General features: G+C 43.2%; 1 protein-coding gene and 1 non-coding gene across 3 annotated transcripts; both read left to right on the top strand.

The window, feature by feature from the left end:
* Window positions 1-65687: 65687 nt before the first annotated feature.
* LOC118915784 (U6 spliceosomal RNA) lies at window positions 65688-65794 on the top strand. Its single transcript, XR_005026191.2, has one exon. It is a non-coding gene; the product is annotated as a U6 spliceosomal RNA (small nuclear RNA).
* A 14607-nt stretch (window positions 65795-80401) lies between these two features.
* On the top strand, window positions 80402-143646 carry SYT13 (synaptotagmin 13). Of its 2 annotated transcripts, XM_036891895.2 has the most exons (6): window positions 80789-81104; window positions 126360-126585; window positions 130367-130501; window positions 132067-132368; window positions 138156-138285; window positions 140128-143646. In XM_036891895.2, the coding sequence occupies exons 1-6, from the start codon at window positions 80922-80924 to the stop codon at window positions 140430-140432; spliced, it is 1281 nt and encodes a 426-aa protein (XP_036747790.2). In that variant the 5' UTR covers window positions 80789-80921; the 3' UTR covers window positions 140433-143646. The 2 variants fall into 2 exon arrangements, with proteins under 2 accessions (XP_036747789.2, XP_036747790.2); XM_036891894.2 differs by lacking the exon at window positions 126360-126585 and having other exon boundaries at window positions 80402-81104.
* The last annotated feature ends 533 nt before the right edge of the window (window positions 143647-144179 follow it).

Here is a 144179-nt window from a genome sequence, read left to right as displayed (position 1 = left end):
CCTTTATTATGTTGAGGTACTTGCCCTCTATACCCATTTTGCTGAGAGTTTTTATCATGAATGGATGTCGAATTTTGTCAAATGCTTTTTCAGCATCTATGGAGATGATCATGTGATTTTTGTCCTTCTTTTTGTTGATGTGGTGGATGATGTTGATGGATTTTCGAATGTTGTACCATCCTTGCATCCCTGGGATGAACCCCAATTGGTCGTGGTGTATGATCCTTTTGATATATTTTTGAATTCGGTTTGCTAATATTTATTTAGTATTTTTGCATCTACATTCATCAGAGATATTGGTCTGTAATTTACTTTTTTGGTGGGGTCTTTGCCTGGTTTTGGTATTAGGGTGATGTTGGCTTCATAGAATGAGTTTGGGAGTATTCCCTCCTCTTCTATTTTTTGGAAAACTTTAAGGAGAATGGGTATTATATCTTCTCTGTATGTCTGATAAAATTCTGAGGTAAATCCATCTGGCCCAGGGTTTTGTTTCTTGGGTAGTTTTTTGATTACCACTTCAATTTCTTTGCTGGTAATTGGTTTGTTTAGGTTTTGTGTTTCTTCCTTGGTCAGTCTTGGAAGGTTGTATTCTTCAAGGAAGTTGTCCATTTCTTCTAGGTTTTCCAGCTTCTTAGCATATAGGTTTTCATAGTATTCTCTAATGTTTCTTTGTATTTCTGTTGGGTCTGTCATGATGTTTCCTTTCTCATTTCTGATTCTGCTGATGTGTACTGATTTTCTTTTTCTCTTAATAAGTCTGGCTGGAGGCTTATCTATTTCGTTTATTTTCTCAAAGAACCAGCTCCTGGTTTCATTGATTTTTTCTATTGTTTTATTCTTCTCAATTTTGTTTATTTCCTTTATCTCCTTCTGCTGAGTTTAGGCCTCATTTGTTCTTCTTTTTCCAATTTTGATAATTGTGATGTTAGACTATTCATTTGGGTTTGTTCTTCCTTCTTTAAATATGCCTGGATTGCTATATACTTTCCTCTTAAGACTGCTTTCACTGCATCCCACAGAAGTTGGGGCTTTGTGTTGTTGTTGTCATTTATTTCCATATATTGCTGGATCTCCATTTTAATTTGGTCATTGATCCATTGACTATTTAGAAGCGTGTTGTTAAGCCTCCATGTGTTTGTGAGCCTTTTTGATTTCTTGGTACAATTTATTTCTAGTTTTATACCTTTGTGGTCTGAAAAGTTGGTTGGTAGAATTTCAATCTTTTTGAATTTACTGAGGCTCTTTTTGTGACCTAGTATGTGGTCTACTCTGGAGAATGTTCCATGTGCACTTGAGAAGAATGTGTATCCTGTTGCTTTTGGGTGTAGAGTTCTATAGATGTCTATTGGTCCATCTATTCTAGCATGTTGTTCAGTGCCTCTGTGTCCTTACTTATTTTCTGTCTGGTGGATCTGTCCTTTGGAGTGAATGGTGTGTTGAAGTCTCCTAAAATGAATGCATTGCAGTCTATTTCCTCCTTTAGTTCTGTTAGTATTTGTTTCACATATGCTGGTGCTCCTGTGTTGGGTGCATATATATTTATAATGGTTATATCCTCTTGTTGGACTTACCCCTTTATCATTATGTAATGTCCTTCTTTTATCTTTTGTTACTCTCTTTGTTTTGAAGTCTATTTTGTCTAATACTAATACTGCAACACCTGCTTTTTTCTCCCTATTGTTTGCATGAAATATCTTTTCCATCCCTTGACTTTTAATCTGTGAATGTTTTTGGGTTTGAGGTGAGTCTCTTGTAAGCAGCATATAGATGGTTCTTGTTTTTGTATCCATTCAGTGACTCTATGTCTTTTGATTGGTGCATTCAGTCCATTTACATTTAAGGAAATTATCGATGGGTATGTATTTATTGCCATTGCAGACTTTAGATTCATGGTTACCAAAGGTTCCAGGTTACTTTCCTTACATCTAAGAGTCTAACTTAACTCACTTTGTATGCCGTTACAAATACAATCTATAGGTTCTTTTCTATTTCTCCTCCTTCATTTTTTATATATTAGGTATCAGATTCTATACTTTCTGTCTATCCCTTGATTGGGTTTGGGGATAGTAAAGTTAATTTTGCATTTGCCTCACAATCAGCTGCTCCACCCTCCCTACCATGGTTTTACTACCTCTGGTGACAGCTGTCCAACCCTAGGAGTACTTCCTTCTATAGCAGTCCCTCCAAAATAGACTGCAGAGATGGTTTGTGGGAGGTAAACTCTCTCAGCTTTTGCATATCTAGAAATTGTTTAATCCCTCCTTCAAATTTAAATGATAATCTCACCAGATAAAGTAATCTTGTTTCCAGGCCCTTCTGCTTTATGGCATTAAATACGTCATGCCACTCCCTTCTGGCCTGTAAGGTTTCTGCTGAGAAGTCTGATGTTAGTCTGATGGGCTTTCCTCTGTATGTGATCTTATTTCTGCCTCTGGCCACTTTCAACAGTCTGTCCTTATCCTTAATCTTTCCCATTTTAATTACTATGTGTCCTGGTGTTGTCTTCCTTGGGTCCCTTGTGTAGGGGGATCTGTGGATCTCCATGGCCCGAGAGACTATCTCCTTCCCCAGATTGGGGAAGTTTCCAGCAACTACCTCCTCAAAGACACTTTCTAACCCTTTCTCTCTCTTCTTCTTCTTCTGGTATCCCTATAATGTGTATATTGTTCCACTTGGATTGGTCACACAGTTCTCTCAATATTGTTTCATTTTTAGAGATCCTTTTTTCTCTCTGTGCCTCAGCTTCTTTGTATTCCTCTTCTCTAGTTTCTATTTCATTTGTCTCCTCCACCATATCCAACCTGCTTTTAATACCCTCCATCGTGTTCTTCAACTATTGGATCTCTGAACTGAATTCATTCCTGAGTTCTTGGATGTCTTTCCGTACCTCCATTAGGATGTTGATTATTTTTATTTTGAACTCCCTTTCAGGAGGAGTCACGAGGTCCATATTATTTAAGTCTTTCTCAGGAGTTGTATTAACAATTTTACTCTAGACAAGGTTCTTTTGGCATTTCATGTTTGTATATGGCGCCCTCTAGTGTCCAGAAGCTCTATTCTGGAACTGCTGAGCCCCTGAAGCAATGTCAGGGGTCGCTGGGGAGCGGTATTGGTGCCTGGGGGAAGGAAAGAGCTGTTCCCTGCCTCCCGGCTGCTGTGCCTGTCTCCACTGCCTGTGCCAGTGGGCCAGTCACACAGGTATGAGTTTTTGTCCCAGAGCAGCCAGATATGGATCCCTGCTTTCCACAAGCAGCCGGAATCCCAGTCTCCCCAGGAACTCTGCCTGTATTAACTTTCCAACCCGGTAGTCATTTGAGTCTCATGAAAGCACTGTGAAATGTATGTTTGTGCTCCCAGAGCACATCTCCGGAGCTAGATATTCAGCAGTCCCAAGCCTTCCACTCCCTCCCTGCTCCATTCCTCTTCCTCCCACTGGTGAGCTGGGGTTGGGGAAGGGCTTGGGTCCCACGGAGCCACAGCTCTGGTACGTTACCCCATTCGCTGAGGTCTGCTCTTTTCTCCGGGTATGTGCAGTCTGACGGCATCCTCTTTCCTGTTGCTCTCTCAGGATTAGTTATGCCAATTACATTTTCTAATTGTATCCAGTTTTAGGAGGAAGCCTCTGTCTCTCCTCTCAGGCCGCCATCTTTAATCCCTCCCTCTGCTCACTTGTAACTAGTGATCTTGGGCATATTATTTCATTTCTCTGTCCTCTTTCTTAACCTAAAATGGGGATATTGATAATCCTTCCACAGAAATTGTTGTGAGAATTAAATGAAACAATGTACAGAACAGTCAGCACAGTGCACATAAGAAGCATGTTAATTCTGCAATCTCAACTATACATGCATAGCAGAAAATATTCAAAGGAAAGCATGGAAAGAAAGATGTTTCGAAATTAACATAAAATATAATGTAAAAATATAATAATATAATGTAGCTATTCTTTGGAATAGGAAAAATAAATCTAAAAACCAAATGGAAGAATAAATACTCATGAATTGAGAAGAAAAATTTTGAAAAGTAATAGTGAGGAGGAAATTGCCCTAAGCACTATTAAAACCTAGGTCTAAAGGTAATATAATAAAAAAAGAAGTCCAATTTTGACACCAAAATACACAAATATATCATTGGCTCAGAATAGTGAGTCCAAAAATAGATCCAAGTATATGTCAGAACATAATGCATAATAAAGGCAACATTGCAGTTCAGTGGGTTGAAGAGTTTATTTACCAAATGGTCCCACCCTAGTTGGCTCTGCCCCAGTACTGAATAAAGTTAGGTCCTTTCTGTACACTCACTACAGTAACAAATTCCAGATGGATTAAAAACTTCATGTAACAACTAAAATTATTAAAAATTAAATAAGATACTGGTGTGATAAATACTTTATTAGGTAAAGTATGACACTCAGAAGCCATAAAATTTTTTTTATAAGTATTTGATTTTTTTCTATAATGATAACACAAAGTTGAAGTCAACCCGCTAGAGATAGTTACTTTTTGTAAACATACATACAAAAATCTTAAAACACAATATCTAAAAACAATAACACATCATAGATATATAAGAAAGATTTATCTTAGGTAAAGAAGACTGGTTTAACATCTAAAAGTTGAAGAGTAGACTTCCGCACATTGCATAGATCAAAAGGGATAGAAAAGCACATGAGCACGTTGAAAGGTTTACTAGAAATCATCTCATACACATTAATACCTGTTCATAAAAAATAAAACTCTTAGCAAACTGAGAATGGAAAGGAACTTCCCTAACCGAAGAAAGGGTACTACAAAACAACCTACTGAGAACATTACACTTCATGGTGTATTATTGAAAGCTTTTCCCTCTGAGATAGGGAATAAGATGAGGATGTATGCTATAATCACTTCCATTCAACACTGCACTGGGGTTTCCACCAATGATAATGATACAGGGCAAGTAAACAAAATAACTGATGTAAGTATTGGAAAAGAAGAAATGAAACTCATTATTTATAAAGGATATGATTGCATATGTAGATAATTCTAAAGGATTTATAGGTAAACTATTAAAATTACTTACTAAATTTAGCATGGTCCCTGGCTTCAAAGACAATATGAAGACTCAATTATATTTCTATAAATCAGCAACAACTCACAGAAAACAAAACTTTTATACTGAAACTTTTTACAGTAGCTCCACAGAACATCAAATATCTAGGAATAAGTTTAACAAAAGAGGTACAAGATCTTTTAATTAAAAACCATAAAGTATTACTGATATAAATTAAAGAAGGTGTAAATATTGTAAAAGATGTCCATTTTTTCCCACCTTGATCCACAGACATATGAGGTGCTCAACTCTATTAGATCTTAGAAAATGCAACATAAAAGCACAGTAATGTTAAAGATGGCGGCTTGAGAGGAGAGACAGACACTTCCTCCTAAAATTGGATACAATTAGAAAATTTAATTGGCCCAACTAATCCTGAGAGAGCAACAGGAAAGAGGATGGCATCAGACTGCACACACCTGGAGAAAAGAGCAGACCTCAGCAAACAGGGTAACGTACCAGAGCTGTGGCTAGAAGGGACCCAAGCCCCTCCCCCACCCCAGCACACCGGTGGGAGGCAGAGGGATGGAGCAGGGAGGGGGTGGAAGGCCTGGAACTGCTGAACACCTAACTGTGGAGATCTGCACTGGGAGCACAAACCTACGCTTCACAGTGCTTTCATGCGACATGCATGACAACCGGGTTGGAAAGTTAATACAGGCAGAGTTCCTGGGGAGACTGGGATTCCGGCTGCTTGTGGAAAGCAAGGATCCATATCTGGCTGCTCTGGGACAAAAACTTATACCTGTGTTCCCAGCCCACTGGCTCAGGCATAGGAGACAGGCACAGGAGCCAGGAGGCGGGGAACAGCTCTTTCCTAAAACCAGTACCACTCCCCTGTGACCCTGACATTGCTTCAGGGGCTCAGCAGCTCCAGAATAGAGCTTCTGGACACTAGAGGGCGCCATATACAAACATGAAACGCCAAAGGAACCTTGTCCAGAGTAAAATTGTTAATACAACTCCCGAGAAAGACTTAAATGATATGGACCTCGTGACTCCTCCTGAAAGGGAGTTCAAAATAAAAATAATCAACATCCTAATGGAGGTACGGAAAGACATCCAAGAACTCAAGGAATGAATTCAGTTCAGAGATCCAATAGTTGAAGAACACGATGGAGGGTATTAAAAGCAGGTTGGATACGGTGGAGGAGACAAGTGAAATAGAAACTAGAGAAGAGGAATACAAAGAAGCTGAGGCACAGAGAGAAAAAAGGATCTCTAAAAATGAAACAATATTGAGAGAACTGTGTGACCAATCCAAGTGGAACAATATTCACATTATAGGGATACCAGAAGAAGAAGAGAGAGAGAAAGGGATAGAAAGTGTCTTTGAGGAGGTAGTTGCTGAAAACTTCCCCAATCTGGGGAAGGAGATAGTCTCTCGGGCCATGGAGATCCACAGATCCCCTTACACAAGGGACCCAAGGAAGACAACACCAGGACACATAGTAATTAAAATGGGAAAGATTAAGGATAAGGACAGACTGTTGAAAGTGGCCAGAGGCAGAAATAAGATCACATACAGAGGAAAGCCCATCAGACTAACATCAGACTTCTCAGCAGAAACCTTACAGGCCAGAAGGGAGTGGCATGACGTATTTAATGCCATAAAGCAGAAGGGCCTGGAAACAAGATTACTTTATCTGGTGAGATTATCATTTAAATTTGAAGGAGGGATTAAACAATTTCTAGATATGCAAAAGCTGAGAGAGTTTACCTCCCACAAACCATCTCTGCAGTCTATTTTGGAGGGACTGCTATAGAAGGAAGTACTCCTAGGGTTGGACAGCTGTCACCAGAGGTAGTAAAACCATGGTAGGGAGGGTGGAGCAGCTGATTGTGAGGCAAATGCAAAATTAACTTTACTATCCCCAAACCCAATCAAGGGATAGACAGAAAGTATAGAATCTGATACCTAATATATAAAAAATGAAGGAGGAGAAATAGAAAAGAACCTATAGATTGTATTTGTAACGGCATACAAAGTGAGATAAGTTAGACTCTTAGATAGTAAGGAAAGTAACCTGGAACCTTTGGTAACCACGAATCTAAAGCCTGCAATGGCAATAAGTACATACCTATTGATAATCACCCTAAATGTAAATGGACTGAATGCACCAATCAAAAGACATAGAGTCACTGAATGGATAAAAAACCAAGACCCATCTATATGCTGCTTAAAAGAGACTCACCTCAAAGCCAAAGACATGCACAGGTTAAAAGTCAAGGGATCAACGGTGGAGCCAACATGGCGGCGTGAGTAGGACAGTGGGAATCTCCTCCCAAAAATATATATATTTTTGAAAATACAACAAATACAACTAATCCTAAAAGAGAGACCAGAAGACACAGGATAACAGCCTGACTACATCCACACATGCGAGAGCCGAGAGCCTGGTGAAAGGGGTAAGATACAACCCCCGGCCCGGCGGGACCGGAGCGCCCCTCCCCCCAGCTCCCGGCGGGAAGGAGAGGGAGCCCAGGACTGCTAAACACCCAGCCCCAGCCACCCGCAGCAGAGCACAGACACAGTGCATGTGTGGAGGGCTGGAAACTAGGGAAACAGGGCAGCAAGACCTCTGAGCGGGTGCCGAAGCTGTTGCCCTTGGGACAAAGAAAAGCCAGTGCTTTTTGAAAGTCTTAAAGGGACAGGGATTTAACAGCTAGATGGAAACAACACATGTCACAGCCCAGTGGCTGGAAATTACAGGGAAAACCGGGTGCACTAACCCCCTGGGCAACATCTCTGAGACCCCTCAAGGAGGTAAACAGCCAAACAGCCCCCCCACCGTCCATTACCCCTCCAGGCGCTGCGAAAACAGAGAAAACAGCCAAAGGCAAAACACCCACAGAAACGAAAATTCCTACACTTTGGCTGGGCAAGACACAAAGACCCAGCCTACACGCAATTACCCAACACAAGCCACTAGGGGTCGCAGTTGTCCCAGTAAAGTAAGGCCAGTAGCAAGTGAAAAGTTTGGCCCTCCCAGCTGACAGTCAATAGCACCTGTCAACATGAAAAGGCAAAAAAATATGATCCAGACAAGACTAACCAAGACAGCTTCGGCATCTGCTACATCTTCCCCTGAGAAGGAACCTGGGGAGATAGATTTAGCCAGTCTTCCTGAAAAAGAATTCAAAACAAAAGTCATAACCATGCTGATGGACTTGCAGAGAAATATGCAAGAACTAAGGAAGGAGAATACAGAAATAAAACAAGCTCTGGAAGGACTTCAAAACAGAATGGACGAGATGCAAGAGACCATTAATGGACTAGAAAACAGAGAACAGGAATGCAGAGAAGCTGATGCAGAGAGAGATAAAAGGATCTGCAGGAATGAAAGAATTTTAAGAGAGCTGAGTGACCAATCGAAAAGTAACAATAAACGAATTATAGGTATACCAGAAGAAGTAGAGAGAGAAAAAGGGATAGAAAGTGTCTTTGAAGAAATAATTGCCGAAAACTTCCCCCAACTAGGGGAAGAAATGGCCTCTCAGAGCACAGAGGTACACAGAACTCCCATGACAAGGGATCCAAGGAGGGCGACACCAAGACACATAATAATTAAAATGGCAAAGATCAAAGACAAGGACACAGTATTAAAGGCAGCCAGAGAGAAAAAAAGGTTACCTACAAAGGAAAACCCATCAGGCTATCATCAGACTTCTCAACAGAAACACTACAGGCCAGAAGAGAATGGCATGATATACTTAATGCAATGAAACAGAAGGGCCTCGAACCAAGACTTCTGTATCCAGCACAAATATCATTTAGATATGAAGGAGGGGAGGCGGAGCCAACATGGCGGCGTGAGTAGGACAGTGGGAATCTCCTCCCAAAAACATATATACTTTTGAAAATACAACAAACACAACTAGCCCTAAAAGAGAGACCAGAAGACGCAGGACAGTGGCCAGACTGCAGCTACACCAGCGAGAACCCAGCGACTGGTGAAAGGGGTAAGATACAAGCCCCGGCCCGGCGGGACCCGAGCGCCCCTCCCCCCAGCTCCCGGCGGGAGAACAATAGGCAGAGCGGGAGGGAGATGGAGCCCAGGACTGCCGAACACCCAGCCCCAGCCATCCGGGCCAGAGCGCAGACACAGTATATGCCCAGGGGGCCCTGGATACTGGGAGAACAGGGGGTAAGACCTCAGAGCGGGTGCTGAAGCTGATGCCCCTGTGACAAAGAAAAGCGGGGGCTTTTTGAAAGTCTTAAAGGGACAGGGACTTAACAGCTTGACGGAAACAACCCAGGTCACAGTACAGCAGCTGGAAATTACAGGGAAAACCGGGTGCACTAACCCCCTGGGCAACAGCTCTGAGACCCCTCACGGAGGCAAACAGTCAAGCAGTCCCCCCATCCATCACCCCACCGGGCGCTGCGAAAGCAGAGAAGCAGCCTGAGACAAACTCCGCCCACAGAAAGGGAAATTTCTCCCTCCCGGCCAGGCAAGACACAAAGACCCACTCTACACGCAATTACCCAACACAAGCCACTAGGGGTCGCAGTTGCCCCAGTAAAGAAAGGCCAGTAGTAAGTGAAAATTTTGGCCCTCCCATCTGACAGTCAATAGCACCTGTCAACATGAAAAGGCAAAAAAATATGATTCAGACAAGACTAACCCAGACAGCTTCGGCATCTGCTACATCTTCCCCTGAGAAGGAATCTGGGGAGATAGATTTAGCCAGTCTACCTGAAAAAGAATTCAAAACAAAAGTCATAACCATGCTGATGGACTTGCAGAGAAATATGCAAGAACTAAGGAAGGAGAATTCAGAAATAAAACAAGCTCTGGAAGGACTTCAAAACAGAATGGACGAGATGCAAGAGACCATTAATGGACTAGAAAACAGAGAACAGGAACGCAGAGAAGCTGATGCAGAGAGAGATAAAAGGATCTCCAGGAATGAAAGAATTTTAAGAGAGCTGAGTGATCAATATAAAATAAATAATATAAGAATCATAGGCATTCCAGAAGAAGTAGAGAGAGAAAAGGGGATAGAAAATGTCTTTGTAGATATGAAGGAGGGATTAAATAATTCCCAGACAAGCAAAAGTTGAGGGAATTTGCCTCCCACAAACCACCTCTTCAGAGCATCCTACAGGGACTGCCCTAGATGGGAGCACTCCTAAAAAGACCACAGGACAAAACACCCAACATATGAAGAAGGGAGGAGGAGGAATAAGAAGGGAGAGAAATAAAGAATCATCAGACTGCATTTATAATAGCTCAACAAGTGAGTTAAGTTAGACAGAAAGATAGTAAAGAAGCTAACCCTGAACCTTTGGTAACCACAAACTTAAAGCCTGCAATGGCAATAAGTTCATACCTTTCAATAATCACCCTAAATGTAAATGGACTGAATGCACCAATCAAAAGACACAGAGTAATAGAATGGATAAAAAAGCAAGATCCATCCATATGCTGCTTAAAAAAGACTCACCTCAAACCCAAAGACATGCACAGACTTAAAGTAAAGGGATGGAAAAAGATATTTCATGCAAACAACAAAGAGACGAAAGCAGGTGTTGCGATTCTGGTATCAGACAAAACAGACTTCAAAATAAAGAAAGTAACAAAAGACAAAGAAGGACATTACATAATGATAAAGGGCTCAGTCCAACAAGAGGATATAACCATTATAAACATATAAGCACCCAATACAGGAGCACCAACATACCTGAAACAAATACTAACAGAACTAAAGGAGGAAATAGAATGCAATGCATTCATTCTAGGAGACTTCAACACACCACTCACTCCAAAGGACAGATAGACCAGACAGAAAATAAGTAACGACACAGAGGCACTGAACAACATAATAGAACAGATGGACCTAATAGACATCTACAGAACCCTACATACAAAAGCAAAAGAATACACATTCTTCTCAAGTGCACGTGGAACATTCATCAGAATAGACCACTAAAAAGAGCCTCAGTAAATTCCAAAAGATTGAAATCCTACCAACCAACTTTTCAGACCACAAAGGCATAAAACTAGAAATAAACTATACAAAGAAAGCAAAAAGGCTCACAAACACATGGAGGCTTAACAACACGCTCCTAAATAATCAATGGATCAATGACCAAATCAAAATGGAGATCCAGCAATATATGGAAACAAACGACAACAACAACACTAAGACCCAACTTCTGTGGGACACAGCAAAAGCAGTCTTAAGATGAAAGTATATAGCAATCCAGGCTTATTTAAAAAGGAAGAACAATCCCAAATGAATGGTCTAATGTCACAATTATCAAAATTGGAAAAAGAAGAACAAGTGAGGTCTAAGGACAGCAGAAAGAGGGACATAATGAAGATCAGAGAAGAAATAAATAAAATTGAGAAGAATAAAACAATAGCAAAAATCAATGAAACCAAGAACTGGTTCATCGAGAAAATAAACAAAATAGATAAACCTCTAGCCAGACTTCTTAAGAGGAAAAGAGAGTCAACACAAATCAACAGTATCAGAAACGAGAAAGGAAAAATCACGACGGACCCCACAGAAATACAAAGAATTATTAGAGAATACTATGAAAACCTATATGCTAACAAGCTGGGAAACCTAGGAGAAATGGACAACTTCCTAGAAAAATACAACCTTCAAAGACTGACCCAGAAAGAAACAGAAAATCTAAACAGACCAATTACCAGCAACGAAATTGAAGCGGTAATCAAAAAACTACCAAAGAACAAAACCCCCGGGCCAGATGGATTTACCACAGAATTTTATCAGACATACAGGGAAGACATAGTACAAATTCTCCTTAAAGTTTTCCAAAAAATAGAGGAGGAGGGGATACTCCCAAACTCATTCTATGAAGCTAACATCACCCTAATACCAAAACCAGGCAAAGAACCCACCAAAAAAGAAAACTACAGACCAATATCCCTGATGAACGTAGATGCAAAAATACTCAACAAAATATTAGCAAACCGAATTCAAAAATACATCAAAAGGATCGTACAACACGACCAAGTGGGATTCATCTCAGGGATGCAAGGATGACACAACATTCGAAAGTCCATCAACATCATCCACCACACCAACAAAAAGAAAGACAGAAACCACATGATCATCTCCATAGATGCTGAAAAAGCATTTGACAAAGTTCAACATCCATTCATGATAAAAACTCTCAGTAAAATGGGAATAGAGGGCAAGTACCTCAACATAATAAAGGCCATCTATGATAAACCCACAGCCAACATTATATTTAACAGCGAGAAGCTGAAAGCATTTCCTCTGAGATCGGGAACTAGACAGGGATGCCCACTCTCTCCACTGTTATTTAACATAGTACAGGAGGTCCCAGCCACGGCAATCAGACAAAACAAAAAAATACAAGAAATCCAGAGTGGTAAAGAAGAAGTTAAACTGTCACTATTTGCAGATGACATGATACTGTACATTAAAAACCCTAAAGACTCTACCCCAAAACTACGAGAACTGATATCGGAATACAGCAAAGTTGCAGGATACAAAATCAACACACAGAAATCTGTGGCTTTCCTATACACTAACAATGAAGCAACAGAAAGAGAAATCAGGAAAACAACTCCATTCACAATTGCATCAAAAAAAAAAATACTTAGGAATAAACCTAACCAAAGAAGTGAAAGACTTATACTCTGAAAACTACAAGTCACTCTTAAGAGAAATTAAAGGGGACACTAACAGATGGAAACTCATCCCATGCTCGTGGCTAGGAAGAATTAATATTGTCAAAATAGCCATCCTGCCCAAAGCAATATACAGATTTGATGCAATCCCTATGAAACTACCAGCAACATTCTTCAATGAACTGGAACAAATAATTCAAAAATTCATATGGAAACACCAAAAACCCTGAATAGCCAAAGCAATCCTGAGAAAGAAGAATAAAGTAGGGGGGATCTCACTCCCCAACTTCAAGCTCTACTATAAAGCCATAGTAATCAAGACAATTTGGTACTGGCACAAGAACCGAGCCACAGACCACTGGAACAGACTAGAGAATCCAGACATTAACCCAGACATATATGGTCAATTAATATTTGATAATGGAGCCATGGACATACAATGGAGAAATGACAGTCTCTTCAACAGGTGGTGCTGGCAAAACTGGACAGCTACATGTAGGAGAATGAAACTGGACCATTGTCTAACCCCATATACAAAAGTAAACTCAAAATGGATCAAAGACCTGAAAGTAAGTCATGAAACCATTAAACTCTTGGAAGAAAACATAGGCAAAAACCTCTTAGACATAAACAAGAGTGACCTCTTCTTGAACATATCTCCCTGGGCAAGGAAAACAACAGCAAAAATGAACAAGTGGGACTATATTAAGCTGAAAAGCTTCTGTACAGCAAAAGACGCCATCAATAGAACAAAAAGGAACCCTACTGTATGGGAGAATATATTTGAAAATGGCACATCCGATAAAGGCTTGACGTCCAGAATATATGAAGAGCTCACACGGCTCAACAAACAAAAAACAAATAACCCAATTTAAAAATGGGCAGAGGAACTGAAAAGACGGTTTTCCAAAAAAGAAATACAGATGGCCAACAGACACATGAAAAGATATTCCACATCGCTAATTATCAGACAAATGCAAATTAAAACTACAATGAGGTATCACCTCACACCAGTAAGGATGGCTACCATCCAAAAGACAAACAACAACAAATGTTGGAGACGCTGTGGAGAAAGGGGAACCCTCCTACACTGCTGGTGGGAATGTAAATTAGTTCAACCATTGTGGAAAGCAGTATGGAGGTACATCAAAATGCTCCAAACAGACTTACCATTTGACCCAGGAATTGCACTCCTAGGAATTTACCCTAAGAATGCAGCAATCAAGTATGAGAAAGACCAATGCACCCCTATGTTTATTGCAGCACTATTTACAAAAGCCAAGAATTGGAAGCAACGTAAATGTCCATCAATAGATGAATGGATAAAGAAGATGTGGTACATATACACAATGGAATACTACTCAGCCATAAGAAAAGTGCAAATCCAACCATTTGCAGCAACGTGGATGGAGCTGGAGGGTATTATGCTCAGTGAAACAAGCCAAGCAGAGAAAGAGAAATACCAAATGATTTCACTCATCTGTGGAGTATAAGAACAAAGAAAAAACTGAAGGAACAAAACAGCAGCAGAATCACAGAACTCAAGAATGGACTAACAGGTACCAAAGGGAAAGGGACTGGGGAGGATGGGTGGGTAGGGAGGGAGAAGGTGGGGGAGAAGTAGGGGGGTATTAAGATTAGCATGCATGCGGGGGTAGGAGAAAAGGGAAGGCTGTACAACACAGAGAAGGCAAGTAGTGATTCTACAACATTTTGCTATGCTGATGGACAGTGACTGTAAAGGGGTTTATAGGGGAGACCTGATATAGGGGGGAGCCTAGTAAACATAATATTCGTCATGTAAGTGTAGATTAGTGATACCAAAAACAAAACAAAACAAAACAAACAAACAAACAAAAAAAAGGACTGTTCCTGTGTGGTAACCTCCAATGAGTTCTACACAAGGGTATAAAGGGCATATACAAGTGTAGGCAAAGGGTCTGTTTGCGTTTATACAGAAATCAAAGCCTAATTGGGCTACGCTAAAAATGAACTAAGATACGATATGAAAGAGAACTTCCAACATCAGCACTCTCTGGAAGACTCATGACAGAAGATGGTCATCAAGAAACCCCAACAAAGATCAACGCACTGCTACAGCGGTAGATGCACTCATCCCACCAGCTCCTGGACTTGCCATGGGAATGAGGAAGGAGATATCTAAGCTGGCCTGTGCATACAGTGAAACAACAACTTTGACTGGACCTATACTGTTGGAACTCAACCAAGAATTAGGAGAAGTGCAAATTGTATCGCTCCAAAATCTTACAACTACAGACTATTTATTGTTAAAAGAACATAAGGGACGTGAACATTCCCCAGGAATGGGTTGTTTTAATTTGTCTGATTTCTCTCAGACTGTTCAAGTTCAGTTGGACAATATCCACCATATCATAGATAAGTTTTCACAAATGCCTAAGGTGCCTAACTGGTTTTCTTGGTTTCACTGGAGATGGCTGGTAATTACAGGTATGCTTTGGTTATGTAACTGTACTCCTATTATGTTAATGTGTGTGCGCAATTTAAGTAGTAGCTTAAAACCTATATATGCTGAAGTTACTCTACAAGAAGATATGTCAAAGAAATAATCAATCTTCCCATGTTTTCTTCCGCCTGCTACTTCTATAGCTTTTCTTCTTCCTTCCTAATTACAAACCTTAAATAGAATTCGTGCCTCATATCAAATTTACCGAGTATCATAATTCTTCCAAGTGGTAAAGATACCTCAAGACAAATGCTGGGCATAGAAGCTACAGGGCATAAATATGCAAAGAAATAAAAAGCCAACCATTTCAAACAATAAGGCTTCTCTCTCACTTACCAACTTTACATTTCCCTGTATGGCCCCGGAAGATGACTGGTTAGCCAGAGACGGGTAAGATTCCTCAAGGGAGGAACAACCTAAGACAGGCACAGTCGCAGGGGGGTCATCAGGTGAGAAATTGGGGATCAACAGAGGTGAGGCTTAGAAACTCACCCCCCCGTTCTGAGAGAAATCTTCTGCATACGTGGATGTTTCGTTGCCCTTGTCTAGCTGGGATTAACACATAGTCTACAGGCACACACCTGATCATCTACATTTGCTCTCTTACAACACTAAACTATGTTTTCTACCTTTATCTTGTATCTACCTACCACTTCAGCATTTTATTAAAAATAATAATAATAAAGAGAGAAATGTGGTATCCAAATATAAATCAAGTATAAAAACCAAATGAGTATTCATATTTGAACTGACTGTTTAAAGTTCATAATGCATGAGCAAAACCGAAAGTTTCTGTGATGACTGCCCTTGTACTGTTCACTATGTAACTTATTCATTATGTAAGAATTTGTTCTCCATGTAAGAACTTGTTTGTTATGCCTCAGAAGATTGGAGACTGACGAAAATTAGGCTTGGGGTGGATTAATGATTGTGTATTGAGCATGGACTCCCCTATACAGAATTTTATTGTTGTTAACAACCATTTGATCAATAAATATGAGAGATGCCCTCAAAAAAAAAAAAAAAAAAGGACAGAGTTCCAATGGTAAAATAAATAAGTAACCGGGATGAAATGTATAGCATAAGGAATATAGTCAAGATATTGTAACAGCTTGGTAGGATGATAGCTGGAACCTAGAATTAGGTATATAAATGTTTTATCACTGTGTTGAACACTTGAAACTAATGTAATGTAATACTGTGCGTCAACTACCCTTCAATAAAAAATAATTATCTAAAAATAAATAAATAAATAAATAAAGCTAACCTCAAACAATAAGGCTTCTCTCTCACTTACCAACTTCACATTTCCCTGTATGGCCCCAGAAGATGACTGGTTAGCCAGAGACGGGTAAGATTCCTCAAGGGAGGAACAACCTAAGACAGGCACAGTCGCAGGGGGGCCATCAGGTGAGAAATAGGGGATCAACAGAGGTGAGGCTTAGAACCTCACCCCCCCTGTTCTGAGAGAAATCTTCTGCATACGTGGATGTTTTATTGCCCTTGTCTAGCTTGGATTAACACATAGTCTACAGGCACACACCTGATCATCTACATTTGCTCTCTTACAACACTAAACTATGTTTTCTACCTTTATCTTGTATCTACCTACCACTTCAGTATTTTATTAAAAATAATAATAATAAAGAGAGAAATGTGGTATCCACATATAAATCAAGTATAAAAATCAAATGAGTATTCATATTTGAACTGACTGTTTATAGTTCATAATGTAAAAGCAAAACCAAAAGCTTCTGTGATGACTGCCCTTGTACTGTTCACCATGTAACTTATTCACTATGTAAGAATTTGTTCTCCATGTAAGAACTTGTTCATTATGCTTCAGAAGATTGGAGACTGATGAAAATTAGGCTTGGGGTGGATTAATTATTGTGCATTGAGCATTGACCCCCCTATACAGAATGTTATTGTTGTTAACAGCCATTTGATCAATAGATGTGAGAGATGCCCTCACAAAAAAAAAAAAATATATATATATATATACACACTTCCAATTGTAAAATAAATGGGTAACAGGGATGTAATGTGTAACATGGGGAGTATGGTCAAAATATTGTAACGGCTTGGTATGGTGATGGCTGGTACCTAGAATTATCATGTATATAAGTGTTGAATCACTGTGTTGTACACCTGAAACTAATGTAATACTGTGTGTCAACTACCCTTCAATAAAAAATAATTATCTAAAAAACAAAACAAAACAAAAAAGAAAAGTACTTCACTTTCAAAAAAGAAAAAAAAGTCAAGGAATGGAAAATGGTATTTCATGCAAACAATAGGGAGAAAAAAGCAGGAGTTGTGGTACTAGAATCAGACAAAATAGACTTCGAAACAAAGAAAGTAACAAGCGATAAAGAAGGACATTACATAATGATAAAGGGGTAAGTCCAACAAGAGGATATAACCATTATAAATATATATGCACCCAACACAGGAGCGCCAGCATATGTGAAACAAATACTAACAGAACTAAAGGAGGAAATAGACTGCAATGCATTCATTTTAGGAGACTTCAACACACCATTCACTCCAAAGGACAGATCCACCAGACAGAAAATAAGTTAGGGCACAGAGGCACTGAACAACACACTAGAACAGATGGACCTAATAGACATCTATAGAACTCTATACCCAAAAGCAACAGGATACAGATTCTTCTCAAGTGTACATGGAACATTCTCCAGAATAGACCACATACTAGGCCACAAAAAGAGCCTCAGTAAATTCCAAAAGATTGAAAACCTACCAATCAACTTTTCATACCACAAAGGTATAAAAATAGAAATAAATTGTACCAAGAAAGCAAAAAGGCTCACAAACACATGGAGGCTTAACAATACGCTTCTAAATAGTCAATGGATCAATGACCAAATTTAAATGGAGATCCAGAAATATATGGAAATAAATGACAACAACAACACAAAGCCCCAACTTCTGTGGGATGCAGTGAAAGCAGTCTTAAGAGGAAAGTATATAGCAATCCAGGCATATTTAAAGAAGGAAGAACAAACCCAAATGAATAGTCTAATGTCACAGTTATCAAAATTGGAAAAAGAAGAACAAATGAGGCCTAAAGTCAGCAGGAGGAGGGACATAATAAAGATCAGAGAAGAAATAAACAAAATTGAGAAGAATAAAAGAATAGAAAAAAAATCAATGAAACCAAGAGCTGGTTCTTTGAGAAAATAAACAAAGTAGATAAGCCTCTAGCCAGACTTATTAAGAGAAAAAGATAATCAACACACATGAACAGAATCAGAAATGAGAAAGGAAACATCACGACGGACCCAACAGAAATACAAAGAAACATTAGAGAATACTATGAAAACCTATATGCTAAGAAACTGGAAAACCTAGAAGAAATGGACAACTTCCCCAAAAAATACAACCTTCCAAGACTGACCAAGGAAGAAACACAAAACCTAAACAAACCAATTACCAGCAAAGAAATTGAAGTGGTAATCAAAAAACTACCCAAGAAAAAAAACCCTGGGCCAGATGGATTTATCTCAGAATTTTATCAGACATACAGAGAAGATATAATACCCATTCTTCTTAAAGTTTTCCAAAAAATAGAAGAGGAGGGAGTACTCCCAAACTCATTCTATGAAGTCAACATCACCCTAATACCAAAACCAGGCAAAGACCCCACCAAAAAAAGAAAATTACAGACCAATATCTCTGATGAATGTAGATGCAAAAATACTAAATAAATATTAGCAAACCGAATTCAAAAATATATCAAAAGGATCATACACCACGACCAAGTGGGATTCATCCCAGGGATGCAAGGATGGTACAACATTCGAAAATTCATCAACATCATCCACCACATCAACAAAAAGAAGGACAAAAACGACATGATCATCTCCATAGATGCTGAAAAAGCATTTGACAAAATTCGACATCCATTCATGATAAAAACTCTCAGCAAAATGGGTATAGAGGGCAAGTACCTCAACATAATAAAGGCCATATAGGATAAACCCACAGCCAACATCATACTGAACAGCGAGAAGCTGAAAGCTTTTCCTCTGAAACTGGGAACAAGACAGGGATGCCCACTCTCCCCACTGTTATTTAACATAGTACAGGAGGTCCTAGCCACAGCAATCAGACAAAACAAAGAAATACAAGGAATCCAGATAGGTAAAGAAGAAGTTAAACTGTCACTATTTGCAGATGACATGATATTGTCCATAAAAAACCCTAAAGACTCCACTCCAAAACTACTAGAACTGATATTGGAATACAGCAAAGTTGCAGGATACAAAATTAACACACAGAAATCTGTGACTTTCTTGTACACTAACAATGAGCCAATAGAAAGAGAAATCAGGAAAACAATTCCATTCACAATTGCATCAAAAAGAATAAAATACCTAGGAATAAACCTAACCAAAGAAGTGAAAGACCTATATCCTGAAAACTATAAGACACCCTTAAGAGAAGTTAAGGGGGACTCTAACAAATGGAAACTTATCCCATGCTCTTGGCTAGGAAGAATTAATATCATCAAAATGGCCATCCTGCCCAAAGCAATATACAGATTTGATGCAATCCCTATCAAATTACCAACAACATTCTTCAACGAACTGGAATAAATAGTTCAAAAATTCATATGGAAACACCAAAGACCCCGAATAGCCAATGCAATCCTGAGAAAGAAGAATAAAGTGTGGGGGGGATATAATTCCCCAACTTCAAGCTCTACTACAAAGCCATAGTAATCAAGAGAGTTTGGTACTGGCACAAGAACAGAGCCACAGACCAGTGGAACAGATTAGAGACTCCAGACATTAACCCAAACATATATGGTCAATTAATGTATGATAAAGGAGCCATGGACATACAATGGGGAAATGACAGCCTCTTCAACAGATGGTGCTGGCAGAACTGGACAGCTACATATAAGAGAATGAAACTGGATCACTGTTTAACCCCATACACAGAAGTAAATTCAAAATGGATCAAAGACCTGAATGTAAGTCATGAAACCATAAAACTCTTAGAACAAAACATAGGCAAAAATCTCTTGGACATAAACATTAGTGACTTCTTCATGAACATATCTCCCCGGGCAAGGAAAACAAAAGCAAAAATGAACAAGTGGGACTATATCAAGCTGAAAAGCTTCTGTACAGCAAAGGACACCATCAATAGAACAAAAAGGTTCCCTACAGTATGGGAGAATATTTTCATAAATGACAGATCTGATAAAGGCTTGACATCCAAAATATATAAAGAGCTCATGCTCCTCAACAAACAAAAAGCAAATAATCCAATTAAAAAATGGGCAGAGGAGCTGAACAGACAGTTCTCCAAAGAAGAAATTCAGATGGCCAACAGACACATGAAAAGATGCTCCACATTGCTAGTTATCAGAGGAATACAAATTAAAACCACAATGAGATATCACCTCACATGAGTAAGGATGGCTTCCATCCAAAAGACAAACAACAACAATTGTTGGCGAGGCTGTGGGGAAAGGGGAACCCTCCTACACTGCTGGTGGGAATGTAAATTAGTTCAAACATTGTGGAATGCAATATGGAAGTTCCCCAAAATGCTCAAAATAGACTTACCATTTGACCCAGGAATTCCACTTCTAGGAATTTACCCTAAGGATGCAGCACTCCAGTTTGAAAAAGACAGATGCACCCCTATGTTTCTTGCAGCACTATTTACAATAGCCAAAAAATGGAAGCAACCTAAGTGTCCATCAGTAGATGAATGAATAAAGGAGGTGGTACATATACACAATGGAATATTATTCAGCCATAAGAAGAAAACAAATCCTACCATTTGCAACAACATGGATGGAGCTAGAGGGTATTATGCTCAGTGAAATAAGCCAACCGGAGAAAAACAAATACCAAATGATTTCACTCATTTATGGAGTATAAGAACAAAAGGAAAACTGAAGGAACAAAACAGCAACAGAATCACAGAACCCAAGAATGGACTAATAGTTACCAAAGGGAAAGAGACTGGGGGGAATGGGAGGGTAGGGAGGGATAAGGGCGGGGAAGAAGAAAGGGGGTATTATGATTAGCATGTATAATGTGGGGGTTGGGGGAAAGGGGAGGACTTTGCAACACAGAGAAGACAAGTAGTGATTCTACAACATCTTACTATGCTGAAGGACAGTGTCTGTAATGGGGTTTGTGGGGGGGACTTGGGGTAGGGGAGAGCCTAGTAAACATAATGTTCTTCAAGAAAATAATAATAAATTTATACAAATAAAAAATAAAAATAAATAAAAATGGATTTCCTCACACACACAAAAAAAAAGCACAGTAAGAAAATATAACTCACCAGAATGACCAAAATTTAAGAGATGGACAATAACCACTGGAGCAACCAGAATATTTAAACATTGCTAGTGGGAGAATAAATTGGTAGAAGTACTTTGGAACACTGTTTGGTAGGATCTACTAAAGATGAACATGCATTGACTCAGTGACCCAGCAATTCCCGTCCTAGGTATGTATGTATATTTTACCAAGAGCCATGTACAAGGATATTGTTAGCATTACCAATAAGAGCAAAATACTGGAAACTACTACTTTAAAAAAAAACTTGGGTGGGGCGGAAGATGGCGGCGTGAGTAGAGCAGCGGAAATCTCCTCCCAAAACAACATATATCTATGAAAATATAACAAAGACAACCCTTCCTAGAATAAAGACCAGAGGACACAGGACAATATCCAGACCACATCCGGACCTGAGAGAACCCAGCGCCTCGTGAAGGGGGTAAGATACAAGCCCCGGCCCCGCGGGAGCCGAGCGCCCCTCCCCCCAGCTCCCGGCGGGAGAAGAGCAGGCAGAGCGGGAGGGAGACGGAGCCCAGGACTGCCGAACACCCAGCCCCCGCCATCCGGGACAGAGTGCAGGGCCCTCGATACTGGGAAAACAGGGCAGCAAGAACAGTGAGCAGGCACTGGAGGCTGGGCGACAGAGGACATAAGAAAAGCGCGCGACCATTTTTTTTTTTGCTTTTTTGCTGCTTTGTTTTAGCGAGCGCTTTTTGGAAGTCTTAAAGGGACAGGGACCCCAATATTAGGGAAACAGGGCAGAAAGACCAGTGAGCAGAGGCCTGAGGCTGGCACCGGAGAATAAAGAAAAACGAACGACCACCTTTTTTTTTTTTTAATTAAAAATTTTTTTTTTTTTTTTATTAAAAAAATTTTTTTTTCTTGTTTTTTTTTGTGGTCGTTGTTTTGTTTTGGCGGGTGCTTTTTGGAAGTCTTAAAGGGGCAGGGCGGGCCACTTAATCCAGAGGTAGGGAATCCGGGATCTCTGGGCAACCTAACCCCTGGGCTGCAGGGAGCAGGGAGGCCCCTTACGGAGATAAATAGCCTCCCAGCAGCTCCTGCTCCAACGCGACTCCACCATTTTGGAGTAGCTGCCCGAGCCAGGCCACGCCCACAGCAACAGCGGAGATTAACTCCATAGCAGCCGGGCAGGAAGCAGAAACCCTGTCTGCGCGCAGCTGCGCAGCACAAGCCACTAGAGGCCGCTGTTCTCCCAGGAGAGGAGGGCCACAAACCAACAAGAAAGGAAGTCCTTCCAGCCGTCACTCGTCCCAGTTCTGCAGACTATTCCTATCACCATGAAAAGGCAAAGCTACAGGCAGAAAAAGATCACAGAGACAACACCAGAGAAGGAGACAGACCTAACCAGTCTTCCTGACAAAGAATTCAAAATAAGAATCATAAACATGCTGACAGAGATGCAGAGAAACACGCAAGAAAAATGGGATGAAGTCCGGAAAGAGATCACAGATGCCAGAAAGGAGATCGCAGAAATGAAACAAACTCTGGAAGGGTTTATAAGCAGAATGGATAGAATGCAAGAGGCCATTGATGGAATTGAAATCAGAGAACAGGAACGCATAGAAGCTGACATAGAGAGAGACAAAAGGATCTCCAGGAATGAAACAATATTAAGAGAACTGTGTGACCAATCTAAAAGGAGCAATATCCGTATTATAGGGGTCCCAGAAGAAGAAGAGAGAGGCAAAGAGATGGAAAGTATCTTAGAAGAAATAATTGCTGAAAACTTCCCCACACTGGGGGAGGAAGTAATCGAACAGACCACGGAAATACACAGAACCCCCAACAGAAAGGATCCAAGAAGGGCAACACCAAGACACATAATAATTAAAATGGCAAAGATCAAGGACAAGGAAAGAGTGTTAAAGGCAGCTAGAGAGAAAAAGGTCACCTATAAAGGGAAACCCATCAGGCTAACGTCAGATTTCTCAACAGAAACCCTACAGGCCAGAAGAGAATGGCATGATATATTTAATACAATGAAACAGAAGGGCCTTGAACCAAGGATACTGTATCCAGCACGACTATCATTCAAATATGACGGTGGGATGAAACAATTCCCAGACAAACAAAAGCTGAGGGAATTTGCTTTCCACAAACCACCTCTACAGAACATCTTACAGGGACTGCTCTAGATGGGAGCACTCCTAGAAAGAGCACAGCACAAAACACCCAACATATGAAGAATCGAGGAGGAGGAACAAGAAGGGAGAGAAGAAAAGAATCTCCAGACAGTGTATATAACAGCTCAATAAGCGAGCTAAGTTAGGCAGTAAGATACTAAAGAGGCTAACCTTGAACCTTTGGTAACCACGAATTTAAAGCCTGCAATGGCAATAAGTACATATCTTTCAATAGTCACCCTAAATGTTAATGGGTTGAATGCACCAATCAAAAGACACAGAGTAACAGAATGGATAAAAAAGCAAGACCCATCTATATGCTGCTTACAAGAAACTCACCTCAAACCCAAAGACATGTACAGACTAAAAGTCAAGGGATGGAAAAACATATTTCAAGCAAACAACAGTGAGAAGAAAGCAGGGGTTGCAGTACTAATATCAGACAAAATAGACTTCAAAACAAAGAAAGTAACAAGAGATAAAGAAGGACACTACATAATGATAAAGGGCTCAGTCAAACAAGAGGATATAACCATTCTAAATATATATGCACCCAACACAGGAGCACCAGCATATGTGAAACAAATACTAACAGAACTAAAGGGGGATATAGACTGCAATGCATTCATTCTAGGAGACTTCCACACACCACTCACCCCAAAGGACAGATCCACTGGGCAGAAAATAAGTAAGGACACGGAAGCACTGAACAACACAGTAGAGCAGATGGACCTAATAGACATCTATAGAACTCTACATCCAAAAGCAGCGGGATATACATTCTTCTCAAGTGCACATGGAACATTCTCCAGAATAGACCACATACTAGGCCACAAAAAGAGCCTCAGAAAATTCCAAAAGATTGAAATCCTACCAACCACCTTTTCAGACCACAAAGGCATAAAACTAGAAATAAACTGTACAAAGAAAGCAAAGAGGCTCACAAACACATGGAGGCTTAACAACACGCTCCTAAATAATCAATGGATCAATGACCAAATCAAAATGGAGATCCAGCAATATATGGAAACAAATGACAACAACAACACTAAGCCCCAACTTCTGTGGGACACAGCAAAAGCAGTCTTAAGAGGAAAGTATATAGCAATCCAAGCATATTTAAAAAAGGAAGAGCAATCCCAAATGAATGGTCTAATGTCACAATTATCGAAATTGGAAAAAGAAGAACAGATGAGGCCTAAGGTCAGCAGAAGGAGGGACATAATAAAGATCAGAGAAGAAATAAATAAAATTGAGAAGAATAAAACAATAGCAAAAATCAATGAAACCAAGAGCTGGTTCTTCGAGAAAATAAACAAAATAGATAAGCCTCTAGCCAGACTTATTAAGAAGAAAAGAGAGTCAACACAAATCAACAGTATCAGAAACGAGAAAGGAAAAATCACGACGGACCCCACGGAAATGCAAAGAATTATTGGAGAATACTATGAAAACCTATATGCTAACAAGCTGGGAAACCTAGGAGAAATGGACAACTTCCTAGAAAAATATAACCTTCCAAGATTGACCCAGGAAGAAACAGAAAATCTAAACAGACCAATTACCAGCAACGAAATTGAAGAGGTAATCAAAAAACTACCAAAGAACAAAACCCCCGGGCCAGATGGATTTACCTCGGAATTTTATCAGACATACAGGGAAGACATAATACCCATTCTCCTTAAAGTTTTCCAAAAAATAGAGGAGGAGGGGATACTCCCAAACTCATTCTATGAAGCTAACATCACCCTAATACCAAAACCAGGCAAAGACCCCACCAAAAAAGAAAACTACAGACCAATATCCCTGATGAACGTAGATGCAAAAATACTCAACAAAATATTAGCAAACCGAATTCAAAAATACATCAAAAGGATCATATACCATGACCAAGTGGGATTCATTCCAGGGATGCAAGGATGGTACAACATTCGAAAGTCCATCAACATCATCCACCACATCAACAAAAAGAAAGACAAAAACCACATGATCATCTCCATAGATGCTGAAAAAGCATTTGACAAAGTTCAACATCCATTCATGTTAAAAACTCTCAGCAAAATGGGAATAGAGGGCAAGTACCTCAACATAATAAAGGCCATCTATGATAAACCCACAGCCAACATTATATTGAACAGCGAGAAGCTGAAAGCATTTCCTCTGAGATCGGGAACTAGACAGGGATGCCCACTCTCTCCACTGTTATTTAACATAGTACTGGAGGTCCTAGCCACGGCAATCAGACAAAATAAAGAAATACAAGGAATCCAGATTGGTAAAGAAGAAGTTAAACTGTCACTATTTGCAGATGACATGATACTGTACATAAAAAACCCTAAAGACTCCACCCCAAAACTACTAGAACTGATATCGGAATACAGCAAAGTTGCAGGATACAAAATCAACACACAGAAATCTGTGGCTTTCCTATATACTAACAATGAACCAACAGAAAGAGAAATCAGGAAAACAACTCCATTCACAATTGCATCCAAAAAAAAATAAAATACCTAGGAATAAACCTAACCAAAGAAGTGAAAGACTTATACTCTGAAAACTACAAGTCACTCTTAAGAGAAATTAAAGGGGACACTAACAGATGGAAACTCATCCCATGCTCGTGGCTAGGAAGAATTAATATCGTTAAAATGGCCATCCTGCCCAAAGCAATATACAGATTTGATGCAATCCCTATGAAACTACCAGCAACATTCTTCAATGAACTGGAACAAATAATTCAAAAATTCATATGGAAACACCAAAGACCCCGAATAGCCAAAGCAATCCTGAGAAAGAAGAATAAAGTAGGGGGGATCTCACTCCCCAACTTCAAGCTCTACTATAAAGCCATAGTAATCAAGACAATTTGGTACTGGCACAAGAGCAGAGCCACAGACCAATGGAACAGACTAGAGAATCCAGACATTAACCCAGACATATATGGTCAATTAATATTTGATAAAGGAGCCATGGACATACAATGGCGAAATGACAGTCTCTTCAACAGGTGGTGCTGGCAAAACTGGACAGCTACATGTAGGAGAATGAAACTGGACCACTGTCTAACCCCATATACAAAAGTAAACTCAAAATGGATCAAAGACCTGAATGTAAGCCATGAAACCATTAAACTCTTGGAAGAAAACATAGGCGAAAACCTCTTAGACATAAACATGAGTGACCTCTTCTTGAACATATCTCCCCGGGCAAGGAAAACAACAGCAAAAATGAGTAAGTGGGACTATATTAAGCTGAAAAGCTTCTGTACAGCAAAAGACACCATCAATAGAACAAGAAGGATCCCTACAGTATGGGAGAATATATTTGAAAATGACACATCCGATAAAGGCTTGACGTCCAGAATATATAAGGAGCTCTCACGCCTCAACAAACAAAAAACAAATAACCCAATTAAAAAATGGGCAGAGGAACTGAACAGACAGTTCTCCAAAAAAGAAATACAGATGGCCAACAGACACATGAAAAGATGCTCCACATCGCTAATTATCAGAGAAATGCAAATTAAAACTACAATGAGGTATCACCTCACACCAGTAAGGATGGCTGCCATCCAAAAGACAAACAACAACAAATGTTGGCGAGGCTGTGGAGAAAGGGGAACCCTCCTACACTGCTGGTGGGAATGTAAGTTAGTTCAACCATTGTGGAAAGCAGTATGGAGGTACATCAAAATGCTCCAAACAGACTTACCATTTGACCCAGGAATTGCACTCCTAGGAATTTACCCTAAGAATGCAGCAATCAAGTTTGAGAAAGACAGATGCACCCCTATGTTTATTGCAGCACTATTTACAATAGCCAAGAATTGGAAGCAACCTAAATGTCCATCAATAGATGAATGGATAAAGAAGATGTGGTACATATACACAATGGAATACTACTCAGCTATAAGAAAAGGGCAAATCCAATCATTTGCAGCAACATGGATGGAGCTGGAGGGTATTATGCTCAGTGAAACAAGCCAAGCGGAGAAAGAGAAATACCAAATGATTTCACTTATCTGTGGAATATAAGAACAAAGGAAAAACTGAAGGAACAAAACAGCAGCAGAATCACAGAACTCAAGAATGGACTAACAGGTACCAAAGGGAAAGGGACTGGGGAGGATGGGTGGGTAGGGAGGGATAAGGGGGGGAGAAGTAGGGGGGTATTAAGATTAACATGCATGGTGGGGTAGGAGAAAAGGGAGGGCTGTACAACACAGAGAAGGCAAGTAGTGATTCTACAACATTTAGCTATGCTGATGGACAGTGACTGTAAAGGGGTTTATAGGGGAGACCTGGTATAGGGGAGAGCCTAGTAAACATAATATTCGTCATGTAAGTGTAGATTAGTGATAGCAAAAAAAAAAAAAAAAAAAAGGGCAGTTCCTGTGTGGTAACCTCCAACGAGTTCTACACAAGGGTATAAAGGGCATATAAAAGTGTAGGCAAAGGGTCTGTTTGTGTTTATACAGAGGATCAAAGCCTAATTGGGCTACCCCGAAAATGAACTAAGATACGATATGAAAAAGAACTTCCAACATCTGCACCCTCTGGAAGACTCATGCCAGAAGATGATCATCAAAAAACCCCAACAAAGATCCACGCACTGCTACAGCTGTAGATGCACTCATCCCACCAGTTCCTGGACCTGCCATGGGAATGAGGAAGGAGATATCTAAGCTGGCCTGTGCATATAGTAAAACAACAAAATTGAACTGGATCTATACTGTTGGAACTCAACCAAGAATTTGGATAAGTGCAAATTGTAGCGCTCCAAAGTCTTACAACTACAAACTATTTATTGTTAAAAGAACATATGGCATGTGAACAGTCCCCAGGAATGGGTTGTTTTAATTTGTCTGATTTCTCTCAGACTGTTCAAGTTCATTTGGACAATATCCACCATATCATAGATAAGTTTTCACAAATGCCTAAGGTGCCTAACTGGTTTTCTTGGTTTCACTGCAGATGGCTGGTAATTACAGATATGCTTTGGTTATGTAACTATACTCCTATTATGTTAATGTGTGTGTGCAATTTAAGTAGTAGCTTAAAACCTATACATGCTGAAGTTACTCTACAAGAAGATATATCAAAGAAATAATCAATCTTCCCAAGTTTTCTTCCGCCTGCTACTTCTATAGCTTTTCTTCTTCCTTCCTAATTACAACCCTTAAATAGAATTCGTGCCTCATATCAAATTTACCGAGTATCATAATTCTTCCAAGTGGTAAAGATACCTCAAGACAAATGCTGGGCATAGAAGCCACAGGGCATAAATATGCAAAGAAGTAAAAAGCTAACTTTTTCAAACAATAAGGCTTCTCTCTCACTTACCAACTTCACATTTCCCTGTATGGCCCCGGAAGATGACTGGTTAGCCAGAGACGGGTAAGATTCCTCAAGGGAGGAACAACCTAAGACAGGCACAGTCGCAGGGGGGCCATCAGGTGAGAAATTGGGGATCAACAGAGGTGAGGCTTAGAACCTCACCCCCCCGTTCTGAGAGAAATCTTCTGCATACGTGGATGTTTTATTGCCCTGGTCTAGCTTGGATTAACACATAGTCTACAGGCACACACCTGATCATCTACATGTGCTCTCTTACAACACTAAACTATGTTTTCTACCTTTATCTTGTATCTACCTACCACTTCAGCATTTTATTAAAAATAATAATAATAAAGAGAGAAATGTGGTATCCACATATAAATCAAGTATAAAAACCAAATGAGTATTCATATTTGAACTGACTGTTTATAGTTCATAATGCATGAGCAAAACCGAAAGTTTCTGTGATGACTGCCCTTGTACTGTTCACTATGTAACTTATTCATTATGTAAGAATTTGTTCTACATGTAAGAACTTGTTTGTTATGCCTCAGAAGATTGGAGACTGACAAAAATTAGGCTTGGGGTGGAATAATGATTGTGCATTGAGCATTGACTCCCCTATACAGAATTTTATTGTCGTTAACAACCATTTGATCAATAAATATGAGAGATGCCCTCACAAAAAAAAAAAAAAAAGGACAGACTTCCAATGGTAAAATAAATTAGTAACCGGGATGTAAGGTATAGCATAAGGAATATAGTCAAGATATTGTAACAGCCTGGTAGGGTGATAGCTGGAACCTAGAATTATGTATATAAATGTTCTACCACTGTGTTGTACACTTGAAACTCATGTAATGTAATACTGTGTGTCAACTACCCTTCAATAAAAAATAATTATTAAAAAAAAAAAAAAAACTTATGCAATATATTTTGAAGACAGTTGGAGAATTTTGAGTATGGACTATATGTTGGGTGAACTTGAATCAATATCAATGTTCTTAGGTGTGGAAATATGATGAGGTTGCACAGGAAAATGACTGACTCTCAGGAGATGCATGATGGAGTGTTAGGGGTTAATACCAGAACATTTGCAGCTTACTTCTGAATGGTTTGGTAAAAGAAAAGTGTGTGTGTGTCTATGTACATATTCATAGAGATAGAACCAGTATGACAAAATGTGGACAGCTGGTGAATCTAGGTGAGAAGATACATGGGTACCCATCATATTCTTTTTTAACTTTTCTAAAAGCTTGGATTTTTTCTAAAGAAAATAAAAGTTAAAATGTGTGGTATGGTAATGGCAATTAGAAAATACATAAAATAAAACATAAAGAAAAAGGGAATAGAAAATCCTAATGGACTTTTTATGGTTATAACCTGAAAAGAAATTGTATCAGTGGAGAAGAATATTGGTTATCTCAGTCTTTCTACAATATTGAATTAGAGGTTCTAGTGGCACAGTAATAAAAAAAGAAATTAAGTAAAGATTGAACAGGAAGAAACAAAATTTTATACATAGAAAACCCAAAAGAATCTACATTCCAATTATTTGAACTAAAGGTTTGGCCAAAATTGCTGCATAAAAGATGAATAGGCAAAAATAAAATGTGTTTCTATATCCTTGCACATAGAGGTAGAAAAGTAGTTTTTTAAAGATTCCACTTATAATAGCAACAAAAATAAGTAAACAAAAAAATAGATCTAACAAAAGATTTACAAGATCTTTATAGCAAAAGATTTATAAGATCTTTATAGTAACCAGTAAAGTTCCATTAAAAAACATCAGAGAAAGTCAAAATAATGGACAGATAAGCTATGTTCATAGATGGTAAGATCTGATATCATAAAGACATCAGTTTCCTTCAAATTAATTTCTAAATTCAGTTCAATTCGAATCAAAATCTCCAAAACGTTTTCATTGTGCTTGACAAATGGATTCTTAAAATATATATGGAAGTGCAAGATTAGCCAAGATAATTTTGAAGTTAGTGGAGTTTGTCTTGGCAGATATTAAGACTTAATATAAAGTCAATGTAATTTAGATAGTATGAAATGGTGCATGGAAAGAAACAGGGGTGAATGTGACAGAATGGCAAACTATATGTGGAAGCTTGATAGTCCCACAGGAATATGGAAACTTTAATCTTGCCAAGGGCAGCATTGCAAATTGATATGAAAAGGACAGGCTAGTCAATTAATCCATTACCATTAAGGAAAAAACAAAATCAGATCCCACCACACATACAATTCCAGCCACACATATAAATAAATCCCAAGTGGACTAATGACTTAAACATGAAAAAAAGTTTTAAACTTCTATAAAAAAAATATAGGGGACTATCCTTATTATAAACTTCAGAGTAGAAAATGTTTTCTTAAGCAAAACACAAAAAGGACAAGGTATGGCAGAAAAAATTGACAAGTTTGACTCTCTTAACACTAAAAATGTGTGTGTGCCCAAAGTCACCATACAGAAAGTGAAAAGATGATCCCTAATTGGGAGAGGAAATCTTCATGCAGGTGGCAGTCATGGAATTAGGATAGTGATACACAACCTCTGTGAAGGAGTAAGGAAAAGACAACAGTAGGACAGGCCAACTCATGACAAGACAGTGCTCAGATGAAGCATAAAAGGCACTTATGAAAGATGATCAGTCTCATTGGTAATTAAGGAAATACAAATTAAATGTCATTGAGTTTCCATTTAATTCCCATTTTTAGCAAAAATTGAGAGTCTGATAACACCAAGTAATGGCAAAGAAGGAGGCTGCAGTAGCCTCACTGGGCAGCATTTCACTAGGACTTGAGGTGTGCGCATCTTACCATGTTGCCATCCACTCTTGGTTACCTTCTAGAGAAACACTTGTACAGGAGGAAGACACACAATAATGCTCCATTCAACATTTACTACAGCAAAAATTGGAAACAGTTCATTGCTCGTCAGCCAGAGAACAAATAACAGCTGACAGTACATTAGAATAATAACATATCACACACCAGTGCAAATAAATAAACCAAAGTTAAATATACAGCATGGATAAATCTCATAAACACAAAATTGGGATGAAGACTGAGTTGATGAAAAAAGGCATATAACATAATAATGTTTATATAGAATTTAAAAACATGAAAAACACTGTAAATGGTTTATGATCCTCACATATGTTGGAAAAACACAAAAACACACATGAAAATGATAACCATCAAATTCAAGACATGCTTTTTTTTGACAAGAACAGGAAAATGTGTCTTGGGAGTTCTACCTACGTGTCTGTAGATGTAAATTGTCCATCCACCCACCTCAGTCTCATAAAAAGACCATCCACTTGTCAGCACGAGGGATGATGAGTCAGAGAAAGAGTTCATTTAACTTGCCTCTCTTGGTTTTAGAGCATAAAGCAGGGCCGCCCAGGAGTCACCGGGTGGGCCTTGAGAATGACAGCGAAAGGCTGGGGCGGTAGCACAGGGTGGGGCAGGCTCTGGACATCACCCACAGCCCAGGGGCCCCTTTCACACACTCCGCAGTGCGGGCGGTGCCCCGGAGCTGAGCAGTGGGTGGCCCTGCCCATCCGCAGCCACCCCTATTTCTGCAGAGCAGATGGTGGAGGCCGAGTTTGAGGCTCCTTTGGACTGGGTGTGTGACCCAGGGCAGAGCCAGACTAACCTCTGAGGAATTCTCCAGTCTCACTGCTGTAAAAACTCCCAGGCTTTCTACGTGAAGAGCACTCTGGTCACCTATCCCCAGCCCCACCCCTGCTGTCCTGCCTGTGCAGCCCCGGAGAGGCAGGGCAGGTAGAGGGAGCAGGGCGACCGCCAAGCCACAGAGCATGATATGTGCAGCAGGGAGAGCACCTGAAAGGGGCTCCCCGCATGTCCAGGCCATCTTCCTCCTTGGTAGAAATTCCCTCACAGCATCTTCCGGAAGTACTCAGGGTACTTGTCTAGCGCTTCCTCCCCTCCCGTCTCACAGTGACATGCAGCCTTCCCTTTGATTTCCTTCTGTCACCACTCCACATGTTCCTCATGAAAAGATGGACCACATGCTCTGCCTCCCTCAGCCATCTGGGATTGGCCCAAGTGGTGGGCGCTCCACCCCAGCTGAGCCTCCAGGCTCCTCTAGGATTTTATACATGAATGTTAGAAAAGAGAAGAATTTCCTTTCCTGTGAAATTCCAAGCTTCAGGACGGGCCCCCAGACCTGCCAGAGGATTTTGAAGGAATGGGAGGTCAGGAGGAAATGTGGAGAGAAGCAAAGAAAGGCTCTTGATCCTGTTTGTTGTACCGTGGATCCACCAGACCCTCAGGATTATTCTGCCCTTGTCTCTCCTTCCATTGGGTCGGTATTTCCTGCTTTGCTACAGCTAGGTTAAGATGAGTTTCTGTCCCTTGTCTATTAAAATGACAGGGAACTTATTATTCACAAGGCAGAACACTGCCCTGTTGTCCCTGCCTGTTATATCTTCGATTGTATGTCAAACTTTCTCTTTCTCATATTCTCAGAGAAATAGAATCCAGAATATAAACAATACCCAAGACACCTTAGAATACTCAGTGGATCTGTCGCAAAAGCCCATTCCTTGCTTCTATCTTCCTTTGTCTTTTTCCTTTCCTCCATCTCTTCCTTCCTCAGAAAGGCATCAAGTACCTGGCCCAGACCTGGTACTGTGTTAGGTGCCTGGAGGTAAAGGATGAATAAAAAATGCTCGACACCCTTGAGGTTCCCTCAGCCCAGCAGAGGAAGACAGGTAGGCCACGACGAGCACCTCAGTCAGCCCTCTTGCTTGAAGTGTATGGTTAGCACCCCATTTGGTAGGAACACACAAAACAGGACTGACTCCAGAGGAGGCCACAGAAGCTGTGAGGTGGAGGGTTGTGTGTGCAGACAAGGTGCAACCCCAGGCCCACCACAGGAGGATGGGTCCTTAAGAGAGAGGGTGAGGGTGTGGGCTAGGCCTCTGTGACCCTCCACCCAAAGGGCACTCCCACAGTGGGGCTGCAGGGTGCGGCCTGAGCCTGGCCTCATTGTTATTGGGGCCAACAGCTCCTGTTGTCCCCTTGCTCTGAGATGGGCCCACTGGAGCTTTGTGTGGTGAGGAGAGAGGGTTGATGTTCCACTTTCAAGGTCAGACATGCTGGGCTTGAGACTACTGCTCCCTACACAGAGCCCCAGCCTGCTTCTGGGGGCAAGGCTGCTGCTTAGGCCTCTGCTCTAGAAAAGCCATCAAGGCCACAAATGGGGAGGAAGTCAGAGAGGCCAGCAGGCAAGAACAGAGGGGAGGGAAATGCTGTCCAGGAGGAATTTGCTGTATGCTCGTTAACCAGCCTCACAGGCATGGAGAATGGGGCCTGGTGACCAATGGTGTTTGGAGGCTACAATAAACTGTTATTTTATGGCTAGGGGTTCAGGCAGGAAATTGGAGTTTTATGGCTGATTAAACCTCAGTAACAAACCCAGAAACCCCATGGCCCTCCCTAGGTCCAAAACAGTGAACACTCACTCACTGAGAAAGTCACCTGTTCCACCTCCTCCCAGAGAAGCATCTCTCACCTAAGCCTTCTCCTCACATGGGAGCAGGCAGGCCCAACTCAGTTTACTGTGGTCGAGGATTTTGTTTTTTGAAGAGACAAAGATACAGCAATTCTTTTGCTTAGAAAAAAATGAAAAGAAAAACCTACCCCACCAAAGGGTTTATGAAAGGATGAGTCACCCCAGTATCGACTGCTTACATTGTGTAACACCTTCCAGGTTTTAAAGAGTGATTGCACTCAGTCTCTCACTCAGTCCCCCACCGTCCTTGAGGGGGGAATCATCACCATCATTATGCAGGTGAAGAAATTAATATTTTAAAGGTGGGGGGACTTACTGAAGGCCAGTAGGTGACTGTTTCATTCTCTTATTTGGGACTCTTTTGATGGCAAGCAGGAGAAAATTTTTTCAAACTAAAGAAGACAAGGGGCAGAAAATGTATTGGTTCATGCAATCAAAGTTTGGGCTTGCTTCAGGCATAGCCAGATCCAGGAACTGGTGTTCCTCTTCATCTCTGGGTTCTGCTTTCCTCTGTGGACTTGTGTCTTAGGCAGATACTCTACACACCATAGATTCTGGCAAACAGATTTGCATTGTTCTCAGTCAATAAATCCCACTAGAAAGAGATTCTTTTCCCCTTTGGTTCCAATGCAAGTCACAGAACTGAGTCTTACTGGACCAAGTGCCTATTTTGAACAGTCACTGGGGCCAGGGGGATGGAAAAAACTGACTTCCCTGGCCCATGACATAGCCACTCATGAAGTTGGTGGGCTTGGCAACCTGGCATTTTGGAGTCTCCCAGTGGAAAGACTAACTCCTTACCCCATAACTGTAAGATAAATTTTAGCCAAAATAAGCAGGTGAAGAGAGGCAACAAAGGGCCAGGTAATTTATTTGAATACCCCCGGGCGAGGTTCCGTGGCCTTCCTGTCACAGGCCAGGGAAGTCACGTGAAAGTAGACAGGCAGCGAGTTTTTAAAGAAGGTAGGGGGAGGCAGAGCTTAGATTTACAGTGGCGAGAGGACTGGCTAGCCCAAGGCACATTTTTCAGGTTGGGAGGGGGCAGCAGCTGGGGACAGTGTCTGACGTGCTCACCCCTCCCCCCAGTGCCTTCAACCTTACAACAACAATGGGACCACGTTCACTAGTCATTATGCTATTTGTGCAGCTCCCCATCAGCTGTTATTTTATCCTAAAAAATGAGTGAGTCCCTGGGGAGAAATGAGAGGAAAACTTGTGAGAAAGTGTACAGTAAAAAATGGTAAAACTGACTCTAAAGGGAACTAGTTCAGGTACTAGGCAGTTTTCAAAACTTCTGCAAAATGCTTTGAGATGTTGCAGCCAAGAAAATCACAAACTCCTATGTAGAGAACACCGAAGAGCTCTTGAAAACGGAAAGGGTGGCTGCCAAAATTTAAAATTCAATTAAAATGTTAAAATACAAAGTCAGGGAAATCTTCCAAAAGGTAAGGAAAAAGACAAAGAGATGGAAAATGTGAGAAAAATAAGAGACATGAAGGATTGATCCAGGAGGCACAATGTCTGACTAACAGGAGTTCCAGAAAGAACAAAGCATTTTCCTGAGCTAGGGACACAAGTATTTAGATGGAAATGGCCTACAGAATGCCCAACATAATGCATGGAAGGAGATCCACACACATCGTGGTGAAATTTCTGGACATCAAGTATAAAGAGTAAATTTTGGAAACTTCTAGAAACAAAGAAAGGTTGCTATCAAAGGAATGAAACTCAGACTGGTATCAGAAACACTGGGCATTTGAGAAAAAATGGAGCAAAGCTCTAAAATTGTGAGAGAAAACTATTTTCAATCTAGAATTCTATGTCCAAGTGGTGAATAGAGTTGGATAGAGTCTGAGGTAAGAAAAAAAGGAAGTTGCTTGAGGATGTGCTACAGCAAACAGAGTCCTCTTTCTTGCAGCAAATAAAGAAAGAGAAAAACATGCCACACAACCTGTGAAACTGATTAAGGAAGGTTCCAGGATTCCAGGTACAAGAATGGGCCTGGAGAGCAACTTGTCCAGTTGAAAAGAAGGAAGTGGAGGATTCCAAGAGAAAGATACCTGGGAAAATAGAGATTTGAGAGATTTTACATATTCAGAGAATTTGGTACCACAGAAAAGGGTATGACAACTAATCAGTGCACAGTAAAAAATAAGGCAGTGAACCATATAAGAACTTAAGGAATATAAAACTCTTAAAAGGTTTAATATTGATAGAAAAAAGAAGAGCTCAGAGCCAGACTGCCTGGCCTTGCAAACTTCAGCTCTGGAACTTATCAGCTATGCAGACTTACATAACTTCTCTGTGTCTCAATTGACCTATCATATAATGGGGATGACTTTAACACATCATAGTGTGAAATAAAAATGAAATTTTGTGGTTCCCCATGGTGGTCTTCCAGGCCGGCCGGGGTTGGCCCCCGCTGTGCTGGGAAGATGCCCTGCAGCCATTCTTGCTTGTGTCTTGATGCCCACAGTCACTCACCCCTCACTCACAGCCAGAGGAAAGTCAGCCTGGAATGCTCAAGAGAAGATAAACCTGTGTTGTTCTTGTGTCCCTAGTAGAATTAATTAGGAAAATAAGTAGCAATCCTAATTGTTGGCATAGACAACATAGATGGCATCAGAATATTCACTGTCTGCTCTTTTCCAATACTACCCTGCTCTATTAATTGACATAACCTCTTCTCTAATCCCCCTCCCATACAAAAAGCATTTACAACGGTCCCAAACAAAAGGGCTTTGGAGCAGTTTATCAGAACACACCGATGAGCTGCTCTTGGGCCATGCTCTTCAGTAAGACGCTGAGTAAACTTTATATTAAATGCAATGATTGTGTTGAGTTCAGTCGACAGTAAGATCATTGCAAAAATTACATGACTACATGTAAAGTAATTAGCAGTGTCTGTCACACAGTAAGAGCTCATTAAATTTTAGCCATTATTAGTATGGCTTTTCAGAAAAAATCTACTTGTGGATAAAAACAACCTAATTGGAAAAACTGTAGTGGATATTGTGTCCATTTAATTGTAGGACAAATTGTATAAGGTCATGTTAACTACCTGAATGAACACACACACCCCAAAATGTATAAGGGTGCAAACATGGTAGAAAGTTATTTCAGGATCATATAAATTCCAAAATCGCTGTTTCCTGATCAGTGTGCAACTCTCCTCTAATTGGTGATTCAGGGCTGGGTGTCTGCCATCTGTGGCCCCACAGCATTCAGTATGGGCCCCAGGCATGCAGGGTGTTCATGCCCCCAGCCAGTGGGATGGAAAGAGCAAAAGATCATGTATGGAGGTTTTCGTGGGCCAGGCCAGCAAGCAACACACAGCCACTCTGCTCACAGGCCGTCATCTAGAGCACAGGTGCATTAATTGCAAAGGAGGCTGGGGAAGCTTCCAGCTGTGGGATGGGGCGGTGGGGGGAGAAAGAGGGAATGAACAGTTTTGGTGAACAACTCTGTCACAAAAGCGTTTGTGGTGTCAGAACAGAATGTCAATGCTATAAACTTGGACAAAGTAAATAATAGTATTCAGAGTAAAGAAGGACAGTGGGGACATTATTAAGGGTGCTAATTTCCTCCTCTTATCAAGGCATCACTCTACTCTGCTTCAGGTTAAAATGTGGAGTTTTAAAAAGGGTTATAATAATTCTAACCTAATTTTTTCATGCTCTGTTTTTCCCCTTAAAATAAACTATTAAACTAATATGGAGAAGAACATTTCTCTGAAGGTCAGAAATTCATTTAGTATTATCAACTCAATTTCTTTTATCTCTGTTAAATTCAAATAAAATTACCCATGAGTAGATGAATGGGTAAAGAAGATATGGTACATATATACAATGGAATGTTATTCAGCCATAAGAAGAAAACAAATCCTACCATTTGCAACAACATGGATGGAGCAAGAGGGTATTATGCTCAGTGAAATAAGCCAGGCGGAGAAGGACAAGTATCAAATGATTTCACTCATCTGTGGAGTATAAGAACAAATAAAAAACTGAAGGAACAAAACAGCAGCAGACTTACAAAACCCAAGAATGGACTAACAGTTACCAAAGGGAAAGGGACTGGGGAGGATGGGTGGGAAGGGACGGAGAAGAGGATTGAGGGGTATTATGACTGGTACACATGGTGTGTGTGGAGGGCACAGAGAAACCTGTATAGCACAGAGAAGACAAGCAGTGACTCTATACTATCTTATTACGCTGATGGACAGTGACTGTAATGGGGTAAGTGGTGGGGACTTGATAATGGGGGGAATCTAATAACCACAATGTTGCTCATGTAATTGTATATTAATGATATAAAAAAATTCGAGTAAAATTTGGTATGTAAACAACAATTTTAATGCATGCATATTTTGATTCTCAAAGCCTACTTTGCACTTCCCAAAGCCTAGAAGTACTGGCTCTGACCTGCAACCCCAGGAAAGCTCGAGTGAGATCCCACTACCAGCATGAAAATTGCTTAGCTGTTCCTTGACTGGACGATGCTCTGGGCCCCCACTTCCAAGGACTCTCCATCAGCCTCTGTGGTGTGGACTTGAAGGAGGCTTAGGAAGTTGCAGTTTCCAAGGACAGCACCCCTGGTCTCTGCCTGGCACGTCACAGTGCTCTGGTTTCTGCTGACCTGGGGAAGGAACAGAGAATCTGAGAAGGAGATGTTGGGCAGGGAGGACCCAGCCCTCTGTCTGCTCAGATCCACCAGGGATATGGGGCCAGATTTAGGGGGTTGCTGGAATTTGTAAATTGGATTCTCTTCTCAAAATTGCAGAAATGCTGGGAGGTTGCACTTTCCAGGGCAGGAAGTGATCCCTGCAATAGAAAAAAGAACCAGGGGAATTACTGTAAGCAGCAAGTTCCAGAGGATTTGCCCCTTATAAGTGCTTTGCAAAGTAACCGTAGTGCTACCTTCAGCCCCCTCCACCTGCAGAACTCAAAATTGCTGCTGATGAAATAACCTGGCTGAGGCCTCCCAGAGGCCTGCAGTACAGCAGGCTCCCATGGACCCTGTTTCCAGGAATCATTGATAGTCACTGTATCAGTTTCCCGATTGCTCTCCTGGAATGGTATGTCTGTTGCGGACTGCATGAATCCTCTATCTACCACAGCCCCCGGAGAGACCCTGCATCACAGAGCTCACCCTAACCCACCCCTCTCTACCGCCTCCCAGCCTTGGGACTCTTTCCTGGTTGGCAACTCCTCCAGCAGGGAAACAGGTCTGTAACCAAACCATGTGCTCACCCAGCTCTATGGACATCTCTACCCCTTGAGAACCTTGATTGTCATTCATTCACATCATTCATTTGGCAAATATTTATTGAGGACTAAGCACTATGCTATGGTCTAGGGACACAGCAGTGAATGGAAGCAGCAGCTCCTGCCCTCTCAGAACGGATATTCTAACCAGGACAGGGTTTACTAACTTCTGCGCTATTGACATTTGTGATTGGACAATCTTTTGGTGGAGGTGAGGGTTGTCCTGCGCCTTGTAGGATTTTAGGTAGCATCTCCCCTTTTTATCAATTAGATACCAGTAGCAACTCCCCTTCTCCCAATGGAGACAACCAATGCTGTTTCCAGGCATTGTCAAATGACCCCTAGAGGATGAAATTGTTCCCAGTTGAAAACCACTGAATTGGGGACACACACACACACACACACACACACACACACACCTCCAACAATATGTTTACCATGAGGCTCACCATAGTGAGGGTCTTGGACAAGCCATTAGTCCAGTGTTTGCCATTAGGACCCCAGCTACCCAGAGCTAACATTATTTTGTTGCTGGTCACTATCTATAGATTACCAAACTTATTCCTTACAACATGCCGAACTCAAATATTAACTATCCTCCTTCCATATTTCAGATGAGGAAACTGCAGCTTAAAAGAAGTTAAACAACTAGCCACAGCTTTTAAGTAGCTGAGATTTGAGCCCAGGCAGTCTGACTCAAGCACCGGCCCTAATTCCCACTATATGCTCTCTAAACAGTACCTCCTTTGCCTCACCTATAGCCCAAGGATGCAAGAAGCTGCAATAAGACCGCTGACAGGAAAGCACAGGGAAAATGATACAGACACGTATACAGTTTAAAAGCCAGCAGAACAAATGACAGAAGCCATAAAAGAAACCCGAGACCAACTTTTGTTTCTCCTCCTAGTGTAATTTCAAACACTTTATTTCAGGGCCAATAAAAATCTATGGTGGACATGAATGCAAAATTATATTATTTTTTTAATGGTAAAACAACAAAGACTTCCAAGAAAATTATTGCTATCATTCAGGTCCTTCAGGGGTAGAACAGTTGGAGAAACTCTGATTAATAATGATAACAATAATAGTGATAGGGAAAATTTGCAAGGACAGCAACCTAGCGGGTGCTCCACTCGGTCTCACACCCCTCCCTCCTCAACATAAACAATACTACAAGAACAGTAATTTACGAGGTGGCTCCCCTCCGCCTCGCCCCCCTCCTCAACCCAAACAAAAAAACACTCCCTTGGTTTCCCCGTGCTGCCCAGTACCGGGTCCCAAGGCTCGCTCCCTAAACTCCCTCCCCCTTGCCTGCTCGCTGTGTACGTAGGAATGTTACATATAAGGAAGCAGAAAGGTATAAATTGTTCCCTTGTCCTTTGTTCGGGGCTCAGACTTTTTGGGAGATTACTCCCCTCTGAGCCCGCCGGTGTGAAATAAAGCCTCAACACTCCAAGACCTCCGAGTGCCGCTTGGTTTTTTCCGTTGGTGATCCAGTACAGGCTTTTTTTCAGTATTTTCTGTAACAATAGTAACTAGGATGCACAAGACCCTTCACTTGCAGAGGCTGCCCTTTACTTGTGTTGATTCGCTTAATCCTTACAAAAGCCCATTACATATGTGCAGTTTTCTGTGTATCAATTGCATCTCCACAAAGCTGTAAAAATAAATGGAACAAAAGAAATGAAGATTAAGAAACTGTGCGGTGCTCAACTGTTATGGAAAATACTGAAAAAAAAACCTGGTCTGGATAACTGATGGAAGAACCAAGCAGCACTTGGAGGTCTTGGAGTGTTGAGGGTTTTTTTTCTGTTTTTTTTTTTTAATTTTTTATTAAGATATGATTGATATACACTCTTATGAAGGATTCACATGAAAAAACAATGTGGGTACTACATTTACCCATATTATCAAGTCCCCACCCAGTCACTGTTCATCAGTGTAGTAAGATGCCACAGATCCACTATGTGCCTTCTCTGTGATACACTGTTCTCCCCGTGATACCCCACACCATGTGTACTAAACATAATGCCCCTCAATCCCCTCCTCCCTCACTCCCCACCTGCCCTCCCACACCCCTCCCCTTTGGTGACCACTAGTTCATTCTTGGATTCTCTGAGTCTGCTGACATTTTGTTCCTTCAGTTTTGCTTCATTGTTATACTCCATAAATGAGGGAAATCATTTGGCATTTGTCTTTCTCTGCATGGATTATTTCACTGAGCATAAAATCCTCTAGTTCCAACCATGTTGTTGCAAATGGTAGGATTTGTTTCTTTTTAATAGCTGAATAGTATTGCATTGTGTGTAGTTACCACATCTTCTTTACCCATTCATTTACTGATGGACACTTAGGTTGCTTCCATATCTTGGCTATTGTGAAACATGCTGCGATAAACATAGGGGTGCATATGTCTTTGAATCTGAGAAGTTGTATTCTTTGGGTAAATTCCAAGGAGTGGGATTCCCGGGTCAAATGGTATTTCTGTTTTTAGCTTTTTGAGGAACCTCCATATTGCTTTCCACAATGGCTGAACTAGCTTACATTCCCACCAGCAGTGTAGAAGTGTTCCCCTTTATCCACATTCTCACCAGCATTTGTTGTTCTTAGTCTTTTCGATGCTGCCCATCCTAACTGGTATGAGGTCATATCTCATTGTGGTTTTAATTTGCATTTCCCTGGTGATTAGTGATGTGGAGCATCTTTTCATGTGCCTGTTGGCCATCTGAATTTCTTCTTTGGAGAAGTGTCTCTTCATATCCTCTGCCCATTTGTTAATCGGGTTATTTGCTTTTTTTGGGTGTTGAGGCATGTAAGTTCTTAATATATTTTGGATGGTAACCCCTTGTCAGATAGGTAATTTACAAATATATTCTCCCATACTGTAGGATGCCTTTTTGTTTTGTTGATGATGTCGTTTGCCGTACAAAAACTTTTTAGTTTGATGTAGTCCCATGAGTTCATTTTTGCTTTTGTTTCCCTTTCTTGAGGAGATGGGTTCAGGAAGAAGTTGCTCAATATTTGCCAATGTTGTCTTCTAAGAGTTTTATGGTTTCATGACTTACATTCAATTATTTAATCCATTACGGGTTCACTTTTGAGTATGGGGTTAAACAATAATCCAGTTTCATTTTTTTGCATGTAGCTGTCCAGTTTTGCCAACACCAGCTGTTGAAGAGGCCATCATTTCCCCATTGTATGTCCATGTCTCCTTTATCGTATATTAATTGACCATATATGGTTGGGTTCATATCAGGGCTCTCTAGTCTGTTCCATTGGCCTATGGGTCTGTTCTTGTACCAGTACCAAATTGTCTAGATTACTGTGGCTTTGTTGTGGAGCTTGAAGTTGGGGAGCGTAATTCCCCCAGCTTTATTCTTACTTCTCAGGATTGCTTTGGCTATTCAAGGTTTTTGTGGTTACATACAAAATTTAGGATGATTTTCTCTAGTTCATTGAAGAATGCTGTTGATATTTTGATAGGAATTGCATTGAATCTGTAGATTGCTATAGGCAGGATGGCCATTTTGACAATATTAATTCTTCCTATCCATGAGCACAGGATGTGTTGCCATTTATTGGTATCTTCTTTAATTTCTCTCATGAGAGTCTTTTAGTTTTGAGAGTATAGGTCTTTCACTTCCTTGGTTAGGTTTATTCCTAGGTATTTTATTCTTTTTGATGCAATTGTGAGTGGAATTGTTATCCTGATTTCTCTCTCTGCTAGTTCATTGTTAGTGTATAGGAATTCCACAGATTTCTGTGTATTAATTTTGTATCCTGCAACTTCGCTGAATTCAAATATTAGATCTAGTAGTTTTAGAGTAGTTTCTTTAGGGTTGTTTATGTACAATATCATGTCATCTGCAAACAGGGACAGTTTAATTTCTTCCTTGCCAATCTGGATGCCTTTTATTTCTTTGTATTGTCTGATTGCTGTGGCTAGGACCTCCAGTACTATGTTGAATAGAAGTAGGGAGAATGGGCATCCTCGTCTTGTTCCCGATCTTAAAGGAAAAGCTTTCAGCTTCTTGTTGTTAAGTATAATGTTGGCTGTGGGTTTGTCATATATAGCCTTTATTATGTTGAGGTACTTGCCCTCCATACCCATTGTGTTGAGAGTTTTTATCATGAATGGATGTTGAATTTTTTCAAATCCTTTTTCAGCATCTATGGAGATGATCATGTGGTTTTTGTCCTTCTTTTAGTTGATGTGGTGGATGATGTTGATGGATTTTCAAATGTTGTACCATCCTTGCATCTCTGGCATAAATCCTACTTGATCATGATGGATGATCTTTTTGATGTATTTTTGAATTTGGTTTGCTAATATTTTGTTGAGTATTTTTGCATCTATGTTCATCAGGGATATTTGTCTGTAATTTTCTTTTTTTGTGGTGTCTTTGCTTGGTTTTGGTATTAGAGTGATGCTGGCCTCATAGAATGAGTTTGGAAGTATTCCCTCCTCTTCTATTGTTTGGAAAACTTTAAGGAGAATGGGTATAAGGTCTTCACTAAATGTTTGATAAAATTCAGTGGTGAAGCCATCTGGTCCAGAGGTTTTGTTCTTAGGTAGGTTTTTTATTACCAGTTCAATTTCATTGCTGGTAATTGGTATGCTCAGATTTTGTGTTTCTTCCTTGGTCAGTCTTGGAAGGTTGTATTTTTCTAGAAAGTTGTCCATTTCTTCTAGGTTATCCAGTCTGTTAGCATATAATTTTTCATAGTATTCTCTAATAATTCTTTGTATTTCTGTGATGTTTGTAGTGATTTTTCCATTCTCATTTCTGATTCTGTTTATGTGAGTAGACTCTCTTTTCTCTTGATATGTCTGGCTAGGGGTTTATGTATTTTGTTTATTTGCTTGAAGAACCAGCTCTTGTTTTCATAGATTATTTCTATTGATTTTTCTCTTCGATTTTATTTATTTCTCCTCTAATCTTTATTATGTCCCTCCCTCTACTGACTTTGGGCCTCAATTCATGTTCTTTTTCTAGTTTTATTAATTGTGAGTTTAGACTGCTTATATAGATTGTTCTTCTGTCCTGAGGTAGGCCTGTATTGCAATATACTTTCCTCTTAGCAAGGCCTTGGCTGCGTCCCACAGATTTTTGTGGTGTTGAATTATTGTTGTGATTTGTCTCCATATATTGCTTAATCTCTGTTTTTATTTGGTCATTGATCCATTGGTTATGTAGGAGCATGTTGTGAAGCATCCATGTGTTTGTAGGATTTTTCATTTTCTTTGCATAATTTATTTCTAGTTTCATACCTTTGTGGTGTGAGAAATTGGTTGGCAGAGTTTCAATGTTTTTGAATTTACTGAGGCTCTTTTTGTGGCCTAGTATATGATCTATTCTTGAAAATGTTCCATGTACACTTGAGAAGAATGTGTATTCTGTTGCTTTTAGATGTAGATGTCTGTTAGGTCCATATGTTCTAATGTGTTGTTCAGTGCCTCTGTCTCCTTATCTTCTGTCTGGTTGATCTGTCCTTCAGAGTGAGTGGAGTGTTGAAGTCTCCTGGAATGAATGCATTGCATTCTATTTCCCCTTTTAATTCTGTTACTATTTGTTTCACATATGTGGGTGCCCCTGTGTTGGGAGCATAGATATTTATAATGGTTTTATCTTCTTGTTGGATTGACCCCTTTATCACTATGTAATATTCTTCTGTGTCTCTTGTGACTTTCTATGTTTTGAATTCTATGTTGTCTGAAACAAATACTGCAACTCCTGCTTTTTTCTCTCTGTTAGTTGCATGAAATATCTTTTTCCATCCCTTGACTTTTAGTCTGTGTATGACTTTGGGTTTAAAGTGAGTTTCTTATAGGCAACATGTAGCTGGGTCTTGTTTTTTTATCCATTCAGTGACTCTATATCTTTTGATTAGTGAATTCAGAGCATTTACATTTTGGGTGATTATCGATAGGTATGTACTTATTGCCATTGCAGACTTTAGATTTGTGGATACCAAAGGTTGAAGGTTAACTTCCTTAGTATCTAAGAGTCTAACTTAACTCACTTAATATGCTGTTACAAACACAATCTAAAGGTTCTTTTCTATTTCTCCTCCTTTTTCTTCCTCCTGCATTCTTTATATATTAGGTATCATATTATGTATTCTTTGTCTATCTGTTGATTGACTTTGGGGATAGTTAATTTAATTTTTCATTTGCTTAGTAATTAGCTGTTCTACTTTATTTTTTTTATTTATTTTTTTTGAGAGGGCATATCTTATATTTATTGATCAAATGGTTGTTAACAACAATAAAATTCTGTATAGGGGACTAAATGCACAATCATTAATCAATCCCAAGCCTAATTCTCAACAGTCTCCAATCTTCTAAAGTATAATGAACAAGTTCTTACATGGTGTACAAATTCTTACATAGTGAATAAGTTCTTACATGGTGAACAGTGCAAGGGCAGTCATCACAGAAACTTTCGGTTTTGATCACGCATTATGAACCATAAACAATCAGGTCAAATATGAATATTCGTTTGATTTTTATACTTGACTTATATGTGAATCCCACATTTCTCCCTTTATTATTATTATTATTTTTAATAAAATGCTGAAGTGGTAGGTAGATGTAAGATAAAGGTAGAAAACTTAGTTTAGTGTTGTAAGAGAGCAAATGTAGATGATCAGGTGTGTGCCTGTAGACTATGTGTTAATCCAAACTAGACAAGGGCAACAAAACATCCACGGATGCAGAAGATTTCTTTCAAAACAGGGGGGAAGAGGTTCTAAGCCTCACCTGATGGCCCCCCTGCGACTGTGCCTGTCTTAATTTGTTCCTCCCTTGAGGAATCTTACCCATCTCTGGCTAACCAGTCATCTTCCGGGGCCATACAGGGAGATGTAAAGTTGGTAAGTGAGAGAGAAGCCATATTGTTTGAAAAGGTTAGCTTTTTACTTCTATGCAGATTTATGCCCTGTGGCTTCTATGCCCAGCATTTGTCTTGAGGTATCTTTAGCACTTGGAGGAATTATGATACTCTGTAAATTCGATATGAGGCACGAATTCTATTTAAGGGTTGTAATTAGGAAGGAAGAAGAAAAGTTATAAAGGTAGCAGACGGAAGAAAACATGGGGAGATTGATTATTTCTTTGACATATCTTCTTGTAGATTAATTTAAGCATGTATGGGTTTTAAACTACTAATTAAATTGCACATACACATTAACATAACAGGAATACAGTTACATAACCAAAGCAGATCTATAATTACCAGCAATCTCCAGTGAGGCCAAGAAAACCAGTTAGGCATCCTAGGCATTTGTGAAAATTTGTCTATGATATGATGGATATTGTCCAACTGTACTTGAACAGTCTGAGAGACATCAGACAAATTAAAACAGCCCATTCCTGGGAATTGTTCACATCCCATATGTTCTTTTAACAGTAAATAATCTATAGTCGCAAGATTTTGGAGGGCTACAACTTGCACTTCTCCAAATTCTTGGTTGAGTTCCGACAGTATAGATCCAGTCAAATTTGTTGTTTTACTGTATGCACAGGCCAGCTTAGATATATCCTTCTTCATTCCAATGGCAAGTCCAGGAACTGGTGGGATGAATACAGCTACAACTGCAGCATCGCCTGGATCTTTGTTGAGGTTTTTTGATGATCATCTTCTGGTATGACTCTTCCAGAGAGTGCTGATGTTGGAAGTTCTTCATATCGTATCTTAGTTCATTTTCTGGGTAGCCAAATTAGGCTTTGATCCTCTGTATAAATACAAACAGACCCTTTGCCCACACTTTGATCTGCCCTTTATACCATTGTGTAGAACTCATTGGAGGTCACCACACAGGAACTGCTTTTTTTTTTTAAGAGAAGAGAATATTATCAGAAAAGCGTACCTCCATAGCTGATCATCTGAAACCCTTTAAGTGATCAAAGTTAAGGATATTTAAAGCATGCATTAATCGTTGATTTACAGTTAGATTTATCCAATCATGGAGTAATCCCCCTTTACTTTCTTTTTTTTTTGTTATCTTTAATGTACACTTACATGAAGAATATTATGTTTACTAGGCTCTCCCCTATACCAGGTCCCCGCTATAAACAACTTTACAGTCACTGTCCATCAGCATAAGTAAATGTTGTAGAATCACTACTTGTCTTCTCTTTGTTGTACAGCCCTCCCCTTTCTCCCACCCACCCTATGCATGCTGATCTTAATACCCCCGTTCTTCCTCCCCCCCTTTATCCCTCCCTACCCACCCAACCTCCCCAGTCCCTTTCCCTTTGGTAATTGTTAGTCCATTCTGGGTTCTGTGATTATGCTGCTGTTTTGTTCCTTCAGTTTTTCCTTTGTTCTTATACTCCACAGATGAGTGAAATCATTTGGTATTTCTCTTTCTCCACTTGGCTTATTTCACTGAGCATAATACCCTCCAGCTCTATCCATGTTGCTGCAAATGGTAGGATTTGTCCTTTTCTTATGGCTGAGTAGTATTCCATTGTGTATATGTACCACCTCTTCTTTATCCATTCATCTACCGATGGACATTTAGGTTGTTTCCAATTCTTGGCTATTGTAAATAGTGCTGCGATAAACATAGGGGTGCATTGGTCTTTCTCAAACTTGATTCTGCATCCTTAGGGTAAATTCCCAGGAGTGGAATTCCTGGGTCAAATGGTAAGTCTGTTTTGAGCATTTTGATGAACCTCCATACTGCTTTCCACAATGGTTGAACTAATTTACATTCCCACCAGCAGTGTAGGAGGGTTCCCCTTTCTCCACAGCCTCGACAACATTTGTTGTTGTCTGTCTTTTGGATGGCAGCCATCCGTACTGGTGTGAGGTGATACCTCATTGTAGTTTTAATTTGCATTTCTCTGATAATTAGCGATGTGGAGCATCTTTTCATGTGTCTGTTGGCCATCTGTATTTCTTTTTTGGAGAACTGTCTGTTCAGTTCCTCTGCCCATTTTTTAATTGGGTTATTTGTTTTTTTTTGTTTGTTGAGGCGTGTGAGCTCTTTATATATTCTGGATGTCAAGCCTTTATCGGATGTGTCATTTTCAAATATATTCTCCCATACTGTAGGGTTCCTTTTTGTTCTATTGATGGTGGCTTTCACTGTACAGAAGCTTTTCAGCTTAATATAGTCCCACTTGTTCATTTTTGCTGTTGTTTTCCTTGCCCAGGGAGATATGTTCAAGAAGAGGTCGCTCATGTTTATGTCTAAGAGGTTTTTGCCTGTTTTTTTCCACGAGTTTAATGGTTTCATGGCTTACATTCAGGTCTTTGATACATTTTGAATTTACTTTTGTATATGGGGTTAGACAATGGTCCAGTTTCATTCTCCTACATGTAGCTGTCCAGTTTTGCCAGCATCATCTGTTGAAGAGACTGTCATTTTGCAATTGTATGTCCATGGCTCCTTTATCAAATATTAATTGACCATGTATGTCTGGGTTAATGTCTGGAGTCTCTAGTCTGTTCCACTGATCTGTGGCTCTGTTCTTCTGCCAGTACCAAATTGTCTTGATTACTATGGCTTTATAGTAGAGCTTGAAATTCTTTCTCAGGATTGCTTTGGCTATTTGGGGTCTTTGGTGTTTCCATATGAATTTTTGAATTATTTGTTCCAGTTCATTGAAGAACGTTGCTGGTAATTTGATAGGGATTGCATCAAATCTGTATACTGCTTTCATCAGAATGGCCATTTTGATGATATTAATTCTTCCTAGCCATGAGCATGGGATGAGTTTCCATTTGTTAGTGTCCCCTTTAATTACTCTTAAGAGTGACTTGTAGTTTTCAGAGTATAGGTCTTTCACTCTTTGGTTAGATTTATTCCTAGGTATTTTATTCTTTTTGATGCAATTGTGAATGGAATTGTTTTCCTGATTTCTCTTTCAATTGGTTCATTGTTAGTGTATAGGAAAGCTACAGATATCTGTGTGTTAATTTTGTATCCTACAACTTCACTGTATTCCGATATCAGTTCTAGTAGTTTTGGGGTAAAGTCTTTAGGGTTTTTTATGTACAATATCATGTCATCTGCAAATAGTGACAGTTTAACTTCTTCTTTACCAATTTGGATTCCTTTTATTTCTTTGTTTTGTCTGATTGCAATGGCTAGGATCTCCAGTACTATGTTAAATAACAGTGGGGAGAGTGGGCATCCCTGTCTAGTTCCCAATCTCAGAGGAAAAGCTTTCAGCTTCTCTCTGTTCAGTATAATGTTGGCTGTGGGTTTATCATAGATGGCCTTTATTATGTTGAGGTACTTGCCCTCTATTTCCATTTTGCTGAGACCTTTTTTCATGAATGGATGCTGAATTTTGTCAAATGCTTTTTCAGCATCTATGGAGATGATCACGTGGTTTTTGTATTTCTTTTTGTTGATGTGGTGGATGATGTTGATGGATTTTTGAATGTTGTACCATCATTGCATCCCTGGGATGAATCCCACTTGGACATGTTGTATGATCCTTTTGATATACTTTTGTATTTGGTTTGCTAATATTTTATTAAGTATTTTTGCATCTACATTCATCAGGGATATTGGTCTGTAATTTTCTTTTTTGGTGGGGTCTTTGCCTGGTTTTTGTATTAGGGTGATGTTGGCTTCATAGAATGAATTTGGGAGTATTCCGTCCTCTTCTGTTTTTTGGAAAACTTTAAGGAGAATGGGTATTATGTCTTCTCAGTGTGTCTGATAAAATTCCGAGGTAAATCCGTCCGGCCCGGGTGTTTTGTTCTTGGGTAATTTTTTGATTACCGTTTCAATTTCTTTGCTCGTATTTGGTTTGTTTAACTTTTGTGTTTCTTCCTTGGTCAGTCTTGGAAGGTTGTATTTTTCTAGGAAGTTGCCCATTTCTTCTAGATTTTCCACCTTGTTGGCATATAGATTTTCATAGTAGTCTTTAATAATTCTTTGTATTTCTGTGAAGTCTGTTGTGATTTTTCCGTTCTCATTTGTGATTCTGTTGATTTGTGTTGATTCTCTTTTTCTCTTAATAAGTTTGGCTAGAGGCTTATCTATTTTGTTTATTTTCTCAAAGAAGCAGCTCTTGGTTTCATTGATTTTGGCTATTGTTTTATTCTTCTCAATTTTGTTTATTTCTTCTCTCATCTTTATTATGTCCCTCCTTCTGGTGACTTTAAGCCTCATTTGTTCTTCTTTTTCCAATTTCAATAATTGTGATGTTAAACTATTCATTTGGGATTGTTCATGCTTCTTCAAGTGTGCCTGGATTGCTATATACTTTCCTCTCAAGAGTGCTTTCGCTGCGTCCCACAGAAGATGGGGTTTTGTGTTGTTGTTGTCATTTATTTCCATATATTGCTGGATCTCCATTTTAATTTGTTCGTTGATCCATTGATTATTTAGGAACATGTTGTTAAGCCTCCATGTGTTTGTGAGCCTTTTGGTTTTCCTTGTAGAATTTATTTCTAGTTTTATACCTTTGTGGTCTGAAAAGTTTGTTGGAAGAATTTCAATATTTTGTATTTTGCTGAGGCTCTTTTTGTGGGATAGTATGTGGTCTATTCTGGAGAATGTTCCATGTGCACTTGAGAAGAATGTATTTCCTCTTGCTTTGGGATGTAGAGTTCTATAGATGTCTATTAGGTCCATCTGCTTTACTGTGTTATTCAGTGCTTCCATGTCCTTACTGATTTTCTGCCCGGTGGATCTATCCTTCGGAGTGAGTGTTGTGTGGAAGTCTCCTAGAATGAATGCATTGCAGTCTATTTCCCCCTTTAGTTCTGTTAGTATTTGTTTCACATATGCTGGTGCTCCTGTGTTGGGTGCATATATATTTATAATGGTTATATCCTCTTGTTGGACTGAGCCCTTTATCATTATGTAGTGTCCTTCTTTATCTCTTGTTACTTTCTTCGTTTTGAAGTTTATTTGGTCTGATATTAGTACTGCAACCCCTGCTTTCTTCTTGCTGTTGTTTGCCTGAAATATGTTTTTCCATCCCTTGACTTTTAGTCGGTACATGTCTTTGGGTTTGAAGTGAGTTTCTTGTAAGCAGCATATAGATGGGTCTTGCTTTTTTTATCCATTCTATTATTCTGTGTCTTTTGATTGGTGCATTTAGTTCATTTACATTTAGGGTGACTATTGAAAGATATGTACTTATTGCCATTGCGGGCTGTAAATTCGTGGTTACCAAAGGTTCAAGATTAGCCTCTTTAGTATCTTACTGCCTAACTTAGCTCGCTTATTGAGCTGTTATATACACTGTCTGGAGACTCTTTTCTTCTCTCCCTTCTTATTCCTCCTCCTCAATTCTTCATATGTTGGGTGTTTTGTTCTGTGCTCTTTCTAGGAGTGCTCCCATCTAGAGCAGTCCCTGTAAGATATCCTGAAGAGGTGGTTTGTGGGAAGCAAATTCCCTCAGCTTTTGTTTGTCTGGGAATTGTTTAATCCCACCATCATATTTAAATGATAGCCATGCTGGATACAGTACCCTTGGTTCAAGGCCCTTCTGTTTCATTGCATTTAATATATCATGCCATTCTCTTCTGGCCTGTAGGATTTCTGTCGAGAAGTCTGATGATAGCCTGATGGGTTTTCCTTTATAGGTGACCTTTTTCTCTCTAGCTGCCTTTAAAACTCTTTCCTTGTCCTTGATCTTTGCCATTTTAATTATTATGTGTCTTGGTGTTGTCCTCCTTGGATCCTTTCTGTTGGGGGTTTTGTGTATTTCCATGGTCTGTTCGATTATTTCCTCCCCCAGTGTGGGGAAGTTTTCAGCAATTATTTCTTCCAAGATACTTTCCATCCCTTTTCCTCTCTCTTCTTCTTCTGGTACCCCTATAATACAGATATTGTTCCTTTTGGATTGGTCGCAGTTCTCTTAATATTGTTTCATTCCTGTAGATCCTTTTATCTCTCTCTATGTCAGCTTCTACGCGTTCCTGTTCTCTGGTTTCAATTCCATCAATGGCCTCTTGCATCCTATCCATTCTGCTTATAAACTCTTCCAGAGTTTGTTTCATTTCTGTAATCTCCTTTCTGGTGTCTGTGATCTTCCTCCAGACTTCATCCCATATCTCTTGCGTATTTCTCTGCATCTGTGTCAGCACGTTTATGATTTTTATTTTGAATTCTTTGTCAGGAAGACTGGTTAGGTCTGTCTCCTTCTCTGGTGTTGTCTCTGTGATCTTTGTCTGCCTGTAGTTTTGCCTTTTCATGGTGATAGGAATAGTTTGCAGGGCTGGAACGAGTGACGGCTGGAAGGACTTCCCTTCTTGTTGGTTTGTGGCCTTCCTCTCCTGGGAGAACAGCGACCTCTAGTCGCTTGTGCTGGGTAGCTGCATGCAGACAGGGCTTCTGCTTCCTGCCCGGCTGCTATGGAGTTTATCTCCACTGTTGTGGGCGTGGCCTGGCTCAGGCTGCTGCTCCAAAGTGGTGGAGTCGTGTTGGAGGGGGAGCGGCCGGGAGGCTATTTATCTCCTTAAGGGGCCTCTGTGCTCCCTGCAGCCCAGAGGATTAGGGTGCCCAGAGATCCCTGGATTCCCTACCTCTGGATTGAGTGTCCCACCCTGCCCCTTTAAGACTTCCAAAAAGCACCCTCCAAAACAAAACAACGACCACAAAAAAAAAAAAAAATTTTTTTAAATTAAATAAATAAATAAATAAATAAAAAATTGCCGTTAGTTTTTCTTTATTCTCTGGCGCTAGCCTCAGGCATCTGCTCACCTTTCTTGCTGCCCTGTTTCCCTAGTATCCAGGGCCCCACGCACGCACTGTGTCTCTGTTCTATCCTGGATGGCTGGGGCTGGGTGTTCAGCAGTCCTGGGCTCCGTCTCCCTCCCGCTCTGCGTACTCTTGTCCCGCCGTGAGCTGGGGGGAGAGGCGCTCGGGTCCCGCCTTGCCGGGGCTTGTATCTTACTCCCTTTATGAGGCACTGGGTTCTCGCAGGTGTGGATGTGGTCTGGATGTTGTCCTGTGTCCTCTGGTCTTTATTCTAGGAAGAGTTGTCTTTGTTATGTTTTCATAGATATATGTGGTTTTGGGAGGAGATTTCCGCTGCTCTACTCACGTCGCCATCTGAAAAGACTCTTTTCTGCTTCCTATTCTACTTTCTTTACTGTGGTTTTATTACCTCTGGTAACAGCTTTTAAACCTTAGGAACACTTCCATCTATAGTAGTCCCTCCAAAATAGACTGTAGAGATGGTTTGTGGGAGGTAAATTCTCTCAGCTTCTGCTTATCTGGAAATTGTTTAATCCCTCCTTCAAATTTAAATGATAATCTTGCCAGATAAAGTAATCTTGCTTCCAAGCCCTTCTGTTTCATTGCATTAAATACATCATGCCACTCCCTTCTAGCCTGTAAGGTTTCTGCTGATAAGTGTGACGTTAGATATCCTTTTCTCTCTCTGTGCCTCAGCTTCTTTGTATTCCTCTTCTCTAGTTTCTATTTCACTTATCATCTCCTCCACCATATCCAACCTGCTTTTAATACCCTTTATTGTGCTCTTCAATGATTGGATCTCCAACCGGAATTCATTCCTGAGTTCTTAGATATCTTTCCAAACCTACATTAGCATGTTGATGACTTTTATTTTGAACTCCCTTTCAGGAAGACTCATAAAGTCCATGCCATTTAAATCTTTCTCCGGGATTATATTAATTTTACTTGGTCCCAGGTACCTTTGGCATTTCTTATTTGTGTATGTCACCCTCTAGTGTCCAGAAGCTCTACTCTTTGGAGCTGCTCAGCTCCTGAAGCAATGTCGGGAGTCTCAGGGGAGTGGTATTAGTGCCTGGGGGGAGGAAAGAGCTGTTTCCTGCTTCCTGGCTGCTATGCCTGTCTCCACTGCCTGAACCAGTGGGCCAAGCACACAGGTATAAGCTTTTGTCCCAGAGCAGCTGGACATGGATCCCTGCTTTTCACTAGCATCTGGAATCTCAGTCTCTCCAGGAATTCTGCCTGTCTTAGCTTTCCAACCCTGTAACCATGAGAGTATCATGAAAGCACCATGAAATGTAGGTTTGTGCTCCCAGAGCAGATCTCCAGAGGTAGGTATTCAGCAGTCCCATGCCTTCCACTCCCTCCCTGCTCCATTTCTCTTCCTCCCACCACTGAGCTGGGGTGGGGGAAGGGCTTGGTTCCCCTGGGCCACAGCTTTGGTATGTTACCCTGTTCTGGGAGGTCTGCTCTTTTCTCCAGGTGTGTGCAGTCTGGCACAGTCCTCTTTCCTGTTGCTCTCGCAGGATTAGTTGCACCAACTATATTTTCAAATTGTATGCAGTTTTAAGAGGAAGCCTCTGCCTCACCTCTCACACTGCCATCTTTAATCCTCCATCCACATGTTGAGGTTTTATTTCACACCAGCAGGCTCATAGGTGAGTAATCTCCCAAAAGTCTGAGCCCCAAACAAAGGCAAAGGGAACAATATATACCTTTCTGCTTCCATATCTATAACGTTCCTTCATGCACAGCAAGAGAGCAGGCAAGGGGGAGGGAGTTTAGGGAGTGTACCTTGGGAACCAGTGCTCGGCAGAGCAGGAAACCAAGGGAGTGGTTTTTTTGTTGTTTGTGTTGAGGAAGGGCAGACAGAGGGGAGCCACTCGGCTAGACTGCTGTCCTCATAAATTGCTGTCATTGTAGTGTTTGTGTTGAGGAGGGCGGAGACAGAAGGGAGCCACCTGGGCTAGATTGCTGTCCTTGTAGGTCTTTCCATATCACTCCCCTCTCTGATGCCCCTTTAAACACTATGTTTTAGGGGGCATCATTTCCCTGGTTTATGACAGGGTCACAGCGGCTCTGCATATACATGAGCTGTACGGAGGAAACACATTCCATGATAAAGTTAATGAGCCAGTTATGCAGGGTCTCACTGATAGTCAAAGGAACAGCAGAAGTGCTGGCCCAGCAAGGCCAGTTAGAAGAGTTGTTAGCCATGGATTCTATTCAAACCATCCCTGGAGCCAAGACCTTTTATTTTCTAACATTTTATTCCTACGCTAGATGTTTTCTTTTTCTTTGGCTAGAGAGCTCCTAATTATGCCAGACTTATTTGCATAAAACAACAATCTTCTCCAATGGCTACACATATGCCTCCCTGTGACATGAACAGGAGGTCCAGTCCTCTATGATTTTGCAACACCACTTCAGCCAGGGAATCAATTTAATCTTGCAACTGAATCATGGTGGTTTCAAGCTGCTCTAAATCTTGATCAACTTCCTCTGTTAGGGCAGAAAGCCCTAAGTCTCCTTTTATTAGAGCTGCTGTGCCTACTGCAGCTGATCCAGCTACACTGAGCCCGACTAGAGCAGGGATCAGCAAAGGGGCAGCCTGTTCCGCCTAGGAAATCTCACCGGGGGAAAGGATGTAACTCCCCTCAGGTCCACTATGCACTTTATAACTTTTGTACAGTTAAATATTACAGAGAGGTACCTTGGAAATGCAGGCTGAGACTTGAGTTCAGCTAGGAGGGATGGGTAAGCACAGCAAAACAACTTAATGATTACTCAATAAACAATAGAAAGGGCAACTTTTTGAGGAATAGTCCAGTCCAGGGGTGCAACAGCAGAGAGTCTAATGCCCAGAATAAAAGACACCACTCTGACGGTAGCCAGGATCCATGGTGTGCAGGTGTCCTTTAGTCAGAAGGCAATCATTGGATGTGGAGGCGGAGAGGATCTGGAGGTCTGGCTGGGCCTCCCACTGATGTGCTTCTTCATCAGGATGATGGGTCCTTCTCACTCTAGAATGATGGACCCACGGAGTGATGCCTCCAACCTTGAGGGCAGTAGTAGTAGTTAGAACAACAATGTGGGGCCAGTCCACTGAGGTTTGAGTGGGTTCTTTTTCCAGTCTTTAACCCAGACTGAGTTCCCAGCCTGGAAGGAATGTTCTGGGGTTCTTAGAGAGATGGGGGTGCTTTCTATGGTGTATTGTTATAGTTTATTTAGGGTGGCTCCCAAGGCTTGGAGCTGCTTTCTTGCTCCTTTATCTCCTATTTGGTGTAGGTTCCCTGGGACGTTCCTAGACATGGGGCGGGCATTCATACACTAATTCAAAAGGGGAAAAACCTTGAGTTTCAAGTGCAGTGAGCATGCAGGAGAGCCAGGAGCAGTAAATCTGGCCACAGGAGGCCAGTTTCTTGGCAAAACTTAGCTAGGGTTCCTTTGAGGTTGCAATTTATTTGCTCTACTTTCCCTGAACTCTGTGGCCTGTATGCAGTGTGAAGTTTCCAGGTCATGTTGAGGGATTTAGCTAACATTTGCACTACATCTGCTACAAAGGCAGGCCCATTGTCACTGTGGATTGTGGACTGTAGGCCAAACCTGGGCACAATTTCTCTCAGGAGGACTTTGGCTACCTCCCGGCTTCATTCTGTTCTCATTGGGAAGGCTTCAAACTAGCCAGAGTATGTGCACAGTATTACCAGGAGGTATCTGAGTCTCCTGCTTGGCTGGACATCTGTGAAGTCTATCTCAAGGTCTTCAAAGGGGGCAACTCCCATTCTTTGGACACCAGGTGGGAGTTGTGATGCAGATCGAGTGTTATTTCTGGCACAAGTTACACACTGTTCACTTACTGCTCCACATAGTGCTGGCAACTGGCTGATGTAGTATAGCTTTTTGAGGAGGGCCTCCAGTGCAGTTTTTCCCAGGTGGTGAGCTGGTGGTATTTGCTGACTAGTTGCCTCCCGATTGGTGTTGGGACAAAGATTCATCTGTCTGACAACATCCACCATCCATTTTCAGTTATGGTGGCTCCTTCAGTTATGGCCCACTCTTTTTCCTTTTCAGTGTACCTGGGTAGAGGGGCCTCTACCAGGGGTGTCAGGGCCATAGTGAGGGAAGGAGCTCTCCCTGCCTCCTTACTGGCTGCTGCTTTGGCAGCTTCATCTGCCATTTGATTCCCCTGTGCTATAGGATTGTTTTCTTTTTGATTTTCTTGGCAATGCAGAATTGCTATTTTTTTATGTACGAAGAAATTGAAGGGCCTTTTTATATCTGGCAGGCCTAGGGCTGATGCCTGTTCTGAAGCAGCCTTTATTTCCAGGAAGGTGGCTTTTGCCTCTTTTGTCCAGACAGGTTCTTTCAGTCTGGACCCCCAGGAGGTTGCAGAGGGGCCTTGCCATTGCTGAGAATCCAGGAATCAGGTTTTTCCAGAACACTGGGTACCCCTAGGAATTCTCACATGCCCCCCCCTCATCCTGGGCTGGGGCAAGAAGTTAATAACCTTTTTCTTCTCTGCCCTTAGTGCCCTTTCTCACTGGGTGAGAAGGAAGCCTAAGTACTGGACTTGCTGTTGGTAGATTTGTGCTTTTTTTTTTTTTTATGAGGCTCAGTATCCTGAGTCTGACAGGAGTTGCAGGAGGGTCTTTGCACCTTTTGCACAATTTTCCTGCATGTCACTGGCAAGGAGGAGGTCATCTATGTACCACAGGAGGGTGTAGCATGTGGTGTCTCTCAGAAAGCTGGCAAGGTCTGCAGCTAATGCCTCTCCAAAGAGAGTGGGTGAGTTCTTGAACTCTTGTGGAAGCCACATGCATGTTAACTGCATCTGCTGCCCTGTATCCAGTTCGGTCCATTCAAAGGCAAATAAGAGCTGGCTTTGGGGGGCCAGCCAGAGGCAGAAAAAGGCATCCTTTAAATCTAGGCAAGTGAACCATTTGGCAGACCCTGGGATCTGGCTGAGGAGGGTGTACAGATTTGGAACCACTGGGTGTAAAGAAACAGTCACTCTGTTAATGGCTCACAGGTCTTGAACAGGCCGGTACTCTCCTCCTGGCCTTTTGACTGGTAGAAGCCGGGTGTTCCAGGGTGACTGACACTTGATTAGAATGCCTGCCTCTCTGAGTCGGATCAGGTGTTCCTGGATGCCTGCTCTTGCCTCTTGTGAGAGGGGGTGCTGCTGCTGTCTTTGTGACTCTGAGAATAGTTGCAGTCTTTTTCACTGAAGGGGGATACAGGGAGAGTGACCACAGAGTGTCTGCCCCTGTGTCAACCATAAAAGTCATGTTTTGTCCCCCCCCCACTTTCACTTTGACCCTGGGCTAATGGGGGCCGAGTGCCAGAGAGCCTTGTCAATCTGCATCTGCTCCTGCCAGGCCAGTGAGCCTTTCCCCATGAGGCTCCTCCCAACAGTGACTGGGCCTTGGGACTTTGCCTCGGTGGGGCATTCATTCTTCCAATGCCCTTTTTCTTTACAGTAAGCACACTGGTCCCTGGTTAGGGGTGTCCTGGGCTCCCCCCCTCTTGGTGGCCGGCTTTCCTCTGCCTTCTGCCCATCTCTACCTTTCAGGGCAGCTGACAGGAGACTGACCTTTTACTTTATTTTTCTTCCAGCCTCTCTGTCAGCCTGAACTTCTCTGTTTAGATCATCTTTGTTGGCGATTTCAGTCAGCTGAGTGATATTCGTCCCAGCGAAGCCCTCAAGTTTTTGGAGCTTTCATCTGATGTCTGGGGCAGCTTGGGCTATGAATGAGGTGTTTACCATCTGCTGGCTCCCTGGTGACTCAGGGTTGAAAGGGGTGTAGATGTGATAAGTTTCACACAGTCTTTCATAATAGTCCCCAGGAAACTCTCCTGGTTGTTGAGTGACTGAAGACACTTTAGTCATGTTTATAGGCTTTTTGGACCCAGCTTTGATCCCCTGGAGGAGGGCACCCTGATATTGGTAGATCTGGTGCTGTCCCTCAGGGGTGGTGAAGTCCCTCTTGGGGTGCTCCTCCAGGACAGCAATTTCAGCCTATGCACCCTGACCAAGGACCCTGGCTGCCTCTTCTCTTCCATTGTGAACAGGGTGCAGAGAAGCTGTTGACATTTTTTTTAGGTTAGCTGATGGATTTGGAAGAGGGATTACATAAGATCAACCAGAGCTTATGGCTTTCCTGATGGGGTGTCAGTTGTGGAGAAAGGTTGATAGTAAAACATGGACTGGCTGGGCTGGATGGCCCCATGCTTATTTTGTCTTCCAGGCTCCCACATCTCTTGCACTGGTATCTGAAGGATGCCTGCTCCAGGCCGAGGGTACAGTCTGGCTGCTGGTCTGGGGGAGAGAGTGGGTTCACTGGTTCTGGAGTTGGCAGGGAGGCTGATGGCGGCAGGGTATCAGGGACCAGGGGCTGGGTGCTGACGGCCTCAGAGGCACATAAAGTGGGGGCAATTATGACCTCTTCCTCCAGGTCACCAGTAAAAATTTGCAGAGGCTCAGGTTTCTGTTGATTCTTTGCAGGCTTCTCTGTTGAGGCAACCAAGACCCTACCCTGTCTTGCCTGTTGCAAGTAAATCACACCCAAGTGGGAAGAGTCTGGGCAACTACTAACCAGGAGTTAAAGTATGGCAATTGGTCAGGATGACCTGGATCTCCAGTGATGACCTGCCAGAGCTGGCAGACTGTTGGGACATCTAGGGTTCCTTCTGGAGGCCACCCTACACTAAAGGTTGGCAATACAGATTCACATAGGGTTCTCAACCTGCCAGGTGTTAATTTTACTCTATAGTTTTCTGAAAATCCCTTCCTGAAATTCTTGATCATAGTGTTAAGGCCTGTGGGTTTACTATGCCCTGATCCCATGATGTGTCAGTGGACGGTGCCATGACAGCAGACAAGGGAGGGGTGCCTCCTCTAGAGAGAAGACCAGCCAGATTCCCATCTGTTCATGCTTCATGCAGAGACTTTGGTCAGCCTTGACTAAGGTGCACCCGTATAAGTCCTGGGCCAGATCAGCCAAAGCTGAATCACTGTTATGTTGTGACAGCTGACCACTAATGCGGTGAAGGGCCCACTCAGATTCCGTAGTGCAGGCTGTGGAATCACAGATTCAGTGCAGACTGAATGGCTTCAGCCGCCCTGCACACACACACACACACACACACAGACCAGAGTTTAAACATTCCCCCCCTGGGGATGTCTACCTGTGAGACTTCTAAGAAGTCTCCAGGAGGTGATCAGACTCCTCTTCCAGCCCAACAGGTGGGACTGGCTGAATCAGGGGCCCCAGGGCCTTACCGGGTTCAATGTTGGAACCAGGTCCTCACCTGCCAACTCTTCTTGAGTCTGACGGGAACAGCGGAGCAGGGCCGGCCCAGAGCAACCGGGCGGGAGACTGCCCAAGTGCCTTCTCCATTGTGATCTCCTGTTCCATCACCACCCCGCCGTTACCCCAAACTGGTGGCAACAATGGGCCAGTGCGGTTTGGTTTCCCAGTCAGGGAACCAAATGTTATGAAAAATACTGAAAAAACCTGGACTGATCAGTGACAGAAGAACCAAGCAGCACTCGGAGGTCTTGGAGTATTGAGGCTTTATTTCACACCAGTGGGCTCAGAGGGGAGTAATCTCCCAAAAGTCTGAGCCCTGAACAAAGACAAAGGGAACAATATATGTCTTTCTGCTTCCATATCTATAACATTCCTTCGTGTGTAAAGAAGTGCAAAGAGCATCAAAAGTCAGGAAAAAGAACTAATAAAACCTAGCTAAACCCTAGAGCAAGAGCCACCCAGTTTTCGTAGAAACTGCCCGAAGCTAACACACCTGCCCTAAGTTAGATAACCAGAGGTGGGCAGTAGCCTCGGGACATAACCCGGGATAAGTCACGAAGACACGCTTGTGTGAGCTAGAGATTACGGGGAGCGGTTAGGTAACCGGGGCATTCTCATTTCAACTCCATTGGTTAAAATATAATGTGTTTTAAAATTATTGGTTGTAGAAATGCGCGGGCTTCGGTGCAATGGCTGTGAAAACCCTATATAATCCCTACCTAAAGTTGCCTGGGGGTCGGCAGCTCAGACTCGGCCTGCGTGTCAGGGGAGGTGCTGTGGGCCCCAGCTGGCTGGCTGAATAAAGACTTTGCTTGGATTTACATCTCTGTGTCCGTGTGGTTTGCTCTCTGGGGAAACCCCGGAGTCCTGGACCCTAACACGTGCACAGCAAGAGAGCAGGCAAGGGTGAGGGAGTTTAGGGAGTGAACCTTGGGAACCAGTGCTCGGCAGAGTGGGAAACCAAGGGAGTGTTTTTTTTGTTTGTTTGTGTTGAGGAGGAACAGACAGGGGAGCCACCTGAGCTAGATTGCTGTCCCTGTAAATCTTTCCCTATCACAACAAGTATGCAGTTCTCATTACTGAGTATCTTGTAGGTTTTTAACTGTAAGTATTATTTCTTTTTTTAAAAAGCCCTAGGGGGTTGATTAAGGCAATCAGGGGCTCGGAGAGGGGCAGTAACCTTGCCTGAGGTCCCGAGTGAGACTGACCCAGGGAAACAGGACTGGTTCTGACTCTGCTACATCACTCTGTCTCTGAGTTCAGCTGGAGGAATTCCTGAGAAGCAGGTGATGGACAGATGCAGAGTGCAGTGAGATGTCCAGGATTGAGCCAAGGATGGTGGTGGAGAGGGTGGAGCCTTCCAGACAGTGGGCAGAGGGACCCCCTGGGTGGCAGAGAGGATCTGGTCCCTGGCTCTCTCCTGAATCCAGGTGACTTTCCTTAGGGGCAGGTAGACAAGGCTGGAGACAGATGCAGGTAGCTAGAGCAATGGTAGGCAAAGATGTAGCTGGAGAGTTGCTGCAGTATAGGGAGACAACAAAAAGGACCCAAGGCTTTGCTCTTTCCCTGAGGCACAGCCAACATGCTGATGATTTCCAAATTATGGTCCATGGAACCCCCACCAATGCCACCTGAGGGAAAAACATACATTTCCCGTGTTAATTTAAATGAGAAAGGCTCTTCATTTATTTATTCAAATAAGAAATCTATGAGCCATTAGCTTTTTTCCCCCCGATTATAAATGTGGGAGAAGAAGTCCAACAGTCCAGTCCTGATTTGACAGAGAATCTTACAAATATGTATGCTCTTTGCAAACACAGAGATGATTACAGCACTGTCACCAGAGAAACAGCTAGTTCAAAATGCAGGTTTTTCTTTAAAGGTTATTTTCACAGGACATGGCAACAATCTCTGAAGTCTCACAAGTTTTACAAGATCCTTTTGTTCAAATTATCCTTATGCAGGTAGATTTATATCATCAGGGAACAGAATAACTGGCAAAAGATACACAAATATTGACATGTTCTGGTTCTCTCCAACCACCCCCAAAACTCAGTGGCTTAAAACAAAACTATGATTATCTCTCATGTCTCTGTGGTTGACTTGGCTTAGATGGCAGATCACACTCAGATTCTCTCAGTTAGTGGCATTTAGATAGTAGCTGGGGCTGATGTCAGCTGCAGGCTCAGTAGGGGTGTGTATCCCACATGGCTCTAGTGAAGGCTGTTGGCTGATAACTCAGCTGGGCTGTTGACTAGAGTTTCTATATATGGCATCTCCATGTACTAATAGATATGAGTGGGGTGGAAAGAGAATAAGGCCAGTAAAGTCCACTAGAAAGGACTCAGAGTTAACCAGTTAAAACTAGAAAGCCAGAAAAGACTAAGAATTAATTAATCAGCTAAAGCTCAAAAGGTCAGGAGCAACTTGGCCTTGAATGTTTGAATATTCCCCAGAAATAAAAAGTATCTGAGCAAAGCCCATGTCTTTATTGTGTCAATTAGATCATGCCATTGTTAAGATTTACTCTAGCCTGCTAAAAGGCCCACCTATAAACAGCATAATAAAGACAGGGAGATTCCACCTTAAAGGTAAAATTGCATTTTAAAAAAACCCAAGAAGTTAAGAAGTAAGATTCTTAACATACTCTTTAGCAAACAAATAACTCTGCCCACCTTGGAAGAAGGACAGACAGTCTTGACTGATTTGCTCCCAAACCAGGAAGCTGCTATCCTGGGAGGGGACCAGAGCAGTACATTTCTTATGTTAATTTTGCAGAACTACCAGGAAGACTGATAAGAAGAAACTTAATGTTTCATCAAAGATACTTGAGACCTCTTAACAAGCCCACACCCCTAGCACTTTGTCACATTCCTGAAAAATCCATAAAAGGGGGCACCCCCAACCTTTTAGGGTGCTTCTCCTCCCTGAGGTCACCTGTACTTTTTCTCTCTTTAAGTAACTTTAAATAAAACTTTTACTTTGCTTCACTACTATGTCTCTGCCCTTCAATTCTTTGTCACAGTGGGGACAAGAACTGAGGAAAATACACAACACTCCCCCCACCACATTTGGAGATTATCAACCACATCCCATTAATCTCCATGTTGCACAGGAACCAAAATTGATATTCTCATGAATGATTTCAATTTCACATCGAATCAAATCAAATTATTTGCAAAAGGAAAATCCTTTCTCCCACTGTAGCTATTGAAAAGAGGGGACATTGTCTCCATTTCTGAGATACTTTCATTAATTATGAACACTTCAAGTTTTGAGGGTGAAAACTGGAATGTAATTAGTTAGTATTAAGCAATCAAATAACTCTCAATTCTATGACAGAGCTGGGGTTGAGGATGAAAGAGATTTTCCTTTTGAGCAGTGAGTTAAGGCACTAATTAATCTTCAATGCTGGCCCCACCAGTGACCCCTGATCAGCCTCTCTAGAGGTGGGATCCAGAAATTGGCATTTTGTAATTTTTATCCATGGTAGTTAATTCATAACATTAATTCTTATCCACCTAATCAGAATCACTTCCAGGCCTGTTGATTAATATAAAGTATTATGATTGACATAGATGACAATAAACATCTTGTCATTTATTTAGCACTCAGCAATCTTCCAGATACTTTTCACTGATTATTTGATTCTGTTTTCCTAAAAATTCCCCAAACCTCCTCTAGTGTCTTTGCTCTGTGACACCAGATTGGCCCTGGCTTTGCCTACAGAGTTCCTCAAATTCACCAACTTGATTTTGCCTCTGAGATTTCTTCTCCAATATAATGTTTTCTTTAAAAAAAAAAAAAACCAACACTAGCCAATTCCTCAATTCTTCCTGCTCTGCCTGGAAGCCCACCATGATTTGAATGAGGGGAAAGATCAGCTCTCATGAGGCTCCCTTGGGCCCTCCATTAGCCCGCCAAGAAATGAACTGTGAATGGTTTGAGGGAGTAGAGAGCCTAGAGTAAAGCCAAACATGGAGTCAGAAGTTCTGGGAGCTGAGCCCAGTAGAGCTGCAATGTCAGTGTGACCCAGCAAGGCCCTTCTCTTCTCCACACCTTGGTATACCCGACTGTGAAATGAAGGTGTCCACTTCCATCAGTAGGTTCACAGGTGTCCTAGAGTAGCTTTGCAGCTCCCTGTGAGACAGGGACCCTGGGTGTAGTCAGAGTAGGGTGAGGGCCTCCAGGAAAAGCAGGGCAGAATATTTAGTCAGAGCAATATAACAATGGGCAAAGAAGTCCCCATTGAAACTCTGTTAAGCATTATGCAAATTCAAAGTCACACTAATTCTCTAAGGAAAGGTACCTAAGAATATAGACATCCTCAGTGAGATCAGTTAAAGGTCAAAAGGCCAGGAGCAACGTGGCCTGAAATGTTTGAGTGTTCTGCAAGGGTATCAGCATATCCCGTGACTCCACTGTCAGCCCTAACAATCAGACTTTGACCCAGCCCACCTTGAGGACAGGGCAGGTGATGCAAGTCCACACCTCTAAGTTTTTTTCACGTTCTTGAAAAATCCTCAACTGCCTATAAAACCACCTAGACAATGCACCACTACAGGCTCTCTTGTCCCCTCCTGGTGTGATCCAGGAGCTCTATTCTCTCACTTTATTTCTAATTAAAAGCCTGTACCTTGTTCTCCTAACTTGAGTGTTTGTGAAGCTCATTCTTTGGCTCCATGAACAAGAACCCTGGCATCACCTGTACATGTATGGTGTGTAAGAAGGGAGGGCACCTTTGGGATGGGAGGTCCCAGGTGATTCTCCTCCCTTCCCATCAACAGAGCAGCTTATATTTTCTTTACAAGTTTAATTTCCACATAAAACTGAGAGGAAATGCTCACTTCGGCAGCACATACACTAAAATTGGAATGCTACAGAGAAGATAAGCATGGCCCCTGCGCAAGGATGACACACAAATTCGTGAAGCATTCTGTATTTTTTTAGCACACATAATGTAGGGGGGGGGCACTGGGAAGGCAGTATAGCACAGAGAAGAAGACAAGTAGTGACTTTGTATCATCTTACTATGCTGATGAACAGTGACTGTAATGGGGTATGTGGTGGGGACTTGATAATGGGGGAGTCTAGTAACCACAATGTTGTTCATGTAATTGTATATATATATATATATATTTTTTTTTTATTCATTTCGTTATCATTAATCTACAATTACATGAAGAACATTAGGTTTACTAGACTCCCCCCTTCACCAAGTCCCCCCCCACAAACCCCATTATAGTCACTGTCTATCGGTGTAGTAAGATGCTATAGAATTACTACTTGTCTTCTTGGTGTTGCACATCCCTCCCTATGCACCCCCCCCCACATTATACATGCTAATCATAAGGCACCCTTTCTTTTTCCCAGCCCTTATCCCTCCCTTCCCACCCATCCTCCCCAGTCCCTTTCCCTTTGGTAACTGTTAGTCCATTCTTGGGTTCTGTGATTCTGCTGCTTTTTTCCTTCAGTTTTTCTTTGTTCTTATACTCCACAGATGAGTGAAATCATTCGGTGCTTGTCTTTCTCTGCCTGGCTTATATCACTGGGCATAATACCCTCCAGCTTCATCCATGTTGTTGCAAATGGTAGGATTTGTTTTCTTCTTATGGCTGAATAATATTCCATTGTGTATATGTACCACTTCTTCTTTATTCATTCATCTACTGATGGACACTTAGTTGCTTCCATTTCTTGGCTATTGTAAATAGTGCTGGGTTAAACATAGGAGTGCATCTGTCTTTTTCAAACTGGGCTCCTGCATTCTTAGGATAAATTCCTAGAAGTGGAATTCCTGGGTCAAATGGTATTTCTATTTTGAGCTTTTTGAGGAACTTCCATACTGCTTTCCACAATGGTTGAACTAACTTACATTCCCACCAGCAGTGTAGGAGGGTCCCCCTTTCTCCACAACCTCGCCAACATTTGTTGTTGTTTGTCTTTTGGATGGTGGTGATCCTTACTGGTGTGAGGTGATATCTCATTGTGGTTTTAATTTGCATTTCTCTGATGACTAGTGATGTGGAGCATCTTTTCATGTGTCTGTTGGCCATCTGAATTTCTTCTTTGGAGAACTGTCTGTTCAGCTCCTCTGCCCACTTTTTAATTGGATTATTTGGTTTTTGTTTGTTGAGGTTCATGAGCTCTTTACATATTTTGGATGTCAACCCTTTATTGGATCTGTCATTTATGAATATATTCTCCCATACTGCAGGGTACCTTTTTGTTCTATTGATGGTGTCCTTTGCTGTACAGAAGCTTTTCAGCTTGATGTAGTCCCACTTGTTCATTTTTGCTTTTGTTTCCCTTGTCCAGGGAGATATGTCCATGAAGAAGTCACTCATGTTTATGTCCAGGAGATTTTTGCCCATGTTTTTTTCTAAGAGTTTTATGGTTTCATGACTTACATTCAAGTCTTTGATCCATTTCAAATTTACTTTTGTGTATGGGGTTAGACAATGATCCAGTTTCATTCTCTTACATGTAGCTGTCCAGTTTTGCCAGCACCATCTGTTGAAGAGACTGTCATTTCCTCATTGTATGTCCATGGCTCCTTTATCATACATTAATTGACCATATATGTTTGGGTTAATGTCTGGAGTCTCTATTCTGTTCCACTGGTCTGTGGCTCTGTTCTTCTGCCAGTACCAAACTGTCTTGATTACTGTGGCTTTGTAGTAGAGCTTGAAGTTGGGGGGAGAGAGCCCATCCCCCACTTTATTCTTTCTTCTCAGGATTACTTTGACTATTCGGAGTCTTTGGTGTTTCCATATGAATTTTTGAACTATTTGTTCCAGTTTGCTGAAGAATGCTGTTGGTAATTTGATAGGGATTGCATTGAATCTGTATATTGCTTTGGGCAGGATGGCCATTTTGACAATATTAATTCTTCTTAGCCAAGAGCATGGGATGCATTTCCATTTGTTCGTGTCCTCTTTAATTTCTCCTAAGAGTGTCTTATAGTTTTCAGGATATAGGTTTTTCACTTCCTTGGTTAGGTTTATTCCTAGGTATTTCATTCTTTTTGATGCTATTGTGAATGGATTTGTTTTCCTGATTTCTCTTTCTGTTAGTTTATTGTTAGTATATAGGAAAGCCTCAGATTTCTATGTGCTAATTTTGTATCCTGCAACTTTGCTGTATTCTGATATCAGTTCTAGTAGTTTTGGAGTGGAGTCCTTAGGGTTTTTTATGTACAATATCATGTCATCTGCAAGTAGTGACAGTTTGACTTCTTCTATACCAATGTGGATTCCTTGTATTTCTTTCTTTTTGTCTAACTGCTGTGGCTAGGACCTCCAATACTATGTTGAATAATGGTGGGGAGAGTGGGCATCTCTATCTTGTTCCCAATCTCAGAGGAAAAGCTTTCAGCTTCTCACTGTTCAGTATGATGTTGGCTGTGGATTTATCATATATGGCTTTTATTATGTTGCCCTGTATACCCTGTATACCCATTTTGTTGAGTTTTTATCATGAATAGATGTTGAATTTTGTCAAATGCTTTTTCAGCATCTATGGAGATGATCATGTGGTTTTTGTCCTTCTTTTTGTTTATGTGGTGGATGATGGTGATGGATTTTTTAATGTTGTACCATTCTTGCTTCACTGGGATGAATCCCACTTGGTAGTGGTGTATGATGCTTTTGATGTATTTTTGAATTCGGTTTGCTAATATTTTGTTGAGTATTTTTACATCTACATTCATCAGGGATATTGGTCTGTAATTTTCTTTTGGTGGTGTCTTTGCCTGGTTTTGGTATTTGGGTGATGTTGGCTTCATAGAATGAGTTTGGGAGTATTCCCTCCTCTTCTATTTATTGGAAATCTTTAAGGAGAATGGGTATTATATCTTCTCTGTATGTCTGATAAAATTCAGAGGTAAATCCATGTGGCCTGGGGATTTTGTTCTTGGGTAGTTTTTTGATTACTGCTTCAATTTCCTTGCTGGTAATTGGTTTGCTTAGATTTTGTGTTTCTTCCTTGGTCAGTCTTGGAAGGTTGTATTTTTCTAGGAAGTTGTCCATTTCTTCTAGGTTTTCCAGCTTGTTAGCATATAGGTTTTCATAGTTGTCTCTAATAATTCTTTGTGTTTCCGTGGGGTCCATCGTGATGTTTTCTTTCTCATTTCTGATTCTGTTGATGTGTGTTGATTCTCCTTTTCTCTTAATAAGTCTGGCTAGAGGCTTATCTATTTTGTTTATTTTCTCAAAGAACCAGCTCTTGGTTTCATTGATTTTTTCTATTGTTTTATTCTTTTCAATTTTATTTATTTCTTCTCTAATCTTTACTATGTCCCTCCTTCTGCTGACTTTAGGCCTCATTTGTTCTTCTTTTTCCAATTTCGATAATTGTGACGTTAGACTATGCATTTGGGTTTGTTCTTCCTTCTTTAAATATGCCTGGATTGCTATATATTTTCCTCTTAAGACTGCTTTCACTGCGTCCCACAGAAGTTGGGGTTTTGTGGTGTTTTTGTCATTTGTTTCCATATATTGCTTGATCTCTATTTTAATTTGGTCATTGATCCATTGATTATTTAGGAGCATATTGTTAAGCCTCCATGTCTTTGTGGGCCTTTTTGCTGTCTTTGTACAATTTATTTCTAGTTTTATGTCTTTGTGGTCTGAAAAGTTGGTTGGTAGAATTTCAATCTTTTTGTATTTACTGAGGCTCTTTTTGTGGCCTAGTATGTTGTCTATTCAGAGAATGTTCCATGTGCACTCGAGAAGAATGTGTATCCTGTTGCTTTTGGGTGTAGAGTTCTACAGATGTCTATTAGGTCCATCTGTTCTAGTGTGTTGTTCAGTGCCTCTGTGTCCTTACTTATTTTCTGTCTGGTGGATCTGTCCTTTGGAGTGAATGGTGTTTTGAAGTCTCCTAAAATGAATGCATTGCATTCTATTTCCTCCTTTAGTTCTGTTAGTATTTGTTTCACATATGCTGGTGCTCCTGTGTTGGGTGCATATATATTTATAATGGTTATATCCTCTTGTTGGGCTGACCCCCTTATCATTATGTAATGTCCTTCTTTATCTCTTGTTACTTTCTTTGTTTTGAAGTCTATTTTTTCTAATACTAGTACTGCAACACCTGATTTTTCCTCCCTGTTGTTTGTATGAAATATCTTTTTCCATCCCTTGACTTTTAGTCTGTGCATGTCTTTGGGTTTGAGGTGAGTCTCTTATAAGCAGCATATAGATGGGTCTTGTTTTTTTTATCCATTCAGTGAGTCTATGTCTTTTGATTAGTGCATTCAGTCTATTTACATTTAGGGTGATTATCGATAGGTATGTACTCATTGCCATTGCAGGCCTTAGATTCGTGGTTACCAAACATTCAAGGTTAATTTCCTTACTATCTAAGAGTCTAACTTAACTCAGTTAGTATGCTGTTACAAACACAATCTAAAGGTTCTTTTCTGTTTCTCTTCCTTTTTCTTCCTCCTCCATTCTTTATATATTAGGTATCATATTCTGTAGTTTTTGTCTATCTCTTGATTGACTTTGGGGATAGTTAATTTAATTTTGCATTTGCTTACTGATTACTTGCTCTACTTTCTTTATTGTGGTTTCATTACCTCTGGTAACAGCTTTTAAACCTTAGGAACACTTCCATCTATAGCAGTCCTTCCAAAATAGACTGTAGAGATGGTTTGTGGGAGGTAAATTCTCTCAGCTTCTGCTTATCTGGAAATTGTTTAATCCCTCCTTCAAATTTAAATGACAATCTTGCCGGATAAAATAATCTTCCTTCCAGGCCCTTCTGCTTCATGGCATTAAATACGTCATGCCACTCCCTTCTGGACTGTAAGGTTTCTGCTGAGAAGTCTGATGTTAGCCTGATGGGCTTTCCTCTGTATGTGATCTTATTTCTGTCTCTGGCTGCTTTTAACAATCTCTTCTTATCCTTGACCTTTTCCATTTTAATTACTATGTGTCTTGGTGTTGTCTTCCTTGGGTCCCTTGTGTAGGGGGATCTGTGGATCTCCATGGCCTGAGAGACTATCTCCTTCCCCAGATTGGGGAAGTTTTCAGCAACTACCTCTTCAAAGACACTTTCTATCCCTTTCTCTCTCTTCTTCTTCTTCTGGTATCCCTATAATGCGAATATTGTTCCATTTGGATTGGTCACACAGTTCTCTCAATATTCTTTCTTTCTTAGAGATCCTTTTTTCTCTCTGTGCCTCAGCTTCTTTGTATTCCTCTTCTCTTGTTTCTATTTCATTTATCATCTCCTCCACCGTATCCAACCTGCTTTTAATACCCTCCATCGTGGTCTTCAGTCATTGGATCTACAACCTGAATTCATTCCTGAGTTCTTGGATGTCTTTCCGTACCTCCATTAGCACGTTGATGATTTTTATTTTGAACTCCCTTTCAGGAAGTGTCCCAAGGTCCGTATCATTTAAGTCTTTCTCGGGAGTTGTATTAATAATTTTACTCTGGACCAGGTTCCTTTGGCGTTTCATGTTTGTATATGGCGCCCTCTAGTGTCCAGAAGCTCTATTCTGGAGCTGCTCAGCCCCTGAAGCAATGTCGGAGGTCTCAGGGGAGCGGTATTGGTGCCTGGGGGGAGGAAAGAGCTGTTCCCCACTTCCCAGCTTCTGTGCCTGTCTCCACTGCCTGAACCAGTGGCCGAGCACACAGATATAAGCTTTTGTTCCAGAGAAGCCAGATATGGATCCTTGCTTTCCACAAGTGGCTGGAATCCTAGTCTCCCCAGGAACTCTGCCTGTCCCATCTTTCCAACCCCCTAATCAGAAGAGTATGATGAAAGCACGATGAAATGTAGGTTTGTGCTCCCAGCGCAGATCTCCGGAGCTAGGTATTCAGCAGTCCCAAGCCTTCCACTCCCTCCCTGCTCAGTTACTCTTCATCTGGCTGGTGAGCTGGGGTGGGGGAAGGGCTCAGGTATCACTGAGCCACAGCTCTGGTTCTTTACCCTGTTCGGTGAGGTCTCCTCTTTTCTCCAGGTGTGTGCCATCTGACACCGTCCTCTTTCCTGTTGCTCTCTGAGGATTAGTTGCACCAACTATATTTTCTAATTGTATCCAGGTTTAGGAGGAAGCCTCTGTCTCTCCTCTCATGCTGCCATCTTTAATCCTTTTTTGTGTAATTGTATAATGATACCAAAATAAAAATAAATAAATAAAGTAAAATACATTTTTATAAATGGGAGGAAATGTTTTTCAATAACAACAATGAACAATGATTCTCCTGGACCATTAGACCTCCAGTTTTCCTTCCAGCCCTAACATTTCAACATAATGGCAATAATTTCCAATAATCCAGGGCTAACCATGTGCCAGGCATTGGGCCAAGAATTTCACACCCATTATGCCCCTTAATTTTCTCCATTTATAGATGTCAAAACTGAGCCTCACCAAGATGAAGTGCTTTGCCAGAGGCCACCCAGCTGGCTCCCTCATGGGACCAGGATTCCCTGGGATGGACTTGCACCACGGCCATCTGGCTTGACCACTGCACTGCACTCCTTTCCAGCTTGCCTGACTGCTGGCCCACACTGTGACTTTGACCAGGGTGCCCAGTGCTTTGGGCTTTGACTCTCTCTACTCTTCCTAGGCCTGAGGAAGTTTAAAGAGTGCCAGGGGATTCCAGACTGTCCCTGGGGTGGGAATAGGGCAGGAGGTGGGGGTGTGAGGGGGAGGAAGAGGTGGAGGGAACTGGCAAAAGGACGTGCTGAGGGTGCAGCAAAGCCTTAGGGCCTGGGTCAAGGCCCAAAGGTGGGGCTGTGGGACAGGGACAGAGCTCCTGTTTGTCCACTCGACATATTTACTGAGGTGCTATTTTGTGCCAAGTATGGGTCTAGGGCTGAGATTACGTCAATGGAAGATGCCTTCCTAGGGCCTAGATTCCAAAAGGGAGACTCAGGCCATCAACAAGGCAACAAGACAGGTTAAGTACAATCGTAGGACTATTAAATAATGTTAAAAGTAGTGCAGGAAAAGGGAACTGGGACTGATGCAGCGAAAGGCAGACAGCTCGTCATTTTAGATAAGGTGAGCAGAGGGGGCCTCAGAGAGAAAAATGGTGATGCCAGTAGTAAATGCCAGAGGGGAGGCCCATTTCACCATATGTCCTCTAGGTGGCAGCATCCTCCCATCCGTGGGGCAGCACAGGCCGGTCCTCTTCTGAGTCCTAGAGGACTTGTCCCCAGGGAAGCTTGCTTAAGTCTGACACTATGGGAAGCAGGCCTGCCCAGCCCATCTAATTCTGCTTAAAATGGGAACCTAGAAAGCAATGCTTGAAGCATTCCTGGGGTGCGGGCATTGTTCTGTGCCCTGATCTGGGTAGACAGTTGTGTTCATTTTGCCAAACTCCACATAAACTCTATTTATGATCTGCCCACTTAACTGCCCATAGGTTATACTTCAATAAAAAGTTTAAAATGACACACACACACCTTAAGCATTTTCTTTTAATTTAAACTATAGTTTTCATGATTTTGCCTACCTCTTGCTGATTAGAGCTCTGTGCCAACTTTCTTAAGGTTTATGAAATACATTAGTACAAATGAAATGCTCAGAGCTCTGCCTTACATACAGGAAGCTCTGCATAAACCTTGACACAATTTTCTTTTGTACACAACATGACACATCACCTGTGACCTACAGTTCCACTTTCTTTAGAGCGGAGGAAGAGCCTGGGTACACTTGCCTAGCAATCTTACGGCAGAATCCTAGGATGTTATGATTTTTCCCAACCATTTGCAGGTAACTTGCTTATGCTTATTTTAATAGAAATTCTAAAGGCAACTTAGTTTTATGGGTCTTTCCAAAGTATACACCTTAGTTTTCACAGGACTAACTCCCCTTTGTACTTCTACTTCATTAGTTGACATATTAATTAATTAAAGGTATAACTCAACAAAGAGATCAATTAATATAAAAGGATTTGAAGACAAACACAACTAACCTTAAGTGAGTATATAACTCAGCTGGAAGGGGAGGAAAGGCTGAAGCGACTAGAAAGGAGCCTGTCATTTGTGACACCTCATTAGGTGCTGGGCATCAGGCAGCAAGTTCTCCAGGAGTGGACAGCTTGACCAATCTAGAAAGTTGGTTCCATGGAGGTTGGGTCAGAGAGCTACTACTATACACTTCTCAAGAGTCAGGTTCCCCAAGATTGGTTCTTATACAATTACTAATGGGCTGGTGTACCCATCAGGCATGACTGGAAGTGCTCAGACAGACTGCTTTTGGGAACCCGGAATAATAATTACTGCCAATTGTTACACAACATCTGAGTGCCAGGCCCTGTGCTAGGTGACTTACATACCCTCACAGGAATCCTACAAGGGGCAGACTATCATTTACCCATTTGATTAAGTTAGCTCTTGGTGTGTCACAAACACTCCAAAACATAGTAACTTTAAATGACTCATAATTTAAATTTCGTTCATAATTCTGTGGTTCATAATTCTGTGGTACTTTGATGGGGCTCAGCTGGATTGCTCTTCTAGGTCCAGCTGTGCTCGGTCATATGTCTGTGATGAGCTGCCAGTCAGCTGTGCAGCTCTTTCTGGAAATTGGCTAGCTGTAGCTTAGGGTGATGCAGATGAATGGGTCCCTCAGTCTCTCATCTCTAGCCTGGGCAGGATTCCATAACAGAGAGTGTAAGCATCCAAAGTCTTAAGCCTAGACTGAGAATTGGTACAAAGTCACTTCCACCACAAATCGAGTCACAAGGCTAGCCCAGAAAAAGGAGTGAAGCGCTAGACCCCTACTTTCTTGCAAAGTCATACTGGAAAGGGGAATGAGCTCAGGAAGGCAATACTGCAGTCATCTTGACAAACAATATTCCTCACTCTTTTTATAAATGAAGAAACAAAAGCTCAAGCAGATTAAGCTGAATGATCTATCCAGTGTCTCTCAGCTAATGAGCAAGAGAGCTAGAATAGTACATGCCTGTGGATTCATTACCCAAATACTCTTCTCACTAGGTTAAGCTACTTTATTGAGAAATTAAAGAGTCTGGAACAAATGGAATCATTTTAATTCTTAAATTAACATCAGTTACATATCCTCTATTATCTGTACAGCAAAATCCTTTAGATCATCCTCATAGAATCTCCAAGAAGTAGAGATGATCACCCTATTATACAGATAAGAAAATCTAGGCTCAGAAAAATTAAGATTACTTGCCAATGGATCATGCAGTCTGGTGCACATAAAGGCAAGGGGTTTGAACCTATTTCTTCTGTTTTTAAGTCCACTATTCTTTCAGTCATGTGAAAGACTCCTCATCTGGGGTTTTCAACCTTCTAGAAAGCATCATTGGTCCTTGAACAATTTAGGGTTGGATACAAAATTGCATATATTTAGTACTTTCAAGCATTTTTCTGAAAAAGGAAATAGCTTTTGTTAGATTCTCAGAGGGATCAACCTCACCCCACAAAGTTAAGCACCACATCTCTGTGCAAGGGCTGACCTTCCTCCCAACCAAGCTGGCAAACCCCTCCAAAGTCCTATAGCCTTCATGTAGTCTCCAGAAAACCAGAGAGAAAGGGGGCCCTTAGATGGAGAAACTGGATGGAATTGAGGAGCTCTTTCTCTGAGAATTGAAGTATGCCACTTCCTCTTGTACTGAGAGGCAATCAGGGGTTTGAAGGAATACTGAATTGTTGAAAATAACCTGCCAGGGTAGGTGGTGGCTAGTCATGGTCAGTGCCGTGTACTACAAGTGTAGATTTTTCTACCTTTTACAGACCTGGGTTTCTGTGCCAGGGGACCCTAAAGCCAATCCCTTCCTCCTTTCTACCTTCAGATGTGGCCGCAGAATTGCTGAGGTGGTGGCAGGAGTCCTGGGAGTAAGCCTCACTCCTGAGCCTTGACTGAGCTCCTTACTTTCCTACCCTGCTGCCAGGATCTGCATCACCCTTACAGGGGGGCCCAGGATGTCCACCCCCTTATTCCAGACAGATTCCTACTGCACCCTTTTCACAGGGGCTAGGGCTTAGGGAACCTCCAGTGAGCAGCAGTCCAGCTTGGAGAACCATCAAGTCATCAGATGTTACAGAGCTGAGGCGTGGGGGGCCAGTGGAGAAAGGGACTTGCTCACAATACCTGCCCTCTTCTTGTGCATCAACAATCGCAGCCCACCATATGACTCTATGTCTTGAAGGAAGCTTGGTCCCGGTCTCCTGGGTGGCATTTTCTCTAGCCTACCAGCATCCATTCTGCTCCTCTCCAGTCTGTCCTCAATACTGCAGCCACAGGGATTTTTTCAAGGCCAGCTCTGGTCATATCATGCTCCCTCATCTCAAAACACCGATGGCCTTCCTCTATGGCCTACAAGTCCTGTTGTTTGGCCCCCACCTCTGCCCGAAGGCTCAGCTTATACTGAGCCTCTCCCAGTTGTGTGATGAAGCTGGCTCCTTACCAGTTCACAGAGCCAGTTGGTAAATATTCAGAAATTTGCAGGTAACTGGAAGTTGACTGCGGTGGGAGGATTTACACCAGAGAAATCAACAAATGCTAAAAATCCAGGCTTTTTCTCCAGATTGCTGGTCTGCCAGCACACTGCTGTCCCATGCCCACTGTGTAATTCCTTCCCAGGGCCCCTGCACATGCTGTTGGTCTGTCTGGAACACTCTTTCTTTCTTCTTTGCTGATTTAACTTTACTCTTTTAGACCTCAGTCCAATTTCTGCTTCCTCTGGGAAGCCTTCTTTGATGTCTCAGGACAAGCCAAATCTCAACCTTGAATCTGTCCTTCTTAGCTTATACCACATTTCACATTTAGCTGTAATTTCACACTTATCGGTATGATGTATGATTACTGTCTAACTTCTCCATGGGAATATGAGCTCCATAACGAGAGGGCCATGCCTGGACCCTCTTTGCTCCATCACCCAGCACAGTGCCTAGTACATGATAGAAACTCAGAAAGTTGAATTAATGAATGAGTTAGTGGACTATTCACTATATAAGAAGTCCTAAGCTTCGGCATCCATAGCAGACACCTCTCGTGCATTTTTCTCCTCTATATTTCCCAGTCTCCTTTGCTATTAGGTTTTCACTTTACCAAATTCTGGCCAGTATAATGAGCTGGAATCTATGCATAATTTCCATCCACGGCCTTTGAAATGTCACAAGTGGTCTTCAATGCTCCCTCTCTTCTTTGTCGGTATGGCTGGGAGTGAAGGAGTCCCAAGCCCGAAAAAGCCCAGATTCCTGAGTCGCCAATTGGAGATGAGTGCCCGCATGAGTCACCTGAGAGGAGATATGAGAGGAGGAAGATATATTTCATTGAGTTAATCTTTGGTGTTTTGAGGTTCTTTGTTACTGTAGCAGAACTTAATCTACCCTGACCTAAAAAATGCTTCCCAGCTTTGTCATTAACTCCTCTCATTCTTTGGCAAGCCACATTCTCTCTGGGCCTCAGTTTTCCTACGGGTAAAATGAAATGATTCCACAAGGGTATCTCTGAAATCTTTCCAATGTTTAAATTCAGTTCTAAAATAGCAGTAGACTCATGGACACTGAGAAGTGACTGGTGGTTACCATGGGAGAGGGCTTGGTGTGGGTGGGTGGGGAGGGTGAGGGGGATTAAGGGGCACAAAAATTCTCAGTCATAATTTAAGTTGGTCGTGGGGATAGTGGTACAGAATGGAGAATATAACTGTAAGGCTGGAGGCACCAGGGGAAGGGGTGAGCCTGATGGACAAGCTCAGGCCTCACCAAACAGGCAAAGAGACCAACAGGTTCCGGTCTGACAACATTCCAGAGCCTGATCGGATAACCCTCCCAACTAGAGCCCTTCCCCCAAGCTAAAGGATTAGTGGTGACTTTCCAGTACCCGGCTAAAGGCCAATGAGAGACCCCCATGTACCCTAGACGAGCCAATCCTCACACCCCTGTACACCTTTGCTCTCCCTCCCCCTGGCTTCTTTAAAAACTTGCTGCCTGCCCTGCTGGGTGTGACTTCCCTGGCCTGTGTTTCAGACTGCGGAACATCATCCAGGGATTGCAGTCAAATAAACTGCCTGGCCCTTTGTTGCTTCTCTTCTCCTGCTTACTTCGGTTGGAATTTGTTGGAATTTATCTTACAATAACCATTCTTCCTATGTTGACAGACAGTACTGCACTAGTTGGGGTGAGGATTTAATAATATGGGTAACTGTTGAACAGCTGTGGTGTATACTTGAAACCAATATAAAGTTGTATATTAATGATACTTCAATACAAAAAAAATTCAGTTGTTCTGCTCATGCATGTTCCTCCCTCCTGCCTTCACTATGTGCAAACACCATAAATGCTTGCTAAATAAGAGGACCTTCCATATTTGAGATCCTTTCCACCAGACAAAAGCCTTTTAATACCTTAGAAATTGAGAGTGGTTATTCAGAATATTTAGCCATCCCTCAAGTAAAATATTCATCAAAATAACAATGATGACATTTCACCAAGAGGCTGGGGAACTTCCGAGTCCTACCCCTCAGCCTTCCAGAAACTCCCTCAAGAACTTTGCCCTGTCCTTGGAAGTCTGGTGTCCCCAGCATTTCCAGTTATTTGTGGGCCTCATCCTTAGACCGTCTCAACTGTTCCATTCAGCTGACTCTGTAAACCTCCTTACTCAATAGAGATGGTGTTGTTCAAAGGAACTCATTATTGTCCCTTCTTAGAGAGTTGTCATTAAAGGCTGCTGCCTGGATATCCATAACCAAGAAGCAAAAGTCACATCTTTGATGAGATGTAGTAAAGGTGACCCAGAGTCCTGGTGACTTAACTGGGTTTCAAATCCTCTGAGGTATCCTAGCCATGCCACAGGTTCACTGTGTGTGAGTAAAAGGCAAAAGGCAAACTTTCTTGGGCTGGGGTCCCTCTTTCTGTTAAAAATGAAGGTCACTGCAGCTGCTGTCATCCCCATAACCATAGTAACAATGGACCACAAGACAGGTGTCTCACCCCCATCACACCATGTCTGATATTAAGTATTCTTCACCCTTCCCCTCACCTCCACCCCAGATCCTGCTAGATAACATTGAGGGCCTCCCAGAGGAGGAGCTCAGGCATGGGGGATCTGGACTGACAGCATTAATTAAACCTCTCATTTCCCCCAAAACATTTTGCATTGCCAGACTTGGGAGCCAAGAAAACTTCCCAGGGAAGCTGTTATGAGAAAGAATGCTATGTCTATAGGGACTGAGGAATTTTGGCTCCGTGGCTGGTAGCAAATGGATCTCAGTAGAAAAAATGTGCCTGGCATACAGCAGGCACAAAATAAATACTTGTGGAGTAGTCAATTTAATCAAATGGAGCTCATTTAGCAAATGGGATTACTTCCAAGCCACTGGAAATCCTGCATGAGATGATCATGTGTGTCATTCACTCTTCCCACAGTTACTGAGAGCCTGCTGTGTGTACCCACGATAGTATGGAAGCTCTAGAGACTTTAGCTTCCTGAATGAATTCCAGGCTGGTGGGAGTATGCATGTGAGTGACAGAATCAGCTTTGCATTTCAGAAACACCCTTTTTAATGCCCTGTAAGGAAAGGATTAGAAGGAGACTGTTGCTTTGACCAAGGAAATGATATCCTATAACTTCTGAAGCCAGGCCTTAATAAAACTGGCAGCTAGTTCCTTCTTGAACCTGGCTGCTGTGCCATAAGGAGCTCCAGCCATGGGGAGGAGAACCAGGGTGCACCAGCTGACAGCCCAACTATGCTCCCAGAGGAAAACAGTATCAACTGCCCAGCAAATAGTACACCATCTTGGAGGTTCCAACCCACCTGAAGACATCATGTTGAGCAGGAGAACAGCCCAGCTAAACCCAGTCAACTCACAGAACTGGGAGCAGTAACAAAATAACTTTTCCAAGACACTGGGTCATGGGAGGTTTATTATACAGGGTAGATCACGGAAACACTGGGCGGTAGCAGGTAGTGGTCAAGGTAGTGGCACGCTCAGCAGAGAAGTTCTGGCTGGAGCCATCCTAGATTTGGGAGTCATCAGCTTCGTGGGCATTTGAAAGCCCTGTTGTGGATGAAATTGCCTACACCCCTTCTCAATGTGCCCAGCATGCCTAGACAGCAAATGCTTGCTGAATTAAATTAAATACTCCACATAATGAAAAACCCTAAAAATCACTGTCTCATCTAAAACAGTCCTCTTTGTGCCTGGAATTCTAATTTTTCCCTCACGGTGACAGCAGACTTCTTTTATTCCCTCTCTGAATCAAGTGTGGACTCCTGGCTGCTGCATTTGATACTCCTTATTTTTCTAAGACAAGTCCTTTCCCTGAGCGTGACCTGTGGACTTGGAATCTGCAAACCTGTGTTTGGGTTCAGGCTGACTGGGTTTCCCAGTTGCCCACACCCACTCTGAGCCTCAGCTTCCCGATTCTGTAAATGGAGAGGCCACCTGCAGATCAACTTTGGTAGTAAGCATCAACGCTAGAGGAGGGGACGTTGTAAATGGAATCTTCACCAGGTCATGGGCGATGGTCAGCCCCAGACCTCGCAACACTCCCCCGCCCTGCTACCTGCCCCTTCTCCCCGGTAGCAAACACTTAGCAAGTTCGGGAGATGGGGAGTCTCAGCTTTGAGCGTTTTAAGAGTTCCTGGAGGACCCGTTTTTACAGCCTGAGAAGGTGAGCAGAGGGTGGGCAGCCTGGTAAAATGACCCATATCCGGAAGGAGCCTCAGACTTGGGCTCCATCACTAACGTACAGTGTGACCTCGGCGAGCTCCTACCCTTCTTGGGACCAAGTGTCCTCGTACACAGAACGTGAGGAATGGCCTGAGACGACCCTATGGTTCCTTCCACCTGAGACGCTACTGCCCCTTTGGGCGGGGGTCTGGTCACGTGTTGGCGGGGAGCGGGCGCCAGCTGACGTGATGCTGAGTGCGGGCGCACAGCCGGCCCCGGCCCGGCCTCCTCCGCTGACGTCCTTGCAGCCGCCCTCCCTCCCCACCCCTCCGGCAACGGGAGAGCTGCTGGCGCGTCCGGATCCCAGCAGCTGCCCGGCGGTGGCGGCAACGGCGGCGGCGGGCCGGGCCGGGGTAGGATCGCGGCGGGCCGAGTCCGGCGACAGAGGCTGGCGCCATGGTGCTCTCGGTGCCCGTGATTGCTCTGGGCGCCACTCTGGGCACGGCCACCAGCATCCTCGCGCTGTGCGGAGTCACCTGCCTGTGCCGACACATGCACCCCAAGAAAGGGCTGCTGCAGCGGGACCGGGACCCCGATCCGGAGAAGGCGAGACCTGGCGTGCTTCGGCAGGCCCAACAGGTGAGCGGGGACGGCGCCTCGGCCTCCCGGGCGCGGACGGGTCTCCCAGGCTGCGGCAGCAAGGGGGAACGGGTGGCGGGAGCAGCCGCGGTTCTTTGCACCACTGAGCAGGTCGGGGAGCACCCGGCGGACCTGCTCGAGACCTGCCGAGGAGGGTCCGGAGGGCCGGGGGTGGGGGAGGACAATTAGGGGAGGGAGGCTTGGGGGTACGCGAGAGGAATGGAGACCGCGAGCGCTAAAGGGAGGGTATGAGAGGGAATGGAAGAGGGAACTTGGATAGGAATAGGGGCTGGGAGGGGAGTGTGGGGGGCTGGAGGGGAATGCGGGGAGCGGGTGCTGAGCGGGGAGTGTGCACAGGGCGCTCAGAGAGGAATGTGGGCGGGGACTGGGAGGAGATAGGGGTAGGGGAGTGGAGGGTTAGGGGAGACTAAGCGACACGTGAGAAGAGGCAGAATTGGGTGGAAGTGGAATGGGAACTGAGAGCGGGAAGAGAAGGGAGGTGGATTGTGGGCTGGCGTAGGGAAAGCACTGACTTAGCGGAGAACGGGGAAAACCACCACAAACCAGAGGGGAGGTGGCTGCTGTCCCTGTGGAAGCTGGAGAGGGGCAGCTGGGCCGGCAGCACCCGGAGTCTGGGGAGTCAGGTGGATGTGGAGGCGCCTGAAGGACCCTGGCTCCTCCCAGCCAGAGGGGCTTGCCGTGGCCTCCCCCACGATGTCTCTGAAGATGTCCCTAGAGACAGGAGGGCTTTTATCCCATGCATTGGCTTGTACTCAGAGGCCCTTTGGGTAGGAAGTGGGTGGTGTCCCCATTGTACAGTGCAGCAGAAGGGTCTGGGGAAGAGGTTTGGAAGGATTGCCTTACAGAGGCCTTGAACTCTAGGATACATTCCCGAGGTGGGGGAGTGCAAGATGTCCTCTGGAGAATGGGAGGCAAAGATCTTGCTGGAGTGATTTGAGGTAGGCTGGTCCTGGGGCAGGTGCATTTTTTGTAATGACTTCCCAAGGCTCTCTCCATTCCTTACAGAGCCTATAGATCCCTTAGAGGCATGTGGTTCCACCTTCCTTTTTCCAATCAATTATTCAAAAGCTCTGAGACCCTGTGTCAATCACTGTATAATGAGAGTGGGAGGAAATGGCTGCTGTCCTTGAGGCACTTTCAGTCCAAGAAGTGACAGTGACACCAGCAGAAGTTAAGAGCCAGCTGGGCAGCCAGATGTTAGACCCTGCACCATCTGAAATGGGAGTGGTGGGTTTCCCGCTGGCAGGGGGTGTGGTTGGATAAGCCCTTCTCCAGAATTGTAGCCTGCTGCCTCTCGAGCTTCTCTCCTACCCAGTGCACTAAAAGGACAGCCATTCTTCTGCCTTTCACAGTGATGACCCTTCAGGCACTGTCCCCTCCCATTCCTAGAGAGAATAACTGGAGAAGGAGTTGGTGTAAATGACCTCGAGAGCCGTTCCAACTCTTTGTCTTATTGATAACCAGTAGCCCATACAATGTCCAAGAATTAAAGACAAACTGGACCATGCCTTTCCCCAGCTTAGAATCCTCCTCAATTTCTCACTGACCTTGGAGCAAGTCATAGCAAACGATTACATGGCATGTACTCTGGGCCAGGCACCATTCTGAATGTGTTACACTTAATGCACTCAGCAATCCAATGAAGGGTGTATGTGGTGATCCCAACTTCAAGATCAGGAAGCTAAGGCTCAGAGAGTATGAGTGACTTGCCCAGGGCCACACAGCTAGAGAACTTTTGGAGCTGGAGTCTAGCTAAGCTGGTCTGGTTCTGGAGGCCATGCTCACTAACCGTTCTGTCCACTCCCTCACTTGTTTGATCTGGCAGGTGTTTACCTCTCCAGCCAGCCTCATGCCAGTTTACCCCTCCATTGGTACTCTCAGTCTCCCTTCTTGTTTATGATCCTTCTTAAAGACATCAGCCCCTCCTGTTTGCCTCTGGCTTTTCTCACAGATGGCTTCTCTTGCTTTAGGTCTCTTTCTGCTTAAATTTCACTTTCTCAGGGAGGATTTTGTCCACTGCCACATGTAACAAAGTACTCTCTCCCCCATTACCTTCTCTGATCAATCTCATTCCTTCCAAATTCTTTAAAACACTTGTTATAATTGGGTGTGATCTTTCATATCTGTTTACTTATATAATACTTATTCCCAGCACCTACTAAGTGTCTGGAACCTAGTAAGTGCCCTATAAGAAGTTATTGGTGAATAAGGGTATCCCAGTGTCCAGCCATTTGGGATTATTGTCAGGGTTATTTTCAAATGTGAATGCCTGCACCATACCTTTGTAACCCAGTGCTCACTCAGCAGGGGCACAACAAACAGTTGTTGACACTTGAGACCCATCCATCCACATTCCCTTGTCTGGTTCCCTCAGCAACAAGGATTTGGACAGAATGCAGAGGCATGAATGTGCTGATATGGAGACCTCACTAGAGTGGTTTGGCTGCCACTGAGCCCTGACTGATTCAGCCACTGACCCAGAGTAAACAGAGAAAGGACAACACAATTGACATTTCAGAAACAGTAGAAGAGGTGGCCTTGGGGGTGATAGGTGACAGGCAGGGTGATGGCTGTGCACATGTTGACAAGGAGGGGAAGAGTCAGGCAAGGTTCTCTGAAGGTGTTCCTTGAAGACAGGGAACAGGATTCTAGATTCCGGTAGCCACTGAAAACTGGGATGTCTGTAGGATACAGAGTGACTGCCTCTGTCTCCCTAAGTCACTGGTGAGGTTGTAGGAAAAAGCCCTTGGATTTTTCAGGCCATACCTGAGAATTTGATTTCTAGCCCCAAATAGTTGCATGAAGTTGAAGTTTGTAGCTATTTTGAAAAGAATTTTGATGATTCCCCTTGGAGGTTCTTAACCTGAAGTCCACAGACCTCCCCCACCCCACCCAGTGGGTCTATAGAGAAAATTTAAGGGATTCATGGTCTTAGATAGGAAAGAACAGCATCTGCATTTTCTCTAACCTCTAACTGAAACTTAGCATTTCCTATAGGTAGGAATATAAACAACACACCATGGAAGCATTAACAACCCCTGTGACTTTATCCCAAGGAGAGTCACAGATAGTTTTAGAAGATACACAGCTGCTGCAGGACTTCACAGTGTGACTTATGCTCAAGTCTAATTCTAAACATGGCGCTCACTGAATCTGCAGTTAGATCCTGTTGTTTAATGAATGAATAAAGAGGTACACATATAGCCATTTCACAAATTGATTTTATTCAGTGTTCCTTTGTAGTCCTTTATCTTATTTTCTGCTTTATCAAACATTCTGAGAGGGCACCCACAGGCCTCCCCTGACAGCTGGAGGAATCCAGGAAAAAGGAAGGGCCCAGGATCTCTGCTAAGTGGGAGGTGGGAGATGGTGGAAGCCCTCAGCCATCCAGTGCCTTTTGTACCTCTAGGCAGCCCCAGTTCAGAGTTCTTCTTTGCTTTTCCAGAATACACCCTCTGGATCATTTGTCCCGCCTTCTTAGACAGTCCCTCACCATCACCCTTGTGCAGATACAAGGGATTCAGTCTCACTGCTCCCCCCACTCATGGTCTGACAGGACCACCTGGGATCTCCCTCGCCACTGTCAGCCCAGCCTTTGAAGCTTGGTTATTATGCAGTGACCTGGCAGCTTGAGCAAGGAGACAGAGCAGAGAGGGAGAATGGGGTAGTGTGTGTGTGTGTGTGTGTGTGTGTGTGTGTGTGTGTGTGTGTGTGTGTGTATTCATGTTCCCTTCATAGCTGCTTCTGCATCTATTAGTGAGAGACAGGCAGACCCACTGGTTCCTTCCCCTGAATTTCCTTTTCATGCCTGTCTGCCACTCCCACATTTCTGGGTCTTCTCCTAGGAATCCCTGTTCTGGCTAACCTAAGTAACTCGGGAGTGAGCAGGGAGGGCCACCCTTTTCCTACTGCTCAGTACCCCTGACACTCACCATTTAGCAGGAATTGTGGTCCTCTTTTCAGAAGAGTCTCAGTGTCCAGTTGTTCTCTCCACATGGTGCTTACCTTCTTGCACCCATAAGTGAGTCTTCTCAAATGCTTCTCAGAGGCCCCTAGGGTTACCCTGGTGCTGTTCTCCGGAAGCTAACATGTGGCCAGAGGCTTTAGCCAAGTTGCTTGGCCTCTCAGCAATGGTCCCCATACCTCTTTTAACCTCATCTGCCAGACTCCCACTGCCACTTACTTATCAAACTACAGAATCCCACCCTCCTTCCAGCAGAGTTGAGAAGAGCTGAGTACCTTGTAATGGAATACCACCTGAGTCTGTTTGGGCTGCTGTAATGAAAGACCATAGACTGGGTGGCATAGAAACAATAGACATTGATTTCTCACAGTCTGGAGACTGGGAAGTCCAAGATCAAGGCTCCAGCAGATTCAGTGTGTGGTGAGAGCCCACTTCCTAGACTTTTCACTGTGTCCTCATGTGGGAGAAGGGGAGGCGGAGTCTCCTGGGCTGCTTTTATAAGGCAGTTCCCCTGCTTGTGAGGGCTCTACCCTCCTGACCCAACAACCTCCAACCTCCCAAAGCCCACCTTCTAATAGCACTGTGCTGGGGCTAGGTTTCAATGTATGAATTCAGTGGGGGACACAAACATACAGACAGTACTGAACACTGATAGGGTTCTAGGTTTTTATGAAGTGGTTGAAGTAAGTGCTGAATTTGTAACCAACAGTATATGTATAGAGGAGTGTTCTTTCTCCAAGATCAGGGAATGTGCCCTTCATTTTTCTTGCATTCTGACAATATCTGGTGTGATGCTGGGCATGGGCTGTTATTTCCCTGTGTATTTTGGATGAAGTCATCATATTGTGACATAACCCTGAATAAGAGAGGGAAGACACAGAGGAGGGAATACTGTTGAGGTTTCATCTCCACAAGATTTGAAATCAAGCCCAGTTTAGGTGTGGTGTTGCCGTTGGGCACAGGCCATAATCAGGGCACTGCGGGGGAGCTCAAGGGATTTTGTTAATGCTCCGCCTCCTGGTGTCTCTTGGTATGGGTACTGGTCACACAGGTGTGCTCACTTTGTAAAAGGAAATTCATCCAGCTCTACATTTGTGATTTGTGTACTTTCTTGTATATAGTTATACTTCAGTAAAGTGTTGGTTAAAATTAGTCATGTTGTGACATAACATTTGTGAACATTAATTTAGGATGTAGCTGATATTTTTATTACAAGAAGACTTTTGGGTTATAATCAAGAGATGTGGCTCTTCTTCTTAAGGTCCATTAAGCACTGCCTCCTGCCCCCCCACACACCCCCACCCCAGGCCCTGTCTGCTTTCTGCTGTTACTCCTGTGGCCGCCTTGTCCTTGGAATTGGGGCTTTGAGACCTTAGTGTGACCCTGTCAACCCCCCTGCCTATTCTCCTTTTCTTTAGGCCACTGGGGCAACATCCTCCTAGATCACTTGTCTGAATTTGTACTTGTCTGAATTTGTACTTGGAGTGTGGATGCATCAGAGCCCAGGTGCTGTACTTCATTGGCTAATAAGTTCATTTATGAGAGGTTAATGGGCATGTGCTAGGAACGGGGTTACAACAATTTAAAGACAGGCATAGTGGGATGACAGACAACGAAGTCACAAGTGGCCATGAAGTGTGTTACACGCCATGACAGGGGAGGTGCAGGGGCCTTAGGAATCCCTTTGTGGGGGGTCCTCAACTTTGTCCAGTTCCTGACGGCTGTTCTGCCAACATCCTCCCTGTACCTCAGTGATCATGGAGGCTCTGTGAATTGCTCACCCCTGGCCTGGAATGGATTTGATTCTGGGCTGCTGTAGTTCTGACCTCCATGGATTCTCACCCCTGTAAAGGATTCATTTCTTAGCTGATCTCCTGCCTGGTAAACTCTCCTGTTCATATAAACAAGCAAACAAAAAAATAGATCCATTTCTATAGAATAATAAATAACAATGACAGCATGACTCACATTTACTGGGTTCTTTATATGTGCCAGGCACTCTTTAACCATATTAATTTTATCCTCGCAATTGTCCTATGAAGTATGCATAATTATTATTTCCATTTTACAGATGGGAAAAGTAAAACCCAGAACACTTAAGTACCTTATTCAGTGACAGAGCTGGGGATGGAATTTAGGAAGTCTCACTCCAGAGCCCACACTTTTGACCAGTAGCAGAAAAAAAAATATTCAAAAATTTTACTTGAGCCTTGGTGTTTCTCCAGATATGGTGGGGAAACAATGTCTACAAATATGCATATTTGCAGGTCAGCTTCAGCAACCTTTCCCAAAGCTTCAGATTGCTTTGCACCTCTTTCCTCCCTCATGCTTCAGGAAATGGGTACAGCCCAGGGCCCTCCAGAGAGATTTACACAGTAAACATGTTTGGGCTGGTTGCTTAGCAACATGGTAGACTATGAATTCTTCACAAAGAATTAGCATAGATTATTTCAGGGAGATGAGCACAAACCTACTGGAAATGCTACACCCTTCAAAACACAATGTGGACTCTGAGTCTATTTCCATCAATCCCTTCCCAGTGGCAGGTCCCAGACCAGTCACATCCCCTCCCCCCAGGTTCTCCTGTGGCATAGCAAGTAGACAAGGCAGGTTCATGGCTCTTCTTGCCATGGGATTGACAGTCTGCCAGCACCTTTTGTTAATTCCAGCAGCAAACATTGCTGCATCTTAGAAATTTTCAGGTTTTCAGATACTAACCCGAGTTACCGTTAAGTACATGGAAAGCAGGAAGATAGAGAGGCCATAGGAATGTGATAGAAGGAAGAAACATCTGAATAAGAAATCAGAGGGGTTCAAGGCAAAGGCAGAAGGAAGGAGAAAGACTGGCAGGATGGGGAAGCAGCAGACCAAGAACACAAAGAGACAAGATAAAGAACGACTCACCGTCCCAGAGTCAGAGACCAGCAGGAGAAATCAGAGTATATGTAGGCAGTGCCTGTGCTGTCCACACTATTCGACAGACAGTCCCCTCCAAAGCCGGCACGGTTCATCTCTCTTCTACTTCACACTTCAGTATTTCTGGAGCTTCACTACTTCTGGAGCTTATTTCCTGCTAGCGAACATTGGGAGACACTGCTTTGAGGATGGAGGACCATAGCTTCACAGAGACAGATTTTAAGAAGGGATTCCGTATGTCAGAATCAACACACAGGAACCTAGAAAGGGACCCCTATTATCAAATCCTTAAGAGATAATGTGTTCATAGATTTCTAAAGGAAACCAGATGAGTAGATGTATTCCTTCCTCCCACTTCTCTCCCTCCCTTCCTCCCTTGTTTGTGTTTATTGATCATATACTATGTGTCAGGTACCGTGCCTGGGGTGGGGGCAGAATACAGTAGTAACTGTCCCTCCTCAATGACACAGTGACCCATTCCCAGCCTTCAGGAAGCTTATGTTGTAAGGAAGAGACCAGAGTTAGTGGAAGAAGAGCACAGGTAAGAGAATATGTGATGGTGGTGAGTGACCTGAAGAGAAAGCACTGTGCTGTGAGAGTATGAGGTGGGGCAGACCCAGTCAAGGAGGTCAGAGAAGTCTTCCCTGGAACCGGTGATAGCCAAGCTGAGAGTTGAAGGTGGAAGGGACATTAACCAGGGCAGTGGGGAGGGGTGTAAGAAGCTCTCGCAGAGGAGTGAGGTCATGCAAATGTCCTGTGACAGAAACTTGGCACTAGGAGAGCCTAGGGAAAGGTCAGGGAGGAGCAGGAACAGAGAGCATGGGGAAGCACTGAGTACCACGAGGTTGGGGAGGTGGGCAGGGGCCTAGGCAAGCAGGGCGTTGTAGACCATGGACAGGTTCCTTCCTTCCTTCACTCATAGATCAGACCTGTGTTACTGCCTATATGAACGGCACTGACCTATGTACTGATAATATGAATGTTACTTTTATTTTCAAAGTTTTTTCTAAATTGAAGTGAAATGCATATAAAATTAACTATTTTAAAGTGAACAAATCACTGGCATTTACAATATTCACATTGTCGTGCAACCACCTACCCCATCTCGTTCTAAAACATATTCATACCCCCTGAAGAAAACGTGATACCTGTGAAGCAGACATCCTCTGAATTCTTTCCTCCTGCAGTCCCTGGCAACCACTGGTCTTTTCTGTCTCCATGGATTTTCCTATTCTGGACATTTCCTGTATTTGGAATTATACGTGACAGTTTGTGACTGGCTTTTTCACTTAGCATAATGTTTTCAGGGTCCAGCCATGATGTAGCAGGTGTTAGCACTTTCTTTCTTGTTTCTTTCTTTTGGCTGAATAAATACCCTGCTATATGTATATGCCTCGTTTAGTTTCCCCATTCATCAGTTGATGAGCATTTGGGTTGTTTCTACATTTCTGTTATTGTGACTAGTGTTGCTGTCTACATTCCTGTACTAGTATTTGTTTTGAGTATCTGTTTTCAGTTCTTTCAAGTATAGACCTAGGAGTGGAATTGCTGGGTCGTATGGTACTTCCATGTTTAACTTTTTGAGGAGCAGCCAAACTGCTTTCCACAGGGGCCACACCATTGATATTCCCAGTAGCACCTGTGAGAGAGCCACTTTCTTCATAGCCTTGCCTATTTTGCTTATTTTTTGTTATAGAGCCACCCTCATGGGTGTGACATGTTATCTCATTGTGGTGTTTTCTAGACTTTGAATTTTTTTTAAATCCAAGCTCTCATTTTTTAAATAGTCATCAATATCTGTCAAGTTATTAACACTTCTTGTTTGTATTGCATGCCTATTACAATGAATCCACATGGGCACAGCCAAAATAAAAACATTTCATTGCTCATGAGTATCACAAGAGGAGTGTAGCATGTGGCAGTGCTGTCCCCTGCTCCAAGGGAAACACCCTGTTCTCCCTGTAAATTTGCCTCTGCTGTTCCTTCCTTTAAATATCCTGCATGTTATCATTATCACCTTTCCCTACCTTGTCCCCTCAAGCTTTAATTCCTCATCACTCCCAATCTGCTTCACCCAGATGCCTGAGGGCCCTGCAAACCCAGGTCCAATTGAGGTGGTATTTACAGTCTACCAATATCATGTCCTTATGTATGGACATTACTAGGCAAGGGCAATGCCAGGAGGAGCAGCCCTGATCCCCTGCAGCGTCCGTTCACTGCACACACACAAACCTTCCCACCAAGGAATGCCATAGGTGCTAATTAAGTGAAGGGTGTCTTAATTGATTTGTAGTATAGAAAATTACTGGGATATTTTTACATAGTATTTAAGCATGTTAAGTGAGATATGGTGATATTTTGGGAAGTTGATTGGGGTTTTGGGTTTACTTAGAATGCATTATTATCTTTCCCACTTAAAAAAACGGAATCCAAATGTCTGCTTTCTGAAATTTGCTGGAAGCATGTTTCCATGAACAGATTAGAGTCAGATAAGAGGGGGTAACTGCATGTTTGAGCATTTGTGTATATGAATATGAATAAGAAAAAAGGGAGGACTCTCCTATGGGAATTCTGTGAAATTGAGTCCTAGACCACCTGGCATAGGTCCTCAGGTATTTTGTGATATTTCATTGACGCCCCCAACCCTCCACTCATGAGGTCCAAGACATACATTTCCTCCACAGAAAAACTGAGCAGCACTTGGCAGATAGTAACAGAAGTGAGGAGAAATGGTGAATGACTGCATGAGTCAGTAAATGATGGATAGATGAATGGGAGTAGGGGATTCATGGGGCTGCTGCCTCTGCTTGCAGCCAAAATAAAAATCACAAATTCAGGGGATGGTGCTGAGTTTGCTGAAGAATCTCTTGCTCACCTCTAGTGACACAGCAAGGAGTCTAGACAAGCTCAAAGGGTCTGGCAGACTTGCGTTCTGTTCCTTTCCTGCCCTTCCAGGCTCCATTCACTTCACTGGAGATAGTTTAAATTTTTTCAGCTGCAGAATACATTAGCTCATACCCACAGAGCCATCTTTTACTTGGAAAAACGTTAGAAACCGCACAGCTTTGGACTTGCTGTGAAGACCAGCATGAGGAGACGGATGGAGGTTATTGAGGCAGGATAGCTAAGACTCTGCTTTCCGAGTAGAATTAGGAATAACGTTTGGAGAGGACGGTGTTTAAAGATGACAATGAGGTTGGGGAAAAGCAGTTTGGTTGGGCAACTAGAAGAATTGATGGAAACATCTGCATGTGTCAAATAATTTCAGTTCACTCTAAGTTCATTCTGCTTCAGATCCCCTTCTCCTTTCTCACGGTATACCCCAAGCATCTTAAAATGCATTTGTGTTTCCAGCACAGTCACTTCATGTAGAAGAAAGGTAGGTCTACCAGAGAGACAGCCCATGAAGGCAGGGATGGCATGCCAAGGGATGAGACTCTGTAGGAAAGCAGCAACACGGTCTGGAGGGCTATCGGGCATATTCCCTGCAAATGTGTCATCTAATGAGCATGTTTCTTACTACGCAAGTGGAACAGATCCTTTAAGCAGCAAAATGACTGTCCTGCTTGCTCAACAGCCTTATTTCAAAACATGCAGACAAAGAACGGAACGGAATGTTCATGAGACTAGGTAACCCATTCGTAACTACTACACAGTAGACTACTGAGGAGTCCTTACTAAAGAGTCTTGACATAAGCTACTCCATTTTATAAGTAACTTTATTTTGTAAGAGACAGGTCACATCAAGAGGAAGTTACAAGAGTTACAAAAATTTAACCAACACAGTTGCCAGGACTGGCCAGATGCTGCCAGCCAATAGAAAGACGACAACTCGCCCACCCGGCAGTCAAGAGTCAGTAAAGGTCAGGTCATATCTAGGCCCGCTCTGTGCACGGCCTGCTCTGTGCACGGCCCGTTCTGCGCATGGCTTGTTCTGCGCATGGCCCGCTCTGCACACGACCCCATTCCTGTGTAAGACCCCAGCATGCTGGCTACCCAATAAACTCTCTTGCTTTTGCATCTACGCGTCTCCCGGTTATTTGGAGGTTGATTGCACGGACCCAACAACTACCATTTGCTTTTGGATAACCACCAGATTTAGTTTTAGGTGTTAACAATCTAGTTTCTGAGACCACCGCAAAGAATAAATTGCCTTTTAGAAAGAAAATGTTTATTTTATGATCAAGCTGCTGAAATATGATAGGAAGCAAATTAAATTTAGATCCCAAACCCGAGTTTTAATTTAGCTTCGACCATGTTCCAGCTAAATAAGGTTGACTGCTCTGAATCCAAATTTCCTCATCAACAAAGCAGAGATGATAATGTGAGGCATTCTAAGGTCATGTTAAAGACCAGACAAGGTAACACATTTGAAAGAACCCAGCAGACTCAGCACCTGGCCACTGGTTAGAATATATTTTAGGTAAGTCTGAAAGGTTTCCTTATTCATGCTTTACCAAAGCAATAACTGGTCTGTATGTTCACTATGTAGGAGAGAAAGAGTCTATTAAAAGGATTCCAGATGTGAAAAAAGAAAGGTTTCTGTTAGTATGGGAAGGGGACCATGAGCATTCATCAAAAGAGTACTCCTTGACTACTACTATGTGCAAGGTGTTGAGTTAGCTTTGGGGACATGGTGGGGACGAGGCATATACTACCCCTGGTCTCCTGCAGCTCACATGCTAGGGGTAGAGATGTTTATCACACAATTGCACAGGTGAATATAAATCTAACACAACTGTGTTAGGTGTGGTACCCCAAGAAGTGATAACCAATTAGTGCTTTGATTGTCACCATTCCTCGAGTCTCCTTTCATTAAAAACATTTTGAGCAAGTACTCCTCATACATGCATATTTAATTCTTTGTAAACCATATATATGCTTAGTATTATATATATTACTTTACTAACATGCGTATAATAAAACATGCACAAAAACGGGCCTTTTAACACAATAAGATAAATTATAAAATGAAATTCTGTTATTTTTTTCCCATATCCCAAAAGGACAGCATTGTATACCCTTGTGCCATAAAGTTACTGGTATTTACCAGATAAAAGTGTTTGGGGGGGATTGGAGCCAGGATGGCGGCATGAGTAGAGCAGTGGAAATCTCCTCCCAAAACCACATATATCTATGAAAATACAACAAAGACAGCTCTTCCTAGAATAAAGACCAGAAGACACAGGACACCATCCAGACCACATCCACATCTGAGAGAACCTAGTGCCTCGTAAAGGGGGTAAGATACAAGCCCCGGCCCCGCAGGACCCGAGCGCCCCTCCCCCCAGCTCCCGGCGGGAGAAGAGTAGGCAGAGCGGGAGGGAGACGGAGCCCAGGACTGCTGAACACCCAGCCCCAGCCATCCGGGCCAGAGTGCAGACACAGTGCGTGCGCAGGGGGCTCTGGATAGTAGGGAAACAGGGCAGCAAGAACAGTGAGCGGGTACCAGAGGCCTGGTGCCAGAGGACATAAGAAAAGCGAGCGGCCATTTTTTTTTTTTCTGTTTTGTTTTGGTGAGTGCTTTTTGGAAGTCTTAAAGGGATAGGGACACCAATACTAGGGAAACAGGGCAGCAAGACCGGTGAGCAGATGCCTGAGGCTGGCGCCGGCGAATAAAGAAAAACGAGTGGCCATTTCTTATTTATTTTTTTATTTTTTTAATTTTACAAATTTTTTTTTTTTTTTGTGGTCGTTGTTTTGTTTTGGCGGCTGCTTTTTGGAAGTCTTAAAGGGGCACGGCAGGACACTTAATCCAGAGGTAGAGAATCTGGGGATCTCTGGGCACCCTAATCCCCTGGGCTGCAGGGAGCTCGGAGGCCCCTTACAGAGATAAATAGCCTCCAGGCCACTCCCCCTCCAAAGGGAATCCACCATTTTGGAGCAGCAGCCCGAGCCAGGCCACGCCCACAGCAACAGCGGAGATAAACTCCATAGCAGCCGGGCAGGAAGCAGAAGCCCTGTCTGCGTGCAGCTACCCAGCACAAGCCACTAGAGGTCGCTGTTCTCCCAGGAGAGGAAGGCCACAAACCAACAAGAAGGGAAGTTCTTCCAGCCGTCACTCGTCCCAGTTCTGCAAACTATTTCTATCACCATGAAAAGGCAAAGCTACAGGCAGACAAAGATCACAGAGACAACACCAGAGAAGGAGACAGACCTAACCAGTCTTCCTGACAAAGAATTCAAAATAAGAATTATAAACATGCTGACAGAGATGCAGAGAAATATACAAGAGATATGGGATGAAGTCTGGAGGGAGATCACAGATGCCAGAAAGGAGATTACAGAAATGAAACAAACTCTGGAAGGGTTTATAAGCAGAATGGATAGGATACAAGAGGCCATTGATGTAATTGAAACCACAGAACAGGAATGCATAGAAGCTGACATAGAGAGAGATAAAAGGATCTACAGGAATGAAACAATGTTAAGAGAACTGTGTGACCAATCCAAAAGGAAAAATATCCGTATTATAGGGGTACCAGAAGAAGAAGAGAGAGGAAAAGGGATGGAAAGTATCTTGGAAGAAATAATTGCTGAAAACTTCCCCACACTGGGGGAGGAAATAATCGAACAGACCACGGAAATACACAGAACTCCCAACAGAAAGCATCCAAGGAGGACAACACCAAGACACATAATAATTAAAATGGCAAAGATCAAGGACAAGGAAAGAGTTTTAAAGGCAGCTAGAGAGAAAAAGGTAACCTATAAAGGAAAACCCATCAGGCTAACATCAGACTTCTCGACAGAAACCCTACAGGCCAGAAGAGAATGGCATGATATATTAAATGCAATGAAACAGAAGGGCCTTGAACCAAGGGTACTGTATCCAGCATGGCTATCATTTAAATATGATGGTGGGATTAAACAATTCCCAGACAAACAAAAGCTGAGGGAATTTGCTTCCCACAAACCACCTCTTCAGGATATCTTACAGGGACTGCTCTAGATGGGAGCACTCCTAGAAAGAGCACAGAACAAAACACCCAACATATGAAGAATCGAGGAGGAGGAATAAGAAGGGAGAGAAGAAAAGAATCTCCAGACAGTGTATATAACAGCTCAATAAGCGAGCTAAGTTAGGCAGTAAGATACTAAAGAGGCTAATCTTGAACCTTTGGTAACCACGAATTTACAGCCTGCAATGGCAATAAGTACATATCTTTCAATAGTTACCCTAAATGTTAATGGGCTGAATGCACCAATCAAAACACACAGAGTAATAGAATGGATGAAAAAGCAAGACCCATCTATATGCTGCTTACAAGAAACTCACCTCAAATCCAAAGACATGTACAGACTTAAAGTAAAGGGGTGGAAAAACATATTTCAGGCAAACAATAGTGAGAAGAAAGCAGGGATTGCAGTACTAATGTCAGAGAAAATAGACTTCAAAACAAAGAAAGTAACAAGAGATAAAGAAGGACACTACATAATGATAAAGGGCTCAGTCAAACAAGAGGATATAACCATTCTAAATATATATGCACCCAACACAGGAGCACCAGCATATGTGAAACAAATACTAACAGAACTAAAGGGGGAAATAGACTGCAATGCATTCATTCTAGGAGACTTCCACACACCACTCACCCCAAAGGATAGATCCACCGGGCAGAAATTCAGTAAGGACACGGAAGCACTGAACAACACAGAAGAGCAGATGGACCTAATAGACATCTATAGAACTCTACATCCTAAAGCAAGAGGAAATACATTCTTCTCAAGTGCACATGGAACATTCTCTAGAATAGATCACATACTAGGCCACAAAAAGAGCCTCAGTAAATTCCAAAAGATTGAAATCCTACCAACCAACTTTTCAGACCACAAAGGCATAAAACTAGAAATAAACTGTACAAAGAAAGCAAAAAGGCTCACAAACACATGGAGGCTTAACAACATGCTCCTAAATAATCAATGGATCAATGACCAAATCAAAATGGAGACCCAGCAATATATGGAAACAAATGACAACAACAACACTAAGCCCCAACTTCTGTGGGACACAGCAAAAGCAGTCTTAAGAGGAAAGTATATAGCAATCCAAGCATATTTTAAAAAGTAAGAACAATCCCAAGTGAATGGTCTAGTGACACAATTATCGAAATTGGAAAAAGAAGAACAGATGAGGCCTAAGGTCAGCAGAAGGAGGAAATAATAAAGATCAGAGAAGAAATAAATCAAATAGAGAAGAATAAAACAATAGCAAAAATCAATGAAACCAAGAGCTGGTTCTTCGAGAAAATAAACAAAATCGATAAGCCTCTAACCAGACTTATTAAGAGGAAAAGAGAGTCAACACAAATCAACAGTATCAGAAACGAGAAAGGAAAAATCACGACAGACCCCACAGAAATACAAAGAATTATTAGAGAATACTATGAAAACCTATATGCTAACAAGCTGGGAAACCTAGGAGAAATGGACAACTTCCTAGAAAAATACAACCTTCCAAGACTGACCCAGAAAGAAACAGAAAATCTAAACAGACCAATTACCAGCAACGAAATTGAAGCGGTAATCAAAAAACTACCAAAGAACAAAACCCCCGGGCCAGATGGATTTACCTCGGAATTTTATCAGACATACAGGGAAGACATAATACCCATTCTCCTTAAAGTTTTCCAAAAAATAGAGGAGGAGGGGACACTCCCAAACTCATTCTATGAAGCTAACATCACCCTAATACCAAAACCAGGCAAAGACCCCACCAAAAAAGAAAACTACAGACCAATATCCCTGATGAACGTAGATGCAAAAATACTCAACAAAATATTAGCAAACCGAATTCAAAAATACATCAAAAGGATCATACACCATGACCAAGTGGGATTCATCCCAGGGATGCAAGGATGGTACAACATTCAAAAGTCCATCAACATCATCCACCACATCAACGAAAAGAAAGACAAAAACCACATGATCATCTCCATAGATGCTGAAAAAGCATTTGACAAAGTTCAACATCCATTCATGATAAAAACTCTCAGCAAAATGGGAATAGAGGGCAAGTACCTCAACATAATAAAGGCCATCTATGATAAACCCACAGCCAACAATATATTGAACAGCAAGAAGCTGAAAGCATTTCCTCTGAGATCGGGAACTAGACAGGGATGCCCACTCTCTCCACTGTTATTTAACATAGTACTGGAGGTCCTAGCCACGGCAATCAGACAAAATAAAGAAATACAAGGAATCCAGATTGGTAAAGAAGAAGTTAAACTGTCACTTTTTGCAGATGACATGATACTGTACATAAAAAACCCTAAAGACTTCACCCCAAAACTACTAGAACTGATATCAGAATACAGCAAAGTTGCAGGATGCAAAATCAACACACAGAAATCTGTGGCTTTCCTATACACTAACAATGAAGCAACAGAAAGAGAAATCAGGAAAACAACTCCATTTACAATTGCATCCAAAAAAATAAAATACCTAGGAATAAACCTAACCAAAGAAGTGAAAGACTTATACTCTGAAAACTACAAGTCACTCTTAAGAGAAATTAAAGGGGACACTAACAGATGGAAACTCATCCCATGCTCGTGGCTAGGAAGAATTAATATCGTCAAAATGGCCATCCTGCCCAAAGCAATATACAGATTTGATGCAATCCCTATGAAACTACCAGCAACATTCTTCAATAAACAGGAACAAATAATTCAAAAATTCATATGGAAACACCAAAAACCCCGAATAGCCAAAGCAATCCTGAGAAAGAAGAATAAAGTAGGGGGGATCTCACTCCCCAACTTCAAGCTCTACTATAAAGCCATAATAATCAAGACAATTTGGTACTGGCACAAGAACAGAGCCACAGACCAATGGAACAGACTAGAGAATCCAGACATTAACCCAGACATATATGGTCAATTAATATTTGATAAAGGATATTATCCACACAATATCCTTGGACATACAATGGCGAAATGACAGTCTCTTCAACAGATGGTGCTGGCAAAACTGGACAGCTACATGTAGGAGAATGAAACTGGACCATTGTCTAACCCCATATACAAAAGTAAACTCCAAATTGATCAAAGACCTGAATGTAAGTCATGAAACCATTAAACTCTTGGAAGAAAACATAGGCAAAAACCTCTTAGACATAAACATGAGTGACCTCTTCTTGAACATATCTCCCTGGGCAAGGAAAACAACAGCAAAAATGAACAAGTGGGACTATATTAAGCTGAAAAGCTTCTATACAGCAAAAGACACCATCAATAGAACAAAAAGGAACCCTACAGTATGGGAGAATATATTTGAAAATGACAGATCAGATAAAGGCTTGACGTCCGGAATATATAAAGAGCTCACACGCCTCAACAAACAAAAAACAAATAACCCAATTAAAAAATGGGCAGAGGAACTGAACAGTTCTCCAAAACGGAATACAGATGGCCAACAGACACATGAAAAGATGCTCCACATCGCTAATTATCAGAGAAATGCAAATTAAAACTACAATGAGGTACCACCTCACACCAGTAAGGATGGCTGCCATCCAAAAGACAGACAACAACAAATGTTGGTGAGGCTGTGGAGAAAGGGGAACCCTCCTACACTGCTGGTGGGAATGTAAGTTAGTTCAACCATTGTGGAAAGCAGTATGGAGGTACATCAAAATGCTCAAAACAGACTTACCATTTGACCCAGGAATTGCACTCCTAGGAATTTACCCTAAGAATGCAGCAATCAAGTATGAGAAAGACCAATGCACCCCTATGTTTATCGCAGCACTATTTACAATAGCCAAGAATCGGAAGCAACCTAAATGTCCATCTATAGATGAATGGATAAAGAAGATGTGGTACATATACTCAGCCATAAGAAAAGGGCAAATCCAACCATTTGCAGCAACATGGATGGAGCTGGAGGGTATTATGCTCAGTGAAACAAGCCAAGCGGAGAAAGAGAAATACCTAATGATTTCACTCATCTGTGGAATATAAGAACAAAGGAAAAACTGAAGGATCAAAACAGCAGCAGAATCACTGAACTCAAGAATGGACTAACAGGTACCAAAGGGAAAGGGACTGGGGAGGATGGGTTGGTAGGGAGGGATAAGGGGGGGAGGAGAAGGGGGGTATTAAGATTAGCATGCATGGGGGGGTGGGAGAAAAGGGAGGGCTGTACAACACAGAGAAGGGAGGTAGTGATTCTACAACATTTGCTATGCTGATGGACAGTGACTGTAAAGGGGTTTATAGGGGGGACCTGGTATAGGGGAGAGCTTAGTAAACATAATATTCGTCATGTAAGTGTAGATTAATGACACCAAAAAAAAAAGGCAGTTCCTGTGTGGAGACCTCCAATGAGTTCTACACAAGGGTATAAAGGACATATAAAAGTGTAGGCAAAGGGTCTGTTTGTGTTTATACAGAGGATCAAAGCCTAATTGGGCTACCCCGAAAATGAACTAAGATACGATATGAAAGAGAACTTCCAACATCAGCACTCTCGGGAAGACTCATGCCAGAAGATGATCATCAAAAAACCCCAACAAAGATCCACGCACTGCTACAGCTGTAGATGCACTCATCCCACCAGTTCCTGGACTTGCCATGGGAATGAGGAAGGAGATATCTAAGCTGGCCTGTGCATACAGTAAAACAACAAATTTGACTGGATCTATACTGTTGGAACTCAACCAAGAATTAGGAGAAGTGCAAATTGTAGCGCCTCAAAATCTTACAACTACAGACTATTTACTGTTAAAAGAACATAAGGGATGTGAACATTCCCCAGGAATGGGTTGTTTTAATTTGTCTGATTTCTCTCAGACTGTTCAAGCTCAGTTGGACAATATCCACCATATCATAGATAAGTTTTCACAAATGCCTAAGGTGCCTAACTGGTTTTCTTGGTTTCACTGGAGATGGCTGATAATTACAGGTACGCTTTGGTTATGTAACTATTCTCCTATTATGTTAATGTGTGTGCGCAATTTAAGTAGTAGTTTAAAACCTATACATGCTGAAGTTACTCTACAAGAAGATATGTCAAATAAATAATCTTCCCATGTTTTCTTCTGCCTGCTACTTCTATAGCTTTTCTTCTTCCTTCCTAATTACAACCCTTAAATAGAATTCGTGCCTCATATCAAATTTACCAAGTATCATAATTCTTCCAAGTGGTAAAGATACCTCAAGACAAATGCTGGGCATAGAAGCCACAGGGCATAAATATGCAAAGAAGTAAAAAGCTAACCTTTTCAAACAATAAGGCTTCTCTCTCACTTACCAACTTTACATCTCCCTGTATGGCCCCAGAAGATGACTGGTTAGCCAGAGACGGGTAAGATTCCTCAAGGGAGGAACAACCTAAGACAGGCACAGTTGCAGGGGGGCCATCAGGTGAGAAATTGGGGATCAACAGAGGTGAGGCTTAGAACCTCACCCCCCCTGTTCTGAGAGAAATCTTCTGCATACGTGGATGTTTTATTGCCCTTGTCTAGCTTGGATTAACACATAGTCTACAGGCACACACCTGATTGTCTACATTTGCTCTCTTACAACACTAAACTCTGTTTTCTACCTTTATCTTGTATCTACCCACCACTTCAGCATTTCATTAAAAATAATAATAATAAAGAGAGAAATGTGGTATCCACATAAATAATAATAAAGAGAGAAATGTGGTATCCACATATAAATCAAGTATAAAAATCAAATGAGTATTCATATTTGAACTGGCTGTTTATAGTTCATAATGCATGAGCAAAACCAAAAGTTTCTGTGATGAATGCCCTTGTACTGCTCACCATGTAACTTATTCAATATGTAAGAATTTGTTCTCCATGTAAGAACTTGTTTGTCATGCTTCAGAAGATTGGAGACTGACGAAAATTAGGCTTGGGGTGGATTAATGATTGTGCATTGAGCATGACTCCCCTATACAGAATTTTATTGTTGTTAACAACCATTTGATCAATAAATATGAGAGATGCCCTCACAACAACAACAACAAAAAAAGTACACACTTCCAATTGTAAAATAAATAAGTAACCGGGATGTAATGTATAGCATAAGGAATATAGTCAAAATATGGTAACAACTTGGTATGGTGATAGCTGGTACCTAGAATTATCATGTATATAAATGTTGAATCACTGTGTTGTACACCTGAAACTAATGTAATGTAATACTGTGTGTCAACTACCCTTCAATAAAAAATAATTATCTACAAAAAAAAAAAAAGTGTTTGACATGAGGGTTTGAAGTTTTCTAGGCATAAAGCATGTGCAAAGGCCCTGGGGAATGACGTTTCATTTAGGAGGGGCTGAGTGAAAGAAGGTCAAGGTGAGTAGAGCGCAGAGGCACAACAGGGAGTGAGGAGAAGTGAAGGAGAAGGGCTGGGCCAGCGTGGGGCCACCCAGGTCCTTCTGGGCTACAGTAAGTATTTGGATATATATCCCAAGAGCAATGGAAGCTACTGGAAGGTCTTAAGTGAGATGTGACATGGTCAGGTTTGGGATGTGAATCCCTGCTTTTGGATGTGGGAAGAAGTAAAGTACAGAGAGCAGGGGAAGCCCTGGAGAGAGCCTGCACTGGCTAGGGCCACTGTGAAGTTGGTAATGTTTTGGAGAGCTGTGCGGGAAATAAATGACTGGCTTTGCCTGTGAGTTGGGTGTGGGCTTCGGTAAGAGGGAGCAGTTATGGGATAACAACTGAGTTTTTCACTTACCCAACTGAATGATGGTAGCAATTAGTGAAACAGGGAACACTCAAAAGATGAGGTCATGAATTGTAAGTCACGAGTTCACATTTGCGCAGGGAGATTGTGAGGCATCTCTGAGCTCTTTCCTTGAAGATGTCAATTGTTCCACTGGAATGACAGGCCCAGAGCTCACAGCGTGGCTGTGATATGTACTGGGGAGCTGAAATGTACTGTGATATGTACTGCTGGGAGTCCTTGTAGGAGGAAGCAGCCACAGCGGTGAGCATGGCTGAGCCTGCCCCGAAGAGAGCAGAATGAGGGGGAAGAGGGCCCGGGGACAAATGCTCAGAGACCCCAGCGTCCAGTGAACCAGGAGTGGCTGGTCTGGGGGAGACAATCCTGGAGAATGTGATAGCAAAATAATAATAATAACAAGAGAAAAAGCTTTTTAAAAGAAGGGAATTATCCACTGAGAAGCCAGCCACTGAAGTCAAGACTGAAAAAAATCCATAGGAGTTAGACAGTGAAGGTCACAGGTGACCTTGGAGACCAACAGTGACCTTCAGTGGGCTGACGGGGCTCTACAGTGGATGGAAAGCAGGAAGGCAGGACAGCACCAAGTACAGGTGGTTCCTTTGAGATGTGTGGCTATGAAGGAGTGGAGAGGGCTAAGATAGGGGCTGAGCAGGGGACAAAGGAGGCCAAAGAATGCTGAGCACATTTCAGAGCTATGGAAAGGAACCAGTTGAAAAGAAAGATGAACATTCCAGAGAGAGAGAGAGAGAGAGAGAGTTGGAAAATAGCTAGTGTTGGGCTCCCGAGAATGCTGGGGTGGCAACATACAGGGGGTGGTCTAGGAGGGAAGGAGAGAGGGATATACTTCCTACAGGGTAACAGGTGAAAACCTATGAAGGAGAGCAGGTGTAAATGCCTGTTAGGATGCTGAGGGGCCTCCGTTCTCTTGGCTTCTTTTTTCTCTATGGAGGAAGTCTGAGGAGATAGAAAAATTCCAGAATGTGGGCTTGGGGAAGGAGTTAGGGAGACAATAGGGTTGTCTGGCAGGCCTGAGAGCCTGTTTGAGGTTGGTGACCATGAACTGAGACCAGGCCCTCCACCCTGTGGGCTGACCCTGCCACAGGGCAGGACTCCTGGGTGCGGGCATCACCTCGTAGTGGGGTTCATCCAGTGCTGGAGTTTCAGCGCATGGAACCAGGGAAAGAGCATGAAGTCAAGGGGGGGGGGGGTCTTTCGCCTGTAAAAAGGTGTGGTTGAAATGATGGACCATGCAAATGAATTGGGGAAGTTGCAAAGTGAAGAAAGGGAAGAGAGTAGAGAGCTCCCTGGAGTGCAGGTTCCTAAGGGATGAAAGAAAGCTGTGGAGGGGCTCGGTCAGCAGCTGAAAGAAGGGGTATGTGGCAGTGGGCAATAAGCCCACCAGGGTCAAAGGTGACAGAACCATCCCTTAGTTCCCTCACAAGGCAGCAGGGTGTTGGGGAGAGGGGGGTGCACAGTGTTACAGTGCATGAGAGACAGGCTTCAAGTTGTTATTAAGACCAGACGAATCAGCAGCTGGTTAAGTCATCAGGCACATGTCATGCACTGTTTCTAGAATTCTTTATTTTAGGACAACATGAGACTCTACAGAAGGAGAGCCTTGAATCTGTGACCTCTGCAGCCCTATCTGCCAATGGGTTTCAGCCTCGGGCAAGTTCATTATGGATTCAATGTGACCAAAGAAAATGACAGTAAAATGTTCATGGAGTGAAAGGGTTATACCCAACTTTATTTCCACAGTGGCAGGTCAATCACTAAAATCCCGTTCACTCATAGCAAGTCTGCATGCAGCAAGCCGGTCTCTGCCTCTGGGCCTCTCCGCCTGCACAGCCATCCTCTGGGCCTCTGTCCTTGGCACTGCCACCACTCCAGCCTCTGCTCTGCTCTCCTGCAGTCTTGCAGCCATGCCACCATGTTGCACAGAGCACTGGGTGGAGCTTTTTATATAGAGTCAATAGCAACGTACTGCCCACACGTGTGTAGTGAGCTAGCCAACCAGAGCCAGGTGAGAATCCTGGCCACAGGAACCTTCATTTTATCCACAAGTCCACAGGAGGATCAGGCAGGGCGCTTGCGCTGGTGAGCAGCAAGCCTGGCTCTGCCAGCAGCTCAGAGCCTGGAGCATGGGGCTGATGCCTCTGCTGTGTTTTCAGTTCTCCGGCTGACACTTGAGGTGTTCACCCTGCACAGATTGTCCCTGACAGAGGCATAGCAGGGCCCTTGGCCTCCTTGGGAGCAGAGAAAGGGTGACCCTGGCAGCTGCCACCCCTGGAGAGGAACCAAGCTCCTATGATTCCCACAGGTGGCATTTGGGAGTCTGTGCTAAATGGGACAGTACATTAAATGGTTATTAGATTTATAAGTAGTAGTAATAATTAAGTTGCTGTTAAAGTGACTGTTATAAAATGATTTGACTTTACCTTCCAGAGGATTGGATGAGATGAAGCCCTTGGGCTTTGAGTTCCAGTTTCAATCTGCCCCTTGTTTGCTGTGTGACAGTGGGCTGGCAACTTAACCTTTCTGTGCCTCAGTGTGGCCATCTATTAACTGTGTCCTTTTTGCTGAATTGCAGGGATTAAATCAGATAATTCAGATAGGGCAGCACCCAGAACATACGTGCCTGGCTGGAAATCATCCTTTTGCATCCAGAACCACTCTCCCCAATCCTCATACCCTCCCCCTGATGCCCTCACAAACTTACCCTCCCACTCCATTTTCTATCCCCCATGCTCTGGCCCAGAAGGCCAGGTTTAGGAGTATGAACAGTGTCCAGGTAATCCTGGCCCCAGGATACTCTCCATTCCTTGTTGGTGTCCTTAACTCTCCACCTCTATACAAAACTCCTCTCAGTGACCCATTTCGAATGTGCCATCTATTCCTGCCAAAACCCTTACTGATAGGATGTTCAATCAATGTTGGTTCAACTAACACTAATAATTAATAATAAAGGGAGCCTGCACATCAGAGAGTGAGTAGAAATGGCAAAGGTCAGGGCCAGCAATGATAAAGCTGTCTCTCTCTTTGCACAAGGCTTGATGGTTCAGAAACTGCTTTTGTTTTCTCATTTGATCCAGCCTCTAGTATGGTGCTCTGCACATCCTGAAGCTTTTGGTACGTGCTTGCCAAGCAGTCACTCCTGCAGGAAGGAAGGTTCATTCGTTATTCTCATTTTTAAAAGCTTAAAATGAGCTGAGGAAAAAGATTTGATATTTATTTATTTATTTATTTATTTATTTTTTTAAATAATTATTTTTTATTGAAGGGTAGTTGATGCACAGTATTACATTACATTAGTTTCAAGTGTACAACACAGTGGTAGAACATTTATATACATAATTCGAGGTTCCAGCTATCACCCTACCAAGCTGTTACAATATCTTGACTATATTCCTTATGCTATACATTACATCCCGGTTACTTATTTATTTTACCATTGGAAGTCTGTCCTTTTTTTTTTTTTTTTTTTTTTTTTTTTGTGAGGGCATCTCTCATATTTATTGATCAAATGGTTGTTAACGACAATAAAATTCTGTATAGGGGAGTCAATGCTCAATGCACAATCATTAATCCACCCCAAGCCTAATTTTCGTCAGTCTCCAATCTTCTGAGGCATAACAAACAAGTTCTTACATGTAGAACAAATTCTTACATAATGAATAAGTTACATGGTGAACAGTACAAGGGCAGTCATCACAGAAACTTTTGGTTTTCCTCATGCATTATGAACTCTAAACAGTCAGTTCAAATATGAATACTCATTTGGTTTTTATACTTGATTTATATGTGGATACCACATTTCTCTCTTTATTATTATTATTTTTAATAAAATGCTGAAGTGGTAGGTAGATACAAGATAAAGGTAGAAAACATAGTTTAGTGTTGTAAGAGAGCAAATGTAGATGATCAGGTGTGTGCCTGTAGACTATGTGTTAATCCAAGCTAGACAAGGGCAATAAAACATCCACGTATGCAGAAGATTTCTCTCAGAACAGGGGGGGTGAGGTTCTAAGCCTCACCTCTGTTGATCCCCAATTTCTCACCTGATGACCCCCCTGCGACTGTGCGTGTCTTAGGTTGTTCCTCCCTTGAGGAATCTTACCCGTCTCTGGCTAACCAGTCATCTTCTGGGGCCATACAGGGAAATGTAGAGTTGGTAAGTGAGAGAGAAGCCTTATTGTTTGAAAAGGTTAGCTTTTTACTTCTTTGCATATTTATGCCCTGTGGCTTCTATGCCCAGCATTTGTCTTGAGGTATCTTTACCACTTGGAGGAGTTATGATACTCGGTAAATTTGATATGAGGCACGAATTCTATTTAAGGGTTGTAATTAGGAAGGAAGAAGAAAAGCTATAGAAGTAGCAGGCGGAAGAAAACATGGGAAGATTGATTATTTCTTTGATATATCTTCTTGTAGAGTAACTTCAGCGTATATAGGTTTTAAGCTACTACTTAAATTGCGCACACACATTAACATAATAGGAGTATAGTTACATAACCAAAGCATATCTGTAATTACCAGCCATCTCCAGTGAAACCAAGAAAACCATTAAGGCACCTTAGGCATTTGTGAAAACTTATCTATGATATGGTGGATATTGTCCAACTGAACTTGAACAGTCTGAGAGAAATCAGACAAATTAAAACAACCCATTCCTGGGGAATGTTCACATGCCATATGTTCTTTTAACAGTAAATAGTCTGTAGTTGTAAGACTTTGGAGCGCTACAATTTGCACTTCTCCAAATTCTTGGTTGAGTTCCAACAGTATAGATCCAGTCAAATTTGTTGTTTTACTGTATGCACAGGCCAGCTTAGATATCTCCTTCCTCATTCCCATGGCAAGTCCAGGAACTGGTGAGATGAGTGCATCTACAGCTGTAGCAGTGCGTGGATCTTTGTTGGGGTTTTTTGATGATCATCTTCTGGCATGAGTCTTCCAGAGAGTGCAGATGTTGGAAGTTCTTTTTCATATCGTATCTTAGTTCATTTTCGGGGTAGCCAAATTAGGCTTTGATCCTCTGTATAAACACAAACAGACCCTTTGCCTACACTTTTATATGCCCTTTATACCCTTGTGTAGAAATCGTTGGAGGTTACCACACAGGAACTGCCCTTTTTTTTTTTTTTGCTTTGTTTTTGGTATCACTAATCTACACTTACATGACGAATATTATGTTTACTAGGCTCTCCCCTATACCAGGTCTCCCCTATAAACCCCTTTACAGTCACTGTCCATCAGCATAGCAACCTGTTGTAGAATCACTACTTGTCTTCTCTGTGTTGTATAGCCCTCCCTTTTCTCCTACCCCGCTATGGATGCTAATCTTAATACCCCCCTACTTCTCCCCCCCTTATGCCTCCCTACCCACCCATCCTCCCCAGTCCCTTTCCCTTTGGTACCTGTTAGTCCATTCTTGAGTTCTGTGATTCTGCTGCTGTTTTGTTCCTTCAGTTTTTCCTTTGTTCTTATATTCCACAGATAAGTGAAATCATTTGGTATTTCTCTTTCTCCGCTTGGCTTGTTTCACTGAGCATAATACCCTCCAGCTCCATCCATGTTGCTGCAAATGGTAGGATTTCCCCTTTTCTTATGGCTGAGTAGTATTCCATTGTGTATATATACCACATCTTCTTTATCCATTCATCTATCGATGGACATTTACGTTGCTTCCAATTCTTGGCTTTTGTAAATAGTGCTGCAATAAACATAGGGGTGCATTGGTCTTTCTCATACTTGATTGCTGCATTCTTAGGGTAAATTTCCTAGGAGTGCAATTCCTGGGTCAAATGGTAAGTCTGTTTGGAGCATTTTGATGTACCTCCATACTGCTTTCCACAATGGTTGAACAAGTTTACATTCCCACCAGCAGTGTAGGAGGGTTCCCCTTTCTCCACAGCCTCGACAACATTTGTTGTTGTTTGTCTTTTGGATGGCAGCCATCCTTACTGGTGTGAGGTGATACCTCATTGTAGTTTTAATTTGCATTTGTCTGATAATTAGCGATGTGGAATATCTTTTCATGTGTCTGTTGGCCATCTGTATTTCTTTTTTGGAAAACCGTCTTTTCAGTTCCTCTGCCCATTTTTAAATTGGGTTATTTGTTTTTTGTTTGTTGAGGCATGTGAGCTCTTCATATATTCTGGACGTCAAGCCTTTATCGGATGTGTCATTTTCAAATATATTCTCCCATACTGTAGGGATCCTTCTTGTTCTATTGATGGTGTCTTTTGCTGTACAGAAGCTTTTCAGCTTAATATAGTCCCACTTACTCATTTTTGCTGTTGTTTTCCTTGCCCGGGGAGATATGTTCAAGAAGAGGTCACTCATGTTTATGTCTAAGAGGTTTTCGCCTATGTTTTCTTCCAAGAGTTTAATGGTTTCATGGCTTACATTCAGGTCTTTGATCCATTTTGAGTTTACTTTTGTATATGGGGTTAGACAATGGTCCAGTTTCATTCTCCTACATGTAGCTGTCCAGTTTTGCCAGCACCATCTGTTGAAGAGACTGTCATTTCGCCATTGTATGTCCAAGGATATTGTGTGGATAATATCCTTTATCAAATATTAATTGACCATATATGTCTGGGTTAATGTCTGGATTCTCTAGTCTGTTCCATTGGTCTGTGGCTCTGTTCTTGTGCCAGTACCAAATTGTCTTGATTACTATGGCTTTATAGTAGAGCTTGAAGTTGGGGAGTGAGATCCCCCCTACTTTATTCTTCTTTCTCAGGATTGCTTTGGCTATTCGGGGTCTTTGGTGTTTCCATATGAATTTTTGAATTATTTGTTCCAGTTCATTGAAGAATGTTGCTGGTAGTTTCATAGGGATTGCATCAAATCTGTATATTGCTTTGGGCAGGATGGCCATTTTAACGATATTAATTCTTCCTAGCCACGAGCATGGGATGAGTTTCCATCTGTTAGTGTCCCCTTTAATTTCTCTTAAGAGTGACTTGTAGTTTTCAGAGTATAAGTCTTTCACTTCTTTGGTTAGGTTTATTCCTAGGTATTTTATTTTTTTGGATGCAATTGTAAATGGAGTTGTTTTCCTGATTTCTCTTTCTGTTGGTTCGTTGTTAGTATATAGGAAAGCCACAGATTTCTGTGTGTTGATTTCGTATCCTGCAACTTTGCTGTATTCCGATATCAGTTCTAGTAGTTTTGGGGTGGAGTCTTTAGGGTTTTTTATGTACAGTATCATGTCATCTGCAAAAAGTGACAGTTTAACTTCTTCTTTACCAATCTGGATTCCTTGTATTTCTTTATTTTGTCTGATTGCCGTGGCTAGGACCTCCAGTACTATGTTAAATAACAGTGGAGAGAGTGGGCATCCCTGTCTAGTTCCCGATCTCAGCAGAAATGCTTTCAGCTTCTCGCTGTTCGATATAATGTTGGCTGTGGGTTTATCATAGATGGCCTTTATTATGTTGAGGTACTTGCCCTCTATTCCCATTTTGCTGAGAGTTTTTATCATGAATGGATGTTGAACTTTGTCAAATGCTTTTTCAGCATCTATGGAGATGATCTTTGTGGTTTTTGTCTTTCTTTTCGTTGATGTGGTGGATGATGTTGATGGACTTTTGAATGTTGTACCATCCTTGCATCCCTGGGATGAATCCCACTTGGTCATGGTGTATGATCCTTTTGATGTATTTTTGAATTCGGTTTGCTAATATTTTGTTGAGTATTTTTGCATCTACGTTCATCAGGGATATTGGTCTGTAGTTTTCTTTTTTGGTGGGGTCTTTGCCTGGTTTTGGTATTAGGGTGATGTTAGCTTCATAGAATGAGTTTGGGAGTGTCCCCTCCTCCTCTATTTTTTGGAAAACTTTAAGGAGAATGGGTATTATGTCTTCCCTGTATGTCTGATAAAATTCCGAGGTAAATCCATCTGGCCCGGGGGTTTTGTTCTTTGGTAGTTTTTTGATTACCGCTTCAATTTCGTTGCTGGTAATTGGTCTGTTTAGATTTTCTGTTTCTTCCTGGGTCAATCTTGGAAGGTTATATTTTTCTAGGAAGTTGTCCATTTCTCCTAGGTTTCCCAGCTTGTTAGCATATAGGTTTTCATAGTATTCTCCAATAATTCTTTGCATTTCCGTGGGGTCCGTCGTGATTTTTCCTTTCTCGTTTCTGATACTGTTGATTTGTGTTGACTCTCTTTTCTTCTTAATAAGTCTGGCTAGAGGCTTATCGATTTTGTTTATTTTCTCAAAGAACCAGCTCTTGGTTTCATTGATTTTTGCTATTGTTTTATTCTTCTCAATTTTATTTATTTCTTCTCTGATCTTTATTATGTCCCTCCTTCTGCTGACCTTAGGCCTCATCTGTTCTTCTTTTTCCAATTTCGATAATTGTGACATTAGACCATTCATTTGGGATTGCTCTTCCTTTTTTAAATATGCTTGGATTGCTATATACTTTCCTCTTAAGACTGCTTTTGCTGTGTCCCACAGAAGTTGGGGCTTAGTGTTGTTGTTGTCATTTGTTTCCATATATTGCTGGATCTCCATTTTGATTTGGTCATTGATCCATTGATTATTTAGGAGCGTGTTGTTAAGCCTCCATGTGTTTGTGAGCCTCTTTGCTTTCTTTGTACAGTTTATTTCTAGTTTTATGCCTTTGTGGTCTGAAAAGTTGGTTGGTAGGATTTCAATCTTTTGGAATTTTCTGAGGCTCTTTTTGTGGCCTAGTATGTGATCTATTCTAGAGAATGTTCCATGTGCACTTGAGAAGAATGTATTTCCTCTTGCTTTAGGATGTAGAGTTCTATAGATGTCTATTAGGTCCATCTGCTCTTCTGTGTTGTTCAGTGCTTCCGTGTCCTTACTTATTTTCTGCCCGGTGGATCTGTCCTTTGGGGTGAGTGGTGTGTTGAAGTCTCCTAGAATGAATGCATTGCAGTCTATATCCCCCTTTAGTTCTGTTAGTATTTGTTTCACATATGCTGGTGCTCCTGTGTTGGGTGCATATATATTTAGAATGGTTATATCCTCTTGTTTGACTGAGCCCTTTATCATTATGTAGTGTCCTTCTTTATCTCTTGTTACTTTCTTTGTTTTGAAGTCTATTTTGTCTGATATTAGTACTGCAACCCCTGCTTTCTTCTCACTGTTGTTTGCTTGAAATATGTTTTTCCATCCCTTGACTTTTAGTCTGTACATGTCTTTGGGTTTGAGGTGAGTTTCTTGTAAGCAGCATATAGATGGGTCTTGCTTTTTTATCCATTCTGTTACTCTGTGTCTTTTGATTGGTGCATTCAACCCATTATCATTTAGGGTGACTATTGAAAGATATGTACTTATTGCCATTGCAGGCTTTAAATTCGTGGTTACCAAAGGTTCAAGGTTAGCCTCTTTAGTATCTTACTGCCTAACTTAGCTCGCTTATTGAGCTGTTATATACACTATCTGGAGATTCTTTTCTTCTCTCCCTTCTTGTTCCTCCTCCTCGATTCTTCATATGTTGGGTGTTTTGTGCTGTGCTCTTTCTAGGAGTGCTCCCATCTAGAGCAGTCCCTGTAAGATGTTCTGTAGAGGTGGTTTGTGGAAAGCAAATTCCCTCAGCTTTTGTTTGTCTGGGAATTGTTTAATCCCACCGTCATATTTGAATGATAGTCGTGCTGGATACAGTATCCTTGGTTCAAGGCCCTTCTGTTTCATTGTATTAAATATATCATGCCATTCTCTTCTGGCCTGTAGGGTTTCTGTTGAGAAATCTGACGTTAGCCTGATGGGTTTCCCTTTATAGGTGACCTTTTTCTCTCTAGCTGCCTTTAACACTCTTTCCTTGTCCTTGATCTTTGCCATTTTAATTATTATGTGTCTTGGTGTTGCCCTTCTTGGATCCTTTCTTTTGGGGGTTCTGTGTATTTCCGTGGTCTGTTCGATTACTTCCTCCCCCAGTGTGGGGAAGTTTTCAGCAATTATTTCTTCTAAGATACTTTCCATCTCTTTTCCTCTCTCTTCTTCTTCTGGGACCCCTATAATAGGGATATTGTTCCTTTTGGATTGGTCACACAGTTCTCTTAATATTGTTTCATTCCTGGAGATCCTTTTGTCTCTCTCTATGTCAGCTTCTATGCGTTCCTGTTCTCTGATTTCAATTCCATCAATGGCCTCTTGCATTCTATCCATTCTGCTTATAAACCCTTCCAGAGTTTGTTTCATTTCTGCGATCTCCTTTCTGGCATCTGTGATCTCCTACCGGACTTCATCCCATTTCTCTTGCGTATTTCTCTGCATCTCTGTCAGCATGTTTATGATTCTTATTTTGAATTCTTTTTCAGGGAGACTGGTTAGGTCTGTCTCCTTCTCTGGTGTTGTCTCTGTGATCTTTGTCTGCCTGTAGCTTTGCCTTTTCATGGTGATAGGAATAGTCTGCAGAACTGGGACGAGTGACGGCTGGAAGGACTTCCTTTCTTGTTGGTTTGTGGCCCTCCTCTCCTGGGAGAACAGCGGCCTCTAGTGGCTTGTGCTGCGCAGCTGCGTGCAGACAGGGTTCCTGCTTCCTGCCCGGCTGCTATGGAGTTAATCTCCGCTGTTGCTGTGGGCGTGGCCTGGCTCGGGCAGCTACTCCAAAATGGTGGAGTCGCATTGGAGCATGAGCTGCTGGGAGGCTATTTATCTCCGTAAGGGGCCTCCCTGCTCCCTGAAGCCCAGGGGTTAGGGTGCCCAGAGATCCCGGATTCCCTACCTCTGGATTAAGTGACCCGCCCTGCCCCTTTAAGACTTCCAAAAAGCACCCGCCAAAACAAAACAACGCCCACCAAAAAAAAAAGAAAAAAAAAAAAAGGTGGTCGTTCGTTTTTCTTTATTCTCCGGTGCCAGCCTCAGGCCTCTGCTCACCGGTCTTTCTGCCCTGTTTCCCTAGTATTGGGGTCCCTATCCCTTTAAAACTCCCAAAAAGCGCTCGCCAAAACAAAACAGCAAAAAAGCAAAAAAAAAAAATGGTCGCGCGCTTTTCTTATGCCCTCAGTCGCCCAGCCTCCAGTGCCTGCTCACTGTTCTTGCTGCCCTGTTTTCCTAGTATCGAGCGCCCTGCACTCTGGCCCAAATGGCGGGGGCTGGGTGCTCTGCAGTCCTGGGCTCCGTCTCCCTCCCGCTCTGCCTATTCTTCTCCCGCCGGGAGCTGGGGGGAGGGGCGCTCGGCTCCCGCGGGGCCGGGGCTTGTATCTTACCCCCTTCGCGAGGCGCTGGGTTCTCTCAGGTGCGGATGTGGTCTGGATATTGTCCTGTGTCCTCTGGTCTTTATTCTGGGAAGAGTTGTCTTTGTTATATTTTCATAGATATATGTTGTTCTGAGAGGAGATTTCCATTGCTCTACTCACGCCGCCATCTTCTGCCCCTCTGTCAGATTTGATATTTATAGTGACTCAGAGTCAAGTATTCTGATATTACTGACTTTCTGTGATCACATCGTATTTTTGTGACATTTGGTAGACTGTTGGGATGTTGCGCCATGTGATGTAGAAGGGAAATCCAATGACACTGCATCTTGTTTAAAAGAAGGAAGAGGTGCATCCATAGATGCAGCCAGAATGACAGCTGGGGAGAGCACGTTGGAAGCAGCCCCTTCGTGGCTGGCCCTTGAAATCTCCTTGCTGACTACTCACAGAAAAACCAATCTATTGCCCAAACATTGTTGTGGCTGCAGACATCTGATGGTGCTCAGAGATTATGCTTTTTAGGAGAAGGAGACCTGAGGGGTACTAATGGAAGTGCTTTTCTCTTGAAGTGGCTGTCTGGATTCCTTCCTCTCCACACATGTCCCTCCTCCCCTGTGTGCTGTGGAGTCTTCCTTGGAGAAGGCTCATGTGTTGCTGCTTGCTTTTTTTCACCTTGGCAGGTGCACCTTGACCTGACCTAAGTTCTTTCCACCTGGATCTCTCCCACGGCTCCTGGCTCATCTTCTCACTTCCAGTTCCCATCATGTAGGTTCCTCTTGCATGCACCTGCTAGTCTTATTTACTGAAATGGTTTTGCTCATGTCATTCTCCTATTCACAAACTATCAAAGTCTCTCCACTACTCATAAAATAGAATTCAGAATCTTTTGCTGGGCATTTGGGGCCCTTCATGGCCTGGCCTTGCCATTCCTTTGCAAATCCATTTCTCTAACCTCAACCTTGCTCTTCAGCTGGGTTGTCAGGCTCACCATGCCCCACATGTGGTCTTCTCTGTACCCATGCTGCTGCCATTCTCTCCATGTGCAGTACTACTGCTGATGCTCCTAACTAGAGTTATCTTTGAATGTTGGGCCCAAGCCCCTCCTCTAGGAAGCCTTCTGTGATCTCACTGACCATGAGGAGCTCCTCCTTGGGTCTTCTTTAGCACACAGTCCAACTCTTTGGCCTTTTAAGACTACCTTCAATGCCTATTTATCTTTTTATCTTTTTATAAGTATGCATGAGGAAGAGCATATAGCTTTCATCTTGAATGACAATTCTTATTCATTGGTACTGGCTTCCTGGGGCCCTGAGCTGAACAGGCTGTGTCTGAGCACTGCAAGAAAGAATGCTTTAATTGATTAGTCTTGCCTGCCATGGACAGAGGGCAGGATAGTTGTAGCATAAGCACTTCATATTTCTCACTTATGGAATATCTTCTCTCCACCATTGGACAATAAACCTCCTGCGGACAGTATATCTCCCATGGTGCTGCAAAGGGGGCATGAAAACAGGGAGAGTGGGCAACAAGTATGTGCTGATTTCTTTTGATTGAATAAAAAACTGAGGGTTGCTTAATTGGAAGCTTTTGGCTTAAAACCAAAACATAAGGAGAATCTAATAAAACAGCTACCCTCCTGATCTGAAGCCACACTTTATAACTTGGCTGTTTTTTAAACTTCCAGGTTAGAGATTGATGTGTTTTTTAAGTGCCTGCCTATAAGTGGATGGAAGTCTTCAATTAGTGGTCCTCTGCACTCTTTTTCTGCACTGCATCACTGTTGATAGATGATATTCACATGCTTGAAGTTTTCTGCAGAATTCACCTCCTTTCTCTCCCTTTCTCTGATAAGAAAAGCTTATCAGAGTGCAAATGTGTGAAGGAGGTATTGTTCTAAGAATAACCTTGAATGTCCTCTAACCGATTTTTTAAGTGGGTAAAATAAAAGTATCAAGTTTCAGTACTTTGGCTGTCATTTGTAATATGCTGCCATAATAACAAGATTAAAAATTGTTGCTTTTGTCAATAGCTTCATCAATTATCCAAACACCATAGAATCAAAAAATCCTATAGCTGTTCTGGAAGAAGGTCCTGATTTCAGTGTCAAGGAAACTGACATAAAACTAGACTGTTCAGTCTTTCACACCAAAATGACTTTCCTACATTAAAAACATAGCCCCATGAAGAAGAAACTGAGATAAAAGTGTTCCAGCTATTCAGATAGACACTGTTGGTTCAGACAAGAGGACCAATATGAAATGTGTGTGTTCCCATCTTACAGATGTGATTGATCGTGCAGAGTTGAGGTCTTTCTCCTCTATATGGATCCAGTTTAATGGAAAGACTTTTCAGACCCAGGTAAACCAGTACAGTTTGAGGTGGGAGGGTGCTTAAGTGTAAAGTTTGGAAGTTAGAGGCTGGCTGGCAGATTTCACTCTGAGTAAATCCATTGCCAACAGCTTTGCTAAGGTGGCTGGGGGTAGGAGGATAACGATGGGGTGGATGGAGAGGGAAGTCAGTTTGAGCCCAACTACCAAGGTTTTCTGTTGCCTTTAAGAATATCCTGGCTTTATCATCGAAAAGACAAACAACAACAAATGTTGGCAAGGTTGTGGAGAAAGGGGAACCCTCCTACACTGCTGGTGGGAATGTAAATTAGTTCAACCATTGTGGAAAGCAGTATGGAGGTTCCTCAGAATGCTCAAAATAGAAATACCATCTGACCCAGGAATTCCACTTCTAGGAATTTACCCTAAGAATGCAGCACTCCAGTTTGAAAAAGACAGATGCACCCCTATGTTTATTGCTGCATTATTTACAAGAGCCAAGATATGGAAGCAACCTAAATGTCCATCAGTAGATGAATGGATAAAGAAGATGTGGTACATATACACAATGGAATATTACTCAGCCATATGAAAAAAACAGATCCTACCATTTGCAGCAACATGGATGGAGCTAGAGGCTATTAGCTCAGTGAAATGAGTCAGGCGGAGAAAGACAAGTATCAAATGATTTCACTCATATGTGGAGTATAAGAACAAAGGAAAACTGAAGGAACAAAACAGCAGCAGAATCACAGAACCCAAGAATGGACTAACAGTTACCAAAGGGAAAGGGACTGGGGAGGATGGGTGGGAAGGGAGGGATAAGGGCGGGGAAAAAGAAAGGGCGCCTTACGATTAGCATGTATAGTGTGTGGGGGGCACGGGGAGGGCTGTGCAACATAGAGAAGACAAGTAGTGATTTTACAGCATCTTACTATGCAGATGGACAGTGACTGTGAAGGGGTATGTGGGGGGGACTTGGTGAAGGGGGGAGCCTAGTAAACATAATGTTCTTAATTGTAGATTAATGATATGAAAATAAAAATAAAAAAAATAAAGATATCCTGGCTTTGAAGCAATGCTTATGACAAGTGTTGATGTGGTTATTGCATTGTCTTGACATTGTCTCTGTTCATGTCACAAGTGAAATACATTTTCGGCTCAAGTAATGTCAAGCTCAGATTCAGAACTGAAAGCAGTAACACAGCTGATGCCCAAACACTGAGGCAATTCATTAAAAGAACCAGACAGCTGGATGGGGACAGCAATGGGGCCCTCAATCTCATGATGTGGCACCTGCCAGCATATCTAAAGCAATAATCTGGATGTTTCCATTTTCACCCATTTATAGTTGCTATCCAGAGACATAGTCCCAGGAACCATGTCAGATAGTGTCATAGTTAGCAGCACTGGCTTTGAGGTGGACTTATGCTCCAAGCCCAGATCTGACATATTTAGCTGTGGGACCTTGAACAAGTTTCAAACTCTCTTATGCTCAATTTCCTCCTCCATAGAAGAAATAATTTGGTCATTTTTATTTCTTAATATTCAGGTATAAAACAGAGAAAATATTGGGCACTTATTAGAAGAGAGAAAATACGTAGGACTTCGAAGAGCATCTGGCACAGGAAGCGGGCGAGAGAGGGAGGCCACATTGCTTCTCAGGTGCTCTAGGCAGGGCCTTGCCCTTTTGTGGCTTCCAGTCCCATGGAGGTTTTTGGTTGCGCTTAAATTCTGCTGTTGAATTATGTTTCCTCAGGAAATGTTGGGAGAATGGCAACACTCATTGTCCCTCCTCTTCTCAAGGGGCTCTAAGGTTTAAGGTTACCCCTGTTCTCTGAACACACCGCAGACTTTCATGCCTCTGCCTTGGCCCAGCGTGCCCTTTCCCCACTTCTCCACTGTCAAGGTGCTGCCCAGGCTTCAGGGGGCACCCAAACAAAAGTCAGAGCCTCTGAACCTTCCCGAAAACCTTGTCCTGCCAATACACCCCCCTCCCCCAACCCCAGCTGCCCCCTCCAGGCAAAGTTTGATATGCTTCTTCATACTCTGGCTCAAGTCTTTCTGGTCTCCATCAGAGTGGTTATTATTATACTAATCTCCCCACTGCCCCCATCCTATCCTCCCTGCACATACAAAGTGTGAGGGCTGGGACCAGTGTCTGCTGTCACCTCCAGCACATATAAGGTTCCCAACGATGATTGATGGAATGAATGGATGGATAGCTGGGGTGGGAGGGTGGTGGTGGGACACCCTTCCCACCGCCTCAGGAGGTATGTGGCTGAGCTGTAAAGCCTGCGGTCTCCACAAATCACATGCCTGGGTTTGAATCCTAACTCTGCGTCTGATAGACTGTGTGACCTTAGACTGAAGTCCTCTGTACCTCAGTGTCCTCTGTAGACTGGGAATAGCAGTCACACCTCCCTCAGGAGGTTGTGAGGTTTAAATGGGGCCCTCAAGTGAAATACTTTTCCCTGTATCTGACACATGATTAATGATAGATATGACTTCTCTCCCCCACGCCCAAATTTTAGCTCAGGACGTGTTTCCTGACCCTCAAATTCTTAGTGGGCACAGCTTGCCCTCCCACACACCGCATCACCATCTGTGCCTGTTCTGATAGTCCTTTTTCTGACCTGAGATCACTTTTTAGCATCCATTGTTTTCTTGCTCTCTGCCCCAGACCATGCTCATTCCACAAGGAAAATGACTGGAGGAAAAGTGTCCCTGCATCTAACCAGCATCCAACATATAGTGAATGTTGTACAAATGACTGAATGAACGACTGCCAGCAGAGAAAGAGTTTGTGCTGGGGCTGGCTGTTATTCGCACTTGTTTCTTATTCTTGCTGGGTTGGGAGAGGCTCATTTACCCCACTGATAGCAGGGATCATCCCCCAACAACCTCCCAGTCTGTTGCTTGCATACCAGCGGGGGGCAAGGAGTGTGCTGGGTCACCAACAAATGAGCCTTTTTAGATTTTAAAATAGCCACAGAGGGGGAAAGAGACCAGCAGGAGGTGAGTCCAAGGGAAGGGGATTTGAGAAGGGTCTGGAGACTTAGACTTGTAATAAGGTCACCATGGAAACTGCCTGGCACCTGGACCTGAAGACAAGCTGCTGCTTCAAAATGGATTTCAACTTTGCTTGAAATACCCTCTCCCCTCAAGACCTGTAAGCCTTCAAGAAGTAGCGATCTTGGTGGCAGCAGCTCCCCAGGAGCTGGAGATCCACCAGACAAGTAACTGTATGTGTGGGAGGGGGTTGGGAGAAGGAGGCTAAGAGGATTTGCTGTGAGATGGGGAGGGTATGACCGTGAACAGCTCACCACCTAAGAGGTTATTTCTGCATCCACCCTACCTGGATGTCTGAGACTTCCCCAAACCAGGGCATTCCTGTGTGGGCCACAGGGACCACCTTCATCCTGTCACCCTGGGAAGTGTCTCACACATGCAAATTCCCCAGGCTCCACCTAAGACTTCTGAGTCGAACTTCAGGAGTTCCAAGTTTCAGAAAACGCTGCACTTTTCTTTTCCCCACGTGAAAATTATGCACATCAAAGTGTGGGAACCAGTGCCCTCAATCCTGTTCATCTGACTAAAGGGCTTGCAGGGGCTGGGGAAGGGGTGGTGGGGCTAGGCAGTAATCCAGGCATCACTCTACATGGTGTGAAAACATGGGTGAGCAGCAAAATATTACTAGAAATGTGAGGAGGTGGGTAAAGGGGCTGGAAGCATGGCAGAGTGGTTCCATGTAGGGCTCTGTAGTGAGTCAGCCTGGCTTTGAACAGAGCATCTACCACTCACTAGCTGGCCCTGTGTCCTCATCTGCAAAATAGGGTTGATCATAGTAGCACTTCCTGATGAGTTATTATGAGGATTCAGTAAGCTCATATATGAACAGTGCAGCATGGACAGTACCACAAGGTAAAAGAGGTTAGGACTCTGTGTTTGGAGATGAGGTTGCAAACCCTTTAAACCTGTGAGTAATCAGCTTTTTTTTATGTTCGGCCACTGAGGTCTGGGGGTTGTTTGTTACATATCAGTTGGCCTTTCCTGACTAATACAATACTGCCAACAAGTACTCTGCTAGCCATGAAGGTTCAAGCAGTTGTGGGTATGTGTGAAATCTATATCAAAATTTACAGAGGGTGTGGGCAGAGGGGATTAAGCCTTGGGTTGGTTAAGAGCTTTTATGGCTACACCCCAAATTCTCTCCAGGAGAGTTATCAGTATGGTTAGAAGGAAAACTTGGACAGAGTTCCCATTCACAGACTCAGCATCTAGGAAGTGGTCGTTTCCTGGAGACAAAATGATGATTTCTCTGTTAACTTCTGGCTTGACCTAATGGACTTACTATCTGTTGTCCAGGCATTAGGGAGAGTCCTGCTTCTCCACTAGGGGAGAGTGTATGTGTTTGTGTATGTGAGTGTATTTATGAGGGAGTGTGTATATGTGTGACAGTGTGTGAGTGGGCATTTGAGGGGGAGACAGTGTCCTGGGAAATACCCCAAGTCACAAAATAACAAGGGAAATGACTCCTGGTGGTAAGTTAAAACATTTTAATACTACAACAATCATATGGCATCAAATACAAAAAGTCATATGAATTTTATGATAGAACTGGACATTTCAAGAAAGATTCCCAATTGGTCCAAAAGACTTCTCCTTCCCAGGAGCACATGCTATTTTCCTCTGCCTCTGAAGCTTCTTTGGAAAGAAAGTTTGAGAAACAGTAACCCAGAGACCAGAGAAATCTAAATACAGGTCTGTAGACATGTTTCGGTCTGAATGAATGTGGGAGTCACTTGGTACACTTGCTGAACATTCATATTCTTATGCCCATCCCAGAAAGTCTTAATTCATCAGGTTGGATAGAGGGGTAGAGGGATGTGCGTGTGTTTTTATATATCTATCCCTCTCTCTCTATCCATCTATCTATTGAAAATTTTAATGAGGTATATATAGTTCACATACAGTGAAATGCACACACTCTAAGTTTATAGTTTGATCAATTTTAACAAATATTTATCCCCTATGTTGCAACCTACACCTCTAACAGTTATGTCCCTTACCACTCTGTTCCCTCTAGAAGTAACTACTGTTGTGATAGCTATTGTTATTAATTAGTTTCACCTATTCTAGAACTTCATAAAAATCAGTGTTTTCATCCTTGGCATTATTGATATTTGTGGTTGAGTGATTCTCTATTGTGGGGCTATCCTGTGTATTGTAGACAACAGCATTCATGGCCTCTACCTGGTAACAGCCTTCCCCCACCCCCAGCTGTGACAACTAAAAAATGTCTCCAGACATTGCATATGACCCCTGAGTTGAAAAACACTATATGAAAGGAATCAGGTAGTATATGTTATATATTCTTGTCTATCATGCCTTTTTTTTGCTGTTTGTGATCATTTTTTGTTGTTGAGTATACTCATGATTTATTCCTTTTTAGTTTTGAGTAGTGCATTATAAGACTATGCCACAGTTTACTTGTCCATTCTCCTATTGATGGACACCAGGGCTACTTTCAGTTGTTGGCCAATATGAGTAAAGTTACCTGAAGTAAAGGCTTCTTTTTGTGAACACATATTTTCATTTTCCTTGGATAAGTACCTAGGAATGGAATTGCTGGGTCATAGGATAGATAGAAATTTAACTTTTAAGTAACTATCAGTTGTCCACAGTGGTTTATTCTTTCTCCTTCCACCAGCAATGTGCGAGCATTCCCATTGCTTCACATCCTTGCAAACACTTGGTCTTGTCATTCTTCTTCACTTTAGCCATTCCAGTGGGTGTACAGTGGTATCTATAATTTTTTACACCTTGGATAGTTCTCCTGAGCAGGTGTATTAGTTATTTATCGCTACATGAAAAATTACCTCAAAACTTAATGGCTTCAAATAACACTTACGTCAGCATTTCTGAGGGTCAGGGATAGGCCGTGGCATAGCCAGGTCCTCTGTCTCAGGGTCTCTCACAGCTATAGTCAAGTGTCTCCTGGGGCTGCAGTCATTTCAAGGCTCAACTGGGGAAGGCTCTACTTCTAAGCTCACTCACATGGTCATTGGCAGGATTCAGGTCTTCCTGGGCTGCCCTCTGTTCCTCGCCACAGGGGCCTCCCCACAGGGCAGCTTTCAACTGTGCAGCTTGTTTCATCAGAGGGAGCAGGTGGGATTGAATTGAATCTTTTTGTAACATAATCTCAGAAGTGACACCCTCTCACACTTGCATATTCTGTTCATTAGAAGCAAGTCACATGGTCCTGTGCATTGTATTAGAATCCTTGTATATCAAGGATTATACAAAGGCATGACTACCAGAAGCCGAGGGTCCCTGGGAACCACTGTAGAAGCACCTGCCATAGCAGCCCTCGTGTGAGAATCTTGGTCTGGACCAGTGTTTCCCCAACTCTGTAGGGGAAGGATCTGTTCTGTTTTGTTTTTAACACCTACTTATCTATTGCAAATGAGTAAAAAAGAGTCCCTGAATGGACCTGAAGGCATGAACTGCACTTTGGTAGCACTGGTCTACCAGCCCAGAGTCAAATGAGTATTTTTTACATTTGTCAAGTGTTTGCTCTGTCAGCCTCTGTCCTAAGATTGCTACACCAGGCATTTTATATAATCCTCAATCCAGCCCCAGGAGATAGGTTGTATTGTTAATAATCCCATTTTACAGATGAAGAGAGGTTAATTAATCAGAACCAAGATTACACAGCAAGTAATTAGCAGAGCCTGGATTGCATCCCAGCTGTCTTGTTTTGAAACTTGAACACCTGGCCACCAGGCTATATTTCAAACACGTGCACACGTTAGAATGCATAATCACCTGTGTGAGAGCCCGGGGTGAGGAAGCTGGCAGGCTCCTTTCCCCTGGCTCAGCTCCTCTCCGAAGGGGGCTTTGCTGTACCTAGCTGCAGAGCCCAGGTGCAGTGTCCCATGTTTGGCATCACTTGAACACTCTGTGTCTAGCTCCTCTCTGCCCTCTCCTTTTTTAAATTTAAGTGTAAGGAGCAAGGACATTTACCCTGTTTTCCATCCAGGTCTGCTTGCTTCACCCATAACTTCCTGGGTGCTGTAATGGATGTCCCAGCATGAAAACCCAAATAAATAACCCATCTTTAAGTGAAAAAATTAATCATGTCACCAAAGGGGTTACCTAACATCTCTAGTAAGGTTAAACATTTGTTTACTGATCATTAACTACATAATTAATTTCTTTTTCCAACATAAGGCAGGCACAGCATCTGTCTTGTTCACTTCTGTGTTCCTGACACTTAGTATAGGACCTGACCTGCAGGAGTTCTCAATAAATATCTGTTCATTAAATGAAGTTTCAGGTCCCACCTCCCACCCCATGCCATCTGTCTTAGCCTGAAGCCAGAGGCCTAAGTCCTGCTCTTCATTACGAAGTGCAATCCAGGGAAACAGGAGAGAGGGCAGGAGGGGGAACAAGCCCAGGGCACGTGGGAGTCAACCACTGCTTGGTGTCAAGGGCAGTCACACTGCTGGATCTCGAGGTGTCATCTTCCAAAAGGCTGAAGACACTGTTGAGAGTGGTGGTGAGGAGGGAGGAAGAATTCATTGTCTGGCTTCCACCTTGCATGACCAAGTTTTAACCCTTGACACATCTGGGTTGCACCTGGATAGACCCAGATAGAGTGTCCCTCAGTGTCTCTCACCTCAGCAGCCACCGAGAAGCCCCAGGGCAGGTGGAAAGAGGAGAATGGCATGGGTGTGACACGAGGCACCGTGGGACTGTGTCCACATGAAGCTGGTCAGAGCCCATGCAGAGCAGGCCCCAGTGGGGAGAAGGAAGTGGCCCAAGGTCCCAGAGAAGGGTGAGGTAGGGTGAACCTAAGGGGACATGTCAGAGCCATCTCCCATCTTTGCATCTGCAATGCCAAGCCCAGCTGCGCATTCCTAATTGTTGAATTCCTGCCCCCACTGAACACCTTCCCTGAGTAATCCTGCATCTGTATTTCCAGGCCTTCTTCCCTGGGTTCAAGGGAAATTTAGAGCGAACCCACTCCCATGTCCTGCCCCTCCTACAGGCGGTAAGGGTGAGCATAGTTCTTTCCCTAGGAGTCTGTTCCTAGGGCCCCTGCTGCTCCCAGGCACTTCCTGGGCTCCACCTCTAACTCTGCCCCGGGCTGCCTCCCTCAAGTCCCAAACCTCTTTTCTGCTTCTGGGCACTGATGTTAGAGTTGTTTAAGTGGAAACACAGATGCATTTGAAAGATGTGGTGGAACCAGGATTTTGAAATGCAATAGGTAAGATTGTACAAGAAAACAAATAGGTAATCAGCTGCTGCTTTCACTGCTTGAAGAGGCTCATGTAGCAGTCATCAGATCCCAGTCAACCTGGTCAAAGGCTAGAAATCATTTTTCACTAAAGGCAGCCATTGCCACACAGGGTCTAACTTAGGCAGGGCAAGGACAAGCAGCAAAGGAGGACGTCTTTGGCTGGCCACAGAGAGGTTGTGGAGGGAATGTCTCACCCTAGGCAGACTTTCTCTATGCCATGGTCATTATCTCCTGTGATGCTCATTAAAAACATAGAGTATCAGTTTGGGATGCTCTGGGTTGCAGTCGCAAAAATACCCCAATCCAAACCAGCTTAAAGAAGAACAATACTGCTCATGTAACTTGAAGTGCAGAGGTGGGACAGATTTCAGGTTTGGTTACTCAGTGGCTTAATGACACTGTCATAGGAGAGACACCTTTGGGTCTCTCCACCCTGCTGTCTACCACATGGGCTCTGTTCTAAGGCTCGATCACCTTGTGGTCATGAGACAGGGCCACAGGTTTCCTGTCCACAGGGGAGAGAATCTCATCTACTACCATGGAATACAAGTCCTCCATTCTGTCTGGGTTGGCTTCCCCACAACAGGTGCCAACGCCTGTGTCAGAAACAGACCCCAAGATCATGCCAAGAACTGATGGGATCAGACTAAACAGAACTTCTCTTCCTCTCTCTCAGGACCTGGGGCTGGGGACCCAGGAAACCTGGTGATCTGGAGGGAAGGCAGAGGGGAGAAGGGGTGGATATTGGTGGACACCAAAGAAAACCCCAACCTACTGCTCTTGGGGTGCATTTTAAGTACTTATCACAGGCTCTTGAGGTTATCTGGGGCACACAAATTGAGACCCATTAAGTAGGGAGGAATATGGACCCATGCTCTGCAGAGATTTGAGGCAACACAGACTAACCCTCACTCAGAGCTGAGCCTAACCGTGATTTCCCCATTAAAGATGCAAAATCAGCCAAATTTGATCTGAGAACTAATCAACATAGTCCTTTTCAAAAGTGAATTTGAACTGGGATGAAACCAAATGTAAACACACAAGTGTTCTCCAAGCCAGCCAAACAAGTGACAGAGCTGGATGACTGGGAAGGGGGCCTGGTCCAGTAGCCTGGGGGAAGCTGAGGGCTTTTATGCTGAAGAATAGGAGGGAGAATCAGTGGCCCGAACCTAGGATGCTGCCATTGTTACTCAGCATCCAGCCTCCAAGAAGAATGATTTTTTTCTTCTAGAGGCAGCTGCAGGGCAATGGAATGACACAATTTTTGAAGTCAAAATATCTAGAGGCTCAATTATATACCATTTGTCAGTTGTATGGCCTTGAACCTCCTCCAGCCTCCATTTCCTCATTGTGAAGTAGTATAACAAATGTAACTCAGTCCTAGATGAAATCTTGGAGGACGTCACTCTGTGGAGGATAAAAAGACCCAGGGACGTCACTCATAGCTCTGTGGCTCCCCTTCCGGCCCCTGAGTTCCTTCTGTCAGGACAGCCTTCCCCCAACTCCTTCCCCTATTTCCCACCCCCACCTCCTTCAGTGTCTATCTCAGCCTTGGCTCCTCTCTAAAGCTTTCGCTAGCCTCCTAGACTCCTCTGCTTGCCCCCTGCATGTGTTGTCTGCTTCCCCCATAGGTTATTTACTTAGACCGTCTGCTGTCTGTCCCTGTACTGCTCTCCTGCACTACCAAATGCACCTGTTACCTGCTCTCCTGTTTGCAAGGCCAGTGTTTGTGAGTGCGAACGGGAAAGCAAATAACTCTCTCCAGGTCGCCTGTGTGGATAAGGAACCATGTCTCCCACCTCTTTTTTGGCTCAGAATGTGGGAGGGGAACAAGCCTTGAAATCACCTGTCACTTGAGGTGACAACTCAGAGACATGAAAAGATCTGCCAAAAGGTACTCAGGTCTGGCGGTGGGGCAGGCCTGGTGATGCTCAGTGACACTCTCAATGGGGTGGGGACATGAAGGGAACCTGATTTTGCAAATTATACAGGCCCCTCCCCATGTGACTGGTCACTGTGTGTAGCAATGACACATTTCTGATGGGTGGGTATCGTGCCGGGTTCCACGCTAGTGGGAAAGACTGGCCACAAAATGGGCCAACCTATGACGATATAGGGTGAGATCAGCACTGTAAAGCAGAGCAGGATGTGGTGAGGGAGGGTCAGGCCTGCAGGAGGGAATTCATTCAGAACAGGTGGAGGTGGGGGTGAGTGACTTGGGGAGGGGTTGGGAGCCAGAAGCTAGACTCAGAAAGAGTTCAGCCTGGTTGAGAAACAGGGAGCTCAGTGGCTGGAGGGGAGCAAAGGGAGAGGGGTTTGGGGCAACGTCAGGAAGGTGAGCAGGACCATGCCGGGCAAGTGCTTATAGGTTGCTGCAAGGAATTCGGATTTTGTTCTCAGTATGGTGAGACTGCTGGCATTTCTGAGCCACTGTGAGGAGAAGGGGCAAGAAGAATAAGCGCGAGACTGGGAGGAGAGAAAGCAAAGAGGCAGGCAGCCCAGGAGAGAACAGCAGAGGGAAGGCCACCCTCCGTAGGCCTGGACGGCACCCCCAGGCCCAGCCACAGGCAGGGTGGGGGAGGCGTGGGGGAAGGGGTGCCAGAATAGGACCGCCATCTCAGTGGCCCAACAGGGCTCATGATGTTGTGGATTCTGATAGGTTTGGCAATGACATTTTGCCTTCCTAGTTATGCTTCTCAGAAAGGAAGGGAACCACAACCCTCCCTCTGCCACCCAGGAAGGGTCAGGTCATCTCATCTCCGTTCTGTGGGTGGAAGGCAGGCAGAAGATCTCTTTGTGGACTAATCAGAGTGATTTGTGTTTGCAGTTCAACATTAAAAAGTCCACAGAGCCTGTCCAGCCCCGAGCCCTCCTCAAGTTCCCAGACATCTATGGACCCAGGCCGGTGGTGACGGCCCCAGAGGTCATCAACTACGTGGACTACACACTGAGGACCACAGAGGAGCCTGCTGTGCCTGCCAGCCCCCTGGCCCTGAATGACAGCCGCCTCAAGAGGCAGGTCACAGAGGAGCTGTTCATCCTTCCTCAGAATGGTAGGGGTCTCCTGCCCCTCACTCTTTTAGTGGGGTTGACAGCATCTCTGTAGATGTTGAGTGTGGCCAGCCCCAGGGCCCCCGATATTTGACACTGGACAGTGAGATGGGGCCTCGGGATGACAGTCCTGTATTCCTGCTGAGAGGTTGCCACGTTACTTCTCTCCAGGGCCTCCAGCTTTCCACTGGGAGAGTCCCTTTCAAGTATTGTGTGCAGCTCTGTGGGAGGGGATGGAGTCGGGGTTAAACCATGGGCTTCAGAGTCATAGGTTTAGTTCTCTGACCTCTTATACACTTATGTGTCTTTAACCATGTTCTAACCTACCTGGGCCTCAGTTTCCTCTTATATAAATTGGGATCATACTACTATCTGACTGGTAGGGTTGTCATAAAGCATAAATACAATGATGCATATAAAGGACCTGGTACAAAGGATGTAATCATATTGTTATTATGCTTGCTCCCACTCCTTCTCATCAAGAAGCAACACCTCCAGGGGTGCAGTTCTGGGTTGGACACTTGGGCTGATACACAAAGCAGAGCTAGTCCCTAACCCAGAGGAGCATGCAGGCTTTTATAAGGAGGCAAAATACCCATCTGTGACAGTGGGTTGTGTGGTCTGGGGTTTTGTTTTGTGTGGTTGGGGAGCGAGATGGTGGAAGCAGAGACAGAATAAAGAGCTCTGACACTGACCCCACTCCTAATGCATCTCCTGGCCTGGCTCCAACTGTACCCCACACTGGCCAATGAACAAGTGCCCCCCAACCCAGCCCAGAAACACAGTGATCAGCCTGGCATTTCTTCAAGAACAAATTCACATAGTGCCTATGGCATGAACAAATCCTGGCTGACTTTTAGCTTCCAGGTTTGCCAGCACACATTTAAAATAGATGTAAAATAGACCCATGGAGGGCTTGAGAGCTGAAGCTGGGAGGGTGGGGAACAATCTGCTTGAGGATCTTTGGGGGTCATAATCAGAAACATGATCACAGAAGGTCTCTCCTTTATTGGGAGCCCCAGATTTCTCAAAGCTTGGATGAAGCCAGAACTGGACACTGTTCACCAAGGAGAGCAGGAGAGCACACCAGAGTCTGGAACTTTGAAGGATTTGGAGCACAATTGTTCATTTTCTCCTTTTTGAGGTTCCACGTTTCTGTCCTAACCCTAGAAGGCAACGACCAAGCTCTGATTCCACAGAAATATATCAATAGTTGATTGGTTCAGCAAATGTTGATCAAAGGCAAGGGAGTGCAGGGAAGGATGGTGCTAGATTGAACAGACACTGTCCCCTCCATGTGCCCAATGCCATCGACTCCCCAGCAGCCCCTTGTAGAGCTCAAAACCCTGTTTCTTTAAGCTGAATCTGCACCTGCATTTCTAAGTGGTGCAGGTTTGGTTGTGATTTGGTTTGGGTTTTGAAAGCTGTGGCAGTCTAAGAGCTGAGAACTCTGTCTGCCAGGCAAGCTCCTTTGGGTTCTGTCTGCTCTGGTTGCCCCCATGTGGTACCCTTGGAAGCCTGTACACAGGTCCTGTGTGCATGTGTGCCTCACTTTCCACATTGCTCACATCTTGGCCAATTTGTTCCTTGCTTATTAAATGTACCACAGAAATTTTTCACTACTTGTAGGAACTTAGTAGTGAACCATTTTGGAAATTAAACAGTCCTTTATATTTCTGCCCTCTAAATTAGTCCTGAAAACCAAAAATCTTTTAAATTCCAATCTGCTTAAAGTGGAATCTCCTGCGGATGGTGGACCTTTTAATTCTTTTTTTTAATGGTATCATTAATATACAATCACATGAGCAGCACTGTGGTTACTCGATTCCCCCCATTATCAAGTCCCCCCCACATACCCCATTACAGTCACGTCCATCAGCGTAGTAAGATGCTATAGAGTCACTACTTGTCTTCTCTGTGTTGTACTGCCTTCCCCGTGCCCCCCTACATTATGTGTGCTAATCATAATGCCCCCTTTTCCCCCTTATCCCTCCCTTCCCACCCATCCTCCCCAGTCCCTTTCCCTTTGGTAACCACTAGTCCATTCTTGGGTTCTGTGAGTCTGCTGCTGTTTTGTTCCTTCAGTTTTTCTTTGTCCTTATACTCCACAGATGAGTGAAATCATTTGATACTAGTATTTCTCTGCCTGGCTTATTTCACTGAGCATAATACCCTCTAGCTCCACCCATGTTGCAAATGGTAGGATTTGTTTTCTTCTTATGCCTGAATAATATTCCTTTGTGTATATGTACCATATCTTCTTTATCCATTCATCTACTGATAGACACTTAGGTTGCTTCCATTTCTTGGCTATTGTAAATAGTGCTGCAGTAAACATAGGGGTGCATATGTCTTTTTGAATCTGGGATCCTGCATTCTTAGGGTAAATTCCTTGGAGTGGAATTCCTGGGTCAAATGGTATTTCTATTTTGAGTTTTTTGAGGAACCTCCATACTGCTTTCCACAATGGTTGAACTAACTTACATTCCCACCAGCAGTGTAGGAGGGTTCCCCTTTCTCCACATCCTTGCCAGCATTTGTTGTTGTTTGTCTTTCGGATGTTGGCCATCCTAACTGGTGTGAGGTGATATCTCATTGTGGTTTTAATTTGCATTTCTCTGATGATTAGCGATGTGGAGCATCTTTTCATGTGCCTGTTGGCCATCTGAATTTCTTCTTTGGAGAACTGTCTGTTCAGATCCTTTGCCCATTTTTTGATGGGATTATTTGCTTTTTGGTTGTTGAGGCACATGAGCTCTTTATATATTTTGGATGTCAACCCTTTATCAAATCTGTCATTTATGAATATATTCTCCCATACTATAGGATGCCTTTTTGTTCTACTGATGGTGTCCTTTGCTGTACAGAAGGTTTTTAGTTTGATATAGTCCCATTTGTTCATTTTTTTGCTTCTGTTTCCCTTGCCCGGGGAGATATGTTCATTAAGAAGTCACTCATGTTTGTATTCAAGAGAGTTTTGCCTATGTTTTCTTCTAAGAGTTTAATGGTTTTATGACTTACATTCAGGTCTTTGTGGATCCTTTAATTCTTGTATTATGTTTAGCTAATGAGAATCTTCCAGATGTTTGGCCCCTGTTCAAGTGAGGGGCAGAGTGAGCAATGTGGGTGGTTTTAGGAACTTGTGAATTAGAGATAAGATCATACACTTATTCATTCAGCAAGTATTTATTGAACATTCACCAAAATCAAAACCAGTACCTCTGACCTTGCCCCCCAACATCTCTCCTGACTCATTCTTTGACATTTATCTCCAGCCAGGAACTCCAGGGAAACAGGGACTGCACACTCTGTGGGAGACGTGGAGCTGGAGATGGGCTGGGGATGATTTGCCTGAAACAGGGTGACCAGAGCCACACAGGCTGTGACTGAAAGCTCACCAGGGCCAGGGGCTGGGCTAAGTACTTTCTTACTTTATTTCATTTAATACAAGTAAGTCTGGGAAGGAGGAATTGTTATCATCCCACTATACAGATGAGGAAACTGAGGTTCAGAGAAGTCAAATAACTTGACTATCATGTAGCAGCCCATGTCTGGGACCAAAGGCCACGTCCTGACCACCAGCCATGGTGGTCTCTTGACCTGGAATGCCTGGTCCCTTGACGAGGACCACAGGTGTTGCCCTGGTGCGGCCACCATGATTTTGCACCAAGCTAGGAAGCTTTGGGTTTGGATTCATGACATATGTGGCAAAGATGGAAAAAATGTGATCCAGAAACAGGACCCCAGCCTGGGTAGCAATGGTGACCCTACCTCTCTTAACAGGTGTGGTAGAGGATGTGTGTGTCATGGAGACCTGGAACCCAGAGAAGGCTGCCAGCTGGAAGCAAGCCCCCAAACTCCACTACTGCCTGGACTATGACCAGCAGAAGGCAGAATTGTTTGTGACTCACTTGGAAGGTAGTACTTTTATTTGACTTTCACAGGGTCCCATGTATCCTCTACCCTGGAGCAGCTGTGCAGGGGGGATGGGAGCTAGAGAGAGCCCTAGGTGCTAGGTTAGCACTCCAGGTTGGGGTAACAGACCCCAAAATGTGTGATGCTCAGACACATTGGGGTTTCCCCCCCCTTATATAACACCCAAAGTAGAGAATCCTGGCTGGAATACATCTTTCCTCCAAATGGTGATTCAGGGGGCCAGGCTGTGGCTTCTATCTGTGGCTCCATGTCATCAGGCTTCCTTGTCATCTGTATGTAGGAGGTGGAAGGAAAGGAAGCAGAGGGAGAGAGCACAAAAGTTCCTTAAAAGCTGTGACCAGCACAGGGCACACATCACTCCTGCTCACATCTCATTGGCTGGAACTCAGTCCCATAGCCACTGACTGTAGGGGAGCCTGGGAAATGTGGCCTTGTGGGTGCACAGCAAAAAGAGGAAATGGGTGTTTGGTGGACATCTAGGTGTCTCTGCCACAGACGCTTTTGGTATTGGACAGGGCTTTGTGCTGGACACAGAGAGTGTTCTGATGGGCAGCAAAGTATCTGTAATCCCACAACTGGGTGGTCTTTCCATGGGGGTCAGGATAGCCCCGGTCTCCTACCCTGACAATTCACTTTACTGCCAGCAAACAAATCTAAGACTTTGCAAAGGAATTGGGTCTAACAAGGCTACCCTTTGGCTCCTGGAAGCTGGACGCTGTGAGCAGCATAAATGGGACTTTTGTACTAAATTTTATATTTTTAGAAAGTGTTTTCCTTTTTATTTTTTTTCAAGATATTTTTTAACATTTTCATGTACTTGATTATATTTGGTCTTTACAATAGTCCCATTTTACAGAATAGGAATCTGAGGTCTAATGACATCAGGTGACTTCTCTAAGATCATACCAACTAATTGGTGCCAGAGCCAGGACTACACTTTGAAGCCCAGTGGAGAGCTCTTTCTATCAGGACACATGGCACAAGTTCTTCCTCTTCTCTTCCTGAGAAACATCAGCTAACACTTCTCAAATTACCATTGCGGAGCTAGTCCTAAAAGCTTCACAGGTTCAGATTTCTCGATGAATCCACATTTTGCAAAGCATTAAAAACACCAAAGTTCAGTATATGAAACAACATTCATGAGGTAGCTGCCAAGTAAGTCACATCATAGGAGATTGTGTGGTATGTACAGAACAAATTAATGATGGCTTCAGCACCAACCCTAAAAACGTCAGCCACAGTTTGTGGGGCCTAGGGCCCTGAGGAAGTCTCAGAGTCATTAGCACAAAGAGCTCTGGGAAGTACCAGGTCTCATCTCTGTTCTCCAGGGAAGATGAGCATGTGCTAATGTTGCCTTCGAAGGATCTCCTATTTTGAAATGTCTTACTAAAAGGCGACTCTACAGCAGCAGGGTGGTTAGCCCTGGGGTCCTTCATACACCCCCAGTCATGACTGTTAAGCTGGATTCTTCAGCTCAGAGCAGGGCGTCCCTCCTTCCCTTGTCCTTGAGAAGTCCCTTGGCTGTGTTGCTTTCTCCTTGGCTGCAGCTGTGACCAGTGACCACAATGGCGGCTGTGACTGCTACATCCAAGGCAGTGTGGCCAGCAGGACAGGCACCGTGGAGGCCCAGACGGCCCTGAAGAGGCGGCAGCTGCACACTGCCTGGGAGGAAGGCCTGGTGCTCCCCCTGGCAGAGGAGGAGCTCCCCACAGCGACTCTGATGCTGACTCTGAGGACCTGTGACCGCTTCTCCCGCCACAGTGTAGCGGGAGAGCTCTGCCTGGGCCTGGATGGGGTGTCTGTGCCTCTGGGGGCCACCCAGTGGGGTGAGCTGAAGACTTCAGTTAAGGTAGGGTTACCTCTGGCCAGGAAAAGTAAAGTCTGTTAGGGAGTGTGGGATGGCAAGGCTGGGCTGGTGTTCATAAGACAAGCTTCAGAGACCTACCCAGCATGGGTGTGTGTGTGTGTGTGTGTGCACACGCATGTGTAAGGAAGATCAAAGTCTTAAACAGAGTGGAGGTCTGGAGCAGACCCTGTAACCCAGGATTTGGGATTCCTGGTATCTAGTTTTGCTTCTAGGTTGCTATGCAAAGACCCCCACCCCATCCCCTTGCCCAGCCATCATGGAAAATGTACTATGAGCACATTGGCTCTGGTGCTGACAGTATCATTTGTATTCAAATTGATTAACACACCCTGTGTACCTGCTGCATTTTTTCATATACAACAATAGTATACACAGCAGTATAACTCCTTTGGGTTCCGGGACCCAATTCCAATGAGTGTGTATGTGGGAGGGGGTTTTCTGCACACACAGCACCAAGCACCTCTCAAATACCAGCAGGCTGTCCAAGAACTCAACTCAATTTTGATGCTGTCTGCCCAAAGACAGCATGAGATTCCCCAGATTAAAGGCTCCATCCTACAAGACTGTCCTCCACCCCCAACCCTAGACACCTGTCAGAAGCCCCAGGCAGTTAGTTACCTGTGGTTCTGACCAACAGGCTACAGATTGGAGGTTCCCATGACCTCCCCCTTAGGTTCGACTAATTTGCTACAGCGGCTCACAGAACTCAGGAAAACATTTACATTTACCAGTTTAATAAAGGATACAAGTTAAAGGCCAGATGAAGAGATACATAGGGCATGGTCCCAAATAAAGGAGCTTCTATTCTCGTGGAGTTTGGGGCCTGGCTCCCTGGCACATGGAAACTTTCTGGTTCCCCAAGAGTGGAAACTCTCTCCAATTGAGAAGAACGGTGGGCTCTTCTCCATGGTTTTGGTGAGAACTTCATTGCATAGTCATGATTGACCAAATCATTGGCCATTGTCTGATTCAGCCTCCAGCCCCTGTCCTTGGGGGGGGAGTCCAAAAGTCTTTCATTAACATGACAAGACACCCATTTTGCCTTTAAGGCTCTGAAGTGTTTTCAGGAACTGTGAATGAAGACCAAATATACCTGGAAAATACATATTTGGTCATCAGAATGACCAAATATATATTTCTTATAAATCACTATATCACACCTACTCTGTGCTGGGCACTGCCGGGGAGATGGGCACCAGGCCCTGTGCCTATAGCACTTACAAACCAAAGTGATACACTGTAACAGACAAATGATGGTAACGATGATGATGACCTCTGATGTGTTGAATTCTGAGACATCTAAGAGGGACCCAGTGAAAGTGCTCTGACAGAGAGTTCCAGAAGGCCTGGTGTGAAGTCATGCTTGTGATGGGCTTTGAAGAACTGACTGGACTAGGAGCAGCCCCAGAGCCCAGCGCTCTCCAGCAGCAGCGGCCCTGGGATGGGTCTCCCTAGCCCTCTTTCTCTGGGGGAGGCATGGGTAGGAAGAAGTGGCTGCAGAGATGCTGTTCTGTTCAGAGGGGGCTTCCTTGAAGAGCAAACCACCGTCCCCATGGGCCAGAGCAGTTGGGGGTCAGAGAAGAGCAGGGCTGCAGGTAGTGTGTGGTGCTTAGGCCCTGGGTCGAGGCATCATTCAAGGGCCATCATGATGTGGCCTAGAGGGAACATTCTGGAACCAGTCTCTCAACCAATTGGCCCATCCCTTATCTGGAAACTGTATACTCCCCAAAGCCTTAAGTATTTACTGTCTGACCTTTACAGAGAAAGTTTGCTGATCACCACGCTAGAGTAATAAAAATACCAAAAATGGCACTAATTTTTGAGTACTTTCCGGCTATCAGTTGCTGTACTTAGAACTTTACCTAAGTTCTTTGTGAATTAAACCAAGCAAAAATGATGTGTGACTCTCCCATTTACAGACAAAGGAACTGAGGCTTAGAGCTTGTCCAGCGCCACAGGCAGGGTCGCCCAGCTGGGACATACAAGCTCACCCTCGAGGCCAGGCCAGTCTGGCTGCTCCCTGCCACTGTGCCAGCTATGGGCCTGACTCTGAGGAGTGACCAGCAGGAGCCCTGCCTGTTGGACTCTGCAGGAAGGAGAGTACATGTTCACTCCCTGCCTGCTCCCCTTTTGGCTCTGATCTCTTCCTTGCTTTATTATTCTTTTTCCCAGCCTCAGAAAATTGATAAAAATTGACAGCAAAAAAAAAAAATTGACAGCCATTCGCAGCTGGAACTATGCTGTTCCAAAGCATACTCTCTAATTAGTGTGTGATTTGGGACTTGTGCAGAATTCCAGCTGGGGGCCTGGGAAGAGGAACTGATGCTTTGGTTTGTTTGGCTGGTGAACCACCTCTCTCTGGAGATGGAAGGGCTCTGATGCCCCTCCACTGGTACCACTCCCAAAAGGGCTGAAGTCTGGCCTGTGTAGGCAGACGTCTCAGGCACCTACCCTGCTTCTGTCCTTCCCTTGGAAGAGCAAACCTCATTCATTCCACAAATACCTAGCCCAGTTACTACCATGTGCCAGGCACTGTGCCAGGAGCTGAGAACGGGGCAGTAATTATGACAAAGCACTGCCCTCCCGGCTCCTTCATCCCAATACTCACAGCCATCACCATCAGGAAGTATACTCTCACCTCACTTGGCCCTCTGCCCTGTTTCCCACAAAGGAGAACAACCCAAGAGGGCAGTATAGAGTCACACGCAGGGGATGGCTCTCAGTGCCTGCAGCAGGAGAGAGCCCGAGGCCAGGCTAGGGAGCCCTTTGCTGCAGCTGGAGGGTGTGGGCCAATTTGGACCAGTGGGTGGAGCCTGCAGCCACTGCAGCCCAGACCTTGTCTTCTCCGGGCCAGAGGGTATTAACAGAGGTACCAGCAGTGCCCCACTTCTCACCAGAAGACACTCAGTCAGAGGTGGCATATGCGTCACCAGGGATCACAGAGTGATCCACTCTGAGGGCATTGTGAATGATGCACTGAGAGTCCAAGAGAAAGATGGGGGTGGCAAGAGGGAGAGGATGAGGAAAAAGAAAGGGTTATTTTTGTCAGCAGGTATTTGAAGCTGCAGAGCTGAGTTGTGAAAATTCAGCGAGGGCTCATCCAGAGCTCTTGGCACCCCATGTACAGGCGACAAGACCTTCACTGGCTGATGGGCCCAGGCTCCTCCAACCTGGCTGGGGGAATGGAGCACCCCCGCCTGGTCACCCTGTAGCTACAGCTCAGGCCAAGCACAGACCTCTAATGAGCGGCCTTAAATAGGGAGGTTGGTGCCCATCCCAGCTCTGCTGCCGCTCCTCTGGGTGTCTGGACAAGTCCCTGGACCTCGGTTCCCTCACTGTGAAATGAGAAGTCCATCCACAGAGGATGCTGGAGAGCCTCAGATTTAGGACTTGGGCTTAGCTGTCAAGCTGGACTTCCATTCTAGGCTCCATTTTGCTACTTACTGGCTACATGACCTGAGGTAGCAACATACCCTCTCTGAACATCAGGGTCTTATGCTTAAAATGGGAACAGGATCAGGATCACTCTTAGGGTTGTGAAGGTTAAATGGGTCAGGGAGGTGGTCCAAAATGGCAGTGTTAGAAGACCCTGAACCTGCCTCCTCCCACCGAGGCCAAGTGGTGGGGGAACTGCTGGAACTCTCTCTGGGGTGAGAGGTGCAGGCAAGCACCATTGTTTATGTTCCCTTCCACCCTGATAACATGGGACTGGAGCAGGGTCCTGGCACTCTTGCTGGTCGCTAGGGCCACAGTGAGCCAAGCTCCAGTCATCCCCCCAAGGTGGCCCCTGCCCACACCTGCCCCAGCCACAGCTCCAGCTGTCTTGCCAAAGTAGCCTGGGTGCAGAGCACCCTGGGACCACTCACTCCAGCTCCTGCTGCCCTGCCAGGGCAGCTCTGGTGTGGAGCACCCAGGGCCCCCTGGACCACATGCCACTGGGACTTCTTTAGGCAGGAACGAAAAGGCAATATCTAGAAGTAAGAAAATCATTAAAGAAAAAAATCTCACTGGTGAAAGGAAATGTATGGTAAAGGTTGTAGATCGGTCACATATATAGCTAGGATGAGGACATAGAATATGCTAATAAAATCAATTATATCTAAAAAATTAGTTAAAGAATACATAAAATACATAAAATACAACACCATATACATATAGTGTGAAGGGGGAGTAAAAATGTAGTGCTTTTAGAATGTGTTTGAACTTAAGCAACCATCAACTTAATATAGACCACTACATCCACAGGATGCTGTATATGAGTCTCATGGTAACCACAAACTGACACCTCCATAGGTACACAGAGATGAGATGGGATGTCTCACCCTTCTTTCTCAAAAATATTAATTGTGTGTCAACTGTGTGCTAGGTGCTGGGGAGGGCTTTGTGGCACTTACTGCCTAGTGGGAGAGGTGATGTAATTGTACCTAGCACATAGTAAGTGTTTAATTAATGTTGGCTGATACTATTCATGTCATTGCCAAAGTTCCTGGCAGCACGCAAATCATTTTGTCATATGGCTTGTCGTTTCTGGCTTGAATTGTTGGGGCATGCTGAAGACATTTTTCCTGGATGAGAAGTGTGACCGAGGAGAGGGCTGGCAAGCTCTTCCATCCAGCCGTACTCCCAAAGTCCAGAGTGGCTCCCATTCATCCATAAACAATGTTCTCCTTCAATAATCTTAAGGAATAATGACTGTCCTTTCTTGATAGATAATGGTGTTGGTCAAAGCAAACAGTCACCTCATAGCACCTAGTGTGTGTCAGGAACAGTTCTAAGTCATTATATATTAACTCGTTTAACTTTTACAACCCCATTGGGTGAAGATACTATTGTTCCCTTTATACAGATGAAAAAATGGAAGCTTGGGAAAGTTAAGTAACTTGCCCAAGATCACACAACTAGTAAACGGTAGGGTAGGAGCTCAGCCCCTTGTGGTCTGATTCTAGAGCCTATGAATATTCTTCTGCATCCCCTTTGGGCTGTGACAGACACCACCTCCTGTGGGGGCTCTTATGGATATTTTCATCCCTCAGTGGATTTGTTGAAATCCAAACAAATGCTTGGAAGAATTTCAGTGGAGACACCCCATAAAGCTGCAGACAGGGGACAGACATACTGGATGTTTCGCAGAGGCCTCAGTGTCTCCTGCAAATGGCACCTGTTGCCAGGGGTCTACCTAATATCATATTCCTGGTGTTCTGTGGACACAGTTGGCCACTCTGTTGACCGAGCAAGACCCTGCTCAGCATTAGTATATCACATTAGTGACACTCTCAGCACTGCAGGGGTTGGAAGGAATGATCTTTTCAAACAGAGTAATGAATCACAACTCTTCCACTGCCCCAGAAACCTGATGGGTCAATGCATTGGTTCTCCAACTGTGTTCCCTTGAACCCTAGCAGACTATATAAAGATGCCCCAGGAACTTGGATGGGCGGGGGGAGGTTCAGTGAAGGGTAAGAGAGGATCCTGTCCCTCCATCCTTGCCACATCTTGAGTGGCATCTGTTTGATCTATTTTATATGCTAGGTTTGAATATAAGATTTGGAAAATCACATTCTGTGGCAAACGAAACAAACTCTTATTAAAGCACATGCCACATATAATTTATCTGTGTCCTCCTTCCTTCTGGAAGGGTAGAGAAACCAGCATTGATGAATAAGTGGCTTCTTGGATGCAAGCCCAGAGTGCCCCCAGCCGCAGCATTAGTTAATGGGCCAGAAGCCCCCTGAACGGAACTCCCCTCCTGCATCCTCTCTTGTGTTTCAGGAGCCATCTGCAGGCACCGGGGAGGTCCTTCTCTCCGTCAGCTACCTCCCCGCCGCCAACCGCCTCCTGGTGGTGCTGATTAAGGCCAGGAGCCTCCACTCTAACCAGCCCAAGGACCTCCTGGGGAAGGGTGAGTGCACTGTGAGAGGAGAGAGCCAGGACCCCCTGGCCTCTGGGAATGTGTGCAGAGGGAGGTGGCACCTGGGAGGCAACGGAGACAGGAAACAATGGAGCATGAGTACATTTGTGGAGTCAGCCTCAGCTCTGTCCTCCCCCCAAGCTCACAAACTAATTTTGAAGGACACTCACTTCTTTAAATTCACATCCATTTAACCCCTGGGCCAATCCATCCATCAGGGCCCAAGTATGAGCTGTATAGGGCTCCCCACTTTACAGATACACTATAAGAAGAATCAGTCTTACCCACGGATCATAGGAAGCCAAGGATCAGACTGTAGCCTTGGAGTGGACTATCCAGGCTGTACAGGAAAATTGGCCCAGCCCTTGTCACCCAGACCTGGCTGGACCATCTCACAAGCAGGTGTGAGGAAGCCCAGGTTCTTCTTCTGCCTCAGCTAGCCATCTCTGTGCACCCCACACCCACTGCAGTCTTTTCTTTCTTCTCAGTATTTGTCAAGCTGCCATCCCCGCACCAGCTGAGTGTAGGTGATGCCAGAAGGTGTGTGGGTGCATGGGCTAAGGCGGCCTGAAGCTTAGGGCGACTGTGCCCCATATACCCAAATAAGCATCTTTCAGCCTTCTGGAAGCCTTGGCTTTTCCTTCTGGATACACTGGCACAGGCACCAAGTCTTGGGGACCAAACAGGCCCTCTTGTCAGAGCAGGAAAGCAGCATTGGTTAGCCATGTGATACGTAGACCCAGAGCTCAGCATTCATAGCAGGATACAAATAATTAGATATCAATAGGATGCAAGTATAAATAGTTGCCATTGCCTTCAGAATCTGTGAGCAAAGGATTCTGGACGAACAAAATCAGAAAAACTGGTCTTGCTGACAGATTCCTGAGTCAGAGGTCAGAATTCACTGCTTTTTCCTCCTCACCTCCCAGGAGTTCTTTGCCTTCTGCTCCTTTTTTTTACAGCTCCCGTCAGGACAATTACAGCACAACACTTTGTCTTTCAGATATCTCTGCTGAAATAACAAACGAACCACCCAGGGTGATAATTAAAACAGTAAATACAGAGAAACAATTATTTTCACATTAGCTTTGGGAACCTTGACTAATGAAAACATAATCTGGGTCCTGAGCCCTGTGACGTGGAGATGAAAGCTTGTCTAGAAACCCATTTGGCAATTCCCAGGGGGCAGCTCTGTCGGTGCAGTACCCGTGGGGCCCAAGGCACTCTACCCCCACCCTCCACATGAAATCAGGGGCCTCATGTAAGACTTATGAATGAACAGAGGAGAGGAACTCAACAACCAGCGAGAGACCTACTATCTTAATAATGGACGGAACTTCTTGGACAGAGAGTTAAAGGAATGAAGACACGGGGATGGCTGAATTTCTCTTGTCTGAGTTTAAAATCAAGCTGCAATACCTGAACCACTGCCCTTGGCCTGGTTTGATGAAGGACATGAAGACACTTGGAAGGACTCATGGTGAAAAATGGTTCTAGCATGACCCGATTACGGGCCGCCCATTAACGAGCCTTATGTATTGTGCTATTGTCTGTTTTCTACACTAGAGTATAAGTTCTCCGGAGGTGGGAACTTTTGCTGTGCCCCATGTCTACAGCAGTTCCTGCCATATGATGGCATTTAATAATTGTTGAATGAATGCATGGCCCAGAGGGGTGGGGAGGGGGATTGAGAGGGAGCTTCAGTACAAATCTTGAGCCAGAGACCCTGTCTCTCCTGCCCCAAGAAAGGAGCATAATTCCAGGCTCCACTGTACCCCAGAAGCTCACTCTTGCCCTTCTCTCTGTCTTTCCTTTCCCTCTGCCCCTCCCCAGATGTCTCTGTCAAGGTGACTTTAAAGCACCAGGCTCAGAAGCTAAAGAAGAAGCAGACAAAACGGGTGAAGCACAAGATCAACCCTGTGTGGAATGAGATGATCATGTTCGAGCTTCCTGATGACCTGCTGCGGGCGTCCAGCGTGGAGCTGGAGGTGCTGGGCCAGGACGAGGAGGGGCACAGCTGCATGCTTGGCCACTGCAGCCTGGGCCTGCACGCCTCCGGCTCCGAGCGCAGCCACTGGGAGGAGATGCTCAAGAACCCTCGCCGGCAGATTGCCATGTGGCACCAGCTGCACGTGTAGCTTGCTTCCCGGCCACCTCCCTTCTCAGCACAGCCCCTCTACTCCAGCCCCAGCTGTCCTCTGTGACCTCCTCTTTGTGACCCATCCTCATCCTGACACCTAGAACACAGACATGTTTGCAAAGGCCACACCCTATTCCTCTTTTATCACACTCTCATTTCTTAAAAAAATGAGCAGGGTAGGGCAGGGCAATGTGTAGAAGGGAACATTTGGGTCACACTATAGATATATTTTGTTCATCTGAAGAGACACTTAGCAAACATGCCCATGTGCATATTTTGCAGGTTGGGTCAGGCCAAATGTAGAGAAAGCTTAATTTGGGTAATAATGGATGCAAAGAATGTAGCTTTTTAAAACTAAGCATTTCAAAACGTAGTGAAGGAAATAAAATATCCTGGATCAACTCATAGAATTAGAGATTGTCAGGGTGGAATGAAATCTTAGCCAGCATTAAATCATGCTCCCAACCTTAGTGTGTATAGAATCACCAGCAGATTCCCGGGCCTCCTGTAGATATTCCGAATCAGTATTTCTGGCCCAGGCCCAGACACCTGCGTTTTTAACACATGAAGTGATTTTGATGCAGAGGTTTGAACACTGCATTTGGCAAAAGCCCTTCTACAGTCAGTGTGAAATTTGGGAACCTCTTTTTATTTATTTTAATTCTTACTGTTTTCATTTCTACTTTTCAGATCTTGTTCTTGGGCTGAATTTTGTGCTTTTATTGAATAACTTTATTGCTTTACCTCAAAATCAATTTCTGTTGTACTTGGGGAGATCTTCCCTGACAAGGAGTCAGGGGGACCCCCATTAGTCACTGGGCTGGATTCTGAGACCTAGTTGTCATGTCCACCAGCATCCCCCAAGTGACTCTCTGAGACAGACCCCCTCCTTGGCATTCCAGCCTTTTCAGGAGGAATTCAGTTTGAGGCACATATTAATTTAGTCTATGACATCTGGCTATGTGGACATGGAGAAGGAAAATACCTTTAAATAGGAAAGTCCTTTTGCAAATGTGCCTCCCTTCCTCCATTTTCAGGACCTATTTCTTTAATCAGTCAATAACCAGCATCTAGGTTTCAAATTCCTACCTTATTACTCTGAATAACTGTCCACATTCTTAATTAAGTTATGAGCCTTGATGACTGTTTATAACTTTTTCTCATAAACCAGGATTCCTGGGTTCTGCTGTTGGCTATCTGTAAAATAGGACCAATGACATTGGCAGTTCTGTCTCCATGAATGATGTGATAGATGAAATAGCACTTGAAAGCTGTAGGCACCCTCTGGCTAAAAATTCTGAGGCCACCAGCAGATCATCTTTAAGCTTCAAGTTGGTAGCTGACAATGCCTGGAAAGTGCCAGAATCATTACAGGCACCTCCAGAACCATGGATTCTGCATTTGAACTCCTCAATACTGATTTCCAAACTCTGGGCCTTCAGATGTCACCCTGGTCCTCTGATCTACATAAGAGTTCCTAGACAAGAGAGATAAGGGCTATACTTCATTCCTTCAACAAGTCAGGTCATGCTTGCATTCTTCCCAAAAATCTGCATGGGACCTTATCACCTTTTGTCATTACTTTCCCTTTTATGTACAGAAGTAGAAAAGTGTTAGAAACAAATTCTACCCATCCTCTGAAGAAACAGAAACAATATCTAATCTCTCTTTAATAGGAAAGTCTTTCAGATAATTGGAAATCTTGCTCATTAAGGCTGACCATGACCTGCCAAAGTTTTCTAGGCAAAGTATCTGTTAGTGATTTCCTGTAACATGCTTTTGAGACTCCCCTTACCACTCTGCTCTCCCTCTTTTGGTTGGCTTGGCTAAATGAGAACAAAACATTCCCTGTGTAAGCCGACCAGTACTCTCTTCTTGGTAACATCTGCTACTCTAAGCTAGAAAAGTCTGGATGCTAGACTTGAAATCAGGAAGTATGGGTCCTCTGTCCTTCTAAATTTACACACCTGCCTTACAGTCACACCAAAGGATGTTTGGGGCTGGGTAAGACCTCTGATCCTAGAAATATCAACCCATGGCCATTCCATCATGACCATCATGGCATTCATTTTTTTGGTGGGGGGGATCTCAAAGGTTTGGTTTTCCAGAATACAAATTAAAGGCTGCCCCTGATAGCAGTCAAGTGCCACCACAGAATGTCTTAGATGTCAGCCATCACCTCACTCAGCAGGCATGCACAGAAATGAGACAGGTTTTGCAGGGGTCTTTGTTATATTCACTGGTGTATTTATCAGACATATTTGCAACTTACTACCTACTGAATTAGAGTAAGTGAGCCTGTATGAATGCAGATGATCGTTTCTGAAAGGAACACCTGTGTTTTGTCAGGAAGCATTTTCTAAGAAGGGCATGGAGCAGAAGTAGAAACAAAGTGAGAAGCCATCTCAGAATAGGCTGTTGCCCACAAGGTGATCTGGTTCTTTCCTCCATATGGCAATGGGGATAGAGAATTGGGATTCTACCCTCAATCTGTGGCTCCACTTTGTGCACCAAATCAATATGTATTTGTTGAGTGATTACTGATCAAGACCTTGCATGTGTCTATCCATTTCATTTTGAGATATAACTCTTGGTGTGAGTTGAGTGACAGATCACCCCAAATGATACTATGTAGAGAGAGCAAAATGAGAGAGTAATCCTTCAGGGACAATTCCCTTGGGTTGTAAAAGCATCCTGGGTGGCAGGCCTAAGCCAAATCATTATGAGTATCATCAAAGGAGAGAACTAGTCCTTGTGATTTGTTTCTGCTACCTGTGTTTCCTGTTAATGCTAAGTGTGTGTTTGTTTTGCAATCATGAACCAAAGCACAAAGAGACGCATGAGACATTGTAGTCCTTTGTCTGGTGTCACACTTTACAGCAAAAACCTTTTAGTGGTAAATAAATGATTTCCAGCTGGGTCAGCTTCCTGGTGTTTTCTTTTCCCTTAATATTTTAGATATATAAAATGAAGAAAAAACTGCTTTGATAAACAGTCATGAACCACTGACAAGTTTATAAAACTTGAAAAATACAGTTGAGTCCCTTTAGGAACCACCATCCTGAATTTGGGGTTTCTTCACCCCAAGCATTTCTTTATCTCTATTGTATGCACATGTAAACCCTGAGCACTTTGGCGTATTTATGTATGTTTTAAACTTTATGTAAATTGTATCACACTGTTTTTGTGCAACATTAAAACTTGAAGCTTTATCCATGCAACATATGTAGCTTTAGCTCATTTTTTTGCTATATAATATTCCATCATATGGATATTCCAAATTCCATTTTCTTGTTGTGCATTTAGATGTTCCCTTTTTTTCTTTTGCTGTCACAGGGCTGCTATGAACATTCTTAGCTTGTCTCCTTGTAAACATGGGCAAGTTTCTCTAAGATATCTACCTAGGAATGAGTAGAATCGCTGGAACATAGAGTGCTGTGTGTGTGTGTGTTGCGCGTGTACATGCACCCTGATGACCTTGTTTGAGCACTGAATCAAAGGGGCTATATATAAGTAGGGATGTAAGAGGCATGGCCTCTTGGGGCTTTGAATTTATTCTTGAGATGAAAAATTAAGTGGAAACTAGAGACTCCCCTTTCTCTAACATCCCAAAAGAAATACTCCCATCGTTGTACCAGCTGATGGTTCTCCTGCACTCCAGATGGTGGGCAGGGACAAAGGGACTCCTGAAGTGCTGTCACCTTAGGCCCTCTGGTGGCTGCTACAGCACTGGTCTCTGGAGAAA

The sequence above is a fragment of the Manis pentadactyla genome, chromosome 9 (assembly GCF_030020395.1).
Source record: "Manis pentadactyla isolate mManPen7 chromosome 9, mManPen7.hap1, whole genome shotgun sequence".
NCBI classification, from domain to species: Eukaryota; Metazoa; Chordata; class Mammalia; order Pholidota; family Manidae; genus Manis; species Manis pentadactyla.
This window is presented reverse-complemented; position numbering and strand designations above follow the sequence as displayed.

Excerpts from the sequence above, each read along its gene's own strand:
- SYT13 (XM_036891894.2), top strand. The coding sequence starts at position 80,495 with ATGACCCATATCCGGAAGGAGCCTCAGACTTGGGCTCCATCACTAACG. Across the intron at positions 132,369-138,155 it reads AGCTGAAGACTTCAGTTAAG|GAGCCATCTGCAGGCACCGG; the intron begins GTAGGGTTACCT and ends CTTGTGTTTCAG. Across the intron at positions 138,286-140,127 it reads CAAGGACCTCCTGGGGAAGG|ATGTCTCTGTCAAGGTGACT; the intron begins GTGAGTGCACTG and ends GCCCCTCCCCAG.